The 119,894-nt window shown below is 34.9% G+C and overlaps 12 protein-coding genes across 12 annotated transcripts; 8 read left to right on the top strand and 4 right to left on the bottom strand.

Annotated features, from left to right (window-relative positions):
- Positions 1-8,504: 8,504 nt before the first annotated feature.
- On the top strand, positions 8,505-8,897 carry LOC110718993 (metacaspase-1B-like). The gene has a single exon (XM_021897927.1). It carries the CDS (start codon positions 8,505-8,507, stop codon positions 8,895-8,897), a length of 393 nt encoding a protein of 130 aa, XP_021753619.1.
- An 8,064-nt stretch (positions 8,898-16,961) lies between these two features.
- On the bottom strand, positions 16,962-24,103 carry LOC110718864 (ubiquitin recognition factor in ER-associated degradation protein 1-like). Its single transcript, XM_021897788.1, has 10 exons — positions 23,876-24,103; positions 23,535-23,582; positions 22,165-22,242; positions 21,765-21,789; positions 21,652-21,684; positions 21,446-21,567; positions 21,217-21,347; positions 18,916-19,136; positions 17,479-17,729; positions 16,962-17,344 (listed from the first exon to the last, which is right to left on the bottom strand). The coding sequence occupies exons 2-10, from the start codon at positions 23,535-23,537 to the stop codon at positions 17,252-17,254; spliced, it is 957 nt and encodes a 318-aa protein (XP_021753480.1). The 5' UTR covers positions 23,538-23,582; positions 23,876-24,103; the 3' UTR covers positions 16,962-17,251.
- Positions 24,104-28,359: 4,256 nt separating this feature from the next.
- On the bottom strand, positions 28,360-31,722 carry LOC110718863 (arginine decarboxylase-like). Its single transcript, XM_021897786.1, has one exon. It carries the CDS (start codon positions 30,946-30,948, stop codon positions 28,708-28,710), a length of 2,241 nt encoding a protein of 746 aa, XP_021753478.1. The 5' UTR covers positions 30,949-31,722; the 3' UTR covers positions 28,360-28,707.
- A 14,857-nt stretch (positions 31,723-46,579) lies between these two features.
- LOC110718862 (V-type proton ATPase 16 kDa proteolipid subunit) lies at positions 46,580-50,288 on the bottom strand. The gene is made up of 3 exons (XM_021897785.1): positions 50,074-50,288; positions 49,589-49,874; positions 46,580-47,075 (listed from the first exon to the last, which is right to left on the bottom strand). The coding sequence occupies exons 1-3, from the start codon at positions 50,153-50,155 to the stop codon at positions 46,943-46,945; spliced, it is 501 nt and encodes a 166-aa protein (XP_021753477.1). The 5' UTR covers positions 50,156-50,288; the 3' UTR covers positions 46,580-46,942.
- Positions 50,289-54,478: 4,190 nt separating this feature from the next.
- On the top strand, positions 54,479-58,249 carry LOC110718861 (zinc finger CCCH domain-containing protein 1-like). The gene is made up of 5 exons (XM_021897784.1): positions 54,479-54,669; positions 55,356-55,442; positions 55,530-56,332; positions 57,468-58,009; positions 58,108-58,249. The coding sequence occupies exons 2-4, from the start codon at positions 55,409-55,411 to the stop codon at positions 57,570-57,572; spliced, it is 942 nt and encodes a 313-aa protein (XP_021753476.1). The 5' UTR covers positions 54,479-54,669; positions 55,356-55,408; the 3' UTR covers positions 57,573-58,009; positions 58,108-58,249.
- A 3,006-nt stretch (positions 58,250-61,255) lies between these two features.
- Positions 61,256-62,729, top strand: LOC110718992 (NADP-dependent D-sorbitol-6-phosphate dehydrogenase-like). The gene is made up of 3 exons (XM_021897926.1): positions 61,256-61,407; positions 61,849-62,068; positions 62,523-62,729. Exons 1-3 carry the CDS (start codon positions 61,256-61,258, stop codon positions 62,727-62,729), a joined length of 579 nt encoding a protein of 192 aa, XP_021753618.1.
- Positions 62,730-63,647: 918 nt separating this feature from the next.
- LOC110718460 (NADP-dependent D-sorbitol-6-phosphate dehydrogenase-like) lies at positions 63,648-67,685 on the top strand. Its single transcript, XM_021897284.1, has 6 exons — positions 63,648-63,925; positions 65,787-65,881; positions 65,990-66,107; positions 66,551-66,683; positions 66,813-67,032; positions 67,289-67,685. Exons 1-6 carry the CDS (start codon positions 63,793-63,795, stop codon positions 67,517-67,519), a joined length of 930 nt encoding a protein of 309 aa, XP_021752976.1. The 5' UTR covers positions 63,648-63,792; the 3' UTR covers positions 67,520-67,685.
- A 9,592-nt stretch (positions 67,686-77,277) lies between these two features.
- On the top strand, positions 77,278-80,919 carry LOC110718860 (NADP-dependent D-sorbitol-6-phosphate dehydrogenase-like). Its single transcript, XM_021897782.1, has 6 exons — positions 77,278-77,499; positions 78,596-78,690; positions 78,790-78,907; positions 79,272-79,404; positions 79,772-79,991; positions 80,462-80,919. The coding sequence occupies exons 1-6, from the start codon at positions 77,367-77,369 to the stop codon at positions 80,690-80,692; spliced, it is 930 nt and encodes a 309-aa protein (XP_021753474.1). The 5' UTR covers positions 77,278-77,366; the 3' UTR covers positions 80,693-80,919.
- Positions 80,920-81,200: 281 nt separating this feature from the next.
- LOC110718859 (polyprenol reductase 2-like) lies at positions 81,201-85,479 on the bottom strand. The gene is made up of 6 exons (XM_021897781.1): positions 84,891-85,479; positions 83,519-83,868; positions 82,507-82,741; positions 81,836-81,934; positions 81,609-81,680; positions 81,201-81,504 (listed from the first exon to the last, which is right to left on the bottom strand). Exons 1-6 carry the CDS (start codon positions 85,050-85,052, stop codon positions 81,400-81,402), a joined length of 1,023 nt encoding a protein of 340 aa, XP_021753473.1. The 5' UTR covers positions 85,053-85,479; the 3' UTR covers positions 81,201-81,399.
- Positions 85,480-89,269: 3,790 nt separating this feature from the next.
- LOC110718459 (protein BASIC PENTACYSTEINE4-like) lies at positions 89,270-91,305 on the top strand. The gene has a single exon (XM_021897283.1). The coding sequence runs from the start codon at positions 90,303-90,305 to the stop codon at positions 91,095-91,097; it is 795 nt and encodes a 264-aa protein (XP_021752975.1). The 5' UTR covers positions 89,270-90,302; the 3' UTR covers positions 91,098-91,305.
- Positions 91,306-100,281: 8,976 nt separating this feature from the next.
- LOC110718458 (protein BASIC PENTACYSTEINE4-like) lies at positions 100,282-102,317 on the top strand. Its single transcript, XM_021897282.1, has one exon. The coding sequence runs from the start codon at positions 101,315-101,317 to the stop codon at positions 102,107-102,109; it is 795 nt and encodes a 264-aa protein (XP_021752974.1). The 5' UTR covers positions 100,282-101,314; the 3' UTR covers positions 102,110-102,317.
- An 8,611-nt stretch (positions 102,318-110,928) lies between these two features.
- Positions 110,929-112,760, top strand: LOC110718456 (protein BASIC PENTACYSTEINE4-like). The gene has a single exon (XM_021897281.1). The coding sequence runs from the start codon at positions 111,758-111,760 to the stop codon at positions 112,550-112,552; it is 795 nt and encodes a 264-aa protein (XP_021752973.1). The 5' UTR covers positions 110,929-111,757; the 3' UTR covers positions 112,553-112,760.
- Positions 112,761-119,894: the final 7,134 nt, after the last annotated feature.

Here is a 119,894-nt window from a genome sequence, read left to right as displayed (position 1 = left end):
TATATTCTTCAATTTTAAAAGTTTTATTTTTAGTTTTATATATATGTTTTACTAAATGTTCATTTTAATGGACATGGTCTAACTATTCTAATATTGTTTGATAATCATGTTCATTTTTTATACTAAATGTTCATATTTTTTTACGTGTTCACTTTTTCCCTACCTTTTAAAAAGTATGAGATAACTCTTTCGAATAGTGTGTAGGCAATTATATCCTCTAAAATATTTATTTACTTAGTTACCCCCATTAATGTTGATTAGCTCTTTTTTAAACTCTTAACAATACTGTGCGGACATTTATACCCCTACAAATATTTGTTTAAATACTTTCCCTTATTAATGCTACTAAGTACTAACAACTAAATTTGTGATGTAAGACCAAACCAAAAGACCTTCCCAAATATTGCTAGCTATGGCGCGCGCGAATGCTACTAAGTACTAACAACTAAATTTGTGATGTAAGGCCAAACCGAAAGACCTTCCCGAAAATTGCTAGCTATGGTGTGCACATCGCGCGCGTTAGCCTCCCTAGTATTACTAAATGTTCATTTTAACATATTCATTATTTATTACTAAATGATCATTTTTTTTACGTGATCTTAATTTTTACTAAATGTTCATTTTATAGAGTGATTTAGCAATCCTATAATTATATAATATTCATGCTCATTTTTAATATATTAAATGTTCATTTTATTAACATATTCACTTTATAGCACTAAATCTTCATTTTTTATTACTAAATATTCCATTTTTTTACGTGCTCATTTTTTATTATTAAATATTCAATTTTTTATGTGTTCATTTATATAACAAATGTAACAAATGTTCATATTTTCCAAGGTCCAACTAAAGGGCCTGTTCCAATTTACTGAAAACAACTGAACTGAACTGATTGGGGCTGAACTAAACTGAGCTGAAGTGAACTGAACTGAACTGAAGTGAAATGAACTGAACTGAAGTGAAATGAGTTGCTTAGAAAGAAGGAAATTGAGAATTAAACTGAACTGAAATTAAGCTGAATAGAACAAGTCCTAAGACTTATTGTGGAGAATGACATCAATGCGACAATGCTCAACTAACGTTGACGGCAGCCTGTAAAATAGGTTGAACAAAAGCAAATTCCTATTTTTGTATCAAAAGATCAACATCATATAAATATATGGTTTTGGTATTTCTCCAATTATATTCAAAGTTTTATGCGAAGATAAGGTTAAAAGTGGTTAAGTGGGCTTATAACCATATATATATTCTCTCCTAAGGCATTGTTTCAGGCATAAATGTTGCTCAAAAAATATTCCATGTTTCTTCAAAATCTTAAATAATATCAAGTGTATAACCACTGTATGACTAGTATGATAAGGTAACACAATACCAATTGGTTGTTGGTGCAGTGGTGATTGGAACTACATTTGGTAGGGAGGACCCGTGTTCAATCTCCCACAACAACAATTAAGAAGGGAATGAAACCTAACCATCAAGAATTGATCCCCAAATCCGGATCAAAGGGTGAAGCGGGTGGAACACCAAAAAAAAAAGTAAGATAACACAGTCAATTCAATCAAATTCAGATTATGTGAGAGTTGCATAGTTAACATGGTATAATTAATTAATTACGTACCAACATATATTGATACTTGTGTTCTAGATCATTACTTGTAATCTTATAATTAAACGAATTTTGTAACCTTAATATGCATATTTTTTTAAGAAGGTGACCATTCAATGACGAGGTGCTCATTTTCAAATTGTTCATCTAACTAATCTAGAGTGACTAATCGTATCATTGAAGGTTGACTATTCGATTCTGAGGCTCCATTCCTATGAATTTCACCCATAAATGAGTGTAATCAATCACACCTACCAAAGGCCAATTGAATTCACAAATGGATAACCACGCGCACAAAGATCACATAAGACTGAGGAATAATGAAAAAATAGCCTTTGCTATCAAATGATGTAACACCCTAGAAATTCATTTCCTTTAAAATACCTGTTTTGTCCTTATTAAATACGAAATAGGAAAATTTAAGACATTATCGCCACCGTGAAAACGGCTAAGGCAAATATCAAAGACACATAGCGAAATACTCTCTTTAAAACCATTCAACACAAGTCAACTTAAAAGTCAAACCAAACGAAAGTAAAGTCAAACAAAGTCAACCTACAACTTGGAACCATTGTAAGCCCTTAAAACCAAACAATACTGAAAACCTTGACGATAGTCTCATGAGCATAATAAAATAAATATTATTCAAAGCAAATAAATCACATCATATTCTTATGGAAACTAAGCATGATTCGCTTTTCACTCATGCCCATCATGAAAATGCTTCATCACCTAAAAAACTTCTTTCTACTTGTCCCCACAACTCGCCATTAGAAATGGGTCGTCATAGGGCCAAGATAAAGATAAGGCCAAACAAACATACATCACACAATCAGCAATGCTGAGTACATAAGAGTAATAAAACACACTAACATGCTTTCATCCTATCATCATACAACTTACCTTGTTGCAACTATAAACAAGAATACAAGGCGTTCAACACTACTTAACTAGACAAATACAAATGTCCATTTAATTTTAATTACGCATCGAACGGGTTTCCAACCAAATCCCTGCCCCAAATAACTTGAGGTAAACTACACCGGGAGCTAACCGGGTAGGCAAATGTTACCTGAAGTGACTGGACGTCCTACGCATAAAATAAATAAAAAGGAAAATACAGCGTCTCGTACTCCCAGTAGAAGTTATGATCAAATATAAAGTTGCATAACTACCCCCATATGTTCATACTCAAGGTATATACGTTCCAAGAGTTTTAGTGCGTAATCTCTTTCACTTTACGTTATATTACATATTATTATACTTGGTGATGACTCTCAAACCATAACACAATCAAACATTATACTTCATTCAAGCAATCAAACATACCAATTTAATTCTTGAATAATTAGTAACCACATAAATTTAATTGTTGAATCCTTTTTAATCTACCTCGGTGTCAAAAACACTTTAAACGCATTAAGCGCCGCAAATCCTATCCCTCGGTGTTAGAAACACCTTAAGTGCACATAGGCACCGCAATATAATTTATTCCTGTGTACTAAGACACTTAAATAGCTCATTCCTCATGCTTATAGCATCAATAAAAATTATATGAACCATAATAAAATTTCCTTTTCATATTCCAAACCAAATTAAACGTTTAGTTTAATTAAACATGCTCTCTATCATACCAATAATAAAAGTGTGGTTCATCATCAACATGCCAACATAATTAATTTCAATCACCAATTCATCATAAACGATTCATACATCACAAATTATTTACCAACATCAATCCAATCAACAAATTCCAACTAACACCTATCATGATACTACTTGGAATTAATTAAACAAAGCATAACATGCTTCTACATATTCAAATAATTACCAAGTACGCGAACGTTCCTTGAATATGATCTCAAAATCGCCACGGCTAAATAAAATCACTCACTTGGAAGTCTCCTACAAACCAAAATTACAAAGAAGCATTAATACCTATTCCACGCAAATTTCCAGCAATATATACACTCTTTAAATCACTCATAAACCCTATAAAACAAGCTGAAATTTAATTTAAAACCCTTTCTTTAATTTTATTCCCAATTAATGGGTAATTAAAAATCCTTTCAAGAAATATAATTATAGCTTATATATAAAAATTCTAGCTTTATTAAATCATCTAAAATTGCTGTAATTGTGTTTTAAAACACTTATTTCAATAATTTAAATCACCCATAAACAATTTCCATTAATATACATAAACTTAGAAACCTAGGGTTTATAATTTGGGGCTTTTTAAATCAAAACCAAATCTGAAAATTTATATACAAAATACTTATTATTAAACATTATAAAAATCATTACAAAACTCAAAATCAATAATTAGATTAAGGGTAGATTTAATTAAAAATCATAAAGAATATTTTTTTTTGTTGTTCGAACACCAACAGCCCGACACCACAGCAGGGCTGCTGCCGCGTGCCTGCTGGTGGTGCCGCTGCTGTCGTCGGCGCCAACTGGTGGCTGCGACGGTGGCCAGCAGCGTGTAGTGGTGGCCGGTGTGTGGTGGTGTGTGTGGACGGTGATTGAAACAAAAATAAAAATAAAGGGGAAGGGGAAAAATTAAGGGGAAGGAAAATAAGAGGAGAGAGAAAGAGAGTTACCTTGGAGGTATTCTCCACCTTGGGCAAAGTTTAATTTGTCCATGTGATGGGTATTTATACTCCATTTTCTAAAACCCTCCTAGACTTAAATTCCCTTTTTACCTTTAATGATTCCTTTCCTAGTCAAACTAGTATTTTGACTTTCCTAAAATACCATTGACTTTAAAAATTACCTTTTATAAAATAATATGCCCCAAAGTTTCCAAATCATGAAATAAAATATTTCAAGATTGTTAAATAATAATATATAACTCTATTCTATACCAGGCCACTTTGATTCTCATGGAAAGTTATACAGTAACCATTAGTTATTAACTAGATTAGTGCCAGTGTGATGCACGGTAGTAATAATTTTTTTTCCCATAATTAATTTGTGATATACTATAATATGAGGCAACTCAGTGGAATAAACAAATGCAATGCATATAATAAAAAAGATGAAATACTACGTAATAAGGCAAAAATTATTAAAACTGCAATTGAAAAAAATATATTATTTTTTATTAGTTGTGTTGAAAATGTTTAAATATAGTATGCATTATAATACAGTAATGATGCATGTTATTTTCAATAAAACTATACAATGTAGATGTCGTATGACTTTTAATTAATAAATTAATTTAGTTTTTAAAAAAAAAAACCTATACGATGCACTTCAATTCCAAAATATAAGCTAAGTAAAATAATAATAATAATAAATAAATAAATAAAAATAAAAAATAAAAAAAACTTAAAGCTGACATCAAATATTGTATTGGCGGCAAATTTTTTAATGATAGCAACATATGTCCAAAATGATCGATTTAAGCATGACCTATTTTAGTAATAGTCAATAGATTTTTTGAAGGAAAAAAAAAGTTATAAGGTGGTAAAATTATTACAAAAATATTTAACAAAAACTAACTCAATTTATTATTATTATTTCATAAGATTTCAAATCAACACCAGAAATGCTTTTTTTTTTTTTTTTTTTTCATTGAACCCCACTAGTGTACAACTATATAATGGTAATTTAAATGTTAATATTGTATTTTTGGCTCCGTTATTTTATACTCTCCTCCATATATCAACCTTCTAAATTATAGTCTATTCTCCCTTAATTAAAAGGTCTCAAAATCTTATGTAACTTTTTTAAGTAAATAAAACACTCAATAAAAAGAAATACAATTATTATAGGAAAAATTCATGGGAATAATCCCACCTTTGGGCCATTCGTTTTTAATAATCCCACCTTTGAGATATTTTTTAATAATCCGACCTTTACCCCCCATTCTTTTTTAATGGTCCCATTTTACCAGAAATTGGTTGAGTAGGTAATTTTTTTTAAAAAAAGATTAATTTACACGTGTCATTACATAATTGGTCAAATTCCAAAAAAAAAAAAATAAATAAAAAAACCCAAACCCAATTCAGCCACCACCACCCCTACCACCACCCAAACCCAAACCCTAGAACCACCATCCCCACTAGACCCGAACCCCAAAACCACCCCACCAGCCAACGCCGGCGCCGCTCAACCCCCTTCACCGCACCCTTTCCTCATTTCGACCACCCTTCCCCGCACTCCGTTCCCTTACTCCTCCCTTTTCCGAACACCCAATCCCCTGCTGCAATTTGGCTGCCCTACCCACGAACTAGCCCTAACCACCTAACCCACCACTGCACCGGAATGGCCTGAAAACCGCCCCTCTCATCTTCCCAAGCACCGAAACCCTACCCCCTCCATTTCCCAAGCCTCGAAAACCCCAAAAGAGGTGGTGTTGGTGAAGGGGGTTGATTTCGAGGTGGTTGGGGATGGTGGTTACGGAGGACAAGGAGGGGCGACGGTAGGGTTAGGGGAGGGGCGGTGGGGCCGGGATGGACGCCGGTGGAGGTTGGGGTTGAGGAGGCTGCCTGAGTGAGGGTGGAGGGGGTTGGGTGGAGATGGAGGTATTTTGTTTTTTTTTTTTTTTGTTTCTTAATTTTTTTTTTAACTTTTTTTTTACCAATGACAAGCCGCCACGTGTCATGTAACCACATGACCGGTGGGACCATTAAAAAGAATGGGGGGTAAAGGTCGGATTATTAAAAAATATCTCAAAGGTGGGATTATTAAAAATGGCCCAAAGGTGGGATTATTCCCATGAATTTTTCTATTATTATAAAGATAATATATAAAATTACCAATAATATATTATTATAGTTGTATTATACAAATATTCCAAATATAAAAGATTTTTGCTAAAAAGGGAGGGGGAGTTTTGGAGGGAAAAAACAACACCAGAAAGTGACACGTGTCATTCTCGGTGTCTGTTTTAGGATTATATTATTGATTCATATATGAGTATAAAGGACCCTTGTGACAGAAAACAAGTACTATACATAATCAGATTATATTTGCTCCAATAATTTGCACGTTTCTAATTAAGAATAAAAAACTCATGATAGTGGAACAAGAATAACATAATGATCATTTCATAGGATGATTAAAATTTTCATGTTATACTTAAATCACCAATAATCTTGAACTACCTGTAATTCAATGGAAAGTACCACTCGGCTTACTTTACTGATCGAACAGTATCAGTTACCATTAATTAAGGAGGTAAACTTACTAATCAAATTTCTCCCTTACAAAAATGGATAGAAGTTGAAAAAAGTGGAGTTTAATTATAAAGTAAGAAGGAAAAAAAAAAAAAAAAAAAAAAAAAAAAAAAAAAACTCGAATCAAATTGCACAATCAAAGAAAATACATGTACCGTGTGAAATAATAAGAGATTAAAAATTTTAATATCCTGTAATATTTGATGTTTTAAAGTGTTAAAGGAGCATTTCAACCAAAAACTTAAGTTGATGATGGAAGACTAGGACCAATTTATATACTCTATCATAGAGTATTGTATAACGACAAATCTAGGATGATATCTAAATGAGATAGTCTGTGCTTGAGATTATACTGTATGTTTTTCATACGCGGAGCAAGCATAAAAAAGAAAGTGAGGTAGTTAAAGAGAAATTAGCATCAATGCCCCAACCAACGTTTACGACCTGTAAATTCCTACCTTTGCGTCAAAAGAACAGTATCATATAGTATATGTGGGTTTCGTTACTTTGGTTTTTCTCCAAGACAAAGTTGTATGAGAATATAAGTTCAAAGGCGGATTTATAATTGATACCATATATTCTCTCCTAAGGCATTGTTTTAGTCATAAATGTTGCTCATATAAATATTTTATGTCGATTCAAATTAAACCTAGAAAATATCTAGTGCAAGTATTGTATGAGCAAGGTATTATGACCAATTCAATTTATAATTAAATTTTTTTTATGAAATACATCTTTTAATTCGTTCCTTTTGAAATCCAACCTAATTCATAGGTCGAGGTTGTGTGACAGTTGCATGATACAACTAATTGATTACATAATAGCATATGCTAATATATACAAGTATATATATTCTAAATCATTAATTGTAATTATCTTTCAATAATAATAAAAAAGAGATTAAAAATGATTCAGGGCAGACTAAGGGATTGGAGTAACGTTAGGCATGCAATCATTAATATGAATATTTTTGAAGAAAATGATCATTCAAAGATCCATGAGGTGTTCATTTTCACCCATCAAAGTTCTAAACACAAAAATTAAAACTTACTTGTGATACCCTTTTTTCTTGGTTCGTTTAGAGTGACCTATCGTACTATTAAGGGGTGACTATTTGATTCTAAGGCTCCTTTCTTATAAATCTCATTCACAACTTGAGTGGAACTGGTCAAACCGAAGGCCAAATTATTGAATCCACAAATGGACGAGGCACACAAATAACCAAAAATAATAATACGACTAGGAAGGAATAAATAAAGAACTTTATCAAATGACATAAATTCATGCATGGGAATAATATAACATCCTCGTGATTGTGAGATACATATTTGCCCATTAGGACAAGTTTTGCTTGGTATACATGAGAAAGGCATACGTATAGACTCATACTAATAATACAAGACAACATATATATCATATCATCTTGTGCACCTACAATTAATTCAAGTCAACATATATATTCCCGGCCATGATAACTAGGAATATATCTCGATCATGAGCAATAGTAATAGTAATAGCTCATACTAATTAAAGTAATAATGTCTAAGTTAGAATCAGGTGCTAAGTGCTCCTTTTACTCCTTTATAAAAGGGTTAAATTAGCTCATTTATACACCAAGCAAATCTTACACAAAACCATACATTATTATACACAAAAATTTAGTATAAACAAGCTAAGCTAATTAAGCTTCCTCAAATATAGAAACCATGCAACAACAACAAGTTTTTCAACCTCCTCAAACTCAAGGTTATACACAACATAGTTATCCTCAAGGTCCTCAACCATACCATCATCATCCTCCTCCAACTAGCTACTACCCTCATCCCCCTCCCAACCATCACTACGGCTATCCTTCGCCGTATTTTTACCCTTCGGCTCCTCCTAACTACTATAATCCCGCCCCTTTTCCTGCTGGAAGCACGTTCAACTCGGGTGGCAACACCAATGGATCCGGGATACAGAAGAATGGAGATGTCAATGTTGGTAACAGTAAGGAGAAATCCGGGGGCGTAGACATTGGTTCGATTGGTGGAAATCATGGCAATCAAGGCGGGCAACAATCTTCCGGGAATATTACTGCTGGCAACATTGGGTGTTAATCGGTCAATCACATAGTTAAAGGCCGCCTAGCTTGCTTATATATATTGATTTCGATTTCGTGGTGTTCGATCAAATAAAACTTATATGAACGTAATTTTCTACTTACCACAGTTACCAGATTGAGTGTTAAGATGTATGTGCTACGATCCCATCAGTTCCATCCGCTACATTAATGAATGAGTGTGTACTTATTTTATTTACGTACCATTAAAAATATGTGCTATATAATGTATGAATGGCTTGAGTATATATATATATATATATATATATATATATATATATATATATATATATATATATATATATATATATATATATATATATATATATATATATATATATATATATATATATATATATATATATATATATATATATATATATATATACGGGGAGGTTCCGCTGAAAACAGGGCTTATGGTGAAAACTAAAAACAGAAAATCTCAACCATCCATTGTTACTAACAAGATCTAACGGTTTTAAAAAAATAAAATAACGTAGAGTCACTATATATAAAAATAACGTAACTGTATACAAAAATAGGGTAACTATATCAATTTTTACAACATTTGTCACTATATACAAAAATAGGGTAACTATATTTACAACATTTACATTAAAGTCACTGTATACAAGAATAAGGTAACTATATCGACTAAGTTTTTGACACCATTTACATAAAGGTCATTATATACAAAAATAAAGGTCGCTATATATAAAAATAAGGTAACTACGTCAATTTTGACAACATTTACGTAAAGATTAAATAAGGAAAATCATATTGCTTAATCAATCAACCACAAAGAGTTCAAGGGAGCAATTATAGCAGCTCCAAAATAAAAAAAACCATACGAGTGCAAATAAGAAACTTGTTCTACTTCAATCCAACAAAACCCAATGTCAGCTTAGATGCAGCTTTCCACCATATCATTTTCATAAGCATTCTTAGCGCAAGTCGGAATGTTGTTGTGCTTGACTATATCTCCCTCCATTTCAATTGCCATTTGCGCAAGTTAATGAGCCACTTCGTTGGCTTCTCTGTGAACATAGCTGAACTCGAATTTGCAGGAACCTTTGAGCAATTCTCCAATGTCCCCTAAGATAGCAGCAAGCTCGTGTGTCCCCTGCTTCCCAATATCTTACAAGAGCTCAGCCTCTGCCGGGTTTCTAGAAACCCCCAAACCCAGACCACCGACACCACCGAAACCCCAAACCCAGACCACCACCGCCACCGACACCACCAAAATCCCCAAACCCAGACCACCACAACCACCGACACCCACAAAAAAAAATCAAATAAATAAGCAACTAAAAAAATTGAGTAGCAATAATCAACGAATCGATTAGCGATAATTAGCAAATCGATTAACAACTACTGTAATAAAATCAAATAAACAAGCAATTTAACCTAGACAATCGGAAAACAAAAATAACGAAAGAGGTGGAAGAAATCGCTTCAATGGAGGATCGAGAAAGCTCAAACTCGCTTCAATGGAGGAGAAAGCTTAAAATTTGCTTCAATGGGATGAATATTCAGTGACGAAAATGATTAACTCGCATAATTGATTGTTGAAACGTAAAACTCACTTTTCAGGTTTAACTTTGAAGCTAAAGACGAAATTGATGAAGATTGAAGCAAATTATTGATGAAGATTTAAGCAAATTCCTCTGAAATTTGATGATTTTTTGGGAGAAGGAGAGAGAAACAGTGAGATCGTGAGATTGAAGAAAGATAAAAATAGAGCAGAGAGAATGGATGGACAAGATTACAAATAACGCGAATGTAATCTAATCCGTCAGATGAAAATTCAATGGTCTAGATCATCTGTTTTCAGTTTTCAGCTTTAGGTTTGTTTTCACATGATCCAATCTCTATATATATATATATATATATATATATATATATATATTCTTTTGTGATATATATATTAAGCTATTATAATTAAACTTGTATTTTTCATGTAATTAAGTGGAGGAGAAACTTAGTATGAGCAATTAAAAAACAATTGGTCATCCAAGATTAGCTAATGGCTTATTTTAACTTTTATCAACAAGATATTTAATGACAAAATTTTAAGCCATATATGGTTAGTGAATTGCTAAACTTAGCTTAGGTACAATTTTTCCCAAGCTTGAAACAATTATCTTTGTGCAAATCCAACATCATCCTATCATTATCAACCCATGAAAAGGATTAGCTATGGCACCACCTTGCCGCTCCATTTCAGATTGCATAATGGCTTGAACCCGAAATCATTCAAATATCCAACCACAGTACCACACCGATCTCTAGTCATGTTGAGTTTCGTTGTTAATTGTAAGGGGTACGGTGTAGTACTGTGTATATATCAGAATATAACAACATACTCTAGGGCTGCAATTAACTATGAATGTTTTTATAGTCTCGGTACTTGTTCTGCCTCCTGGAGCAATGTGTATATACATATCCATTGATCATTAGTGTTTCGAGTAAAAACAATAATGTGGATTAAAGAAAGTCCTTAGTCAGATGGCTAAAGTCCGAAGACGAGCTTGGTCCAAAGATCTTTGGGCCGAGGATTTCTTGCACTGAAAAAACATATTAACTGGCCGCAAATTCTTAGCTACACTCTTGTGTAGCTAAGCTAGCTGCACCACCTGCATATATATAAATATATAGTAGTTCAAAAATAAACATACGTTTTTTTTTTCTTTCCTTATTTCTTAACTCCTTCTCTGTTCTCTTTTCTTACCTCTATTAATTTTCTCTCTCCTTTGTTTTCTTCTCATTTTGAAACTTTCTCTCTCTTTTATTACCTCTATAAAAAATGAACATGTAAATACCTCACTTTCTTTCAATCATTATTCTTCTTTGTCCTTTTACTTCGAGTATTCTCCAATTCGTCACCATTGTAGCATCCTCCATCGTCATCATCTTCATCGCGATCATAAATCGTGAGGTAATTTTGAATTTTATTTTTTTTGGTTTACAAATAAGTAAGGTATATTAATTAGATTATTAGAGTGGCAATACAAGAATCCAACAAAGGGTAATTGAGGTGAAACTAGGAGTCTGAAACTCCAAGTTATATAACATAAATCTGGCAATCCTGACTCGACCAAAATGATCCGTATCCGATTTGAAGAGGAATTGACCCGAATGTGACCCGATCCGATTTTAAACCGAATTAATTTACCCAAATCGATCTGACCCGAAGTAACTCGATATCTAAAGTGAATAGGGTGAAATGGTGAATAACTAATTCTGATCTAGGGCTTTCTAATTGGAGTACTTAGGTACATACACTTTTTTTAAATTTTTTTTTAAAGAAATTTACTATATTTTCTAAATATTGTAAAAGTTATCATTTAAATAAGAGGGAATTTTCCCACAATTTTCTTAAGTGAATTTATTTTTAATGACCAAACCCAAACTTGACCCGATCCGAACTGACCCGACCCGAATTGACTTGAAAACTGGTCTTGAACATTGACCCGGCCCAAACTTGACTCGAAGAGTGACCCGAACCTGATCCGAATATTTGCTGACTCGAAATTGACCTGACCCGAACGACCTATTTCCTTGTTCTACTATAGCATCACATACCAGTATACCACTATATGTGTACGTATGTCACCTTGTAAAGACTAGGCAACTATAATAGTCTATACCACTTTGACTCTTCAATAAAACCAAGGGATTATGGAAAGAACTTCATGCAATCTCAAAGAAATTTATAATATCAATTTCATAAAGCATCCTTATGACAGAAAATAACGGTTATACACTTATACTAATACATAATCAGAACAAAAAACTTATTCAGACAATTTACACGTTAAAAAGAATAAAGAGCTCATTTGAGTGGAACAAGAATAACATAATCAACTCATAAAATAATTAAAAATTTCATGTTGTTATTCTTGTATCATTAAAAATCTTGAACAAATTGAATGAAAACTATTGAAAAGTACTACCCAGATCGTACTAGTTGAACAGAATCTGATACCCAACATACCGTTGTATCTACCACCTCTATAAATTAAGGAACACTTAATATTAGTTCATCATCAAGCAAATACAATCAACAAGTTTTCGAAAAATCAAAATTGAAGACAATAATGCAGTACGCTTTTCCTCAAGGTCATCAAGGATATACATATCCTCATTTTCGCGGTCCTGAAGAACCTCGTTACTTCTATCATCATCGTCATCATCCTCCTCTTACTACTAATTACTACACTCCTCTGAATCATGGTTACCCTGCAGCTTACTATCCTTCAGGATCGTCGAATTATTGTAACAATCCTTTTACAGGGCATGTGTACAATGCTGGTGGCAACCGCTATGATGGACATGGAATACAGAGAAATGGAAATGTTAAGATTGGAAACAATGGAAGTTCTAAGAAGCGCAAAAATCGCAAGACTACAATTGTTGGAGGGTGTCATAACAATCAAGGCGGTCATCAGGTTTCCGGGGATGTAATCTTAGGCGACTTTCACTAGCTGCTACCACTGCTATGCGTCATTAAGTATATACTAATGCTATTTGAAAGATTTGTCTGATGTAATAAAAAGGTCTGATCTACTAACTGAAGTGCTGCTGCTATGCTACAGTTAGTTCGACTCTACTGATGTATCAGAGTATTACTACTGTACTATGTATTGTATGTGTTTTTATCTGTATTGCTACCACTTCAGGCTTCCGCCTAATGTTATACATCATAATATCATATTAAAGGTACTATTTGTAATTGATTTATCAGATAATTAGTCATTATTATTGATTCATAAGCTACTGGTTTAAGTAAACAGTCTCTGACAATATACCTGATACTTGTTCATTGAGCTGAAATGATAATCTTGGTTCCAAATCACATCAAAAAAAAACGTATTCTTCTAGCTAAATTCTGGACAACGAAAGTGACAGCTAAATCTTAACAGTCAACCAAAAAGTATTGTTTAATAATTAACTAAATGGTTATAAATTGAATAGGATAAGTAGTTGAAAAATAACTGACTTGCTGAAAAAAAAAAAAAAAAAAGGGTAAAACAGAATAGTCCAGACTCCAGAATTACTGGTTAAAAAAGTGGATCGCACAACCTCAGGAGAACGATTGGTGCAATCAACATAATCACATATCTAAACGTATAATAAGGCTGGTTAGCTCGCTGGCCTAGCCTTAAATTGTGTCCTGACCCAATTACTCCAGCCATTTTTCTATGGTGCGATCAAGCCATACTATCATACAGTGACATCAAGATTCACCCGTCCTGCAAAGAAACCGAGACAGTTCCAGGGCAAGCAAACCGGTGCAAGTGCAACCCACCCCTCATCAGCAAATGGAATTAGGAGCTATAAGAATTAGTCAACCTACTTATAAACTTGTGCAATTATAGTCTTAAGGGTGTACCACAGTTTTAACTGCTCTAAACTTTGATTATTCATCATTTTTCTTTAGCCTATATTTAGTGTAATGTTATTGATGCAGCCTATGTTACTCTGACAAGCTTGATCACTCGTATTGCACGTCTATGGTCCAAAATTAAGATTCAGATTCGGCCATGTTATAAATTTTCTTCGTAAGTTACAACTATATAATTTCCCATAAAGACTAGTCTTATACTCCTATAAGCTACAGCAGCCTGCACCACTATTTATCAGACCAATATGAAAAGAAATTGATCACATGTAAATAAACTTCAATAATCTTATGAATCTTAATTACTTTAGTATTGACAAATTATGATTTGAATGAAAAAAAGGACACTAACACTATTGACCACTTTACCAAAATCAAACGTTTTATATGATGATCATGATTTTCTGTAATTTAATACATGTCTAAGAATAAAGTGTACATGATAATGGAGCAGAAATTCCAAGTTTTTAATTATTATTTCATATATTAATATTAGTAGTTTTACATGCGTTTTGTGCCACTAATCTTGAGCTAGTACAAAGAAAATATAACATTAATAAACAGAATCAGGTACCTAACATATTGCTGCATTTGTTTTCTATATAAATACGTTACAATTTAACACAATACACAGCAAACCGTACTAAGCAATACTCGATTCTAAGCCTTCGAAATAAGCCAATGGAGTACGGTTTTTCTCAAGGTTGTCAAGGATATCCTTACTATCCACCGCCTTCTCCTCCTACTGATTACTACCCTCCTCTTAACCATGATATTCCTATAGATTACTACCCTTCTGAATCTCCAAACTATTATTACAACGATCCTTATACCGGGAATTCGTTTAATGTTGGTGGCAATTGTTATACAGGACACGGCATACAGAGAAACGGAGGTGTTACACTTGAAGCTGGATCAAATCATGTTACTCATGGAAGTCAAACTGCCAGGCACAAACGTCGTAATCCCAAGTTCGTTGGTGGATGTCATGGTAATCAAGGCAGTCATCAGGTATCCGGGAATGTTATCCTAGGTGACATGTAGTAACTGCGCGCTATTGATGTGCAGTTGATCAATTTTTTTATATCTGCATTTTGTGTGATTGATGTAATAAACGGTCTGCCTAGCTAAGGTATGCTGCAATTAGTTCAACTCTACTGGCGGATTTGAGTCTGTAGTATGAATTGTGTGATTTTTTGTAAGCTATTAATTATTTCAAGATTTTTTGTAAGTTGATACTGAGTATTAAGCTACTGAGTGATGATCATTGTTCTCTCACTATCCACTTTCAATTTCTTAAATTAGTCTACACTTTCAATGCTCATAGTTCCAATTCCCGAGTTTGAAGTTTATTTTGAAACGGAGGTAGTGCAATTCTGTTGGGCTATTGGATCCCTTCCTTTGGGGAGAAAGCCTAATATTTTGGGTGATTGTGGAGGCAACTATTTTATGATTCTTAGCCCATATTAAAGTTTCTTTGTTTACCTGGAGTTCAAATTTGTATTTGGTGGCCATTGGACAAAAATGGAGTCCTCCCAACACTTTGAGTACAAATTTTCCATAATTGAACTACATGTTATACTTGGAATAGAAATCTCAAGTTTGGACGCCAAATATACCTCATGAAAGTGGCAAGGGCATTATAAAACCCGAATGGCATCACAAACCGTTCATACAAGCTTTGCTTTGTCACAAAGGCAGCTTTACACTCATCTCCTTCACGGCATTTCTGGATTTGGAAATAACACATGCTTAGATCTTCCTCACGGAATATCACCCCTGAATGGCTAAGCTTGAAACTTGTACAAACTCAAAAACATACTATAGCACTTTACTTGAAACAGAATCAGTTCTGCTGCAATTTGCCTTACCCTCCTATAAAGAGGCAAATCTTACAAACTTCTTAGCAAAGAAAACCTCATTCAAAAAAATGCAGCCCTCGTTTCCTCGAAATTATTACTATCCTCCTCCTCCCAGTAATTACTACTATCCTCCTCCTCCTCCTCCTCCTCCTCCTCCTCCTCCTCCTCCTCCAACTCCAACTCCAACTCCAACTCCACCTCATTGTAATTACTATGTTCATGTGTACTGTGGTTATTACCCTTCACCTTCAAGCTATTATTACAATCCTTTTCCTGGAAATAGGTTCAATGTTGGTGGCAACCAGCATAGTGGACCTGGAACACAAAGAAACGGAAGCCTGATAGTAGGAGATGGATCCAAGCTCAGCAATCAAACTGTCAGGCAAGAACGTCTTAAGGCCACTGTTGTTGGTGGATGTCATGGCAACCAAGGTGGCCATCAGGTATCTGGCAATATCAACTTAGGGGACATATAGACTATTTAAACCTAATGCTCTGACTATTCACAGTTTCAGTCCCGCCTTGATTGGCTCTTATGAGTAACTAGTTTTAAGCTTTTTCATGCTTTGGATGTTAGATTACTGTCTGAAAGTTCAGTTGTATTTTCATATACTAAGTATAATTGTGTGTATACATAGAAGCCTCTATTGGTATGGAAATTCTATGCAATGGCTTCACGTATTTACAAGTATACAACTCTCAATGTCAAGTTAATTCCCAAAAAAAAAAAAAAAAAACTGTGAGGAAAAAACAACTGACATGAGCAAGAAATGAAACATAAATGAAACTATGTGAGTTGAAGATAAAAACCTTGGTACAAAAGCAATAGACAGAAATTACAGAATCGGATCTTTAAAATTTTAAAGGGAAACATTTAGAGCAATTTCGATTCGTGTAGACTGATGAAAATTTGGGCAAATGGACCAAAAGTCTAAAACTTATATAACAGGCAAACTAGTTTTTTGGTCCAACTCAAAATCAAGAACCTATTCTAACGTTTTGAACCAAAGTGTTCAATTTTTGTGTTTTCAACCGAATCAACACTGTGACAGTGAACTGTAAAGTGACATAAATATACCAGTAGGATCAACCCCTCAGTGAATACTTCTTTCCTTGAAAAGGCTGGAACTTTGGCTCTTCTTTTTGAGGCTCCTCTGGTTTCTTTTCTTTAACAGGTTCCTGTATAAATCATGCAACATTTGGTAAATAATTGATGTGAATTATTTGATCAAAGGCTTCACAGAACAAAATTAGCGGGGGAGAAAATAAAATAAAGGCTAAACACAGGGGGGAAGGGTAATATATAACAGTACCTTTGGTGCCTCCTTAGTAGGGCGATTTGCGTTGGAACCAAAAACAAGCTTTCCTTGTGATTGGCGATTGGGGCTCTGGGAGCTAGACCCTGCTGCAGACTTCCCAGCACTAGAGGCAAGGGCAGGCTGCTTATCTTTTGATACCGAGGTAGAAGCAGGGGAAGGTGCCGGCTGTGCAGGTTTACCATCCAAGCGCCTTCCAACACCAGTAAAGGGGTTAAATTTTGGCTCTTCAGCTGGAGGTTCTTCATCTGCACCAATGCCAACATTTAGCATTTACTTATCCAAACATCTGTTGCACAAGTCTACCAAATTGACATGATCCCATTCCCAAGTAATTCTACTGAAATTCCACAGTATAGATTTCACCCCACAAGCCATAAACAATTATTTTCTTCGAGGAACAAAACTTGCTGTTACGTAAAGCAATTAATGCCACTGTAAGAACTTTACAAGGTTCAGCATATTCAATTTGTCATTTCTGATGATTTTCTCTAAGAAAACCTCCTTTATTTATTAAACATCAAGTTGAGAAGTTCAGTGCATTGAATAAATAATTCTTGACAAGTTTTTCCCATCCTACTAAATTTTTAAGGCTTTGGTAACCCAAGTAAATCCTAACATTTTGGCCATAAATGGTTCCTACCAAATTCGTTCAAACTATATCTTTTTCAAAGACACTCAAGAAGACAACTACTAGTATAGATTAACTACAGGATCATGGTTATTTGGAAAATTTTAAAAAGACAAGCGCGTTCACATTATGTTAACCAAGGAGGATTGATACAAAATATTTGCTTCAATGGCATTACTGCAGTCTCATGATTCTCATCAAGTAGCTCCTACCATAGGCTAATAGCTTTATTAATTTATGCATTTCAAATTAGTGGGTAAAACTCCTAGAACAATTTGATACCTGTTTAAGGAAAAGAGAAGGATTCACCCATATATCAGATATTAGAATGCAGTAATACTACAAAGTTTATTACCCCATCCCAGTATGTTTAAATAAAATAAAAAAGCTTGCACAAAGTGCTTTCTTCGATTGAGTACAAAAGAAAAAGTCATGTGCATTAAATTTTAATTACTCCATGCAGCAGTCATAAAGCTATAATTCCCACTAAGAAAGAAACAACCCAACAATAATAGAGGCACAATAAGATCTCTAGGTATATTATAACTTCAACTAGAAATTAAGTCCGAAACTCGACAAAATTTATGGAAATATGGAGATACTTAACCATGTAATCAAGGGTTTAAGAGAGGCTCCATATAATCTCCAATATCAGGGAAAACTCTTGGCAGCCTAGTTAATAGCAACTATATAAAACTGAACATATAAATTGTAAGAAGAAACAATAAGCATATAAACAAGCATTCAACCAAATAAGCCCCATGTTCCATCAAACACAAAGAGAGTAAAGTGATTATGCAAACCTAGAGCTAGTGCCTTGCCAGGAGCAGATACTGCAGGTCTTTCAGGCTCTTTATAATCAAGAGGAGGGGCAAAGTCCACCTCACAGTCTGTCTCGATAATACTAATTGCATGAGAGGGCTTTGTTTCAATAATGTCAATGTAATACTTCTTATTATTATATGCCACCATGATGCTGTCACCAGAAGTCAAGCAGGAATAATTTCTCAAAGTAGTCTCCAAACTGCACAAGGGGATAAATACAATGGTAAGAAAAACTTGAGTATATTTACCTAGCCACACACCATTATAAAAGATGCAGAGAATGGATGTCTAGACTCCAAAAATGGTAGATGATCAACTTGTGATATGAAAAAAATAGCCACTGCAACACATTGATCATGGATCCAAGCAAGCCATAATATGAGTCAAGAAGTTTATGAAACTAAAATGAGTCAATCTAGCATTCCACTAACATACTCAAACCTCAAATCTGCAAACTACATAGAGTTCCTTGTACTCCTGGATATGACCATTGATTTCATACAACAATTCACTTCCACAGGAATTTTATTTGAGAAACTTTTATACATACTAGGGGTGGCTAACGCTTCATAGCTGGCCATGTCCGGTGAGCTTTTTTGTTTTAGTCTAATGTCACAACTTTAGTTGTTGGCAAATGGCAACATTAATGAAGAAAAAAAAAATACTACCTCCGTTACTTTTTAGTTGCAACAAAGAAATTTTTTTTATCTCACAAAAAATACCCCTTTGTTGTATCTAAAAGGAAAAATTGTCATGATTAATCCCAACTTTGCTCCGTCCGCCAATATTAATCCCAACTTTTGTTTATTTTTTATCACTCTCAACATAATACCCTATTAATTTTTATCACACCCAACCGGTCATCCAACTTGATATTGCAAGTTACCAGACACGTTTCCACACGTGATAGATCCAAAAAAAATTAAAAAAATAAAATAAATAACAAAAAAAATTAAAAAAAATAAAACCCCAACCGTTACCCAGCAAGGTGGCAGCCCTGCCACCTCCAGCAGGCGGCAGCCCCTGCTGTCGCCGGCAGGGAGAAAGCCCCTGCTGTTTCGGCCAGGTGGTAGCCGCTGCTAACTCCGACCACCGACCTTCTCCCTTCCCCAGTTCCCCCACCGTTTTCGCCTCCTTCCCCACCGTTTTCGCACCCTTCTCTGCCATTTCGCAGCTCCATCTCCTTCCCCGTCCGTTTCCACCCCATTCCCCACTGGATTTCGCCATCCTTTCCTTTCCCCGTCGAATTCCAACCAGCCACCTTCCATCCCCATTGAATTTCAACCACCTTTCCCCGTAGAATTTCGACCCCTTTCCCTGTTGAATTCTGCCCCCTTTCTCCGTTGAATTCCAACCCCTTTCCTTTCCCCGGTTTTGGTACACGAGAGAAGAGAGATGGAAGGGCTACTGCTTTGGTGCGGTTGTGGCCGTGGAGAAAGTGGAGCAGGGGCAGTTTGGGTGGCTGAAATTGGAGAGTGAAGGTGGCTGAAATTGTAGAGTGAAGGAGCAGGGGAGGATGGTCGGGGCAGCGCCGACACCAGGCAGGGAAAGGGGGTCTGGGCGGTGGCCGGTGCTCCAGGGGAAGAGGTTTGGCTGGCCGTAGGTGGCTGAGGGCTGTCGTTGGGTGGTTTTTTTTTTTTTTTAATTTTTGATTTTATTTTTTTAAAAAACAAAATTACTTTTTGACCAATCAGGTTGCGACATGTGTACAAGTAATCCCAAGTCAGCAAGGTTTACCTCTTCAATCGGTTTCAAGTCACTTGGGGGTGATAAAAATTAATAGGGTGCAAAGTTGGGAATGATAGAAAATAAATGGAAGTTGGGATTAATAATAGCGGACGGAGCAAAGTTGGGATTAATGGTGGCAATTTTTCCTATCTAAAAAGTAACGGAAGTAGTATGTAAATAAAATTTTAGAGATATGAATGTCTACACACAATTCTTAAGAGTTCAAAAAAAGATGTTATTAACATTAATGAGGGAAAACACTATTCATAAGAGTAATCTCATACTTTTTAAAAGGTAGGGAAGAATAAAAAACATCAGCAACACCCTGGTTTTTTCTGAGCAACCTTCTTTCAACATCAAAACCAAAATTCCCACCTTACTCACTCATCCAAATCTAATAGACACAAGTATGAAATGATTCTAAATACCTATAGGAAACTGATCAAGAGCAATAACAACTGTGAAGGGAAGCATGATATAATCTAACAAACTAGAAAACAATTCACTTCAGCTCCTGAAAACATATCTAACAAAGGGAAGAAAAAACCTACATTGCCTTTGGATTGGAGATATCCAAGAAGTCTTGTGTGTGAGGTTGCAGTTTAACATACGTCCCCTTAGGCAGAGACACACTCTTAACCCTGACAATGTCTCCCTCTTGCAAAAGCATGTTTTCCATCATCTAAGATAAATTATTATTCAACAAACAATCAGAAACTACATCGGTCATAAAAACAGAATTATCAAGCATATAGCCAAATCAGATACATGACAGCATACCCAATATGGCATATAAATCATGCCTTCCTCAGCAATGAACTCCAGAACACCACAGTGAGAGACTCGATTTGCACCATCATTTCGCAACTCAAAAAGCATTGGGTAGTCAATATGAAGAGAAGCTGCACAATAGAGTTATATCAGTATCACAGAAAAGACCACAACATTATTCAGAATGCCAAGAAAGACTAATATCAGTAACTAACCTAAACGATCAAGAGCTGATGGAGGCATAATAACTGCAACAGCATAAACAGAATCAATACAAATTTCCACAGAAAAAATAAATAAAAATGACGTAACAAATGAACTGACTTACTTTTATCACCACTTTCAATTTGTGGCTGAAACAAAAGAGAAAAGAACATTAGAGGTACATCCACAAAAAGAATGATGGCATGCAGAACCATGAATTTTTGTAGATGTGGAAAACATTACTATTTACAAAGTTAAGAAATGCAACCAAACACAAAGAGACATCACAAGAGTAGCCAAGTGACTAAGATCATACAGACAAAACTACGAAACACCCAAAAAGGTACAGGTGCAGATGCTATTTACATTATATATATTAAAAAAAAAAAAAAAAAAAAAAAAAAAAGCAATAAGAGTTCATCAGTAATTCCAAAACCATCAGTATAGAAGATAAGCTATATATTAATTACTCTCCGCAACATCCATTAGTTGTACACAAAAATCTGTGGATAAAGTATCTGAACCTTTTCAATAAAGGACGCTGGGTAACATCGATAGGATTGCTCAAATGATCCTCCATGGTATGGATAACCATTGAAAAACTGCAACCACAGGAAAATAAACCAAAGTCAGACAAATCAACTTCAACATCATTTTTTATAAGGATTCAATTTACAAGCAGCCATACAGCAATTCAAGCCCCTCAAATTGGGCAGGGTGTAACAAGAGGAGCCATAAAGCTATCTGATCAGTTCATTAAAAGAGTTATATTTGATCCAACCAAGCAGCAACAACAAGTAATCAATAACTCATGCAAGATGCTTGTATCTTGATTCTTGACAATGATGATATGGGACAGCGCGTAAACACGGAAAAGAGCTAGTACTATTTGTCCTAGTTCAAAATACTCCTCAAATATTCCTACTATCCCCAATATACTAAGATACAATTGAGCAAGAGAGGGCTAAGGCCAAAGTATACATAACTTTCCAAACTAACGACTGACTCTATCAAAATTCAACTAATAAAATAGGATAGAATTGAACACAGTGCAGAACATACAAGTTGATATACACATAAATCTATCGATGGGGCTAGACACTAGAGTCTTCAACAATGCACTACGACTCAAAAGTGTCCCTAGGTGTTTACCTTTGGATCCTATTCTTCGTCATTGTATGAACAAAAATAAAGTGCAATGCTGTGAACCCCCATACCCAACCCCCCTAATTTGAGCAGGAATTCCACACATTGAGCAACGCGCATTGTTTGCAGCTTGTGTTTTTCTTTTCAGAATTACACACACATTTCAGTATGCAGTGTCAAAAATTCAATGTAGAAACCTATACAAATCAGTCTATAGGCGTAGACATTGTTTGAGCAATAATGTGTATCAAACTGATTAAGTATAATTATGTAACAAGTAATTCAGGATTATTGCGTTATTCAATCAAAAGTTTTACACGTTTGCTAGAAATAGGAGTGAGGGAGATTGTATGTAGCATTGTAGCTATATAGTTTTTGTCATTCTAGTTCGAAAGGCATCAAAACTGAGTCTTTCCAATCTATCATAATAGGGTAACTTGTCTTAAATTGAATTTATAGGATTGAACTTAAAGGTGAGCCTACATTCCGAATTTCTTTGTATCTAAAGATTAACTCATCTTTTCTTCTTTGAATTGTCTACTCTATAAAACAACTTCTTCTTCTTCTTCTTTTCCAATCGTCCTTGTTCTCAAGACTTTATCTTTCTTTAACTTTAATCAAATTTAACCAAAATTGCAGCAATTCAATACGAAAGCAACCACAATTAACCTAAAAAACAGTCATAACACCCAAATCAAAGCGCAAAATTTGTAAATTCAAACCTAATTACATAGTAAAACCTACTAACCATTTTTTTCTGCTCTTTAAATTACGAAACCACACACCCTCAAATACCCTGCAATTCCAACCAAAAAAAGATTAAAACTTTACATAAATCAACAAAATTAAATCACCGGAATAATTTAAACAATGTAAGAAGCTATCAAAATTCAAACTTAATCAAAATTAGGTTTAGTACAGAATTCAATCAATCCATCATAAACCAAAATCCAAACAATTATAAATTATTCGTACCGATCGAGGGAAATTAAGTACGAATACATTGCAAAATTAAAATTTTAAACAAATGAATTCAATCAAAAGAAAATAAAATTAGAATTGAAAATTAAAGCAAGAAGTAAAGGGTACCTGAGTAAGGAGAGAGAAAATAGAGTAGAAGTGTAACGCTAGAGATTCCCAAATTTAGAAAGAAAAAAAAAAAAAAAAAAAAAAAAACAAGAGGAGAGAGAGAGAGAGAGGTGGAGGAATATAGAGAATTGTGAAATTGGCTGAATTGCAGTTGGATTTGGAAAGATGAATCGACGATCACCTCTCCAATTGGACTTCTTAGTTTTCACGCTTCTTTATTTTTTTCGGGTTTTGTTAAGTCCGTGTGTTGTCCGAGTTGACTAGTTGAGTACGGAGTAATATTCGTGTTATATTAAGTTTAGGTCTTAGCTTGTTGAATGAAAATATTATGGTAATTTTTTAATTTTTTTTGACAATAAATTATTATAATAAATTTTATTTTCACTTATTTTAGGAAATTTGATTTCATATGGATGTTAATAAGGATTAAGGTATTGTTTACTTTTCCCTTCAAAAAATAAAAAAAAAGTATTGTTTACTTTTCTTGAACATCAAGTATGTTATCTTATTTGTCTTAAAATTTATTTTATTTGAGCTTACTCAAAAGTATTAGCCTTTTCTTACTTAATGTGGACATATATTACCCCTAAAGTAAATGAAAATAAGGTAAGGATAACAAAGTTTAATAAATTTTGATAAAGATTGATAAAATTTGTTAAACTTCAATAAAACTAAATAAATTGTGACAAAATTTAATAAGCTCAAATTAGAGTAAAAATTCTTTGTATAGATCAAGAGATTGTTGTGCTTTACCCAAACATGTCTCATCTCGCTTTCTCAAATGTCAAACAAATGAACGTTTCATCTCTTACAAATAAGACTCTTATTATTTAATGGTCACATTATTGTATGTAATGGTTCTTTAGACACATTATTCAATCACATCTAAATAACAATAATCTTGTATCATTGAAAAAAGAAATTATGGTTAAAATTCTAATTAACTAGATGTTTAATTTTACCATAGTGTCTTTGTTAAAAACTTAAAATAATGAACCCACTTTAGTATAATTGTTATCTTAGGTGTGTTTGTAGCATAAGTTAATTTTAAATTACATGTACAAAGTATTAATGAATTGATTGTTTTAAGTAAGGCTCCCTTATGAACAAGTTTTCCCTACTTTGACCAGATAGATCAACATTATCATCCTTAAGTCTACTTTCAAGAGCTAAATAGTGTTAATAAAGAAAAAAAAAAAAAAACTTTTTGTAAAGAATAAAGATCACTTGGCAGTTGGCATCTCCCTATTTTGCAATGCAATGACTTTTTCATGTCATATAAGTATATAACCACATCCAAAACAACCCATATTTATGCCAAATACGATCACATGTGTCAAAATTATATGCAAAATCTTAGCATTTAGTATGATTTTTTTTTACACTTTAAAGAGTTTAAACCATTACCTTACAAAATAGGACTCACTTGTTGAATTTGTGATCCACACACCAACTGTTGGTAAAAAGAAACACCCTATTAAATCAACACCTCTCACATCAATAAGTCCAATTACACTGGTTAATTCTTGAGATTAAAGGAAAAAAATAAGAAAACCTTAATAAGATGTAGATGGTTAGACTTGATCTAACCACTTTAAAATCACAAGGTGAGTTATACACCATTTTCTTCTTGTTTTAAGATATACAAGTATGCATTAATAGTAGTTAAGAACATTTTGGATCAAAATAGATGATTCAGATTATAAAGTAACTTGAAAGTACAACTAAAAATCTAAAATGTTGATATTTTGAATATGTGTGAATTTTATACTTTGTATTATTTTTTTATGTTTATTTTTTTTCCAATTTTATGCCAAAAAAATTCTTGCAACTTTACTTGTTTATAATTGTCGACACGAAATTGCTAGCATCCGATTCTTTTGGGCTACTTTACTACATGGACCATGGGGTAGCACCTACTTGGGCCATCTTATCTTTGGGCCATTAGAAAGGCATCTATGAGTCACAACTCACAAGATTACTCAAACTTTATCATAGTCCATCTCTGTGATAGCAAAATAATGTCTAGATGCAGTAGTCCACAAGTAAACAGAACCAATGCTTCTGGTCAAAACCACCTACATTTATAATATTCTCTTCGTTTCTTAATGTTGCCGAAAAGAATTAATTGATTGTAGAGGTGATACAAGTGGAAAATACCAAAAACGATACGAAACAAACTCAAATGGATAACACAATATGGCAAATTTTAAGTAAAAAAGGAAGTATATACAGGGTAACCATATTATAAAATGTTGACAGTATAGCAAATATGTCACTCACTACTAGTCTTATATTCATATAATACTTTGTATAAAATTTACAAACATTATCGATACAAAAATTTAAAACCTTTCAAATATACAAAGTGAGGATAAATTGGTGAAGTAGTGGCATCGCTTCCACCTCATATCCTTGAGGTCTAGGGGTCAAATTTTATAGGACTCATTTGAGATATTTCCCTTATCTCCCTTCTCAAGCGAGCACCGAGTACTTCATACTTCGTATTCTTATTTGCTAGTCATTTGATTTTATGGCTTCTTAAGATTTATTTAGATAAATTTTAAATGCTTTAGTCTTTTTCAGAATTTCTAGTTATTTCTTTTCTATTTCCATAAATATTCAAATGTTTACTTTTACATACATATACCCTTGACCTAGAATATAAAATGAATACCATTACCTACACCCATATGTCACAAATGCTAGATGCATGGATGAAATTAATTGCACGTGACGAGGGAAACCAAACTCTCTTCTTCAACGTGGCTACAAACATGTGCAACTAGTGTTCTACTTGGGTCTATCGTTCATCCCTATACCAATATAATACCCGCATAGATGGGAAACGTGATATACATATATGACAATGATAATTTTATTGTATAAGTACATTTTCTTGGCAGCCTGGAAGCGAAAATTTATGTATTTTAGTAAGCGCGGTTTGCACAACCAATGCTTGGATTATGCACGGTGCACCCGAGTCACAACTATTACTAGGTCTTTAGACATTTGTGTTATGTTTAGCAACCAATGGATTATGCACCCGATGACCCGAGTCACAAATATTACTAGGTCTTTAGACATTTGTATTATGTTTAGCCTCACTTGTAGTATGATCAAAACATAAGTAGCTAGATTAATTAGAGGCTATTGGGCATCATATGCAAGTGCAAGTGATCAAGAATCGATAATCTTATGCTGCTGTCAAACGAATACAGCTAACTCAAGCAGGTGCAGTGTAATTTACTCTTTTCAGTCTCTGCCACATCTGGCTGTCCAGGATCAATTCTGCATTCCAAAAGGAGCAATAGCATGACCTGAAAAATCTCAGAATTTGCCATACCAAAAAATTCGACGGTTTCTCACGTCACAAGTCTCAGCAAAAGAGGGCATCCCTTGCTAAAGATCGAGCACAAATTGTAGAATGTGGGCACAACAGGAAGCAATTGTAGAATTTGTGGGCACAACAGGAAGCAACTATGTCTGCTACCAAGTAAATGAGATCGAAATCCGCCTATGCGCCTACCAAGAATGGCATATGCAGCAGAAATATCAACTTGCATTTCCTTTAACAAGAATAAACAAGCTCAGCAACTAGTGGGCATCTTGCCATCTTCTCTAGGCAGACTGATAAGAGCTAAATTATACCACAAAATAAGAGTATCCCAATCAATCATCTTATTCGTAACCCCACCCTATATGCTTGCACATGTCATAGTCCAACTTGACATTTTCCTTCGATGTTCACCAAGTTATATTCACAACATTCTAGCATCTTCTACGATATACTAGTAAGCCTGTAAGAGGGTACCACACCAGCACTTGGCTTCCTACAAGCACCATGCATTTTGTTAGCGTGTACTTGCACCAGTATTCCAAATCCAATAACCTCAAGCCGACTACTTCGTGGTCAAGAAAACACAAGCACAGAACGCCTTTATGAGCCAAAAAAAACACTTCGTATGACTGTGACAGTTTTAGACAAAGTCTTGATGTACACAGCTTATGCGTAAAATATGTTACGATAATCAAAAAAGACAGCTAACTAGGTTCCCGGAATCACACATTCGCTTTCGCCACATTCAATCTCCAGCAAAATTAACGGGCATATAATTAGTACCATACCAGTCAATTACGGCAAGCAAACTATATGACCTTTCAAAACTTCAAACTACTATTGCTAAATTTGCTATACTAACCCCACCAGCCACAAGAACATATAGATCACATTATCACAAAATCTATATACCATTATACGCCAACAATCCATTACTCAAAAGCGTCGTAAAGTGCAAGTGCAAAGACCGAACCAAGGCCCTACACAAGATCAACAATGAATATTACAAGATTTCATAATCTGTCAAAAGAACAGCCATTCAATTGTAGCAAAGAATTAACCACGAATTTGAACTACAACCAATTAAACACGAGATAGAATGTAGATTAGGACTATTTCACCTAAAATCGGTGAACAAAAGAGGTAAAAGAGCAATCATTCAATCTGAACTAAAATAGTTTTCGCCTTGAAATGGTGAATAAAAAAGGTCTAATAACAATGACATGACAGGAGAAAGAACGCGAAGAACACCGGATTTTAACAAACATTAATCCGGGGAAATTCACATTTCCCTTGCCTCCTACAAAATGTAACTCTATAGTCCTGATCCTTACACTTTGCCTATGTCATGCAAATGGAAATTACTAGATTAAAATGAAAAAGAAACTCTAATTGAAAAAACAGACTACGGCGACTTCTGATGACGAACTAACGACCATTCATGGTCAGCATTATTGGGGATGTTGTTATTTCTAAAGATAGCATACAGCTCTCAAGCACAGACATAAGGCCACTGCTCATCCTCGCCTTTAGCAACCTCAACAGCATTGCCGTTACAGCTATCCTCCGCACCACAGAAGTAAGGATGATGATACCCATTGACATTGTTTTTATTGCCGTTGATAAAGCCACAAGACGAAGCAATAGGCCCTGCCACAAGATACGGCATATTGTTGAAGGAACGGGCAAGCCCGTTAGCAAGGGTAGCAGTGTCATCCTCATTGTTGTGGAGGCACTCCTCAGCCCTATGCTTGAGAGTCTGGAACATGAGCTCGGGCTCGTGCTGCATCACCCGGAGGACATCACCACAAGACGGTCCTGGAACAGCTCGCGTCACTGCGAAGCTGTGAGGGCCATCACTCTGCATAACCCGAACAACGCTCGGGCCTCCAAACAAGTTGTGGACTCCCCCTAGTGCCTCCTCATAAGCCCCGCCCAAAAACATCCCTAGATAATACCCATCACCACCACCACAATTGCCACTCTCTCTGAGTTCATGAAGAGGCAAACTCGATTCGCCGCCGATAAACTTATCAATCTTACCATCACTATCACAGGTTAAATCAGATAAAATCCCTCTAACCCCAGGTCTTTGATCAAGCTTATGAATTGGTGTTACAGGAAACAACTGCCCTATTCCCCAGAAATCAGGAATTGAAGTAAAAACTGACAGATTAACATGGAAAGTGCTCACCGAGTCACTCACACCGAGCGCGCTCGATACCATCTCACATAGCCCGTCGACTGCAGCAAGCTGCTCCATTCCCAAGCACCCGTCTTTGAACTGCTCAATGCAACGCTGCTTCAACTGATCAGCATACAGCAAGCAAGCATCATAATCACCATTTGTTACTGAAGCAGAGATACTCCTGACATCTCCACGAGCGTCCTCCGGTAGCCCCTCGACTAAATAGTTCAGTTCCGAAGGCGACATTGCCGGTGGGGCGGCCGCAGCAGTGGAAGACACAGCCTCAAACACCAGAATTGAGTGGTGAGACACAATTGCCCTGCCACTCTCACTGCAGATAACAGGGTGTTTCACCCCTTTCCTGTCACAAACAACCTGAACAGCTCTAACAACAGAGGAGGCATACTCATCCAATGTGTAACCCACTGATATGTCTGATTCAGTCGATTTGGACCCGTCGTAATCGATCCCGAGGCCGCCACCGATGTCGATGACCCTCATACAAGCACCAAGACGGACCAATTCGCAGTAAACCTGAGCACCCTCAGCTACACCATCAGATAACAAAGTGGTTGATGGGATTTGAGACCCAATGTGAAAATGCAGGAGTTGAAGACAATCTAACATCCCAACTGCATCAAGCTTCCTGACAACCCGGAGAATCTGAACAGTAGTTAACCCGAATTTCCCCTTCTCACCGGAAGTCGAGCCGAAATGACCCGAATGCTTGGTCCTGAGCTTAGCACGGACCCCGATTACGGGTCGAATGCCAAGCACACGGCTCAAATCAATCACCAAATCAACCTCCTCTTCTTGCTCAAGCACAATGACAGTATTAATCGCAAGTTTCCTTGCAATAATCGCAAGAGAAATATACTCAGCGTCCTTAAACCCATTACAAACCAAGAAAGCATCAGGGTGTCCCTTACACAAGCAACTCATAGCAAGCAAGAGCTCCGGTTTCGACCCAGCTTCGAGCCCAAACCGAAACCCAGACCCGAATTTCACAATATCCTCCACCACAAACCGATCCTGATTACACTTCACAGGGTAAACACCCTGGTAATGAGACCCATATCCACTGGATTTAACGGCGAAATCGAAAGCGCATTGAAGCGATTCAAGCCGGTGTTTCAGAACATCAGGAAACCGAACAATGAGAGGGAATTGAAGACCCAACCCACCATTCGATTTCACATCAGAAACCTTCTTCACAACCTTCAAGAGATCAATTTCCTGGTGAGGCAACGTGGCGTCGCCAAATGGATTGACGGTAATATTCCCGGAACCGTTGACAGAGAAGTAAGGCGGACCCCATTTGTCAATCCGGTACAGCGCTGATGAATGAGACGGAGACCACTCAGTGGTCATGGCGGTGGCGGAGGTGTTCGTCGGAAAAGGTTCGCCGGAAAAGAAATCCGGCAGGGGAAGAGAGAGATGGTCGACGATGTCGTTGTTATTGGAAAAGGCGAAGCCAGGAGGACAACCAACACCGGAAACGACGGTGGGGGTGGCAGCAGAAGCGTCGATAATACACGCCGGCATCTTTATCTTCCCCTTCCGATCTGTTTTCTCTCTCCTACAAAAACTAATCTAAAAAAACTAAAATCAACAATTTGGTTATTTGGGTGGCGGTTTATTCCGGGGAGGAGAGAATATAAATAAGAGGGGAATTTTGAATCGTTTTGTACAACCCAAAGGTGTATCAATGGGGGCTTTAAAACCCGCCGAGGCCGAGGCCCCGGCTACCCCCTTCAAACGGAGCAGGAGATAGAGTAACCCAAAGTGAAACAACACCGAACACAGGTACCACACGCCCGTGTTCTACCCACAACGACTTCAGGAGAAGTTATATAACAACAACCACGACAAACACGAATTCGTAAATAGTTTCATGTAAATTGTTACAGATCTAGATTAAACTGACCATGCAGGAGCAATTGTTTATTGATGTTTATAGATCTGGGTTTCGGGGATTGAGGGTAACTCAAATGCTAGGGTTTGAATGCGGGGATTTATTTGGAGAATAAGAGGAAAAAAAGGAGAGAGAATCGGGATTATGTTGAATGAGGAAACGAAAGGAGAGAGTGGGCGAGAATTGCATGAAGGGTTCAAGGTTGCTTTTATAGGAGGTGTGAGGTTGGGGTTGAATTTGTTTTTTTTTTTTTTTTTCTTTAACAAAAGAAAAATTAATTATTTTGTTTGTTACGTGGAGAGCGATAATGTTTTGCTTTTTGTTAATTTCTCATTAATTCGGGCAATTCCTATAAATTCATATACTTCTATACTTCGTATGATGAGAGAATGTGAGATGTGACCTATGCTTTGTTTAACCATCTAGCTTATGTTGGAGATTAACAAAAATTGTACAAAATAAGAAAATTAAAACAGATTAAAATGACTTATTAGTTGGTTTTAAAAAAAAAGACCTATTAGTTATTTGTGACTCGTATAATTGAGAGTGTTTAAAAATTAGGCTAAATTAGTTTGCGGCTCATACAATTGAGAGTGTTTAAAAATCGGACAATATTAGGATGCAACAGTCTAGTCTTTGGATCATAATTTTTTTTATCTTAAGTAATTTCATATTGTGATTTGATCTAGGAGTAGAAGGATTCTTAGTTGTAAACTTATGCATATATAAACTATACCTAGACTAAATGATTAAAATTTGACTTGATCTAGATACAAATGACGCATTAATATATAGTTGGTTTATTTAAAAAGATGCACGTAAAAAAAAAATAAAGAACCTTAATCAAATTTGTATTTGTCCAGTTTTTTTATCCGACCTAATCACTTAATCAACTCCTTGTATGACTATTACAAAACCACTATTGCTAGTACCTCTCTAAAGTAACTTGGATGGTCCATTTATCACACATCTTAGTGGATGGGATAATTGTTGGGGATGATAAAGGAAGATAATAGGGAATTTTAGGATTCCATCCATGTATAATTTAGTCTTGCAAGTTTTATGCATGTGTCACAGCTTGATGTAAAAACCGATTATCCATAAGGGAATTCCACTATTTATAGTTCTTCTTTAAACTTTATTCACACAATTAAATTTTCCATAAAATTTCAAGTTAGTTTACTTTTGATTGAATGAAATTTAGTTCATTACGTACAATTAGAAAATAAAGTATGTGCTAATAAAAGATATAAAAAGAATAATTAAAAAATTGAAGATACAATAATACAATTTTCGCCTATGAATATAAGGATATTTTCAATTCTTTCTTCTGATACATTAGGAGTACCCCTCGTGAGAAGGGCATCCTAATGTTTTTTTTTATCTTACCTTAAAAAAAAATTATGTGAAAAGTACTTTGTATTATATATAATTAAATTATAACTAATAAATATATTGAAGAATTGAAAATGGTTATTAGAGCAAAATTTCATTAATGTACATGATAGCTTCTTGTAACTCCTTCAACAATGCTTTTGTCAAAAAAAAAAAAAAAAAAAAAAAAAAAAAAAAAAAAAAACTCCTTCAACAATAAATGCAAAGTGCTTATTAAAAACATTCATAGGAGAGTAGTTTATGAAGAAAGTGAGACACTTGAGTCCACTATGGACACTTTGGGATTTCATACCCTCCTTCATTCTCTCTATGAGTCTATGGCGTCTTGTCAATCAACATGGGCAAGGTTGGCCTAGTTATGTTTTTGAAAATAGTGGTGTCAATTTAAGATATTAATTATTGGTCGAGTATAGTTAGAACGGATTATTTCAAATTTGAATCACAATAAATCTTTATTTTCTTACAAACAGATAATTGGGTTAGATAGGATTGTTTTAAATCAAGTCCGTTTTTCACACATTAGTTATCTCTAGAGCTTTCAATTCGGGTAAATAAGTCAGGTTTGGGTCGGGTAAGTTTGGGTCGGGTAAGTGTGGGGCGGGTCAACTCGGATCGGGTCATTTCGAGTTAATGTCGTAACCTATACAGGTCGGGTTCGGGTTAGGTCATGCTTGAGTCGGGTAACGTCGGGTCATACATCTTATCGGGTTTGGGTCGGGTTTAGGTCGGGTTAATAACAGGTCGGATTACATTCGGGTCGGGTGAATAATAGGTCAGGTTTAATTCGGGTTAAAACGGGTTAGGGTCATTCTCGGGTTCGAGTCGGGTTCGGTTTAAGTCAATAATTTGCGGGTTATAATCAGGTCGGGTCATTCTCGGATTTGAGTCGGGTTGGTTCAAGTCAATAATTTGCGGGTTATAATCAGGTCGGGTCATTCTCGGGTTCAAGTCGGGTTCGGTTCAAGTCCATTATTTGTGGGTTACAATTAGGTCGGGTCATTTACAAGCGGGTCATGTTCAGGTTCAAGTCGGGTTTGATTCAAGTCAAAAAATTGCAAGTTATAATCAGGTCGGATCATTTCCAAGTCAGGTCATGTTCGGGTTCGGGTCTCAAATATTGGGTTAATCTGGGTATCGGGTTGATTTCAGGTCGGGTCATATCAGGTTCGGGTACATTTTTTGGGTCGGTTTGTTAACAGTTCATGTAATGACATTCACGTGTAATCATTATCAATTACTTCATTTATTGTAAGAGAAATAATTTCAGATAAGTTTAAATTCGAGGTAATAAGTTCTAATAAGATCTACATAATAAGTTCATATTAATTCCAATAAGATAGGTTTAGTTTAGATTTTTTGAAGATAAGTTCAAACCCTATTCTAATATATTCACATTGATTCCACTCATATTAGGGATAACAATTTCTGATAAGTTCATATTCGAGATGACATGTTTAGATAAAATACAATAAGTTCATATAAATTTGGATAAAATAGGTTTAATTAGATAAGTTAAATACAAAAATTTATTTTTCTAAACTTATTTTATTTGAAATTATCTAAACTTATTTATTTTTTATAAGTTCATATCTGAGTTCACTTTTTTTAAATGGCATTTATTTTAAAACATTTAAATGGCATTATTCAAAACATTTAAATAAGATTAAATAGGTAAATGAATAATAAAATTAGAAAAATAAAAGACCAATAAAAGCCTTTTAACAACCTTAGTTCGGGTCACCACTTTCTCGAGTCCAGACAAGTCAAGTCATGATCGGGTACAGGTAATAAATTTGGGTCAGATTATCATCGGGTCATTGTCATATACTCATGCTCGCATTCAATCATTATCCGAAATTATTATTTTTTTTTTAACTTTTTTTTATTTGAATTTTTTTTTATATAAAATATAAGATAAAACAAACAAGCCTAAGGTCAAATAGTATTTGTAAACCGTAATTGACTACATTAATGCACATGCACCTACAAAGTAGTAGTATTCGTAAACCACAATTGCTTAATTGAAATATAGAATAAACTTGCACCTAAAAAGTAGTAGTATTCGTAAATCGTAATTACTAAATTTAAATAAAGAATGCACATGCATCCAAAAAGTAATACATGCATTCATAAATTTTTTATAGGATTTTTTGAGACATATAAATTGTAATACATTTGATAATAGAGAATTTTATTGAATATATTTGAATAAGCTTAAATAGGAAAATAACTCATAGAATTAGGGAAAAAAAAATATGACGTAATCCCAGATTGCTAGTAAATTTCGGGTCAATAACAAGTCGGGTTGATTTCGGGTCGGGTTAGTAACAGATCGGGTTGAATTTCGGGTCGGGTTAGTTATAGGTCGGGTTAAATTCGGGTCGGGTTAGTAATAGGTCAGGTTAAATTCGGGTCGAGTTAGGAATAGGTCGGGTTGAATTCAGGTCGGGTTAAATTCGGGTTTGACCGGTTAAAACGGGTTTGGGTCATTTTCGGTTCAGGTCGGGTTCGGTTCAAGTCAATATTTTACGGGTTATATTCGGGTCAGGTCATTTTCAGGTCGGTTCATGTTCGGGTTCGGGTCTCAGATACTCGGGTTAACTCGGGTCTAGGGTTGGTTTCAGGTCGGGTCATATCGGGTTCGGGTTATCATTTTTTCGGGTTTAGACGGGTCAGTTAATAATCGGATTTGGGTCGATATTTCGGGTCGGGTCAACTTTTAACAGCTCTAGTTATCTCCAATAAAATATGGAGTCTTTTCTCTACAGTCTTACCTACAAACAAAGTAACAATAATTGTTAGCAATCAATACAAAAAATTCTAAAATAAACATAAACATAGGCATAAATATTAAAGAAGATTAAAAGGGAATGGTATAGAATGGGATTTGTTCCAAAAATGAAGCCTGAACTAGTTATGACCTTTATATTACACAACAATCATGGAGCCTCTTTCACTCTCGCATCTTCTACTCTCGTGAATCATGGTCCACTATACTAACTACTCCATAATTTCGATATAAAATTATAGCTACATTTTTCTTTCAAAGAACTTTCTTTATTATGTTTTTTCAATTGAATTGAACATACACTTGATATTTTTTTTAGTTATACCTCCCTTAGCCGTGATCTTTACTCGTAGCTTGTGACTTGGTTTGCGGTGATTATTCCAATGCCAACATTATTCATAACGTGTTACTTCCGCGTCAAATAAATTAGGAATGGGATACTTACATTGACTTGATGTGAAATGTGATGCAATCAACAATTTAGTACGCCGTATTACGTGTGAGCATATGCTAATTTTATGGTGGGGTGAGTTCTAATTCTAATTTTTGGTCATTGACCAATATTTTGTAAGGCATATTGATACTTAATTTGTACTCTTGGATATCATTATTGTTTTGTATTATGCGTTCTGTATTAAATTTGAAATCTTACGCAAATATATTTTATCGTTAATAAGTCTATATAACGTAAGCATTTGAAAACTACACATTAATAATAAGAAGTTTGTACTCCGTCCGTATGATATATATATATATATATATATATATATACTTCGTAAAATATATACTTTGGAATGTTAATCATGAAATAATTCCACAACTTTGATAAAAGACTTCAAAATAAAAGAACATTATTATGAGGGGATATTGCGGAGTATTGGCTATTGACAATTATGCTTAATATATATGCTTCACATGAGTTCAGGTACCCTCAACGAGATACATGATCATCCTAGACCGTTGTGAAGATAAGATTTATGCAAGATATGTCAACCGTATTACACTTAATTAATTACTCCTTGGAATTCCTAGTGTATCGCGTATATGAAGATTAGATTCATGACAAGCATTTTTAAAACTATTGTGAGATTATATCGATGAAGATTCTCCCTATCTCCTACGTTACTAGGGTTAAATGAGATAAAAGGCTGATTATTACTAACTGCCAAAACCCAAGACATCCCACTACTACTCTTTATCCCTCCCTTACTTAGCTCAAAGATATTCTCGACACTAGCTACAATATCACATCTCTCATTTTCTTTCTTTTCACTCCTACAAATTCTCTCTATCTAGCTTTTATCTCCATTTGTCAATAAGATTTAAGCTAAAAGAATATTTCTAAAATAGTTTTGGTGCAATATTTAGTTGAAGCTCGTTTTCAATAATAGAGATATGTAGTTTAACTAGTTAAATTTGGAAGTATAATTAGACACACACACTCACGATCGACAATCAACCAAGTATGTCTTAGCTTCTAGCTAAAAGAGTATAAATAGATAGATTGAGAACATATTCACTATTGCTCATTTTTGTGCTTTTAGGGAAATAATATTGCCTTTATATAAGCAAACAAGAAACAAGAATAAACAGAAGATAATCAATCATATCACTCACCCACACCACTCCCCTATGCAAAGCATTTATAAAAGTTTCGTATCACTATGAAAAAATTGCGCTAATTGTTATTCTATTCCTTCGTTTATATATGATGGTTACACTTTAAAGGGTGATGTTATATGTAGTCCTTAGGGCTAAGAATAAGCATTTAATATTTTTTTTAATTTAGTTTTAATTTAAAAATAAATGACAAAATCACAAGCAAATCGGGATAATTAATTTTATATTTTCATTTGTTTTGGATATGTATATCAATTTTCTAAAAATTAATACTAAATTTAACGTACACATAGCTATATTTTTTCTTGCATTTAAATCACAAATAATTATCAAAGTGAAACTTATACCTACTATCAAAATTCAAGGTGCAGCATCTTAAAAAATGGGTAGTATGATGCAAATGCAATTTATTAGAGTTACCCCAACAATCCAACAATATAAATTAATCCACCATATTAACACAAGTTTTCCTTCCTTACATCAAAGCTCAAATAAAGAATGTTAAAAAGATCCTATAGGGTCTTATAAAAAATAAATATAAATAAATAAAACATAAAGGAACCTACAAAGAAATTTACGAATTACAAAAGTACATTTTAATAATATATGGAGTAATGACATATGAATATGCAATATGGAGTAATGACATATGAATATGCCAATATGGAGTAATGACATATGAATATATAAGTACTATGTAACACCGTTACACCGTTATACAACATTTTGAACCACTTAAAACAAAGATGTAATGTTTTAAGAAAGGTAGTATTAATTTTCCTTAAATTCTGTGATGATATAAGCATATAAAAAATTGTTAGAGATGAGAGAAAAAGAAAAGAAAGCAATAATCTCCATAGTACAGTGCATTACACACACTTGGAGAAGAAGAGGGCATGAGTGTAACAGTGACGCAACTATAAAACGCTGCAACTAAATCCAAACTTACAAGTTTCAACAACTCACGATATACTTGTATGAAACTTCCCTTGCACTTCCTTCCGCATATCTGTCCCCCCTCTTCTTTAAAAAAACAATCTAGTGCATTTTAAGTTTTTAACCATCTATCTAAAACTAATACTAAAGTAATTACCGCTAACATCATAACTATCCATGTGGCAACTTCTAAAAAAAAAAAATTCCTTCCAAAACTGTTGTTGACATTATTTTTTATAGTTATTCTATTTATTTTTATTTTATTTTTATTTTTCTATTAACTATTATTAAAACAAAACATGCTGATGTCATCATTTTTAAAAATGTCTTATATATGCGTCAAGCTCTTTAAAAAAAAAAAAAAAAAAAAAAAAAAACCTGAGCCCACTCATATTAAAAAGTTATTAACAACAAAAGAAAATGAAAGAAATATGAAAAAATTACTTATCACCACTATACAATGCGCAGGTACTAATCTAGTAAATAAATATACAAGTCCGTATTCTAAGTTATTAGCGGATACATTTTGTTTTTGATACTATTTATATTACTTTGGTTTTTTTTTTTTAAAAAAAATAAACAAAACAATGTGTAACTTTTTTATATTGTTTGCCTGCTGGTAGCTGATGTTGTTTAAAATCAAAATTCAACATTAATGGCCTGGGCAATTAAATTACAGAAAGTGTGTTTTCTAAACCTGTTTCCTTTGTGTGCATTTTCTTTTTTAAATACTTGTAACTCCTCTATATTCATTAGTTAACTCTTAAATTCTATAATTCATATCATTAATATCGAATTACTAAAACATTACCGTTAAAAATTGATATTTGCAAACTGTATATTGATTCAAAGTTAATCAACCTACAATTCACCATATGCAGTATATTTAAGTGCTTTAAACTATGTGAGATCCACTATTTTTTAATCGTGAAAAAGTGCATGCTGCAAGCACTAAAAAACAGAGAAAATGTTTATTTACTCCAAGAACAAATATTCTCATTTTACATACTCTCAAAATCTTTTTATTAATACCCAATTAAAATATCAAATGTAACCATAAAAAAGTGATAAAAGTGATCGTACTTGTATTTGTTACTCCGAGGAATTATAAAATGGTAGGGAGTGGTTACATACTAATTCTTCATACTTGATTAAATTATAGATGTTATGAGTAAGTGTTTGAGGCTTTGAGCTTCTCTTCGGAACAAAAATGTTTAAATTTTTCAAAAAATGATGGTGATTGCCTGATTGGTTAGCCGGGCTAGACAGGACCTTTGTGGTTGTAGCAAAAACCACGCGGCAACTCGACGGCGCTGTTTGACCCTAACTTCGGCTAACGAATCTCTACTTTCAACTACTTTATTTGTCAAAATCAATTTACCTCATTTTACTCCGTCATTATTTGTGCGGAGTATTACTTCTCCATAACGGATTTCTAATTTAATACAGTTTTGTTCTTGTCTACTAAAATAAGTGGAATAGGGAATAGCAATAAAATAAACTCGTATATTCATGTCTCTATCTTTTTGCCTCATTAAAGAGAATATATACATCACATGAAAAATGAGTTAATTTTAGAATATCAGTTTAAAATATCTTAGCTCAAAGTATTAGTCTATCGATTGATGAGAAATGTATCTCACAAGGTTATGTGGTTCTGAGATACAAATCCCACTATAGACAGGTTAGGGGTGAAGACTCTCTAATCCTTTTCTCAAGTTAGATTTGCTCATTTAGTTGAGATACAAGGAATTTTAATTTGATACTGCTTTACTTACGCATAAAAAAATCACTGTTGTATCAGCACATTTTGTGTGCAATTGGTCACACCGTGTGATCACTTATAACTGATCGAGTATCCCATATAAACTAGTGAGTAGCCCTATAACATTGACGATTTTTTTCTTGCAACACTGACCGAATAACCCGCTAACTACACATCCCCATAAAGCCTGGACACACCGTGTGTCCAGTCACATATATAAGAATTTGTGTTGCCGTATTAGAAATTTCTTTAGTAGAACTAATAAAAAATAGAGTAAAATAAATGGAAGTTCAAGAATTATGGAGTATTCATAGTAAATTACTCAATTGTTTATTTACTTCACACGAGGTATAAAACAATAACTACTTTTGTCTTTAATGACAATAACAAGTTTTTATTGTATTTTTAGACATTATGTTGGTACAATTACTATACCAACATGAGGTATAAATGTACCAATAAACATTTGTTATTGTCATTCATGACAAGAGTAATTATTGACATGATCTTCCTCTAAACGTAGGTAAAACTGATGTCGTGGCAGAATCCAATAGGAAGATACAAATCTAGTGAAATGGAGGAAATTAGGTCGCGTTTGGATGCGTGCTTATATTCAAGGAATTTAGATGCCTAATAGGGAGTTGGGATGTGTACAAAACCCAACATACCACTAATAATGGAATGACTCACCTTCAATTTGGGTGGACTTTTTGGTCCTTTCCTGTGCAAGATTCTACTCTACTTATAGGGGGCGATGCGACTTTTCTCTTTTCTGAAGATTCCTGATTAACCCACTGCCAATCATGGGATTCTGATTAGATCAATCCTCCCTTTAAATTAGGAGATTTTGTTTTTTAATGTCTTTCTTTTTCTTTTTATCGTTGACCTCATTTTGCCTTTGCTCTTCATAAGCTGTAATGTAATCATTGATCGAATTTTAAATACTACGGAGTAGTAAAGAGTATTTATTCAAATTAATTGTAACATTACCATGTATTTTAAAAAAATAGAATCTTTTATAAATATTACTAAAATAGCAATTAATAACATCATTTCTTCTACAAATTGTACACATGTCAAGCTATAATTGAAATTTTTTCAGCCTAAATCAATTACTAACATCACATTCTTATCCTTCTTTTAACCTTAGATTATTATATTATATAATATAAATAAATTATCTATTACTCTAATACTAAATTAGAGTTTTTTTTTTTTTTTTTTAAGGAAATTTCCCTCCCAAAACTTTTTTTTTGTCCTAGGAAATTCAGTATTTTTATCTATTAATATATATATTTTTTTAATGCTATTATTATAATTGAATACTGTGTTATACTTTGTACGTATTTCTTTAAGAACTTCTATATTTCAAGTATTATCAATAAATTAAAAAATTGAGCATGGCTAGGGTATTATCTAGTATATAATAACTAATACTAAAATAGCAACTGCTGATGTCATCTTTTCCCAAAGCTATACATGTGGCGCTACCTCATAAAAAATTTCCCGCTTAAATGTTAAGCCCATCCATCAATATAACTAAACTATATTAGAGATTTTTTAAGAGGGAATTTTCCCTCCTAAACTCCTTTTTTTTTGTTTAAATTTTTGCAGAATTATTAATGTGTCTAGAAACTATATACTTAAATTATTTATTATTATGATGGACTTTTAGATCACATATTTCATGAGACTTCTATATTTAATTTCAATTACCATCATTAAAAACCGAGCATGGCGCGGGTATTATCTAGTTTAAACATATATATGAGGTGAATTTGATAATATTTTACTTAACTATATCCCGTACATAATCTACATATAACTCACATAGAATTTATATATATATATATTATATATATATATATATTAAACAGCTCAAAAAAACATAATCAAACACAATATGTGAATAACATAAAAATCCAAATATTAAAATAAGAAGAAAAAAAAACTCCATATCTTTTAAGTTTAGCTTAAAGTTATCTATACATACCATCTTGCTATCCGCAAACACTACGGAGTAGTATTTTAATTCCTTAAATTAGTTAGATAACGTTCTAAAAATTAAATACTTGTAGATTGAGCAAATAAAAAAGTTAGAAATTGGTGCATAAATGAGACTGGAAATCACACATAATTGCACAATATTAAAATACTTGTAGATTGAGCAAATAAAAACGTTAAAAATCGGTGCATAAATGAGACTGGAAATCACGCATAACTGCACAATATAAAATACTTGTAGATTGAGCAAATAAAAAACGTTAGAAATAATTGGTGCATAAATGAAACTGAAAATCACGCATAATTGCACAATATTAAATTGGTGCAGGCCCATTTTCGTTTAGATGATCTTCAATCATCAGTCCCTTGCTCTCCTCCCCACCATGTCCCTTCTTTTGTTAGTTGGTTCCCTTCCCCTGTTGGGTTCCGTAAACTCAACTTTGATGGCTCTGCTGCTAATTGGCAACGATTGGTGTGGTTCTAAGAGATCATCTTGGAAATCACATTGCTAGTTGTACATAAAATTTAGGCTCATGTCCTGCCTTTTTAGCGGAAGCCATTGCTCTCCGTAATGGATAATTGCTAGCTAGGGCTCACAATATTTCCAATATTTTTATCAAAGGTGATAATCTAATGGTAATCAATATTTTGCAGGGTCATTTCAAGTGTCCTTGGAAGCTGCATCTGCTTATGGAAGATATCAAGAAAATTTTGGAGTCTTTTTCAGCCTTTCATCGTGAAGGAAATCGAGCAGCAGATTATGCTGTTTCTCTCGGTTATTCAACCCTAATACACTAAGATATTGAGTAACTTTTCTTATGAGTAACAGATTAAAAGGTCCAATTATAAGGTCCAACGATTTTATACACAGTATATATCATACGAGTAACAGATTGGTTTGGTCTTTATGGCCTAATTTTTTCTGGTATCTTGCTCTTGCATCATGTTGTTCATTAATTTGGGACAAGTCCTATATTATTCATTTATTTGTATCAAACACATGGCATTGGATGGTATTGTAATGTGTTTAGGAACCTTAGTTGTCGATATCGTTTGTGAAATCTATTAGGATATGTTTTTGTTAAGTTTCTTAATCTTAACTAGCCTTACGGACGCATGCGATGTATGAGTTGTTTATATATATATATATATATATATATATATATATATATATATATATATATTTGTAATATGGTTTTATTGGAAAATGAATAGTTTTTAAAGGAGAAGAATGGGTGAAAATTAAAAGAAAAGTTGACAAAAATAATCCGAATTATTGACCTTCTTCTCATTTTAATCCCATCTATAGTTTAATCTAAAATAATTTTAACTATTAGGTGCCCTCTCTCAAAATAGTTTCAAATTTTTTAACTTGTTGTACTCGTAAAAAAAGAGTGATGTGTGAATTTGGCATTGATTAGTGCTTTTTTTTCTTTTAATATATATATATAAATAAATAAAAAAATTCCATTTCTTTTCTCTGAATCACTGCCCACCTCAACCACCCTCCCACCAGCTTTAATTCCCAGCCACCGAAACGTCAAACCCTAACCCTAGCCACCCACAACTGTCGAAACCCACCGTTCTAGCCAAGCCCATCTACCAAAAACCACCATTTTTCCATGCCCAGCCACCGAAACATAAAAGACTTGGAGCAGCAACAATCAGTAATCAACTATGAAAGTGATGCCTTCTTAATTTATTTATTATTATTTTTTTAATAATTTATAAATGCAATAAAAAAATAAATAAAGAGTATGTGAAATTGTGAATGGTCAAATGGAGGAAAAGGTGTTATAGATATGGTGGGGGTAGACAAAGGTAAAACATATTAATTACTGCAATTAATTAATTAAAATTCTAAGTCCTTAAAAATAGTAAGAAGGTAAGGCTACAGCCTGCGATTAAAGTCAAGAGGCCTCATAGCAAAACAAAACCAACACTTCCAAGTTCATTAAAGTAAAACAAGGCAAAAAAGCTCCGATCAGCTTCTAACAACAATGGAGATTCCTTTGGATTGGCATTCTGGAAAGTTGTTAAGGAGATGGTAATTGGTAAGGGGGATAGATAAAGATGAAAAATAAAAGAAAAAGAACGAAAAAAAAAGAAGCTTTTAGCCGGTATGAGAGGTAATTGCCTAATTGGTAAAGGAAACTATTTTGAGAAGGGTCATCCAATAGTTAGGATTATTCTACGCCGAATTATAGTTGGGATTAAAATGAGAAAAAAGTCGGATTATTCTTGTTAATTTTTTCAAATTAAATGTAATTGTAGAAGATATTAAGTTGGTGGAAAGTGAACCAGACAATATTCATACATGTATTGAATAATTAAAGCTAGTTTTTTTTTTTTTTAATATGAGAATGGGGATTTAAAAAAGAAAAGGTTCAATGAAATGACACGTGGTATTGGTGAAAAATAAAGTTTACGTGTGACTTGATGGTTTGTGTTTTTAAATACTAAGGGCTTGTTTGGGTCAACGTGGGAAATAAATTCCCATGTGAAATAATATATCATGGAGAATTATTTCCCTTGCTAATTGTATAAAAATTTTAAAAAAGTGTTTGGTTGACATCATGAGAATTAGTATTTCCTAAGAAATAACTTCCTATGTATTGTAGAAATTCACTCACATAGGGGGGGCTTGGTGAGTTATTTCCCATGCTATGTGAGAATTTACATTTCCCTTGGAAGTTTTATTTCCTAAGAAATTTCTAACCAAACACAATATATTTTAGCTATTGCTTAGAAATTTCCATTTCCAAGGAAAATATCATCCAACCAAACAAGCACCAAGTATAGAGTGTTTTTTTTTTTTTTTACTAAGTAGTTTTTTCTTTATATCTTGTGTTTGCCTTTTAGCTTGTTCAAAATCTTAGTCATGCATGTTTTGTCTATCATATTTATTTATTTTTCTATTAGTCAAACAGGACATTATTGTTAGGTGCGAGTGTGAGTAGTGTTTGTCCCACGTTGAAAAAGAAAGCAAAGGGCTTTCAATTTATAACGCAAACGGGTTAATCTTCCTATCACCAATTGGTTTTAGGATGGAACCTCACTGTGAGCTTCGGTTTGTGGGCTTTTGAGCTTCTCTTCTTATTCTCCATTTCTCCCCAATTAGTTATAACAATTATAAATTACGAATTGGGGAAGAAATTTTGAATTTGGAAAGGAGATAAAAATTTAAACATAACAATTAGATAACTACAAGAAAAAAATTACATTTATGTGAAATGTTATTAGATTCATCTTGATATGTAATTTTAAAATATCGACTTTAATACACGATTTAAGGCAATTCTCAAATATGTGTATTGGAATTTGGAAACGGTAGAAAAAGACAAATTAAACGTGATAAATAAAAAGAATTAAAGTACGGAGTAACTACAAATGAAATGCCAATGAATGAAGTATGTAATTTTTGGCTACAGATTGATTTAATATTTACATAAAAGTATGTACGAGTAGAATGTCATAGGAAGTGGAAAGAGTGAAATGAAGGTTGTTTTCAGTTCAAATTACAACTATGAGTAAAATATGCTCTGATACGATATTATAAGTTTAGATGAATTCGAAATAACTTATATAAGTAATAATTTTTTCAAAATTACACGGTGTTATTTTTTTTTTTTGTGTTTTTTTGGTTTTTGGTGGCAAGGAGAAGGACCCTACCAAAGTTCAAAGTTTAAGCTCCCTATTGAATACTTGTTTATTAAGAAAGGAACTCACATCGGCACGTAAATTGAATCGTAATGAATTCCGGATGAGATCAATCACTCTAGTACAAGTACATGTATCACGTTTTCAAGTTCCGGATGAGATCAATCACTCTAGTACAAGTACATGTATCACGTTTTCAAGTTCTGTTTCATCGGTTTGTTTATTCAGCATGAAATCATAAATCATGTTTCTTTGTTCTAAATTATTGATGTAAATCATGCCACTTGGGCTGTTTTAGGCTATATTCACACCATATTTTCACTTATACATGGGAATAATCGTTTTAGCGAGTCAGAATTATACACAAGTTCAGAGTGGAAAATTGGACCGAGCTTAGGTTGATTTACGAGTAGATAAGTGTACCGATAATGAAATATACTGCATACTAATGACAGTTGGTCTTTTGAGTATTTAGCTCTGTAAATTCGACTTAAAAGTTAACGTGGTTTAGTCTCGTTGTTTGGTTGATTAAAAGAGTTGTGTTGAGTTGAGATGTATTTCCGGGTTTAAACCTCTATCATTCTTATGACTTACGAGTATATAGCATATCACAAATTTTCTTGTAAATTAACATTTTGTCTGAAGCAGACGCCCACCAATATTTGACGAGCAAGGAGAGTTAATTGGGGAGTAAAGATGGGAGGCAAAAAGATTGAAACAATATCAGAAGGCATAACAAGGGTAGGGATTTGAGGTGGAAGACAGCGTTATTTGCAATGAAGAGATAAGAGTCAGTCACTTCATTGGAAACACAGTGATGAAAGCTGATAGATTTGCCGTTAAGTTCCTTCAGCAGGTATACACTAGAGAAAATAAGCCAGAATTGCATCTCAGATGTCTCCTTCGACGATCTCCCAGAATCTCTAAATTGAGATAGGTGGTAGTTTTCAGAGCGTTTTCTTACTATACAAAGGAGTAATCTAGTACTTCGTAGTTTATAATGCCTCAGGTCAGTCTCACAATCATGAAAGAGCACAACAGTATATTTTGAAGCAGAAGAAAATCAAGAAATATAACAGGAGACCAACACCTTTTACGACCAAGTCGTTTATTCCAAATTCAAAAGCCAAGAAAATCATAAATATTCAATAGAGGCAAAATACATACAGAAAAAGATTGAAAGAAAAATAACTTTGCAAGCAATTTTATTCCGCAAGAGCCTACAAAATAGCAGCATAGTATAAAATGAATACGGTAGATCAATGTCTTCCACCATAATGTAAACCAGGGTTTCACCACACGTAACCTAATAAGTAATAACAATTATTAACCTGGATATCTCTGCCCTTCACCAGAGGGGAAAAATGGAAGAGGAAAGCAAGGAGAAAGGGCAAAAATGTTGTTTCAATCCGTGTTCAACATTACAACATAACTGATCAAAAGTTCAGTACTGTAATTAATCTGCTCTTGACTGTCCTGCACGAGATGACAAGATGATGCCGACAATGAGACCGTATAGAGCAAGTGCTTCAGCAAAAATGAGGATAAGAATCATTCCGACGAAAAGCTTGGGTTGCTGTGCATTGGCCCTGTCCAGCATAAAAGAAATAAGATGTATTAGTGACTACAATAAGTAATTCAGTGCTACATCTTCCAGTAAGATATAAAAGCATGATGTAAGTCAGTCATGGTATTTTGCAGGAGAGAATATTTTTAAGCATGCAAACTGAATATTGAAGCTAGTGGGACATTAATAAAGGACCATAAGATTATCCCAGAATGATAGAAACAATGATTTCCCCAAAGCAAAATTTAGTTACAAACCCACAGAAGTATTATGGGCACTCAGTGTAAAGACTATTGCAGGCAGCGGAACAGAGAGAAAGCAAGGCCAGTCACTCATGTGACTCACCCAAACAGACCCCTTCTGCCTTTTCTCTAACTTGAGGAAAAGAAGAGATGGTGTACAGGAAATAAAAAAAAATTACACTTCGTATACTCTAACTTGCAGTTGTATTATGCATATGGCAAAAGAATGCAATAGTTCACAATGTACAAAAAACATGCCATCTACTTAAATACGAGAGTAAGCGGACGACATGTTTATCGTATAAAATACACTAGACAAGACAATTACCCCTATAGCTACAGACCTTTCTAACGGAAGGTAATAAGGCTGCTAGAATACTAAACCTGCATTAATGAATAATGCACAGTGCTTCACTATGGCTCCAATTTGCTAGAATTCCATTTGCTCTTCTCTTAATTCTCCAAATTTTCCCATTCCCAATTAATGTGGAACTTTATCAAATAATCAAAAGAAAATTTGAGTACAATTGACAATGTTCTACATGAAAACATCTTCAATCGAATCATATTTCTCATCACAAAAGCATTAAATTTCAGGAGGAAAAAATAATTTAGATCAAGCACAAGTCTTGTTGCCCAAACAATTTTATAGTCTCAGAATAAGCTATATTTTCTCAAACGCTCACCCCTAAGATAGGACAATAGTAACTAATCCAATTAACAGTCTAAAGTCCAAACTGATACACCTTTCATCTTTTAATATCTACACACTTAGTACTTTAGCAATCATTTAACAAACTCTATTTGGACCATTGTTGGTGATTTATATAAAAGGAGAAACATAATCATGTGGGGTCTTGATATATTTATCACACTATATACTTTCAAATTATCACTTTCTTATAATATTTACTTATTAATAATTAAGGATAATGATGGTCAAAGTTATGTGTTGGCAAGCATGCAAACCTCAGTGTAGATTTAAGAGAGAACAATAAATAAATAAAACAGAGGTAGTAACTTTTGGCTACAGATTGTTTCCGTGTGATTTAACATGCTTCATGATCAAACTTCCAATGATATGTACAGCAGAAATTGGCTTGAAGGACTGCGATAATAGCCAACTCTAATATAATCGTAAACTAAGAAACTTCAATACAAGCTAATATTAGTGGATAAACATTTCAAAGCATAGATAGAAGCACATTGCTTATGACTTGTAAAAACTTCATCATGACCCAAGAAACCATTTGAGATTCTAATGTGATAAATAAACTTTATTTCCAGGACAGGGATGAGGATGAAGTGCTTTTCCAGTTTTGAACCCCAATTCTATATACACCGTACAAGCTAAGATTAGTAGATTACCATATAATCACCAAAAAAATATTCAAACAAAGAGCCTCCGAAGTCAGAACCCACTTCTCGAAAAACCACCCCTACCGGCTAGTCGGCTACCGCCTAGTGCCTAATGTTAGTAGTGTAAAAGACTACTAACCTTATTACACCCACTTCATTGCAAATAGACAAGGGGTTTGAACAGAGTTTATTGAGCCAACTCACAAGGAACATGTATGGATTTTTACACAGAAAACGATGTACACACTAGATATATACGAAGTATTAGATCATCCAAATACGGACATATCAGTAGCACCACATAGCTGAGAATCAAAATCTGATCACCTCACGGCCAATGTTTTGAATAACATAAAGCCATAAACCACATTTACTAATAATTCCCGAAAATGTAACAAGGAATGATGTAACCAATACCGTACTAGGAAGTCAATATGCAGGCAACCTTGCCCTTAGGGCACTAGCCAGCAGATGACTTAAACAAACAAATTACAATGAAGCTAAAAATTCAAAACAGTAATACTTCAAATAAACTGGGCACTAACAAAAATGCAAAATCCATCACGAGGACAGTAAAAACGAGCCCAAATTGAAATTTCTTCAAAAGTGGTCGAATGACTCTAAACCAGCACGATGAGGGAAAACATACAAAGAACCATTAGTTCTAGCAATCATCACAAAATTCTATACATACTTCCGGGCTAATCTACATTCAGCAAGTCCAATAACATCAATCAAAGGCAGCAACAATTCCACAAAATAAGTCAAAAGCATAAAAACATTGGATCATCAAAACATTCTTCAATACACAGATCATCATCAACCAAAACAACTAAAAATTCAAGTCAAATCAAACCAAACCAAAATCACAAATCCAAATCAACAAACAGAAAGTCAAAACAAAACGGTCAAAGGAGAGAGAAGTATATATTACCTAACACCAGCATCACCAACAATACCAATAGCCATACCAGCAGACAAACCAGCAAGACCACAAGCAAGACCAGATGAAAGATGAGCATAACCATCAAAAAGGTAGTATGATTTAGCTTTAGGGTTAATTCCAGTACTAATAATCACAGCAATAATCAACCCATAAATACCCAAAACTCCAGCCATAACAACTGGAACAATTGACTTCATCACAAGTTCTGGCCTCATTACTCCCATTGATGCTACTCCCACCCCACTCTTTGCTGTCCCATAAGCTGCTCCCATACCTTCAATTTAACAAATTCAAATACCCAGATCAAAAAAATTGAAACTTTATATAATCAGAGGTAAATCAAATTGAAATACTAAATACCCAGATCAAAAAAATTAAAACTTTTTGTAATCAAAGATGAATATAATTGATATGCCAAAAACCCAGATCAAAAAATTGAAAAATTGATTAAAATTGAATCTGAGATTGCTTACAGGAGAAAACTAGGGCAGCAGCGGCACCGAGAAAGCCGAAGAACGGCGCCGTTTCATCGCCGTTAAAGACAGCGGTTGACATGGTGATTGAGATGATCGGAAGATGTTTGATGAAATGCTTGATCCGATCTGAGAATTGAAAACGAGAGGAGAGGAGAGGAGAGGAGAGGAGAGAAGATGGTGGGGTGGAATATGAGGATATAGAGGAGACAAATTTCTGTTGAATTACTCCGTACTACTTATCTTTTTTCTTTTTTTATTTTCTCGTGATAAAATTAAATAATTTTGAGATTTTTTTTTTTAGTTTTTATTTAATTTTTTGGTTTTGTTTTGTTCTGGAAAAAAAACTGGGAAACTTCGTGGACTTGTCAGTTATCATATGTTGGTTGTCATTTTTAGGGGTTAAAGGTTTGGGCCAGTTGTGAATTTCAGCCCAGTTTAACTAGAGATTTCTTTGATCTGAGATCTGTTTGGTGTGTTAGGCTATGTTCAATCATCCGATGCAATGTTTGATTTGTTTGTGAATCAATCAATCGTGAATAGCTATATACTAAGGAGCCGTTTGGTTTGTATAGGGTAAACGGAATGGAATGAACGAAGAGAATGGAATGAAACCCTTTCCATATAGTATGTTGTTTGGTTTACAAAACAAAGGGAATCACCACCACCACCCCACAACCCATCTTCCCCACTTCTTAAGCCACTCCACCCCCCAGCCACGACCTCCCCCACCCCTCGGCGCCCGTCGTCGAACTTTCTCCACCCCTTGCCGCCACGCAAAACTTTCCCCCGCCCATGCAAAACCCTAGAAAACGATCTCCTCCCCTTAAAATCGTCGGCCGCCCCTTCCCCTAGCCGCTAAGGTTTTGAGAAAACTCAATCTTGCTTTGTCTTGAGGTTCGATTTCTGGGTCTAGTCGAAGAAAGAGAATGCAAATCATGAGATTCAGCTTTTTGGATCTAGTCGACCCGCCGTGAGAATCGGGGGGGGGGGGAGGACAGAGAAAATGGGTCGAAGTGCAAAAGCGTCGTCGTGAAAAGGAGGAGAGAGATTGACCCGATGGTGAAAAGTGGGTTCCGGTGAGGAGAAATGGAGATGCGACAAGTTCCGGCGAGGAGTGGGGAAGCTGCGGCGAATTCCGACGAGGGGTGGGGAAGCTGCTGCGAGTTCCGGCGAGGTGGCTGGGCAGTGGGGGTAACTAGGGGATTTGTTAAATATCGCCCACAAATTACTACATAAAGCCCACAAAATTAATATGATTTGACAGTTTTGCCCCTTTGTCAATTTTCTCTGAAAACGAAAATTTCACTCACCGAAAAATGTGGAGTCGTACGGGGACGTCGGGGGAGGCTGGAGATCCGGGGGACGACGAATGTCATCGGAAAAGATGGCTGGCGTCCGGAGGAGCCGCCACCACCGTGGCACCGGCACCTGGCCGGGACGCCGCCACCATGGCGGTGGCGCCTAGCCAAGATGCTTGTACCATGGTTGAGGCTTCCAGGCCAGGCGCCATGACCATGGTACTGGCGTCCCGGCTAGGCGCCACCACCATGGTGGAGGCGTCCCGGCCAGGCGCCGGTTCCAGGGTGGTGGTCCGGCCATTTAATATACATATATATATATATATTTTTACATTTAACTTGCTTAAAATTCAAAATAAAAAATTTTCTCAGTTACCAACAAAAAAAAAACAAAATATTAAAAAAAAAGAAATTTTTTTTTCTCAATTTCCAACAAAAAAAACAAAATATTACACAAAAAAAATAAAACAAAAAATTATCAATTTCCAACAAAAAAAACATGATATTACACAAAAATAGAAAAAAAAATCTTAATTTCCAAAAAAAAAAATATTATTCAAAAAAACAAAAAAAAAATAACAAAACAACCACGGCAAGGTGGTGGGGCGCCTGGCCAGGACGCCCAGCCACAGTGACTGGCGCCTATCCTAAACGCCACTCACCGTGGCTGGGCGTCCTGCCCAGACGCCAGGCCGGTGGACGTGGCTGCCGGACCTGGCTCCACCACCACCTTGCCGGCACGAGCCACCACCACCTTGCCGCCACGAGCCAACCACCTTGCCGCCACGAGCCTCGACATCCCCGTACTTTGATTTTTATTGAGGTTGTGTTTTTTTTAAGGTCAAGGGCAATATTGTAACTTCAATATAAGTTTGCGGGCTTTATGTGGAGATTTGCGGGCGATGTTTAGCAATCCACGTAACTAGTTGCCGGTGTGGGTATGGTGGTGTAGTGGTGGCTTAAGAAAAGGAATGGAAAAGTCTAGGGGGGGGGGGAATCAATGTAGACTGATTTTGGGTAAACTCAAAAATAAAAATGGGTAAAGGGAATGAAAAAATTGACAAACAAACAACAACAAAAGGAATGAGACATGTTCATTCCCTTTCCCTTTGATTATTAACCCCAACCAAACGGCCCCTAAAAGTGAAACCAGTGATGACATAAGTCATCTCCTGCTTAAAAAATTTTCCGCCCATTTTACTTTATGTTATTATGCAGATTCTTTAGGGAAATTATTTTATAATAATCCAAAATATCTTTCTTCCAATTCAAATTCTTAACAATAATAATTCTTAATATAAACGCAACTAATATATTTTTACATATACGTAGTATTTTATATTAGGTATTTTTTTTTTGTAAAAAAATAAACGTATATTAGGTAAATATTATTAAACAATACTGCTCTCTATTATCTTAGTTTTCGATAATACTATTAACTCTTTTGTCTTCCAATTTTGTTACTTTTGCAATAATGTTTAATTCAATTAAAAATAAAATTATTTTGTTAACACATATATATACACTTTATTTTTCAACTCTTAATAGTCGTATCAATAATAAAGCAGCACACGCGGGTATCATTCTTAGAATTTTATTTTTTAAAATAAAACCTCATAGACCCTTTTTTTTTTTTTTTTTTTTTTAAAAAAAAAAAAAAAATCAAGTCTAAGTGTCACTAATCTTGACATTAGTATTATGAGTATAATTTTCTTATAAAATTCAATACAATAACTCTTTATTAAATTTAATAACAACCGTGCATTACACGGGACTTAAACTAGTATTTGATTAAATCCGAATATCCGATTTGATTAAATTTTTATCTTATTTGATGATTTTTGTGAGATTCGTATTGATGTGTAATTTATGGAATTAAAGATAAAAAAAATAAAGTTAGATATTAAAAAGCAAATATTTAATTAAATTTAACCTTATTTGTTGAGTTTGAGTGAGATTTGTATTAATGTGTAATTTTTGGGACTAATAAAGATAAAAAAGATGTGTTCAATTCAATTTTTTTTTAAAAAAAGGCGTGTTCAATTCATCAATTTATATGATAAGATTGAAGGACTAATATCCTTTTTAACCTTTATCAAACTCATTTGAACTTATTTTTATTGAGTTAATCCCACACGGGGAAAACTAAAGTAAACAAAACTGAATATAAGTTTAACTAAATACGAAGCTTAGCCTCATTATGCGACAACATTGACTCCCTAGCTTAAAACATGATGTACATCATATGTGTTTTCACCTTTTTAGTGTTTGAGCATGGTTGGATGTACTATTTTTTAGGTATTCCGTATTAATTTTTCACATCATTCATCCACATCAAAGTTAATCTAATACAAGTGATATTTTCGGTTGTGAAATTTCAAAAAATTCAATTCTATTTTCAAGGCAATTTTTGGTGGAAATTTTGGAGATAAGAGAAATAGAGAGAATATAAAAATTAGATCTATGTGATAGAAGAGATAGAGAGAGTTTAGTACTAGTAATTAAAAAGAAAAATGATGCAACTAATTTGAAATTTTCGTTTTATGAAAGTGATGCAACTAATTTGAAATTTTCGTTTTATGAAAGTGATGCAACTAAAAAGAAACAGAGAAAATATCTTATGGAGTATATTATTTACATAAATTACCACAATTATTTAAGTAAGTTAAACCTAAAAAAAATTGAGCATAAATAATGAGTTGTTTGACGGTGAAAAATATTGTACAACATTAACGTGGGTTTAGAAAAACCCTCCTTCTCTTTGTCTCACAATCATTGAAGATTACTCGAATTTACCATTCAAGCAGCTTTCTTTCTTCCATTGAAACATCTTGAAAGGTACTCCCTCCGACCCTCCGTTAGTAAGTAGGGTTGGTAAAAAGGATAAATAATAAAATATTTGTGGAAGTGGATTAATACGAAACGGAGGTAAAGAAAAGTGTAGCGATTAATATGAAACGGAGAGAGTAAGGTTTAATTTTTTTTTTTTTTCCGACTGTTTTAAAATGATACAAGCTTTGGTGTGTGAAAATTATACAGAGTGTTTGAGACCTGGAAAAATCAACGAAAATTAATACTCTTAAAACAAGTTTACTTAAAACCCCTCCTCTGTCCTTCGTAATTAGACGATCGTATAAACGGCCCCATTTATTTATTAGACGCGGGGCTTCCAAGGCCTCTATTCCTACCTCTTTCAGTTATTCCATTGAAGCGCACTCAACGTTCTCCATTGAAGCGCAGTTGACGTTCTCCGTTGAATCTATTTCTTGTATCCCCCATTGAAGCAGCTTCTAAGGTAAGTTGTTTGTTGTTGTTATCATCATATCAATTTCACAATCTAGGGTTTATATTTGATCTAATCTAATTTAATTATCAGTGCTTTAAGTTTAGGGTTCGTAAATCTCAACTATTGGTTCTATATTCTTTGATTATGAAACATCATAACCAAAAGAAAAGAAAATTATGAGATTACTGAATCAAATGTCCCTAAAATTATGAGATAATTGAATATGAAATTAGATTATGAACTATTGTTTGTGTTGTTATGCTTTGTTCAATATGATCATTGCATACGGTCATCAAAAGGAAGATATAATAAGGTCGATTTAGACAGGGACTCGCCTTGTTGAACAGGCTTAATTTTAATCGATATTCTTTGGTTTTATGAGTTTTTGGATAATGAATTTAATAAAATTATACAAGTATAATACTAGCCAACACTAGCCATTTAATCATTGGGCTACAATGTTACATTACCTTCTTGTGTATGCTGCTAGAATTGGTGTGTAAGATTTGATATACTTCGTACATGTTTCAGTGTGAGATTTTGTTTTTTGAATGTTGATTGGTAGTTCTTGCTACACGGAATAATCAAATTTGGTTCATGTAGCTGACCCCACTTATGGGATTTAGGCTTTGATTGATTGATTGGTAGTTCTTGCTGGCCAAATTGTTAATTTTCCCACCTTTGCGATTTTGCAGTTTCCGGTGTGTTCTGTTGGCTCTGTGCATAAGCTAGATTCTTCAAAATTAGTATGTCTGAGGCAAATGAAAAGAAGACTGAACAAGGTTTGATTCTTTTCCTGCGTATCAATATATTTGCTCCTATTCCAGTTTTATATTTTTATTGTTGCTGAATTTCTATTTCTTGGGCAGTGTGCAGCTTTGTTAAAAAACCAATGGGGAACAAAAATATGAGAAAACGACCGATAGTTGACGCTGGAGATGGCGATAAAGGGGAGAGTTTTTTGACACACTCTGCTAAAAGGCCTGTTACTGGGACATCCAAGCGGACAGTGTCTGAAGAATCAACCAAGGATGAAAAAAATGTGCTGTTTCAATATGAGTCTTCCAAAGAGATTCAGGTGCAGAATGATAGCAAAGCGACAGCTACTCTTGAAACTGAGACAGACTTCTCAAGAGACTCCAGGGCTATTCGAGAGCGAGCTCTCATGAAAGCTGCGGAGGCGTTGAAGGGAAAAATCAACAAGACATCTGGTGATGAAAAGGTATATAAGGGTATGAATAGTTACACTGATCACAGAGCAGGTTTCCGGCGTGAGCAAACTGTTGCTGCTGAGAAAGCTGGTGGGGCTCACGGACCTCTCAGGGCCTCAGCTCATATTAGAGTATCTGCTAGATTTGACTACCAACCAGACATTTGTAAGGACTACAAAGAAACTGGCTACTGTGGCTATGGTGACTCATGTAAGTTTATGCATGATCGGGGTGATTATAAGTCTGGATGGCAGATGGAAAAAGAATGGGATGAAGCAGAAAAGGCTAGAAAGAGAAATTTAGCTATGGGATGTCATGACAGTGATGAGGATGATGTTGATCATGACGCGGAAGATGACGATGATTCCTTGCCATTTGCCTGTTTCATTTGTAGGGAACCTTTTGTCGACCCAGTAATGACGAAATGCAAGCACTACTTCTGTGAGCATTGTGCTTTAAAGGTAATTGAAAATTTTCATCTGTTTTTCCGATATTATGCTTGCCATGAGTGCTTATGATTTATGCATAACATGCTCTGTTTTTAGTAATAAGTTCTGATTTTTATTTGCTGCTGATGACTTTTGAACTTTGGTATAAAAGGGCTTCGTGCCATGTAGTTGACTCTATTGTATCCTCATCACACCCTGTTTGAGAAGCAGGTTTCCCATCACTCTTTTACCTATCTTTTAAATGAATGAATATTTGGACTGATGGAAAATCTTTTGATATTGAAATTTTCGATGAAAATTGGGCTGTATTTTATGAGCTATATGTAGCTGGAGCCAAATGGTTTGCAATTTTAAAATTTCTCATTTCTTTATTTACTTTGTGAACTTGCCTTTGGGTCCCTTAAGTATGGAAAAGCTTCAATGAATGCTATACGAAGCTAAAGCTTGGCAATGTTTATGCCTTAGCACAATATCGAGGAAAATAGTGGGTGGTAGTCTGGTAGAAGGTAAAACGAAACAGCAAGGCTGCAAGGTTGTCACAGATGGACATGTCTGTTCAATGGCTATGGCTATGTTTCATAGCCTCATCGGAATTATTTAAATCTTGCACCTACTTTTTCTTCCACACAATTAACTGAAAATAATGTTTGTCGTATAACTCTCCCCCCCCCTCCTCCCCCCCCCCAAAAAAAAGAAAAAAGAAAAAAGTGGGAGCTTGCTGCTTATGTTCAGTGGCATGGCATCAACATCTGGTCTTTCTTCTGAATTTGGTAGTGTTTGCTGACCAGGGATATTTAGGATTGAAGCTGTGGCCCATGTAGGTACAATAGGGAAATTAAGGGTACAAATATATGTAACTGTAAATTCTCTTTTCACAATAAAAAATTCTATCCTGAGGAGGGGGGTATAAACATAATTGGCTTGTCTAGCTATTAATGCCATAATTGAACAGTTTAATTGCTTACTAGTACTTATGTTTCATATCAATTGCCACTGTTCTTTTGGGTATGATTCTTTGTTGGTCTTGTGAAAACACTCTATCTGCTGGGTTGTGTTAGTTAACCTTCTTACGTTGTGCAATGGTGTTTTTGATCTTTCCCTTGGATGTCTCATCATTTACTAATTCGAGCTTTCCTCTTGAATGCAGCATCATGCCAAGAACAAAAAGTGTTTCGTCTGCAACCAGCCTACCCTAGGAATCTTTAATACTGCTCATGAGATACGTAAAAGGGCAGCAGCAGAAAAAAAATGAAGAGTTTGTCAATCTACCCTCTTATTCTGTACTTTAGACTAGTATACTGCTGGAAATTTCACTTCGGATTTTCTAGCTACATGGCAAAACAGTAGTTTTCAAAGAGCTGTCTTCATTTGTTTTAGGATATACTTCTGGAAAAAATATATTTGTCACTGTAATCCATAATGGGCTTTGATTATGTAAATGGATTTTGGCATGTGCTTAACTTAAGCAACTATTAATGGAAAAACAGAGAGTACTTTGTGTTAAAGAGGCATATTGGCTCTTGCAACTGCTGCTCAACTTTCAGTATGGATGATCACCATATACCATGGTTGTAATTTTTCGACAAGCGAGTAGATCTGCATCCTGTGTTTTTTACATGTTCAAATAGCTGGAAGCTGATTTGATCAAAGTCAATTGGAAAAAAATCAGTTGCTTTTACTTCAATTTTGGTACGTGCCATTTCTTATTTTTTTCTTATTTTTATTCGACATAGAATTATGGAAGTAGGTGATAGACAGGTGAAATGTATGCTTTTTTTGGCAAACAGGTGAAATGTATGCTTTTTTGGCTTGAAGGGTTGAAGTTTTTGGTTGAAGACCGTTCGAAGTTAATAGTTGAAATTTTTGAGTTAGAAAAATTCCGTAAACAGATAAAGTTCTAAAATTATAGTAAGATCTCAAATTCTATAATTTTATCTGTTTTTGGTAATTTTCCGTATGTTTGGTAAAATTTGGCTTCCTTGATTCTTTCCTCTTGACAATGTCCATAACTGTAGCCACCATCTTAATCTCAATTACATGTTCTCCATTCGCATTGTTTAGAAAAATATCATCATATGTATGATTTTCATGTATAAAAGAGATTTTTTTCTAACTCATAAATTTCGCCTATTAACTTCGGACAATCTTCAACCATAAATCAGATAATTTTGAACAATCTGATTAGATTCCCTTTAATTTACAATTAATCTCTAAAATAAATATTATAAATGACTTTTTAATAACATCAATTTTTATAATGATTCTTTGTGTGCAATTTTAGGATCGATTTTTATAGTAGTACCTTTGCTCTTGAAAATTTGACTTATTTCTAATTATTATGGTAAAGTTAAATGACTGACTATATTTATTGACATCTTGTATAATTTGTCTCGATTTAAACTTTCAAAGTTTCAATTATGTTTTTCATAATTTTAATTGTTCTTAGTTAAAGTTATTGAGGTTCAAAGATGCAAATTGTAGATTGTGTAAATATCAAATGAGCCTACATTGAGGAATGCAGGGAGTATTTGTATAGAATCACCTTGCCCTGTCACCCTCTTCATTGACTTCAAGTCGTGGACGTATATATGATGAACTGACTGAATAATGTCTTATCTGTGGATGTATCACTTATAAATTTACAATGTCGCCTTTTAAGTCTTTTTTTAAAAAAAAAAACACTTTTGTGAAGATAAACTATTATACGGCGTTGCCTCAAAATAAAAATTAAAAAAAAAAAAACCTATTATACGGCCTATCTAACTACAAATTTACACCTACGTAGGATCAGCTTAATCCGAATTGTGGAGTATCAACAGTACTGATCAGCTAAATTCAAAATGTGGAGTATTAACAATCGCATAAGAAAATTATCTCTTTTAACAAATTCCAAGCGTATCAGTTTATTGCAAAACGTTGAATAAAATCTGGTACAAAGTTCATGTCATTTATGGACAAATATCATACAAGTATTGGATATCATGGTTTGGTGTTATGTGCATGTCTGATGCATGAAATATCGTGCACACAAAAAACACCAAAAATTAAAGTATACAAGTATGTTGTTAATGGAGTTAGAGAAAGAAAAAGAAAGAGAAATGGCGAAAATGCCATTCTGAACAATGGATTCAAAATGCCCATAATTGGACTCGGAGTTTGGCGAATGGATCACAAGGACGTCAAAAATCTCATCCTCAACGCCATTAAAATCGGTTATCGTCACTTTGATTGTGCTGGTATTTTCTCTCTCTAATTGTTAAGCAGCAAATGCCACCCCCTTTTTTTCTTCTTAATGTGCTTGTATTTTTTAATACTATAATTAATTAATCTTAGGGGTCAAACTATGGTTTTAATATTATTTCTGGGCGTTATTTTTATGGGGATTTTATATAAGTTTTTGCATGCCGAATTAATAAAATAAATTAGTGTTTGAATTATCAAAACTAATTGAATTTTGACTACTTTAATTTGAAGCAAGTCCATTTGATTTATGCCTATTTCACTTGTGTTAATTGGGTTGAATTTTTGTAAGAATTCATGTTTTAGTCTATTTTTAATTCAATTGTGCATGTGTATTGTTGCACTTTGGGAAATAGTTGTTTCTGTGCAAGTTGTTACTAAAGGACTGTTGGTGAGCCTTGCCTGTTTGCTAGCTACCAGATCAGCCCGGTCAAAACCCGATTTTAGTGAGCTCGTGTGAAGCTCAAGCTTGGTCTGAGACTAACGTACTAAGCTGTGTACCACTGCACCACTTTGCTCAGCAAAGCTGGAATCTATGATTGATTGTTTGGATTGAAACGAGTAGATGAGTTATGATAAAAATGGATTTTACAAACTTTGTTATGAAAGTCTTATAATACTGGCAAAGAGTTGGAAGTAGGAATATCATAACTTGAAAGTATATGCTAGGTTCATTTGGTTGGAAATGGACAAAAAAGATTTAGTAATTGAGTTTGGCTTGAGCATGAGTTCAATTATGAGCTTGAGCTTGCTCGGCTTCTTATCACCCCTCATTCTGAGCTTCTGACCAGGTCATGAACGGAGGCCTCATCTTGTGATGCTGTTGTGTGATTATGGTTCTGTTTCTTGTTTCAGAATGACTTAAGTTCACAAAGTCTAGGGTTGTTTTATTTCAGAGCCATTGTTACATGTACAAGCCTTGAACGACAAGTAGAAAACTCTCATATTCATGACAATGTACAATTATCTTACTGTCTTTGCTGATAAGATTACGATGTGTAATCGGGTACGATTCTTGCAGCTTTTTATCAGAATGAAGCTGAGGTTGGGGAGGCACTTGCTGAAGCAATTCAAAATGGGCTTGTTAACAGGGAGGATCTTTTCATAACCACTAAGGTCAAATGAGGACAAAGTTTCTAATTTTGGGAGAAACTCTGATCACCGGATGACATTTACACTCATTTATCATGTATAATCCTATTGCAGCTGTGGAGCTCTGACCATGGACATGTACATGAAGCATGCAAAGATACTTTGAAGCAACTTCGACTTGATTATTTGGATCTGTACCTAGTTCACTTACCTGTAGCCACAAAGCATACTGGTAAAAATCAAATTCTTGCCTCTTGAATGATGATTTGCAATTTTTTTTTTTTTGGCAGTGTTATGAGATGGATAAAAGCAAGATTCATAGACTCATAGTTTCATACTTGTATATAGAATATGTAAATGTTCAAGAGCTATGCATGTCTAGGATGTTACATGAAGACTCTTTTCGATTAAAATTTTGATTAATATCCTTAAGCCAGTAGTTGCTTTGCTCATACACTGACATACTGTATTATATGTTTTGAGTTTGGCGCTTCAAATTCACTGAAAAAGCTGATACCGACAATATTCTTCTCTTGTGGATTTCAGAAGAGTCATGTAGGATATATATCAACTGATAATTTTAGTGATGCAAACTAAGCTTTTATGTACAATGCTCTTACAGGAGTTGGTACCACTGCAAGTGCATTGGATGAGGATGGTGTGCTGGATATTGACACTACCCTATCCTTGGAGACCATCTGGCATGCCATGGAAGATCTTGTTTCTATGGGTTTAGCTCGAAGCATTGGTATCAGGTAACTCAAATGAAGCTACTTGAAACCTTATATGATTTTGTCTGATCACTTTGAAGTGAAAGGTGTGGTCTTGTTACTGTTATTTATTTTTTTATTTCTTATGGGCTGTGTTTTTCGCTGTCTTGCATATAGAGACATCTTATTAGTTACTTAGTCCTTAAATACGTCTTATTACTTGTAGTTATGTAATAACGCAAGGGTAATGCTCCACCCTCTGAGGAACTTGCTGTATGAGGCCTATTAATGTCTTCCATATTCAAACTATTTTTGACTGAATTGCAACATATCTGATTTTTTTTTTTTTTTGCCATTCGCTTCACATCTCATTATTTTCTATAGTGCTATAGATGTTCTCCTAGTATGAAGCTGGGAGTCTATAGGAATGAAGCTGGGAGTCTGAACTCTGGTGTTTAGATTACTAATTACTTAATTTGGTTGCAGCAACTATGACCTCTTTCTGACAAAAGATTGTTTAGCGTATTCCAAAATTAAGCCTGCTGTGAACCAGATTGAAACACATCCGTATTTCCAACGTGATTCCCTGGTAAAATTCTGTCAAAAACATGGAATCTGTGTTACTGTCCATACTCCTCTAGGAGGTGCTGCTGCCAACACTGAATGGTTTGGATCACTATCTTGCTTGGATGATCCAGTTCTTAAGGTTAGTATTTCCATATGCTCTTATGCCTCTAGTTTTTAATGGAACCATGTCAACACTCAACACCTTTAATTTGATTGTACTGAAAGCAGACGTAAATGCACCAAGGCTTAGGCGCCTTTAAACGAATCGTTTGTGAAGGTCTACAAAGGAGTAACTGTTAATTATAATCTCTTTTATTCCTGCAAAGAGGATTTCTGGAGTGAGTTATATGGAATGATTTAAATTATGTACACTGTATGAAATGTCTTGCAAATATCTGGGATGCTTTTGCAAAGACTACAAGTCCATGACTATGTGAGATGACAAGAATACAAGATTACAAGGAAATATATCCTTTTTTCTGGAAGGTTGAGGGAGACATCAAACAAGTATAATTCATTTTGAATCTGGTTGGCAACCGTGCATCTAATCCCGTTTCTTTATGATCAGTGTCTCGCGAAAAAAACACCAAAAGACAGCAGCACAGATTACTCTCCGATGGGGGATCCAGCGCAATACAGTTGTCATACCAAAGTCATCCAAGCTAGATAGATTGAAGGAGAACTTTCAAGTTCTAGATTTCGAGCTGACAGAAGAAGACATGGAACAGATTAAAAGCATGGATCGTAAATACCGGACCCATCAAACAGCAAAGTTCTGGGGAATTGATGTGTATGGATGAAGCTGAAGTGGTGATTAAAGTGTTCAACTAACTTGCAATCAACCCACAATAGCAATGAACAAACAAGCATAACAATCAAGAACAACTTTGAAGGAATTAAAGCAAGTAAAAGGAAGACAATGTTACCGTGGGAAAACCCGAGAACCGGGAGAAAAAAACCCACCCTTGCACTATGGAGTAATATTGATGATGAATGAACTCAAGAATTACAAGCATGAATTGTATAGAATTCAAATGCTCCTCACAAACCCTCTCAAAACCTCTCTATGTGTTTAAATGTTTGTGAATACTCAACAAAGAGGCTTAGAAAAGGTATATATAGTCTAGGTAGAAAATACAATCCAACGGCTAAGATTAAAGCAAATCGCACAAGCCGAAAACGAAGCGACAAAATAGGGAGCAGGGAGGTTCGGCCGAACCTACCCAGAGTTCGGTCGAACCTAGGGTGGTTCGGTCGAACCTCCTTGGGTTTGGTCACTCCTCCTCTAGAAATGAAAACTGGTGCACCTACTGACTTAAAACCGGGTTCGACCGAACTTTTCACAAGTTTGGTCGAACCTTAACAATAAGGCAGCTTCTATGCAATCTCCTTATGTCTCCATGTATTTATCTATCTCCACACTAATCCTAACATTGATGTGTATGGATGAAGCTGAAGTGGTGAACTAAGAATAACGGAATAAGGGATATGTCTAGTATATGTACCATTTGTAGCTAAGATTAAAAGATCAAACTTGGCGCATCTTTGGAACTCTTAAGCATTATTTCTTTATTACAATTTCTAATACATCCATATTGGTTACTTGTATATCTTTATTATAGATTGGTTATAAAATTCGGTAAAAATCGTGCGTTTGAATAAAATATTTGTTTTTATACTAGACTAGACTCATTGTGATCCCATTTATGAACTGACAAAATTGCTAGCAGGCAAAACTATAACAGCACGTCACACATATAAAGTAATAATCTCATGTTTTAGTAGCAACATTATTATATTAGTGCTGATAATAATGATCATAGTTTCAACAACAGTAAGAAAGAAAAACAGAGAAAAAAAAAAATGGCGATAAAATTGAACAATGGATTCAAAATGCCCATAATCGGACTTGGAGTTTGGAGAATGGAAAAGAATGATGTCAAAGATGTTATTCTTAATGCCATTAAAATCGGCTATCGTTACTTTGATTGTGCTGGTATTCTCTTCCTCTTTTCTTATTGATAAAGTTGCAATTTTAGCAAATACCCAGATACAAATTTTTTCTGGGTGTCATTTTTATGGGGATTTTGTGGTTTATCTGTTGTTATTTGCTTTTTGTAAACCGTATTAAATCATATTAATTCGTGTTTGATTTAACTAAATTTGGTTGTATTTTTCTAATTTAGTTTGAGCAAATGCATGTAATTATGCTTATTTTACCTTTGTTAATCGGGTTAATTGAGATTTTAGTTATGCTTAGTGTTTTATTAGTCTGCTTTTGATTTGATTGTACGTGTGTCGGTGTGTATGTCCAATGTTGCACTTTGGCAATAACTGAGTAATTGTTGGTGTAAGTTGTTAGGGTGAGTTTGGTTCGCTGGTTTCAGGAAAGGGAATGGGAATCATTCCCTTTCAACCTGTTTGTTTGCCACTTTTTCCCTCAATCATTCCCCCATTTCATTTTTCAAAATACCCCAAAACCCCTCTTCCCCATTCCCCACCCCCCCCCCCACTTTCCCATTCCATTCCCCACCCACTCTAACCCTAACCCTAACCCTAACACTAACACCCATATACGTCGGTGGTGGTCGGACGGCGACTGTCGGCGAGCACCGGGGAGTGGTCGGGGAGGCTCGGCGAGCACCGGGGAGTGGTCGGCGATGTGGTGTTGTGGTGGAGGAGGGAGATCGAGCGTTGGGGAGGGGGGCTGGAGCATCGGGGAGGGAGTTCGAGGTGGTGCTGTGGTCGGTGGTGGTCAGCGACCGTCGGCGAGGGGGGCTGGAGGGTCGGCGAGGGGTCAGCGACCGTCGGCGAGGGGGGCGCGACTGTCGGCGAGGGAGTTCGAGCATCGGGGAGGGGGGCTGGAGCATCGGGGAAGTAGTTCGACGGTCGGCGATGGGGGCTGGATGGTCGGCGACGGTCGTCGACGGTCGGGGATGGGTCGGCGACGGTTGGCGGAGTTCTGTGAGGGTTCGGCGGCGGTCGGAGCTGCGCTGTGGTGGTGGTGCTGTGGTGGAGGGAATGATTCCCTGGTTTTTGTAACAAACAACCTTCCAAATTTTCCACTTTGCCATTCCATTCCATTTCATTCACGTTGTTCATTTCATTCCGATTCTCTTCTGTGAACCAAACGGCCCCTTAGTATAGGGATGTGTACACTTTGCCATTTTAAGCTAAGGGTGATGTTCCGGGGTATTTATGGAATTGTGGGAAACTTGTTTAGGGCCGGTATGAGTCTCTTGTCGATCTTGGACACTTGCAGAGTCAATATAAGTCAAATTCCATTGGGAATTTGGGAGTGGTGTGAGGAAATTCGCTCTGATGGTGAATTTAATTCAATTTTACAGGATAAATTGAATGCCTTTTTGTAATAAATGTTTCGTACCTTTAAAATGTGGTGGGCTGAGTATTTATAAGACCAAAAAGGTAAATTCCAAGTAGTTAAGGGTCTCCATGTGTGTCGGGCGATTATAGTTGTTCATGTGGTTTCGGTCTGAGATGATGCCTTTAGGTATGTTACCTGTAAGGTGTGTTGATGTGTCTTGTACTCATAATTGATAGTTTGATACAATATCAAATACCGGTTTTAATTGTAACCCGTACGGGTGATAATGAGCTTAATTTAGCTTGAGTAAAGCTCAAGGTTGGTTGAAGACTTTAATTATTTAATAAGCCAAGATAAGCTAGTGTTGAGACCATAACAAACTAACGTGAGCACTTCTTAGCTCAGCAGTGAGGTTTGTGACCTTAAATGCGTGATAACAAGAGCCTTAGATCATGTTCATTACTATGTATTTCTATTATCTTAAGCTCTTTTTGTTGATAAGATATAATGTGTAACAGGGTAATTCTTGCAGCTTATTACCAGAATGAAGCTGAAGTTGGGGAAGCACTTGCTGAAGCATTTCAAACTGGGCTTGTTAAGAGGGAGGATCTTTTCATTACCACTAAGGTCAGTCAGTCTATTTGCAAAGCGAAAAAAGGGGGACAAAGTTTCTAATATTGGGAAGAATTTTGGTTACCAGATTTCGATTACACCCATTTATCAATGTTATTGCAGCTGTGGAACTCTGAGCATGGACATGTACTTGAATCCTGCAAAGACAGTTTGAAGAAACTTCGACTTGATTATTTGGATCTGTACCTAGTTCACTTACCCTTAGCTACAAAGCATACTGGTAAACTTCAAATTCTTGACTCGTCAATGATGGAGTATTGCGTATTTTCTACATTTATGTTGGGGACAACAGATGGCTGAAAATCAGACTACTACGAAGTTAGTTTTTTTGTGCAGTGGTATGAGATGGATAAGAGCAATATAAATAGTCTCATACATGTGTAATTATAAATGGTCAGTAGCTAGGCATGTCTAGGATGTAACATGCATGAAAAATGTTACTTGTATAATAGGTTTTTTTGTGCAGTTGGTTTATGAACATTAGTTGTAGTGCGCATATACTGTATTATGCATTTTGAGTTTAGGCATCTCATATTCACTGAAAGAGAGCTGAGGATACTGATGAAAATCCTCTCTTGTAGCTTTTCAGAGGACTTATGTTGGAATGTATCAACTGATATTATAGTGATGCAAACTAATCTTTTCTGTACAATGTTCTTGCAGGAGTTATTACCTTTGCAAGTGTATTGGATGAGGATGGTGTGCTGGACATTGACACAACCATATCCTTGGAGACTACCTGGCATGCTGTGGAAGATCTCGTTTATGCAGGTCTATCTCGCAGCATTGGCATCAGGTAACTCTGATGATGCTACTTGAAACCTTATTCCCGCTGCTTTTTTCCTGTGCTTGTCATGGATACATTTTTATTCGTAATAGTTTAGGATCTTTAATTTAGATTACTAAATTTTTAAACTGGTTGCAGCAACTATAACATCTTTCAGACAAGAGATTGTTTAGCCTATTCCAAAGTCAAGCCTGCTGTGAACCAGATTGAAATACACCCTTACTTTCAACGCGATTCATTGGTGAAATTCTGTCAGAAGCATGGAATCTGTGTTACTGCCCATACTCCTCTAGGAGGTGCTGCTACAAACACTGAATTGTTTGGTACAGTGTGCTGCTTGGATGATCCAATTATTAAGGTAAGTGTTTCCTTGTGTTACGCGAATATTGTCTTGTTTCAGTTGCATCTTATGCCTCTAGTTTTAATAGAAACATTGCATGGAAAGCACTCGTAAAGGAAGCTGCATACAGGCTTAGGCACCTTCAAATAAATCGTTTGGGAAGGTGTACAGAGGAGTGATGGACTAACTTTAAATTATGATTATTTCCTGAGATTAGGACTTCCATTTTGAATCTGGTTTGGCCACTGCATCTAATCCTGTTCCTTTTTATCAGGGTGTTGCGGAGAAACATAAAAAGACAGCAGCACAGATTGCTCTTCGATGGGGGATCCAGCGCAATACAGTTGTCATACCAAAGTCATCCAAGCTAGATAGATTGAAGGAGAACTTCCAGGCTCTAGACTTTGAGCTGACAGAAGAAGACATGGAAGAGATCAAAAGCATGGATCGCAAATACCGGACCATTCAAACAGAGAAGTTCTGGGGAATAGATGTGTATGGATGAAGCTCAAATGCTGAACTAAGAAGAAGGTTTTAGGACCTAGTAAAGGGACATGTCCCTGTGTTGCTCCATTGTGTTTATGTATCATTTGCAGCTAAGATAAGAAATTAACTTGTCACATCTTAAGCATGTTTAATGTATTGCATTTGTCGTGCAAAATGCCATACTTCATTTCATCCTTAATTCTCCAGCCTCATATGCATCCAGTTAAATATAGTGATTTGTTTTATGCGCATTGACCTGAAGTTGTGGATTGATGAGGGTCAATAGTCGTCGGTATGATGAAGACTCACCACCATCTTGCTTGTGGATATATTCGTTAGGACGTTAGCCTAGTCACTTGTAAATATTTTCAAAGACGCATATTTTAAAAGTCTTAAAAAAATAGTTCTCCTCTTCCATAAATATTATAACAAAGATGAAAGTACGCATCTCAAAACACATTTTATATGCAAAATATCTATAATTATGTAAAAGTAAAAATTATAAAAAATTAATATTGTGAAAATATTTTACAAGACGAATCTAACAAGACTCCATATGACTATATTTTACTTTACGTATTAATCATAATATGTGGTCAAACAAGCGTGATGAATAGGGTAAAAGTCAAATTGTTGCAATATTAAAAAAACGGAGGAAGTATATACTTCCTCCGTTCTTTTAATATTGCACCATAAGGGTTGGACATAAATTTTTGGTAGAGAGAAAAAGGAAGAGAGAGAAAGGTAAAATTACAAAATTGCCCATTAATTGTAAACATAAACTAAAGAATGAAGTGTTAAAAAGTAAAAGTATATAAGGTATTTGTAATGTGAACACAAATAATTTCTTTCCTAAAATGCATATGGTGCAATATTTGTGAAATTTATTTAAAAGGCAAGTGATAAAATATTTAAAAAAACGGAGGAAATACTAAACTACTTGTGTTATGGATACTTTTGTCAACTTAAATTTTTAACACCAAGTACATTATGAATATAATCTATATAAATTAAAAGAAGTATAATAATGGTAAAAATGTTTAATAACAAAACATGTATAATAATAAAAAAACTTGATAGAGAGAGTATATTGAGGTGGGAGTATCAATTTATTGCGAAATGTTAAACATCACACAATAGAGAGTTCATCTAATTCGTTCCCTACGAATATGACTCCATAGAAACATACTCGTATAGCCGTATAGGACATATACTAAATATTCGAGTACATGTAACTTTTTTTTTGCTAGCTACCGAAATTTTATGGTTAAAAATGGTCCATAACAATAACAACGACGACAACAACAATACGGAGTAATATTCCATAATAATTCTTTCAAAAAAAAAGGAAAAAAAAAAAGTAATATTTATTACTAATAAAAGGTGTTTATAAAAACGTCCATGCGCCACGTAGACTTTTTCAAAATACGCCACATCGCTTCACAAACACTTGATAGCGCCACATCATCACATCTAAACTACTAAATTACTTGTGTTATGGATACTTTTGTCAACTTAAATTTTTAACACCAAGTATATTATGAATATAATCTATATAAATTAAAAGAAGTATAATAATGGTAAAAATGTTTAATAACAAAACATGTATAATAAAAAAAAAAAATTGATAGAGAGAGTATATTGAGGTGGGAGTATCAATTTATTGCGAAATGTTAAACATCACACAATAGAGAGTTCATCTAATTCCTTCCCTACGAATATGACTCCTTAGAAACATACTCGTATAGCCGTATAGGACATATACTAAATATTCGAGTACATGTAACTTTTTTTTTGCTAGCTACCGAAATTTTATGGTTAAAAATGGTCCATAACAATAACAACGACGACAACAACAATACAGAGTAATATTCCATAATAATTCTTTCAAAAAAAAAGGAAAAAAAAAAGTAATATTTATTACTAATAAAAGGCGTTTATAAAAACGTCCATGCGCCACGTAGACTTTTTCAAATTACGCCACATCGCTTCACAAACACTTGATAGCGCCACATCATCACATCTAAACTACTAAACTACTTGTGTTATGGATACTTTTGTCAACTTAAATTTTTAACACCAAGTATATTATGAATATAATCTATATAAATTAAAAGAAGTATAATAATGGTAAAAATGTTTAATAACAAAACATGTATAATAAAAAAAAAAATGATAGAGAGAGTATATTGAGGTGGGAGTATCAATTTATTGCGAAATGTTAAACATCACACAATAGAGAGTTCATCTAATTCCTTCCCTACGAATATGACTCCATAGAAACATACTCGTATAGCCGTATAGGACATATACTAAATATTCGAGTACATGTAACTTTTTTTTTGCTAGCTACCGAAATTTTATGGTTAAAAATGGTCCATAACAATAACAACGACGACAACAACACTACGGAGTAATATTCCATAATAATTCTTTCAAAAAAAAAGGAAAAAAAAGTAATATTTATTACTAATAAAAGACGTTTATAAAAACGTCCATGCGCCACGTAGACTTTTTCAAATTACGCCACATCGCTTCACAAACACTTGATAGCGCCACATCATCACATCTAAACATGGATAAGAAGATTTGAACCCCATACCACTTACAACAAAATTGACTATTTAACCATCTAAGCTAATTATCAAACATGTTATAAATATGAAAAAGAAATATATATAAGTATAAACCACATGGTTTAATCTATACTATATATTAAAAGGCGTTTATAAATTTGTGTATGTGCCACGTGTATCCCTACACTAGTATAATGCCACGTCACCATTTAACAACCTTTTACATCATGTCACATCCACATTCAATAATCTTAATAAAAAAAATGCATTTGAATTGAACCTCAAAGCTCATCGATTAGAAACCACATGTATTACCGTCTTAGCTAAAATTAAATCACATTCTATTAATCCACATATATATATAAATACATACATGATACATGTATTAGAATGTAAATTAAAAACCAAAAAAATTCCAAAATAAATTAATTTTGTTACTATATTCTTATTTATCCACATTAAAAAATTAATAAGTATTTTAAAGCATCTAGTAAAAAAATAAAATTATTTAAAGTATAACCCGGAAAAATGTCCGGGTAACACACATAATAATAAGCAGATTAATAAAAAAGGGATTTGTTAAACATCGCCCACAAATTACTACATAAAGCCCACAAAATTCACTTGGTTTCCCAAAATTGCCCTTGACCTTAAAAAAAAAAAACACTCACACTCTCATCACTCACACTCTCATTGCTCATCTTCTTTCAACCTCTCTAAAAAAAAAAAATTCAAAATAACGGCAATGTCGAGGCGGCAAGGCAAGGAAGTGGCGGCGGCGGCGGAGGGAAGGATGTCCCAAGGTGGAAAGGTATATTTTGTTTAAAAAAAAAAAAAAAAAGGGGAAAACCGCCGTGAACGCGGTGGGGCGCCCTGGCTGGACGCCCAGCCGGCGGTGGTGGCGCCAGATGCAGACGCCGCCACCAGTTGGCTGGCGCCTGGGCTGGACGCCACCGCCACGGTTGTGGCGTTTAGTCTAAGCGCCGCAGCCGTGGCTGTGGCGTCCAGCCCAAACGCCAGCCAACTGGTGGCGGCGTCTGCATCTGGCGCCACCACCGCCGGCTGGGCGTCCAGCCAGGGCGCCCCCCCCCATTTTTTTTTTTTTTTTAATTTTTTTAAAAAATTGTTTTTAAATTTTTTTTTTTTTTTTTGTAATATAAATTTGAATTGTTTTTATATTTTGTTGTTTATTTTTATAAATTTTTTCAATTTCGTTGTATTTTTTCTACGTTTATATTTTGTTTACTATTATTTGTTTGTTTTTAGTGTATTTGATTTGCGATGATGATTATTTATCGTATAAATTTTTGTATGTTTATATATTTTAAAATTTTGTGTAGGGTCGTCATGGTGGGGGGAAGAATATAGAGCTTCTTAGTAGAAGTTATTCAGTGGAGAGGTCGGGGCATAGACATGTCAGATCCCGTGGTATTTCGGCCTCAGTTCGTAGAGAACGGATCCACCGTCGGGATGAGGATGACGATGACGATGATGATGCTGAGGAGGGTGACCAGGAGGAGGAGCAGGAGGAGGGCGCAGATGAGGATGAGGATGTGGACGATGGCAGTGGACCGTATGATGATTACGGTCCATTCAGTCAGAGGGTTGATGACATGTACGAGACGCATATGGTGGAGGTGCGTAAGGGTAGGGGTGGTAGGTTTGTTAGTAGATCTGGCACATCATCTGCGTCCACTGTCTCTGGGGCAAGCAGGAAACGGTCGAGGGCGGGTAATGATTCTTGGGTTGTTAGGAGTGAGGTGCCCGGTGGGCCTGTTGACGGGAGTGTGATTCCTAGCTTTCTAGGACACATAGCTGCCCGTATTTGGGAGGACCAGGAGAGGCCTTCAGTTACGGGGTTGTTGAAATGTCATACCCGGGAAAAGACTTGTAGTTTTTTGCGTACATGGGCTGAGGCCTGGCCGGCGGAGAGCGAGATGTTCGAGCGACTGGAGGGCACTGGGGTGAAGCACGTTCCTGCCACCATGCACGATAAGATTGACAGTACGCTGATCACGGCTTTCATTGAGCGATGGCAGCCGGATACAAACTCTTTTCACCTTCCGTTCGGTGAGATGACGATCATGTTACATGACGTCGAGGCCATTCTGGGGATTCGTGTTGAGGGTAAACGACTTTGTGCTGTGGCTGATGCGGATCAGGCAGATTCGCTGGCGGAGTTGTTGGCGGTGGACAGGGCTTCACTGTACACCGAGGCGCTAGGTGTTTGGGAACACGGAGGTGTGAAGATCGCATCTGTGTTGCAGCGGTGTTTGTACCCGAGTGCACGTAGGACGCCCGACGCACAGCTGAGTGCTTATGTTTTTCTACTCCTCGGATGTACCTTGTTTCCGGATAAGAGCGGCGGAAACAAGCTCAGGCCACGCGACATCGTAGAGGCGTGTGACCCCGACAGTGTAGGCCAGTTTTCCTGGGGATCGGCTACGTTGGCGTATTTGTATCGCCAACTAGGATTTGCGAGTCGGGCTGACGCGGCAGGTATCACTGGGTGTCTGACTCTATTGCAGACTTGGATATACGAGTACTTTCCTGCATTGCGACCACATCGTGACCCAGTTCCTATTGATGAGGGGATGCCGCGTGCTTGTGCGTGGAGTCCGCGCTCGGAGAAGAATTCCGTTGACCGCCTCCGATCGATACGGTTATTGCTGGACAGGCTGTCCCCCTTAGAGGTAACGTTTATTTATAGAGTCTACATTTTATTATTTGCACATATTATATTCATGTTATTATATTTTATATGTTGTAATTGTACAGGTGAACTGGATGCCTTTCGGCCCGAACCCTAGTGTTAGGGTACCCAGGACCCTGTACACGGGACTCATTCAGTATCGTGACATCGTCGAAGCGTACATGCCCCAGCGTTGTCTTCGCCAGCTTGGATTTGTCCAAGTTGTCCCTCCTCCCCCGGCGTGCCCGATGAAGGCGGTCCGACCTGCATCGTCGAGGGAGTACGTCGTGGAATGGCCGGATATCATGACCGGGACGTGGGACCAGTTTCCGATGGTGGCTCGATTATGGACAGCGGAGTTGCAGCGGCCGCCCTCTGGGGTTACTCCCATGTGTGACCATTACTACATGGAATGGTTCAACCGGTATTCGCACCCGAGGTTGATCGCTGATCTCGACCACAGCGATGATGATTATGTGCCACCGCCTACTGCCACGGAAGCGGTATGTCTTTTATTATATTTATCGTTGTCTTTTAATTAAGTTTTATTTGTTGTTATTGTATTTCATCTTCTGTTTTTTGTTGTATGCAGTGGATGGGAAAGATAATGCAAGACGTTCAGAAACTCTCTCTTGAGAAGGACAACATGAGTGCAACAGGGAGAGCTGTTGTTGATAGTCTGGAACAGACCCTTGCGCAGTGGGAGTCGTCGTCGAGGAGGGATTACTGATGGTTATTGTATTTTATTTATAGAGCATTATGTTGGACATTATGTTGTAAAATTGTAACATTTTAGATTGTTCTTTTAGCTTCCAACTTAAACATATTATCAGTGCTGTTTTAAATTTTGATATAACCGTTCGTGGATCCGCGCAACTTACCCATGCAACATATAGAATGCAGTAAGCAATACAATATAAAATATTAATGTTCTCATTAAAAGAGCAACGTACAAATAAGATTACAAATAAAGATTACAAATAAAGAATGTAAACAAGAAAAACTAAAATGCAGCTAGGGTGTTCCATTCGTGGATCCGGTCATTATATAGCGCATCCCAACCCTCTACGCTCGCTGTGCGAATGTTGTACCACCGAGGTATAATCGGTGGCACCGGAAAATCGGTTGACATGTCTAGTCGGATGAAATGTCTGTATGACGACCCAAGAAACGCAATAGCTAGCTCTCTGACCGGTGTGGTGACAGTCTCACGCGACCGCCAAGGGAGAACCGTGGTACAAGGATAATAAGCTTGACTATGCACTCCCAGGCCGAAATGCATGACTGCGCATTTGTAAATGTTTGCAACGGCAAACAGATCTAGGGGCGCGTCAAAATAATGATTTTCGCCGCAAGGTCCACTTCCCCACCGGATACGCCGGAGAGCGCCATCCAAGTCATCCTGGTACACATGACGATAAACATTTCGGTTAGAGGCAATTTCGCTGTACATCAACTCACGCACCAAACCGTAGTTGTCTTCGCCCATTTGAAAAACATCAGCCACGACCCGGAATCCGCAGTTACCATCTCCGATTACATCATTCCACCCTTCCACGTACGACATGATGATCGCAGGTATCCTTTCCTTGTACGGAAACTGATCAACATCGTTTCTTCCTATTCACCAAATAACTAATTATAGACAGTTAAGAAGACAGGAGTAACACTTTAAAACTATGTGCAATAAAAACAACCAAAACGTACCAGTTCTCAGGGGCATATTCACAGACGATGAAGATTGACTACGACTAGATGACGATGTCCGACCACGAGAACGACCACGACCAAGACCACGGATATACTCAAACGCACTCCTGTTCCGCCGCTGTCGACCTCGAGGACGGTCAACTCCTTCGGGTTCCTCATAATCTAAGTTAGACGGGTGGAACATGTCATGAAGCACATGAGTAGCGTCACGAATAATAGAAGGATGGCTGGAGGACACTCGGTCGTACATCGAACGGAACTGCTCCAACTCTTCCTGTTCACGGTCGGCCGTTTGATTGTCTGCATGCTCACCAATAACAAGCGTCCTCCAGAATGAATGGACCTGATCAACATGTAACGACGCCCTTTCTTCTGTAATAACGCGATGAATGGTGCATGCGCAAGGTAATCCATGAGTTACTGAAATAGTACACCCACACCGAGTATACACTTCGTCAGCCAAGTCCCTCACCCTGTTCAGCTCAGTGAGAATCAACCCCAAGCAGTAGTGCGACACACGACCATGGAGAATCTTAAATATAAAATGGCTATACATCGTACCATGTCGTCGTCTGGAGTCCTCTAGAGAGTTCCTGATGTCGTTCTTCTGAGTTTCAATTGACTTGTTCAGTCTAGCGAATAGTGTATCCAAAGCAGCGGTCGATGAATCAATCCAGTCCTTGGTAGCTCTATGAGCGCTCTCAACTCTACATGTTGTAGTGTTCCCAAAATGAAGTACCTGGTTTGTCCAATATTTGACAAACTTTTCCCTATGAGGGACCCATTGATGCATCACATAGTCCACCAGTGCCGGACACCACTGGTACGAATCCCTGAAGTTAGCCAATGCTCGCTCATACGCTTCCTCTGTGGTAGCCTGTAGGATCTTCCGCCACTTACCATTCACCAATCTCTCTGCCATTTCCAAATTCTTCTTGAAAAGGTTGTAGGCTTTCACTTTCACGCAGTTGTTGATGTGCCATGTGCACAATAAGTGGTTCGATTCGGGAAACAGCTCTGCTATGGGGGCAAAGAGACCTCCCTCACAGTCGCTGACGATGGCTGCTGGATGAACATTAGGCCCGATGTAGTTTCTCAGCTTCTCCAAAACCCAATAATAACTTGGAGCCGTCTCATCCCTGATGATTGCATAACCAATCAGAAAGTTCTGGTTCGTTGGAGCCATCCCAACCATCTCAACCAGAGGGAACTTGTACTTGTTTGTCTTGTACGTTGAGTCGATCAAAATCACAAATGGCCAAGACTTGATCATATCAGCACAATCAGGATGCACAAGGAAAAGATGAGTCACCTCCGCTGTATCTTCATCAGAATCAAACCAGAACATGTAACCACGTGATTGTGCCTGGTGTAGCAGCTGCTGTATAGGGTTCCTTCCCTCTGACCGTTCAAACCTGAGTTGCTGTCTGACGTTGTAGATGTGTCTTCGGTTTGGATGGTCTTCTGGAAATTTCTCTAACACAGATGCTAATATTTTAGCAGGCTTCACTTGAGCATCACTCATTTCTTTCACAACTAGTTTCGCAGCAGGACTTAAGCCGCTCAGTTGTCGATGACCCTCTTCATATACTATCATCTCATGGTTGTGATACCCCCATTTAGAGTAACCTATCACTTCCCAACCGTCACGACTCCGTAGTTGTCGAACCTTTACTCTGAACTCACACCCACAACCTTTCCGCTTTGTGTCAAACCGAGTGGCTGTACGAAAATCTCTTTCTTCTCTTTTGCGATAACGGTCACATCTCAAAATGCGATCCATTCTACCATCCCGTTGAGATTTATGAGTTGCTACTACCAAGCAAAATCCAGCTGCAATTGCAACCTGTTTTGCCCAATCAATCGCCTGTTGAGCTTCTTCGAATGGACCATCATGTCCAAATATCTCACTGTAATCATTTCCGTCTCCACCATATTCCTGCATCAATTATATATTACAATAAATACATTTAACGGATAATACATTTAATTTCTATATTTCCACATAATTAACACAAAAAAAAAACATAATTATATATAATCAAACTTAATTTTTATAAAAACCCAATTCGAATTTTCAAACTAAATTTAAAAATATACCATTTCGAATTTTCAAATTTAATTTTAAAAAAACCTATTTCGAATTTTCAAATTTAATTTACAAAAAACCCATTTCGAATTTTTTTAAAAACTCATTTTCGATTTTTTATTTTCACAAAAAAATTAAATAAAAAACAACAACAAAATCAAAAAGGAAAAAATAAAAATTAATTATTAAAGGTGGCGTCTGCCAGGGCTGCCACACCCACTGGACTGGCGCCTGGCAGGGCCGCCTCACCCAGTGGAGTGGCGTCTGCCCAGGACGCCAGTCTGGTGGTCTGGGCGTCTGGGCTGGACGCCACTCTGGTGGTCTGGGCGTCTAGCTTGGACGCCACTCTGGTGGTTCTGGCGTCCGGCTTGGACGTCCAGGCTACGGTTTGGGCGTCCACCCTAGGCGCCGTAGCCACTACGACGGTAAACCGTGAATTTTAGCGGTCACTTACCTCGTTTTCCGTCGACGACGACGTACCTCCGGCGTCCCCCGCATCTCCGGCCTGCCATCCGGTCTCCCCCGACGAGCCAATACGGCTCTACATTTTTTACACCGAGATTATCTCAATTTTAGCAAAAGGACATAATGGTCAAATCATAACATATTTGTGGGCTTTATATGGTAAATTGCGGGCGATGTTTAGCGTTTCACATAAAAAAAATCTCCCCATGATACCCGAGTCACACTGAGTGAAAGGTACAACAAATAAATACGTGTGTTTCATCTGCTACTGCTCTACGCCTCTTGTTCAAACCTTCTCTGTTTTAGAGATTAAGAACAAAGAAAACAGATAAAAATGGCGATAACACTCAACAATGGATTCAAAATGCCCATTGTTGGCCTTGGAGTTTGGCGAATGGATAAGAAAGATGTCAAAGATCTCATCCTCAACGCCATTCAAATCGGTTACCGACATTTTGATTGCGCTGGTATCATCTTTTTCTTCTTTGTTCTAATGCAAATACCCGGATTCAATTTTTCCTTTTTTTTTTTTTTGGTGGGTGTTTCAGATTTTTTAAGGGGATTTTGTGGTTTATCTGTTGTTTTTTTGATTTTTATTAGATAGTATTGAGTATAAATTGGTGTATGATTTAATTAAAATTAGTTGTATTTGATTAGTTTAATACAACGCAAACCCATTTAATTTATGTCTAATTTACCTTTGTTATTGGGTTGAAATGTCTGTGTTAATGTTTTGTTGCAATTTTTAGTATGCTTATTCAATTGTGCAAGTGTATATCTGTTCTGTTGCTGCAGTTTTGGGAGATAGTTGTTTATGTATAAGTTGTTTATATAGGGCTGTTACAATTTACAGTTTTAGCTGAGGATGATAATGAGCTTGTCCTGCTCGCTAGCTACCGGCTCAGCTCGGTCAAACCCGAAATTAGTGGGCTCGAGTTAAGCCAAGATAAGCTAGGTTGAGGCTTGAGAGTTGAGACCATAATAAATAAAGCTAGTAGGTTGAGTACCACTTAACTCAGGTGAAGCTGGTGAGCTGGAGTGTTTGTCTGCTTGATAAATTGTAAAGATTGAAAAGAGTAGATGAGTAATGAGTTATGACTTATGGGTGACAATGGAATTAACAAAATTATTCTAAAGGTCTTAGAATATTGGCAAAAAGTTGAAAGCAGGAATATTATAACTATAGAGCAAGTGTTTGTTTGGTTCATTGGTTGGAACTCACTATGGAAAGTTGAGTCTTGAGTGGTGAGCTAGGCTTGAGCATGAGTTAGAGCTATAAACTTGAGCTCTCATGAATGGAAGCCTCATAGGCTCAACATGTGAGGAGGGTGGTTGTTGTAGTTGTTGGATTTATGTTTCTATACTATTGTTTCTTGGTTCAGAATGACTATTTTATTTTCTAATTCTGGGGTCAGTATATTTCAAAACTGACTTGTATGCAAGAACATTAGAACAAGTAGAAAAATAGTACTCATGTATTCATGTTTGTTACGATGTACTACGCATTATCTTAAGATTTTTGTTGAAAGGTTTAGATGTGTAACTGCGTAAGATTTCTTGCAGCTGATTACCAGAATGAAGCTGAGGTTGGGGAGGCACTAGCTGAAGCATTTCAAACTGGGCTTGTTAAGAGGGAGGATCTTTTCATTACTACTAAGGTTAGTCTATTAAGAAAGGGGACAAAGTTCCTATTTTGGAAGATATCTTGATCACCAGATAAACATTACACTCATATATCATGTATGATACTGTTGCAGCTGTGGAACTCTGACCATGGACATGTACTTGAAGCCTGCAAAGACAGTTTGAAGAAACTTCGACTTGATTATTTGGATCTGTACCTAGTTCACTTTCCCGTGGCCACGAAGCATACTGGTAAAATTAATATTCTCAACCCTTTTACTACGGTTATTTAGGGACAACAGATTGTTGAGGATCAAACTCAAATTACATTTTTTGTGCAGTGTTATAAGATGGATGTGGTCAATATTCGTAGTCTCATACTATAAGATGGCTTACAGTTGATTTTTTAATTTTCAAGAGCTATGCATGTCTAAGATGTCACTTGAAGACCTTATAGCAGTAGTTGAATTCTTGGATTAGCACTCTTAAGTCATTAGTTGTGTAAATCCGTCTTTTATATGTTTTCAGAGGAGTCATGTACTCATGTAGGGAACATATCAACTGATATATTTCTAGTAATACAAAGCTAAGCTCTTTCTGTACAATGTTCTTACAGGAGTTGGTACCACTGCAAGTGCATTGGATAAGGATGGTGTTCTTGAGATTGACACTACCATATCCTTGGAGACCACATGGCACGCCATGGAAGATCTCGTTTCTAAGGGTTTAGCTCGCAGCATTGGTATCAGGTAACTCAGATGAAGCTACTTGAAACCTCATTTGATTGTGTCTGACATGAAAAGTGTGTTCTTCCTACTGCCTTATAGTAGGGTTATGTTTTTCCCTTCCTTGTATAGACATCATATTAGTTACATAACCCTTTAAGACGTATTATTAGATACTTGCGTAATAACTGGGGTAATCTTTGTATTCCATTATGAAACTACAGAGTATCTGAAATTGTTGGCATTGCACTTCAAATATGTCAGTGTGTTTTTGATTCTCTACAACTCCTGTTGGGCTTTGGTGTTTCGTTGTTTAACAGTTTGGAAAACTTTACATTAATTTCCTGAGCTAATTATAGTTTAGATCACTAACAATTGAAACTGCTTGCAGTAATTATGACGTCTTCTTGACAAGAGATTGTTTAGCGTATTCCAAAATCAAGCCTGCTGTGAACCAGATCGAAACACATCCTTACTTCCAACGTGATTCTCTGGTGAAATTTTGTCAGAAGCATGGAATCTGTGTTACCGCCCATACTCCTCTAGGAGGTGCAGCTGCTAACACCGAATGGTTTGGGACAGTATCTTGCTTGGATGATCCAGTTCTAAAGGTAATTTCCATTTGCCCTTATGCAGATATTGTCTTATTTCTGTAGGCATCAAGCAATATTAAAGATTTATGCCTCTAGTTTTATAATGGATCGTGTCAATATTTTCCTTTGTGCGGAAAGCAGACGTAAAGAAAGCTGTTCAAAGGCTTAGGCACTCCTTAAATGAATTGTTTGGGACAGCTTTCAACCTTTTTTATTTTTATTTTTTATATTCTCCTGCAAAGAGGCTTTCTAGAGCGACTTTCATTGAATGATTTAAAGTTTTTCCACTATACAAATGTCTCAAATACTGGGGTCTGCAAAATTTGCAAAGACCACAACTGTGAGATGACAAGATCTGAAGATCATAGGATATCAGGTGTTATGTCCTTTCTTCTGGAAGATTTGGGAAACATCAAACAAATTTATGGAGTAATTCATTTTGAATCTGGTTGGCTACTACACATCTAATCCTGCTCATTTATGATCAGGGTCTTGCGGAGAAACACAAAAAGACAGCAGCTCAGATTTCTCTTCGATGGGGGATCCAGCGCAATACAATTGTCATACCAAAGTCATCCAAACTTTATAGATTGAAGGAGAACTTTCAAGTTCTAGATTTCGAGCTGACTGAAGAAGACATGGAACAGATCAAAAGCATGGATCGTAAATACCGGACCAATCAACCAGCCAAGTTCTGGGGAATAGATTTGTATGCATGAAGCTGAAGTGCTCAGTTACGAACAAGACTTTAGGACCTATTAAAGGGACATGTCTATGCTTAATGATTGATTCCAATTATAATCCATTTGTTGCTTCATGGCATGGAAGTATCATTTGTAGCTAAGATAAATAAATAACTTTGCACATCTGTGAAACTCTGAGCTTATATAGCTCACTGCCTTAATGCTTTTGTCACGCAAATTATCAGGCTTCATTTTAGCGTTAATTCTTCAGCCGTATATGCACTTAACTGCCAACGTATTTTATTATATTTCCTCCGTTTCCATTATCACTATTGTCCCAACCACTTATAATAAAAGATTCACCGTAATTGACTAAAAATTGAAAATTTTATTTTGAATCATTTTTGCATAAGCCATAATCTGTCTTTGTTGAAATGAGGCCCATTTCCCCAATAATCTCAATAGTGTTCATGACCCCCTCCGGCTCCCCCCCCCCTGAACGCAGGCATTGCTTGTCTACAAAGAGGCAGAAAGCAGTGTAAAGTGTAACGTTCCGAATCTAGACCATCTCAGTATTGCCATTTAATATTTTAATGTGAGCCGCAAGGCAAAAATTATACATGAAGTTCAGAATCAGTGAACAAATTTCTATACGCTGTTTCTCTAATGAGAGTTATAACAGATGAATCACGGACATTTTTCAGGTTATAATGTTATATGTACAAATGTAGCACCGATTATTGTCAATACACAAAGGGAATAATTGCATAGCGGTTGTTTGGATAGTTGTCAAATTTCCGTTTGTACCACCGGTGTGTCTCTGCTGCTGCAAACACAAGATTAGCCATCTGCCACGAACCATTGGATTAGACCTTCTCAGCTATTACAGATATAGACACCAAGCAAAATGTCAATAGCTTTTCTATATGCAATTCAAGGTAAGAGGAATTACCACAAATGCAAACATTAACCACACTGTCAGATCTAGGCCTTTGCTAGCAACCACAAGACCGGCATACATAACCTGCATGATGAATCAACCAAGGGTTACCAAGGAGAACATATGAAACATTGCAAATCTTACTTTAGTGGCTTTTTTTTTTTTTTTTTTTTTTTTTTTTTTGGGGGGGGGGGGGGGGGGAAGATTGGAGGGGGTCGATGGAGGAGAAGAAGCATTACAATCTCAGCAAGATAATGAGGAGACGAGGCAACTTCGAACCAGTCACCATGAGGGATTCGATAATCGTTATCTTGTTCCTTCACTTCTCGAAGATTTCCCTGATATATTATTAGCAATTTCACATTAGTATAACACTAATTATCTTCAACAGAAAGCTTGTAAACCAAACACAAGACAACTAATAGTCTAATAAGCAGAATTAAGGGTAAATGGGTTATTAATAGAATGGCAAATAATCCAAGAAATAGACTGTCCTCTAATCACTAAAACCTGAGAGCCAAGATGTCAGAAATCCCTATATACTACAGCCTACAGAATTGACCCCATAGAAAGTATCATAAGGCTCCCCGAAGACACATGGAGACCTGTGATGAAACTCACAGCACTGTATTTCAAAACTTACGATGTAATAAGCACCGTGACAATGGAAGAGAGAAGCATACGTGAAATGTCAAAGTAATTAAGCTAAGACAGCTCTGAATGATTATGATCTAGTATACAGAGGACTAATGTTGTAACTATTTTTTTCCCAATCATTTAGCTAGGGAAAGACTTGCTAATTGTCATTAGAACAAATAGCATATATCAAGCAAATTACTGTAATAATAAGTTTGCAAATCTCAAGATCTCTTTTTCAGGCCAGTTGGAAATTTCAAAAAGCAATACTCACAAGAATGGCATGACAACGACCCTGATGAAGCCAACCACAGAAAAAAATGACTGCTCCAATCCATTGAAACCAACCAAGCTTCAGTAGAGGACTAAGAAACTCCAACCATTGAAATTCTACAGGTGGCATGTGTTCTTTTCCTTTCACAATAAATTCGGCAACTCTGTTTGCTACACATGTAAATACTTCAGGTGCACAATTGCAGCAAAGGGACAGTGGTGCGGCTGTGTAAAAGCTAAACACAAAATTACATCATGTAAGGTAAAGAGCAGTCGATTTAAAGTTAATATGAAATAGATTAAACAGTTGTAAAGCACATTTCAATCTGTTGAACAGTAATTATAAACAACCGATGCAAAGACAATGTGCATCTCAAGTTAATTGAATCAATCATCAATTTGTTAAACAAACATAAAAGCTAACAATGGCCTACAGAAAAACTTGTCTTAGCAAGTTGTAGTCCCATCTACATTCTAAAGTGCAACTCAAGTCTTAAACACATTTCAAGTGCAAACTGGTCCCCAATTATTATTGAATAACAAGTCCAGCTTTTTATAGTCACTAAAGTGAGGAATTAGGATATGTCACGTCAAAGGTCTTTCTATATCCTAATATTCTGATTATTGGTGGCATAAACAACTGCGTGGTTAATTAAGCTATCATATAGTTTATGCACAAACCTTGAGCACAGCCAAGAAGTAATTTACCAAAACTACAATGGAAGTCTGGGATCAGAAAAGAGGCAACTGCAGATATTAATATCAAAGACAGTCAAACAGAATTGACACAAAATGACAAAAACACTAACACATCCAGAAAAATCGTCATTTACCAGGGATAGCACAGATAAGCATTCCTGTGTGTTATTCCTATTATGTATCGTACCAAGAATAATTCATGCTTATTTACAAAGCCAACAAAATCTCAGTTGAAGCAGGCAGATAAGTAGTATCATTAATAAGATGGCTATTCAACTCAGGGAGCTTTGGCACATTAGATATGAGCATCTTACAAGAAACCCGTTAGATATCCGCAGATATGCATTTGGGCTGTACTGCTGTAGTTGAACACATATAGTGACTCATACAAGCGCCGCAACATTTGAAATTCCATCAAAATAAGAAGAAAGACTGATCGCCAAATTCTGAAGTTGTGCTCCAGTGAAGTTGATTGTGTTTTATAAATGGAAAAAATGTGTGAGCCTCCAGTCAAGTAACTGGCAACAGTAGAGTGAGATGTTGCTTCTGAAACCAAGGATCCAATTTTATGTGCATATTCCCAAGTTGCGAGAAGCAAAAATGATGTCCATATTACAGCAAACACATAGAAATGAGAGAAAAATTTCTGCGGCACTGTGAGTTTCTACAAGTGAACAGAATGGCTCATGTTAGAAAGATGATTTTCCATAAATAAAAGGACCAATCTATAACATAAGGAAAGAGGTCTAATGCTTTCGAATAAACATATTTCATACATGCATTAAACTGAAATGGTCAAGCCAACAAATGTGATAGTAAGGATTCAACAAAACACATTGCCATTTCTGGCTATGCTTGATAACATATAGTAATTATTAATCAGAAGTTTAGAAGCTTCAGTTCAGATTCCTCAATCAGAAACCTCATGCAAAAATCGTGATTTAAATATAAATTAGTACTCATATTAAGTATTGTTTTTCAATTTAAATTATGAGCTTCAACTGAGATAGGGGATCACTTTCACTTCAGGAGTTACCTACTCCCGCTTTAAAGGTAATAATCCCATCTAGGAAATGTAGCTTCATCTCCAAGACAATGATTGACCGCAATAAAACCCAGGTTTCCTTCTCTATTTCCTTGAGATAGATGAACAACTTAATTTGCATTACTCAACAGCTCCTCATTTCTATCTATTGCCGATCCTACATCAACCATAATTCAACCACTAACGTGGATGTCAACTAGCTTAGTCAGTAAAGTCGGGTGATATTGGTACCCATATCCCATCAACATCATTGCCTTCGTGGCTCTCTACATACGAATAACTAAAGTTCATCTAATAACATAAAAATGTGTTCCATCGATCTCTATTTGGGGTACCCAACCCTTAAACCGTGTCAAAACCCTTAAACCAAGGCAAACAAACGGGCATCTTATCAATCCAAATCGAAAGAAAAAAGCAGTATCAAATTAAACTCAAACAATTGAAATCAAATTTTTTTTTTTGTAAAAAAAAAAAAAAAACCACTTGATAAATATCCAAAGAACATAAACCTAAAGTTGTAACATTAATAATACAAAAATAAAACCCAGAACATAAACTGCAATTTTCAAACGAACTAAATGCAATCAAATCCAGAATTGAAATTAAATATACAGTAATTAAAGAGAAGAAGGAAGGATTACATTGAGACGAGAAGATGAGTTGAAGATTTTGCCACGACCAGCAAACACAAGAAGAATATGATGCAGAGAATTAAGATGAGAAGATGGGAATGAAGCAATTAATATGGGCAAAATCCCTGCTAACCATGCCATTCTTAGTAATCTTTCAATTTCTAACTCCATTTTCACCTTAAATCTCTCTACAAAAAAAAAAACCCAATTACAGATTGGATTACCCAACAGTTTTTTGCACTGCAAGCTATCAAAAGACCCAGCTTTTGATGATTTTTGGTGGGATGAAGAAGATACTAAGCTTGGGGGAAGAGCAAATTAAGGGGGTTTTGTTTTTGATCTTTTTAGGGGTTTCTTAGTTAAAGCTACATGTGCTCGAGTGCTCTTTACTCTAGTTTTTGAGGGAATTGACTCAATGAAAGGGGAAAGGAAAACGGAAACCGGAAACGTATGAATGAACGATGGTAGAGACACTTTGTTGTGAAGGAGAGGGGGTTGTAAAGAGTTTGATATTTTTGACCCGATTCGGATAAGAATCCTTCGCCTAGAGAGCTTATTTTTTACTTAAAAAGTTCAACAATTGACTTGGGCTCTGTTCTTTTGAACTTTTTTAGGCAGAGCAGAGCAAATTTTATATTATTATTATTATTATTATTATTATTATTATTATCTCAAAAACAGTTAAAGTCATATAACCTACAATAAATTAGTGGGAAGCCAGATACAATTTATTATTATTATTATTATTATCATCGCATTATTATTATAATCATTAAATATTATTATTAAATATTAATTATTATTATTTTTATATAATAATTAAATATTATTTATTATTATTATATATTAATTATTTATTATTATTATTATTATTATTATTAAAAATTAATAATTATTATCTTTAAATATTAATTATTATCTTTAAAATATTAATTTTTATTATAAAAAATCAATTATTATTATTATTAATAATATTATTAATTATTATTATTATCACTATTTTGATTACTATTATTATTATTATTATTAAATATCAATTATTTATTATTATTATTATTATTATTATTAAATATTAATTATTTATTATTATTATTAACTATTAATTATTATTATTATTATTATAATCTTTAAATATTAGTTATTTTTTTTAAAATTATTAATTTTTATTATATAAAATCAATTATTATTAAATATTAATTATTATAATTATTTATTTATTATTATTATTATTATTATTATTAAATATTAATTATTATAATAATTCAATATTAATTATTATTTTTAAGCAGAACAGAGCAGGACTCAGCAAAGTACAGCAGAGCAGCTCTAAAGAACAGGGCCTTGATATGGTGTATAAAGTTTGATCACTTTTAACCCGACTCGACTAGAATTATAAATTCCGAAAACTGACTTCTAGCTTAAAGCTCAATAGTTGACTTCACTTATGATCAAGCCTAATTTGGGGCGTTAGACTATTAGTGGTTGTAAGGAATACATTTTGATTGAGAAAGAGTATACATTATGACGATTATGCAGACAAAATTTAATCATAGGTCTTGAATATTACTCGTATGACTTTAACTAACAAAGTTAGTAATTTTCGACATTAATTTATACACATCCCACATTGATGAATGGAATCTTTGTTTTGGTACAAAGATTATATTGCTACTCCTAAATTGGAAATGGTTTAGTTGTACAAAATCAATGATCAATCAAATGAGTTGTAAGAGCTTAACAAGTGGCCTATTTGAAAGAGTTCGAACTTGGTAATATTATGTCTACCTCGCTAGCATTATATTGCAATTGACCTAGAGAAATGAGTTATATGAAGCAAAATAGCCGACTCATGAACCGACACACCAACACTTAAGGAAAAAATATTAGCCAACATGACACTAGATGCCACAATAAGCTTAGCACATGGGTTAATTGACAATCTGACACGATTCGATTGGAATTGGGTCGAGCCACACTACCACCCCAAAGACCCTGATGGTTGATACAGGATACACCAATGTGACCCAAATCAACTTGTCATGCTCACTCAAGTAAATGACTTGAGTAAATTGATTGTCATCTAATAGAGTGATTTGATTTTGATTTGTGTCAAATTTCCACTCTTTTCACGGCACCATTTAATGCAATTGAAATAATTCGGATCATATAATCAAATCAAATCAAATAAGAGTATGAAACCCTTAACCTTTAGCTCGTCCAAAATTTTTACCACATCAACAAAAAAAAAATCAATTTTGCCTTGACAAAATAAAAATGGAAGTAATACTTCCTCCGTTTTTGTTTTATTGCATCATAGGGTTCTGGGGACAAAATTTGGTAGTGGAAAAAAGTAAGAGAGAGAAACGTAAAAATACAAAATTGTCCATGTAATGTAAGATAAAATAAAAAGTAAGTGTGAAAAAGTAAAGGTATGTTGGGTATTTGCAGTGTGAACATAGATATTTTTTATCCTAAAAAGAAAATGATGCAATAATGAGTAAACTTTCTAAAATAGTAAGTGATGCGATAAAAAAAGAACAGAAGAAGTATACAAGTAAGAAAATCCTACGGTCCTACCAAACACAAATTGCTGCGCTTCCAAAATTACTCATCTTTCTCTAACTTTCTCAGCAAGGGTTTTTTAACTGTTGCGCTTCTTAAATGTGGTAATTTTGGCAGATCATTCATTCTTTTTTTAAGAATTTTGGTGAGTTTCTTCTTCTCTTCCATAATTATATGTCACTTTCTTCTGAATTTCCTTACAATTATTTCATTATTGTCTTTCTTCTTGAATAAATTTTTGTGTCCTTTTCAATTTCTCTTTTTGCATGTCTTTTAATGTTTTAAAATTACCCAATATTATGTTGTATCTTTCCCACCCAAAACAAAAACGCACAAATTGAGTAATGGGGTGGTTTTATTTTGAGATTTTATTGCCAAAAATACTAAATTTTTTGAGGGTTTTGATATATACTTGTATATTTTTTTGTACTTCCATTAATTTGTTGGAGTAGAATTGCAATGTGGGCGTTTGGGTATGATCAAGGAACATGGGTTTGAAAGAACAAAAAGAGGGAATTTTTTTTGGTGATTTCTTTGTGATTTTACTAGAAATTTTGCTAGTAGTAGAGAATTTTTAGCTTTTTTGCATTTTTATTTGATGTTATTGACAACGAATTTTGTTGGACTAGTTCTTTTTTCTACTAAATGTTCTGTTCTCTGATTAATTTTACCCGTCCCATGTTAATAGGGCACATTTCTATGTCGAGAGGTTGCAAGATATTAGGTTATAAATTAACCCATCCTCATTTTAATAAGATGTTATGAATAGGTAAATTTAATAATTTATTAACTTGTTAGTTGTTGGTAAAATCTGATCTAGACTCTAGAGCATGACAAAGTTGACAACTTTTGCTACTACTCAGCCTTTGTGTATAAGGTCTTTTTAACTGGAGTGGAAATTGCAATTTTAAGAAAAGTAGAATTTTGGCTGGTTTCTGCATATTAGATTTAGGATAAAAAAGGAATTTTGTTGGTCATTGATCACGAAATCGTTTTTTCCGAAGTTTGAGTTGGACAGAAATGTTTCTTCAATGAAATTGGTAAGATCCACTATTTCACCTCACGCCCGATAGCTTTTGTAGTCTAAGAGATATTTGATTGATTCATCGAGTCCAAAACAGATGTCCCCCCCCCCCCCTACCCCCTCCAAATCATTTGCTGTCGTAATAGTCCCTGTCTCCCTGATATCTGCGATCTTGTACTGAGTTTTTCATCTGGTTTTTCCCTTGACTTGTTTTATTTCCTAGCGATTTAAAACAAGTACTCCCATGAATTTCTCAATGTCTATTCGTCAGTGTCATGCTTTCTTTGAGCTGTTTCATAATTACACTGGTCTCCACTGATTACTAGGTCCCTGGATTCTGTACTGTGTTACCAAAACATGTGAAGCTAGTATCATGGCAGTCTAATTTACTTGCAAGAGGTTGATATTTAAAATAGAAAAATGAGTTAGTTGTTACAAGATTATTGTTTTTGACATCTAATTCAAGTCAATTTGTTATTTCTTTTCCGGAAAGTGTGGTCATTGCTTGTATACAGTAAGATTTAAGAACTTAAGCAATTAATATGCAAGGCCGGCATATATTTAATAACATTTTTATGAAGTCATTGCTTCTGTTGCCTACCTCTATTCTTTTGTTTAATTTTCTTGCCATTTTGAATCTATACAATATCTAGTGGTAGAACAAAAGTTATTGTTGCTTATGCCAACTGAGGCATCAGATTAGGGATCAAAGTTGACAGCAGGTGCTCAAGACCACATGTTAGAATTACATCATTTAAGTGTAAGTAATGTCTAACATGTTGAAGTTCTCTGTCCTGTGATAATTCGTAATGAGTCTAAAGATTACTCCATATGTTGCCATTGGTTTGCTTTACCAAGTGAACATAGTCTAAGATAGCTTTAAGGTTTCTTATTAGATGAGCATGAGATGTTAATTTGATGAAGCATGACCGTATCACTTTAATAAAAATGGCATGCCCAACTGAAGCATAATTTAGTAGGCTAGAAAAGAAAAAAGAAAAAAAAACTCGCTCAACTAGACTGTTGATGGGAGGAAATTTCTTATAGGAAAATTGGTTTCCCCATATTCTTCCATTTAGTTTATGGGGTTGACAACCATTAGATTTGGTTGAGTGTTTTTTATTTTTTCTTCCCTCCGGTGAAAACGATTTTCCTTTTTCAAGGAAGAATTGCCACATTTTTCTGATTTTTTCCCTAGTTCCTCCCCTCCATGGCTCCATTTAGTCTTTTCCCTTTTCTATGTATCTTATGTGGCAAGGAAGCTAAGAAGCAAACAATATAAGTTGTAGTTTTGTAACCTAATTTCATAGAGTTATACTTTCCATAGGAGTAAAATTTGCTTAAAATATTTTCCTCTGTATTGAACACAGCCCCTTGCTTGGAAATTTAATCGTGATGCCCCTCACCATAAGGGTGTTAGGTTTTTTTTATTTATTTTTTTTAAAGCCAATGCAACGTGGAAAATCTGGCAAATACAAAGTTTTCTTCCTGATTTGTTCTTTTGTTGTTGTAATATTTTGAATCTAATTTTCTTCTTAAAATGCTGGTGTGCATCAGTAATCTGGAACAAAATCTGGCTTCCTCCTTGAAACAAATTACTTCAGGTTAGCAATAACTTTGCTTATTGATATTCTATGGATGCTGGGGGGCAGCAAGGAGGTGCAAGGCATAGGTGTGATAATTTCAGGGATCATTCTCCGGTAAGCAACCATAACTAGATCTCTCTTGCTCTTAAAAGTTTCCAGTCTCCCCTCCTTAAAATAGAGTTTGGACGAATACAAGTTTTGAATAGTAATGCTGTTGTTACACTCATCTCTTTTTTATTACAGTGGAATATGATTGCATACCAGCATCAGATTAAGGAGCAGAATGCTTTGAATATGAACAGGAACCTTTTGAACATCATGGCTGAGAGAGATGCTGCAGTTGAGGAAATGAAAATAGCTTTGCTTGAAAAGAAAAAGGCCTTGGAAGAGCGAGAATTAGCAGTCTCACAGAGAAACTTGGCAATCAAAGAACGTGATGAAGCTATTACAGAAAGAAACAATGCCTACCATACCCTTCAAAACTCTATGAGGGAACCCTTGAGTCCTGGAGTTCAATGTGGAACCAGTAGGTTGGCTGATCTCCCTTTCGTCACACAACAAATGCAAATACTTGATGCTTTGTGTAGAACTGCAGTTCCATCTGAATGTAACAAGCTGCCTCAGACAAAGAAGGTGAAGGAGAGCAAGAGATGTGCAAGGAAGCCGAGGGAGAAACAGATTTCTGGTCACTTGAAGGTGAAGAATGACTGGGATGGTCAAAATGTGGGCTTGAATCGAGTTGATTATGATGACACCATTATGCCAGCCCCTGGTTGCTCATGTACGGGGGTATTTCGGCAGTGTTACAAGTGGGGGAACGGGGGTTGGCAGTCATCTTGCTGTACCACCACCATGTCAGCTTATCCTCTCCCACCTGTCCCTAACAAGAAATTTGCTCGTTTGGGTGGTCGGAAAATGAGCGGTAGTGCCTTCTCAAAGTTGCTAAGTGGGCTAGCATCGGAGGGTTTTGATTTCTCTAATCCTGTGGATTTAAAGGATCGCTGGTCTAAACATGGCACCAATCGCTACATATCAATCAAATAGAGATGACTAATGACATAGGTACTAATATAATATTAATTTTAACTAGTAGGATTCATATTCCTCCCAAATCCATATGAGGTTTATTTTGCTTTTAATGCTTCATCCTAACTTTTGAGTACATTGAGTGTACTCCATCAAGAAGTGTACATATCAGTGCAGTGATCCTTTTTGCGTAAAACTGGATGAATGATGATATAAACCGACTACTTTTGGCTCTTTGATGTGGTAATTTCGCATGCAACTAGAAATTTAGTGTGTGGATGGGGCAGTGTTAGCAACTAGCAAGCAAGTTTTCTTTATTTCGAAACTGAAGTTTTTGTGCGAAGCAAGCTTTGGTCATATGCCTAGATGCATGCGGCAGTGAACATATCCGCTGCCCCTCCCTTAATCTGCCGGGTACATGAAGAGATTCTTGAAAAGACGACGATTAAAATTTGATTATATCATTCACCCTACTGTTCTTGCTCAAAGCTAAAATATACAATTCATCGCTCGGTTTAACTATGCAAGAAGGTACCTGCCTCTTGCTAGAATAACTAGTTGTCTCAAAGCTACTTGGCCGCCTTCATTCAGTCATTTGTTTTGTTTTTTGAATAAGTCCAAATGAAAGAATGTTCCATTAAAAAAAAAAAAAAAATTGATTTATCAATCCTTGTGTGTAGTATTGGCGGTAGAGCATCAAAAACTATACGCTCATGATGGAAGTGTCATAGTTAGGTTGTTTCATGCCTTATTGTTATAACGAATGGGGGATTATTGTTATAACAAATGGGGGAGTGACTAGGGAGAGAGATCCAAAAACTCACTACCAAAGCCCAAAGCGAGGTTTCATCCTAAAATCAATTGACAATAAAAAAATAGTCCGCTTCTTTTCAATGTGGAACAAATAATGCTAACACTTGCACTTAACATAACAATATTTACTTATCTTTAAAAAATAAAAATAAAAATATCGAGTTGTCGCGAGCTTCTCAAGTCAAGCTAAATCTTGCTCTCGTCATCTTGTACATATTAAAGTTTCAAGTCAGCTCAACTCAAGTTGGGTTTTGATCACGCATTAAATAAATCAAGTTCGAATCTCTCACAAGCTTTACAACTCAATTAGCATGATTGCATGAATAATATTCCTAAAAGTCCTAAAACACGTTACTTTTTAGTGTCGCATGTATGCATATGTTTCTGTTATATATATATATATATATATATATTATCTCAGACGGCTTAAATTTCACTTTATGAGGGTGAATTTTCTCCTTGTTGTATGCATATATTTCTGTTGTAAGAAAAAAAGTATATTTACGTATAATTTTAGACGGCTTAAAATTTATTTTATGAGAGGGAATTTTCTCCTTCTTGTACGATTGAACCAAGGCCAATCAGGCAATCATCCAAGCATTGCATGCAACATAAAAATATATAGGAACTCGTACTACTGTTCTAGTGATTAGTGTGAAGCAACAAATATCAACCAAGTATATTAGATAATAAACCCAAAAAAAAAAAGCTGGCCTTTTCAACCTTATTTCAACTTGCATGGTTGTTGAATCATGAATAGTTATGTACCAATAGAAGACTCCTCTCATTTATCATCACCTAGCTTCTTCCTCTTTTATTCTTCATCTTCCAAAATTTGGTCAATTCATCATCAACTTCAAAGTCTTCCCTATTTCAAACTACGGCTTATATATGTGACAAATCAAACTTGCACGCGCGTTACGATAAAATGTTACTCCATATAAATACCTAGCAAATATTGTTGACCTCTGAAAAAAACAAAGAAAAAAGAGATACTAAGCATTAGAAGTTTTACAAAATACTTGTATTTGCTTGATTATTATGGAAGGAAATGGTGAATGTGTTAGGCCTACGAAGGTAACACTTATCGAAACCCGTCGTGTCAAGGTTGAAGCTAAGGACTTCAAATCTATGGTACAAAGTCTTACGGGTGTTAACTCTTCTGTTGCATGGATAGGAAATACTTCCTACGATACTTTTCTTCAAAAAGAGAGGAAGCGTAGTTCACCACCACCACTACAGCAACCACAACCACAACAACAACGACAACGACAACAACAATCACGTGTGGTGGCTACTTCACGAGCCGGAGATGGCGGTGGTGTATGCCTTGGAGGCAATGCTAATGTTGGTTATAATTTTGACAATAATGGTGATGGTGGTGTTTCTAACGTTGATCTTGATGAGATGTTACAAGGTTTGCCTCTTATGGAAGAGTACCACTTGCAAAATTGGTCATGGGATAACGTTAAAGAGTAGCTTAGCTTCATTCATAACCGTAATATTCTTTTTAGGGAAACATTAAACAAAATCTAAAATGATATGTATCCTCCTTGAATTAGTCAACTAATAAATTAGATTATCTACCTATTTCTTTGATGTTTTACTTAAATTCTTAATTAAATGTCCAAATGGACTACCAATGTACTTCGTATGTACTAATAATCGCCTAATTGGCTTCTATAAATGTGCTTATTAATCGGTTTAGTCGTGCGTTGATTCATCGTTAAAATTCTTCCACTGCTTTCCAGCTTTCCTTATAAAGTTTGTCACAAAATACTTCCATCACTTTTATTTGTAAACAACATGAACTTTTGTTTTTTACTCCCTTCGTTTTTATTTACTTACTTTGTTAGTTGTAATACAATCTTATAGCATGTATTTTGAGATCTAAATTATATATTGTAAATGGATAAATTATTCAAAATAATTTTTACACATAATGTTTAATCCTTCTCTAATCTTTGTGTTAAATTATTATGCCTTATTTACCTTCACTAATAAGCTCCTAACATTGCAAGTCTAAAAAACGTGTTGCAAATATAAAGAAGTATGTTATCCTAACACTTAATGTCATTGAAAAATAAGTTTACAATAATTTTTAAAAAAATAATTAAAGATATTTTACAAAAAAAAAATATATATATTTTAAAAAGGATAAATGAGTCTGGAGTGAGTCTTGGAATAATATGTGAATTTAGAGAAAATCTTGTATGAATCTGAATAATAAAAAAGTATTGAAAAGTTAGTGGAAAGCTGATGTGGCAGACTTTGAAGTAAGGATGACAGTGGACTTGGACCCGACCTGGATCCGTGGATCCAAATCCAATTTTCACTAATATGGGTCTTCAAATTTTGGACCCGACGAATCCGATCGGATTCGGAACCTATTGAAAACAACGAATCTGGATCTCCGGACCCAATCCGTTTAACTATTTTATAATCTCCTTAAAAAAACTAAAATTGTTTGTTTTTTTTATCTACTCCGTATAATGTTGATGATGTTAGTAGTGATGAATATTATTCCTTTCGGGAGATGAATTTTGAATGCTCATATCGGATATATCATCGTTGTTTTTTCGCTTGCTCATTTGTAACATCATATTTTATTATTGTTTGTAAAGTGTTTTTTTTTTTCAAATGACAAGTATATTCTCACACAAAACTTTTTACGTGTTTTTTTTTTCCTTTAGTTTTTGAGGTTTTTTTTTTTTTTTTTTTTTTTTTTTTTTGCAACTTTTTGTGTTGCATTGGTGGATTTGGCTGGTCGTGGTCGTGGGTGGTGAGTTTTTTTGTTTTTTGGGTTGTGGTGGGCTTAGCGTTAGGGTAAGGTGGTGGTGGTATGGGGTTAGTGTTTGGGGTGGGTCTGGGTATGGGCTTAGGATTAGGGGTGGGTGGTGGTGGGTTTAGGTGGGGATGGAAGGTGGGTTGGGATAAAAGTGGTGATGTGGTGGGTTGGGAGCTAGTTGGGTGGGGGTGGTCCAACGATTGGGCAGGTGGGGACTTGGTTTGGGGATGGGGGTGGTGTTGTTTTATTTTTTAGTATTTTTTGACAGATTTATACAATTGAAACCAATCTATTAGAACTTTTCAACGGAATTTATCCGTTAAAAGAAATTTTATCCGATGACTTTTTCTCCCGTTAACCTCATTTTTGACGGAATTTCAATCAGAAAATTATGTTTTCCCAACAAGGTCTTTTCCGTCCAACTTTTTCTGATAGAATTACGTCGAAAATGAGTTTTTCGACAGAATATTAGGTATTTCCGATGGAAATGAGCTATATTCCTGTAGAGATATTATCGTGCATCAAATAGTATTAGCGTACCTTTTACAGAGTTTACGTAAGCAAGCGATTACGGGGTCGTAGATAATTTATAAGGGTAACATGTCAATAAAACATGTAGTGCCTTAACTCATTGAGATCTGATTTTTTATCATTTAAAGAAAGCAATTTTATCAATAATGCATAGTAGTTAATTGTTAAGAATAAGTTTTGATTATTCTGAGGCAACTTAATATTGCAGATGTAGACTTGATTTTTCTAAAAAATTTGATAAACCTCCAACATTTCTTTTTAATTTTTTTGAAGGAACTTCCAACATTTCTTTTTAATTTTTTTGAAGGAACTTCCAACATTTCTTACGTATGAAATTAATTATAATCTTCATAATAAATGTCTTATAATTCTGTTATTTTTGCACCCAAAAATCTGGTTTGAAAATTAATTTTAACAAAACGGGATACCCAATATTATATGAAGTTCTGAATACTAATAATAATTCGTCCTCAGGGACGTCTTTCTCAAAAAATAAAATAAAAAAATAAATGTCATGTGTATTTTCTTAGAAGAAAATTAAATATAGTATTTAGGTGATCATTAATTCATCAAGAGTAGAGTAGAGTAGCTAATTGAAATACTATAAATATCATCTTACCAATGATACACCATAAAGTACAGTGAATCTCATCATTTTTGTGACTCAATTCACTGTGGAAAAAAAAACATTAGGGGTTACTAAGGACTTGTTCTCTTCGGCTTAATTTCAATTTAATTCAGTTTAGTTTAGCTCAGTTCAATTCCTAATTTCCTTCTCTCATAAATAATTCAGATCAGATCAGTTCAGTTCAGTTCAATTCCTAATTTTCTTCTCTCATATACAGTTAAATTAGTTCAGTTCAGCTCAATTCAGTTCAGTTAAGTTCAGTTCAGCTCAGTTCAATAAATCAGAACATGCCCTAAGTACTAACTTTTTTATTATTACGAGTACTAGATGAAGGTTATGTGATGCATGATTACTTAAAAAGATTTGAGATATAAAAATTACTCATATAAACATTAGTATTTTTAAATCACTTACTCGTCAAAAAAAATTCAAATCACGTAGCATTTTTTTTATGCAAAATCATACATTGGATAATGTTTTTTTTTTAAATAAATTAATTTTATTTATGATAATATTTTTTAAATAAATTAACCTGACCGGAGTTAACCCGACTCAAACCCGACCCATTTAGCCGAATTGACACCTCTACACGCAACTGACGTTATATTGAACATAGTGACCCTCATTTTAACATAATAACCTTATTATTACCATAGTAACCTTTATTAAAAATTGTGTGATTTGAAATGCAATGTTATATTGGACGTAATGACCTTTATTGTTCATATTTTTGTATTTTTTTAGGAAATCCTTATTATTCATATTCACTAATATATTAAAAATTTCTTGTAAAAAAATAACCTCTTATATAGATTTTATAATGTCACAATGACTTTTATTTAAATGTAATAACCTTTATTTTGATATAGTGATTTTTTATTAATAAAATAACCATAGTGTTTTTTAATATTAGTGGTTCACAATAAATTAGTGTGAACCAGGTTTATTTAGAGTTTGTATTAACTTTGTGGTCAAGAGTTTGATTCTTATACAAATTGTGTTTCTAAATTTTTAGATGTGTAATGACATAAAGTAATAGCCAATAAATAAAGTTGGGAGAGTGTCACGTGGCATTTGAACTTGATTCGAAACGCCCTTTAATATAAATAGTATAGATGATAATAATAATAATAATAATAATAATAATAATAATAATAATAATAATAATAAGGAAATTTTGATTTTTACCACCTTCAAATAACGACTTTATTGAATTTACCACCTCCAAAAAAAAAAGATTTACTTTACCACCTCATAAAAAAATTAAACATCAGTTTTCCCACCTAAGCCTAACTCCGGTGACGGAAACCGCCAGAGGGGCCCGCCATAACAGCTAGTTTTTGAAATTATCCCCAAATTCTCCCGATTTCCCATTGATTTAAACCTAACTTCTTCATTTCTACATCTATTTCGTGAAGATTGAAGTTTTTTTTTGCCATTTTCTTCACAAATTCTGATTTTGGGTGATCCTTAACAATCCCACATCCTCAAATTATCAAATTATTGAAGATTGTACTCGGCCCTGAATCAATTGAACAATTCGACGACAAACAGCGAAAAGGTAAGCAATTTTCATGAATTCTGTTGTAATTTTTTGTAATTGTTTGCGTGATTATGTTACAACTGCTAAGTATAATTGAAATTGCATGTTTTCTGTTATTAATTCAACCCCAATTTCATATTGTAAATAATTAGGGTTCATGTAAGTGTAAATTAATTTGGGGGTTTTTGATATTTCAATTAGGCAGTAAAATTAGGGTTAGATTATGGTAATTGTGTTCAAATACAATTAACTTCAATGAAAATTTGGCAGTAGAAATGGTCACACTACCTCCGAATTACGAGAACAATTTTTTTCCAGAAGTCGAATATATTCTTCGTCGCCGATTGTTTTCTGAAACCTCTGTCATATAACAATCAGGTTCAGGAAACAGAAATTGAAGCAGCTCAGGTACGAGTAATTGTTGTTGCTTATCCACGGATTCGGTATTTATAAGATCAAACACGTTTTTGTTTGCAATCCTTAAGCCATTAAGGATACAAATCAGACCAAAAACCAAGCTATAAGCAAATTATAAGATGAACTTTGGCTCATTTACTACCCAAATTAAGGATTTGTAAAGAAAATCGCAAAAAAAAAAATTCAATCTTCAACAATTTGATGTGGAAATGAAGAAGGTTGTTTAAATAGGAGGAAAATCGAGAGAATTTGGGGATAATTTCAAAAACTAGCTGTTATGACGGACCCCACTGGTGATTTTCGTCACCAGAGTTAGGCTTAGGTGGGAAAACTGATGTTTAATTTTTTTATAAGGTGGTAAAGTAAATCTTTTTTTTTTTGGAGGTGGTAAATTCAATAAAGTCGTTATTTGAAGGTGGTAAAAATCAAAATTTCCTAATAATAATAATAATAATAATAATATTGCATTATGTTCGTATAGTTGTACCCTATAACAACTATATAGTAGAAACCCTTCTTACGTTCGTATAGGTAATACCCTAGTCCTATACGGCTATATGCCTATTAGGGGTGAGCAAAAATTCCGGGTACCCGGAATTGGAACCGGAACTGGTTAGGAACCGGCAGGTTCGGAACCGAGATTGGACCCGGTGGTTCCAATTTCGGGTAATAAATTAAGGACCCGGTTATAACCAATTCCAATTCCAATTCTCAACTTTTTGGACCCGGAACCGGTTGGGTACCCGGTTACCCAATATATCCTAAATTAAATAAACTTTAAATAATAAAAATATGTTAAATGTATCTAATTTGTACAATAAAAAAAGTATTATTAATACCTAACATGAATACAAATAGCTTAATGCATATATAAATATAAGTATTAAACACTAATAATGATACTAACTAAAATAAGAATTATAATTTGTATTATATTTTAACAATTACATACATAAGTGGGTACCCGGAACCGGAACCGGTACCCATTGGTTCCAATTCCAATTCCTAAAATTTAGGACCCGGTTTAACCAATTCCAATTCCGGTTCCGAATTTTAGGACCCGGTTCTAACCAATTCCAAGTCCGGGTCCTAAAATTTTGACCGGGTACCTGGTTTGCTCACCCCTAATGCCTATACGGTTATTCATTGCTCTTCCTTTTTGTTGAACAACACAAAAATAATGGCGGATAAACGCGGAGTACTGGCCAATATATTGCTCTTCCTTTTTAGCTTTTTTGCATGTTTATTTGATGTTATTGACAACGAATTTTGTTGGACTAGTTCTTTCTTCTACTAAATGTTCTGTTCTCTGATTAATTTTACCCGTCCCATGTTAATAGGGCACATTTCTATGTCGAGAGGTTGCAAGATATTAGGTTATAAATTAACCCATCCTCATTTTAATAAGATGTTATGAATAGGTAAATTTAATAATTTATTAACTTGTTAGTTGTTGGTAAAATCTGATCTAGACTCTAGAGCATGACAAAGTTGACAACTTTTGCTACTACTCAGCCTTTGTGTATAAGGTCTTTTTAACTGGAGTGGAAATTGCAATTTTAAGAAAAGTAGAATTTTGGCTGGTTTCTGCATATTAGATTTAGGATAAAAAAGGAATTTTGTTGGTCATTGATCACGAAATCGTTTTTTCCGAAGTTTGAGTTGGACAGAAATGTTTCTTCAATGAAATTGGTAAGATCCACTATTTCACCTCACGCCCGATAGCTTTTGTAGTCTAAGAGATATTTGATTGATTCATCGAGTCCAAAACAGATGTCCCCCCCCCCCCCCCCCTACCCCCTCCAAATCATTTGCTGTCGTAATAGTCCCTGTCTCCCTGATATCTGCGATCTTGTACTGAGTTTTTCATCTGGTTTTTCCCTTGACTTGTTTTATTTCCTAGCGATTTAAAACAAGTACTCCCATGAATTTCTCAATGTCTATTCGTCAGTGTCATGCTTTCTTTGAGCTGTTTCATAATTACACTGGTCTCCACTGATTACTAGGTCCCTGGATTCTGTACTGTGTTACCAAAACATGTGAAGCTAGTATCATGGCAGTCTAATTTACTTGCAAGAGGTTGATATTTAAAATAGAAAAATGAGTTAGTTGTTACAAGATTATTGTTTTTGACATCTAATTCAAGTCAATTTGTTATTTCTTTTCCGGAAAGTGTGGTCATTGCTTGTATACAGTAAGATTTAAGAACTTAAGCAATTAATATGCAAGGCCGGCATATATTTAATAACATTTTTATGAAGTCATTGCTTCTGTTGCCTACCTCTATTCTTTTGTTTAATTTTCTTGCCATTTTGAATCTATACAATATCTAGTGGTAGAACAAAAGTTATTGTTGCTTATGCCAACTGAGGCATCAGATTAGGGATCAAAGTTGACAGCAGGTGCTCAAGACCACATGTTAGAATTACATCATTTAAGTGTAAGTAATGTCTAACATGTTGAAGTTCTCTGTCCTGTGATAATTCGTAATGAGTCTAAAGATTACTCCATATGTTGCCATTGGTTTGCTTTACCAAGTGAACATAGTCTAAGATAGCTTTAAGGTTTCTTATTAGATGAGCATGAGATGTTAATTTGATGAAGCATGACCGTATCACTTTAATAAAAATGGCATGCCCAACTGAAGCATAATTTAGTAGGCTAGAAAAGAAAAAAGAAAAAAAAACTCGCTCAACTAGACTGTTGATGGGAGGAAATTTCTTATAGGAAAATTGGTTTCCCCATATTCTTCCATTTAGTTTATGGGGTTGACAACCATTAGATTTGGTTGAGTGTTTTTTATTTTTTCTTCCCTCCGGTGAAAACGATTTTCCTTTTTCAAGGAAGAATTGCCACATTTTTCTGATTTTTTCCCTAGTTCCTCCCCTCCATGGCTCCATTTAGTCTTTTCCCTTTTCTATGTATCTTATGTGGCAAGGAAGCTAAGAAGCAAACAATATAAGTTGTAGTTTTGTAACCTAATTTCATAGAGTTATACTTTCCATAGGAGTAAAATTTGCTTAAAATATTTTCCTCTGTATTGAACACAGCCCCTTGCTTGGAAATTTAATCGTGATGCCCCTCACCATAAGGGTGTTAGGTTTTTTTTATTTATTTTTTTTAAAGCCAATGCAACGTGGAAAATCTGGCAAATACAAAGTTTTCTTCCTGATTTGTTCTTTTGTTGTTGTAATATTTTGAATCTAATTTTCTTCTTAAAATGCTGGTGTGCATCAGTAATCTGGAACAAAATCTGGCTTCCTCCTTGAAACAAATTACTTCAGGTTAGCAATAACTTTGCTTATTGATATTCTATGGATGCTGGGGGGCAGCAAGGAGGTGCAAGGCATAGGTGTGATAATTTCAGGGATCATTCTCCGGTAAGCAACCATAACTAGATCTCTCTTGCTCTTAAAAGTTTCCAGTCTCCCCTCCTTAAAATAGAGTTTGGACGAATACAAGTTTTGAATAGTAATGCTGTTGTTACACTCATCTCTTTTTTATTACAGTGGAATATGATTGCATACCAGCATCAGATTAAGGAGCAGAATGCTTTGAATATGAACAGGAACCTTTTGAACATCATGGCTGAGAGAGATGCTGCAGTTGAGGAAATGAAAATAGCTTTGCTTGAAAAGAAAAAGGCCTTGGAAGAGCGAGAATTAGCAGTCTCACAGAGAAACTTGGCAATCAAAGAACGTGATGAAGCTATTACAGAAAGAAACAATGCCTACCATACCCTTCAAAACTCTATGAGGGAACCCTTGAGTCCTGGAGTTCAATGTGGAACCAGTAGGTTGGCTGATCTCCCTTTCGTCACACAACAAATGCAAATACTTGATGCTTTGTGTAGAACTGCAGTTCCATCTGAATGTAACAAGCTGCCTCAGACAAAGAAGGTGAAGGAGAGCAAGAGATGTGCAAGGAAGCCGAGGGAGAAACAGATTTCTGGTCACTTGAAGGTGAAGAATGACTGGGATGGTCAAAATGTGGGCTTGAATCGAGTTGATTATGATGACACCATTATGCCAGCCCCTGGTTGCTCATGTACGGGGGTATTTCGGCAGTGTTACAAGTGGGGGAACGGGGGTTGGCAGTCATCTTGCTGTACCACCACCATGTCAGCTTATCCTCTCCCACCTGTCCCTAACAAGAAATTTGCTCGTTTGGGTGGTCGGAAAATGAGCGGTAGTGCCTTCTCAAAGTTGCTAAGTGGGCTAGCATCGGAGGGTTTTGATTTCTCTAATCCTGTGGATTTAAAGGATCGCTGGTCTAAACATGGCACCAATCGCTACATATCAATCAAATAGAGATGACTAATGACATAGGTACTAATATAATATTAATTTTAACTAGTAGGATTCATATTCCTCCCAAATCCATATGAGGTTTATTTTGCTTTTAATGCTTCATCCTAACTTTTGAGTACATTGAGTGTACTCCATCAAGAAGTGTACATATCAGTGCAGTGATCCTTTTTGCGTAAAACTGGATGAATGATGATATAAACCGACTACTTTTGGCTCTTTGATGTGGTAATTTCGCATGCAACTAGAAATTTAGTGTGTGGATGGGGCAGTGTTAGCAACTAGCAAGCAAGTTTTCTTTATTTCGAAACTGAAGTTTTTGTGCGAAGCAAGCTTTGGTCATATGCCTAGATGCATGCGGCAGTGAACATATCCGCTGCCCCCTCCCTTAATCTGCCGGGTACATGAAGAGATTCTTGAAAAGACGACGATTAAAATTTGATTATATCATTCACCCTACTGTTCTTGCTCAAAGCTAAAATATACAATTCATCGCTCGGTTTAACTATGCAAGAAGGTACCTGCCTCTTGCTAGAATAACTAGTTGTCTCAAAGCTACTTGGCCGCCTTCATTCAGTCATTTGTTTTGTTTTTTGAATAAGTCCAAATGAAAGAATGTTCCATTAAAAAAAAAAAAAAAATTGATTTATCAATCCTTGTGTGTAGTATTGGCGGTAGAGCATCAAAAACTATACGCTCATGATGGAAGTGTCATAGTTAGGTTGTTTCATGCCTTATTGTTATAACGAATGGGGGATTATTGTTATAACAAATGGGGGAGTGACTAGGGAGAGAGATCCAAAAACTCACTACCAAAGCCCAAAGCGAGGTTTCATCCTAAAATCAATTGACAATAAAAAAATAGTCCGCTTCTTTTCAATGTGGAACAAATAATGCTAACACTTGCACTTAACATAACAATATTTACTTATCTTTAAAAAATAAAAATAAAAATATCGAGTTGTCGCGAGCTTCTCAAGTCAAGCTAAATCTTGCTCTCGTCATCTTGTACATATTAAAGTTTCAAGTCAGCTCAACTCAAGTTGGGTTTTGATCACGCATTAAATAAATCAAGTTCGAATCTCTCACAAGCTTTACAACTCAATTAGCATGATTGCATGAATAATATTCCTAAAAGTCCTAAAACACGTTACTTTTTAGTGTCGCATGTATGCATATGTTTCTGTTATATATATATATATATATATATTATCTCAGACGGCTTAAATTTCACTTTATGAGGGTGAATTTTCTCCTTGTTGTATGCATATATTTCTGTTGTAAGAAAAAAAGTATATTTACGTATAATTTTAGACGGCTTAAAATTTATTTTATGAGAGGGAATTTTCTCCTTCTTGTACGATTGAACCAAGGCCAATCAGGCAATCATCCAAGCATTGCATGCAACATAAAAATATATAGGAACTCGTACTACTGTTCTAGTGATTAGTGTGAAGCAACAAATATCAACCAAGTATATTAGATAATAAACCCAAAAAAAAAAGCTGGCCTTTTCAACCTTATTTCAACTTGCATGGTTGTTGAATCATGAATAGTTATGTACCAATAGAAGACTCCTCTCATTTATCATCACCTAGCTTCTTCCTCTTTTATTCTTCATCTTCCAAAATTTGGTCAATTCATCATCAACTTCAAAGTCTTCCCTATTTCAAACTACGGCTTATATATGTGACAAATCAAACTTGCACGCGCGTTACGATAAAATGTTACTCCATATAAATACCTAGCAAATATTGTTGACCTCTGAAAAAAACAAAGAAAAAAGAGATACTAAGCATTAGAAGTTTTACAAAATACTTGTATTTGCTTGATTATTATGGAAGGAAATGGTGAATGTGTTAGGCCTACGAAGGTAACACTTATCGAAACCCGTCGTGTCAAGGTTGAAGCTAAGGACTTCAAATCTATGGTACAAAGTCTTACGGGTGTTAACTCTTCTGTTGCATGGATAGGAAATACTTCCTACGATACTTTTCTTCAAAAAGAGAGGAAGCGTAGTTCACCACCACCACTACAGCAACCACAACCACAACAACAACGACAACGACAACAACAATCACGTGTGGTGGCTACTTCACGAGCCGGAGATGGCGGTGGTGTATGCCTTGGAGGCAATGCTAATGTTGGTTATAATTTTGACAATAATGGTGATGGTGGTGTTTCTAACGTTGATCTTGATGAGATGTTACAAGGTTTGCCTCTTATGGAAGAGTACCACTTGCAAAATTGGTCATGGGATAACGTTAAAGAGTAGCTTAGCTTCATTCATAACCGTAATATTCTTTTTAGGGAAACATTAAACAAAATCTAAAATGATATGTATCCTCCTTGAATTAGTCAACTAATAAATTAGATTATCTACCTATTTCTTTGATGTTTTACTTAAATTCTTAATTAAATGTCCAAATGGACTACCAATGTACTTCGTATGTACTAATAATCGCCTAATTGGCTTCTATAAATGTGCTTATTAATCGGTTTAGTCGTGCGTTGATTCATCGTTAAAATTCTTCCACTGCTTTCCAGCTTTCCTTATAAAGTTTGTCACAAAATACTTCCATCACTTTTATTTGTAAACAACATGAACTTTTGTTTTTTACTCCCTTCGTTTTTATTTACTTACTTTGTTAGTTGTAATACAATCTTATAGCATGTATTTTGAGATCTAAATTATATATTGTAAATGGATAAATTATTCAAAATAATTTTTACACATAATGTTTAATCCTTCTCTAATCTTTGTGTTAAATTATTATGCCTTATTTACCTTCACTAATAAGCTCCTAACATTGCAAGTCTAAAAAACGTGTTGCAAATATAAAGAAGTATGTTATCCTAACACTTAATGTCATTGAAAAATAAGTTTACAATAATTTTTAAAAAAATAATTAAAGATATTTTACAAAAAAAAAATATATATATTTTAAAAAGGATAAATGAGTCTGGAGTGAGTCTTGGAATAATATGTGAATTTAGAGAAAATCTTGTATGAATCTGAATAATAAAAAAGTATTGAAAAGTTAGTGGAAAGCTGATGTGGCAGACTTTGAAGTAAGGATGACAGTGGACTTGGACCCGACCTGGATCCGTGGATCCAAATCCAATTTTCACTAATATGGGTCTTCAAATTTTGGACCCGACGAATCCGATCGGATTCGGAACCTATTGAAAACAACGAATCTGGATCTCCGGACCCAATCCGTTTAACTATTTTATAATCTCCTTAAAAAAACTAAAATTGTTTGTTTTTTTTATCTACTCCGTATAATGTTGATGATGTTAGTAGTGATGAATATTATTCCTTTCGGGAGATGAATTTTGAATGCTCATATCGGATATATCATCGTTGTTTTTTCGCTTGCTCATTTGTAACATCATATTTTATTATTGTTTGTAAAGTGTTTTTTTTTTTTCAAATGACAAGTATATTCTCACACAAAACTTTTTACGTGTTTTTTTTTTCCTTTAGTTTTTGAGGTTTTTTTTTTTTTTTTTTTTTTTTTGCAACTTTTTGTGTTGCATTGGTGGATTTGGCTGTTCGTGGTCGTGGGTGGTGAGTTTTTTTGTTTTTTGGGTTGTGGTGGGCTTAGCGTTAGGGTAAGGTGGTGGTGGTATGGGGTTAGTGTTTGGGGTGGGTCTGGGTATGGGCTTAGGATTAGGGGTGGGTGGTGGTGGGTTTAGGTGGGGATGGAAGGTGGGTTGGGATAAAAGTGGTGATGTGGTGGGTTGGGAGCTAGTTGGGTGGGGGTGGTCCAACGATTGGGCAGGTGGGGACTTGGTTTGGGGATGGGGGTGGTGTTGTTTTATTTTTTAGTATTTTTTGACAGATTTATACAATTGAAACCAATCTATTAGAACTTTTCAACGGAATTTATCCGTTAAAAGAAATTTTATCCGATGACTTTTTCTCCCGTTAACCTCATTTTTGACGGAATTTCAATCAGAAAATTATGTTTTCCCAACAAGGTCTTTTCCGTCCAACTTTTTCTGATAGAATTACGTCGAAAATGAGTTTTTCGACAGAATATTAGGTATTTCCGATGGAAATGAGCTATATTCCTGTAGAGATATTATCGTGCATCAAATAGTATTAGCGTACCTTTTACAGAGTTTACGTAAGCAAGCGATTACGGGGTCGTAGATAATTTATAAGGGTAACATGTCAATAAAACATGTAGTGCCTTAACTCATTGAGATCTGATTTTTTATCATTTAAAGAAAGCAATTTTATCAATAATGCATAGTAGTTAATTGTTAAGAATAAGTTTTGATTATTCTGAGGCAACTTAATATTGCAGATGTAGACTTGATTTTTCTAAAAAATTTGATAAACCTCCAACATTTCTTTTTAATTTTTTTGAAGGAACTTCCAACATTTCTTTTTAATTTTTTTGAAGGAACTTCCAACATTTCTTACGTATGAAATTAATTATAATCTTCATAATAAATGTCTTATAATTCTGTTATTTTTGCACCCAAAAATCTGGTTTGAAAATTAATTTTAACAAAACGGGATACCCAATATTATATGAAGTTCTGAATACTAATAATAATTCGTCCTCAGGGACGTCTTTCTCAAAAAATAAAATAAAAAAATAAATGTCATGTGTATTTTCTTAGAAGAAAATTAAATATAGTATTTAGGTGATCATTAATTCATCAAGAGTAGAGTAGAGTAGCTAATTGAAATACTATAAATATCATCTTACCAATGATACACCATAAAGTACAGTGAATCTCATCATTTTTGTGACTCAATTCACTGTGGAAAAAAAAAACATTAGGGGTTACTAAGGACTTGTTCTCTTCGGCTTAATTTCAATTTAATTCAGTTTAGTTTAGCTCAGTTCAATTCCTAATTTCCTTCTCTCATAAATAATTCAGATCAGATCAGTTCAGTTCAGTTCAATTCCTAATTTTCTTCTCTCATATACAGTTAAATTAGTTCAGTTCAGCTCAATTCAGTTCAGTTAAGTTCAGTTCAGCTCAGTTCAATAAATCAGAACATGCCCTAAGTACTAACTTTTTTATTATTACGAGTACTAGATGAAGGTTATGTGATGCATGATTACTTAAAAAGATTTGAGATATAAAAATTACTCATATAAACATTAGTATTTTTAAATCACTTACTCGTCAAAAAAAATTCAAATCACGTAGCATTTTTTTTATGCAAAATCATACATTGGATAATGTTTTTTTTTTAAATAAATTAATTTTATTTATGATAATATTTTTTAAATAAATTAACCTGACCGGAGTTAACCCGACTCAAACCCGACCCATTTAGCCGAATTGACACCTCTACACGCAACTGACGTTATATTGAACATAGTGACCCTCATTTTAACATAATAACCTTATTATTACCATAGTAACCTTTATTAAAAATTGTGTGATTTGAAATGCAATGTTATATTGGACGTAATGACCTTTATTGTTCATATTTTTGTATTTTTTTAGGAAATCCTTATTATTCATATTCACTAATATATTAAAAATTTCTTGTAAAAAAAATAACCTCTTATATAGATTTTATAATGTCACAATGACTTTTATTTAAATGTAATAACCTTTATTTTGATATAGTGATTTTTTATTAATAAAATAACCATAGTGTTTTTTAATATTAGTGGTTCACAATAAATTAGTGTGAACCAGGTTTATTTAGAGTTTGTATTAACTTTGTGGTCAAGAGTTTGATTCTTATACAAATTGTGTTTCTAAATTTTTAGATGTGTAATGACATAAAGTAATAGCCAATAAATAAAGTTGGGAGAGTGTCACGTGGCATTTGAACTTGATTCGAAACGCCCTTTAATATAAATAGTATAGATGATAATAATAATAATAATAATAATAATAATAATAATAATAATAATAATAATAATAATAAGGAAATTTTGATTTTTACCACCTTCAAATAACGACTTTATTGAATTTACCACCTCCAAAAAAAAAAGATTTACTTTACCACCTCATAAAAAAATTAAACATCAGTTTTCCCACCTAAGCCTAACTCCGGTGACGGAAACCGCCAGAGGGGCCCGCCATAACAGCTAGTTTTTGAAATTATCCCCAAATTCTCCCGATTTCCCATTGATTTAAACCTAACTTCTTCATTTCTACATCTATTTCGTGAAGATTGAAGTTTTTTTTGCCATTTTCTTCACAAATTCTGATTTTGGGTGATCCTTAACAATCCCACATCCTCAAATTATCAAATTATTGAAGATTGTACTCGGCCCTGAATCAATTGAACAATTCGACGACAAACAGCGAAAAGGTAAGCAATTTTCATGAATTCTGTTGTAATTTTTTGTAATTGTTTGCGTGATTATGTTACAACTGCTAAGTATAATTGAAATTGCATGTTTTCTGTTATTAATTCAACCCCAATTTCATATTGTAAATAATTAGGGTTCATGTAAGTGTAAATTAATTTGGGGGTTTTTGATATTTCAATTAGGCAGTAAAATTAGGGTTAGATTATGGTAATTGTGTTCAAATACAATTAACTTCAATGAAAATTTGGCAGTAGAAATGGTCACACTACCTCCGAATTACGAGAACAATTTTTTTCCAGAAGTCGAATATATTCTTCGTCGCCGATTGTTTTCTGAAACCTCTGTCATATAACAATCAGGTTCAGGAAACAGAAATTGAAGCAGCTCAGGTACGAGTAATTGTTGTTGCTTATCCACGGATTCGGTATTTATAAGATCAAACACGTTTTTGTTTGCAATCCTTAAGCCATTAAGGATACAAATCAGACCAAAAACCAAGCTATAAGCAAATTATAAGATGAACTTTGGCTCATTTACTACCCAAATTAAGGATTTGTAAAGAAAATCGCAAAAAAAAAAATTCAATCTTCAACAATTTGATGTGGAAATGAAGAAGGTTGTTTAAATAGGAGGAAAATCGAGAGAATTTGGGGATAATTTCAAAAACTAGCTGTTATGACGGACCCCACTGGTGATTTTCGTCACCAGAGTTAGGCTTAGGTGGGAAAACTGATGTTTAATTTTTTTATAAGGTGGTAAAGTAAATCTTTTTTTTTTTGGAGGTGGTAAATTCAATAAAGTCGTTATTTGAAGGTGGTAAAAATCAAAATTTCCTAATAATAATAATAATAATAATAATATTGCATTATGTTCGTATAGTTGTACCCTATAACAACTATATAGTAGAAACCCTTCTTACGTTCGTATAGGTAATACCCTAGTCCTATACGGCTATATGCCTATACGGTTATTCATTGCTCTTCCTTTTTGTTGAACAACACAAAAATAATGGCGGATAAACGCGGAGTACTGGCCAATATATTGCTCTTCCTTTTTAGCTTTTTTGCATGTTTATTTGATGTTATTGACAACGAATTTTGTTGGACTAGTTCTTTCTTCTACTAAATGTTCTGTTCTCTGATTAATTTTACCCGTCCCATGTTAATAGGGCACATTTCTATGTCGAGAGGTTGCAAGATATTAGGTTATAAATTAACCCATCCTCATTTTAATAAGATGTTATGAATAGGTAAATTTAATAATTTATTAACTTGTTAGTTGTTGGTAAAATCTGATCTAGACTCTAGAGCATGACAAAGTTGACAACTTTTGCTACTACTCAGCCTTTGTGTATAAGGTCTTTTTAACTGGAGTGGAAATTGCAATTTTAAGAAAAGTAGAATTTTGGCTGGTTTCTGCATATTAGATTTAGGATAAAAAAGGAATTTTGTTGGTCATTGATCACGAAATCGTTTTTTCCGAAGTTTGAGTTGGACAGAAATGTTTCTTCAATGAAATTGGTAAGATCCACTATTTCACCTCACGCCCGATAGCTTTTGTAGTCTAAGAGATATTTGATTGATTCATCGAGTCCAAAACAGATGTCCCCCCCCCCCCCCCCTACCCCCTCCAAATCATTTGCTGTCGTAATAGTCCCTGTCTCCCTGATATCTGCGATCTTGTACTGAGTTTTTCATCTGGTTTTTCCCTTGACTTGTTTTATTTCCTAGCGATTTAAAACAAGTACTCCCATGAATTTCTCAATGTCTATTCGTCAGTGTCATGCTTTCTTTGAGCTGTTTCATAATTACACTGGTCTCCACTGATTACTAGGTCCCTGGATTCTGTACTGTGTTACCAAAACATGTGAAGCTAGTATCATGGCAGTCTAATTTACTTGCAAGAGGTTGATATTTAAAATAGAAAAATGAGTTAGTTGTTACAAGATTATTGTTTTTGACATCTAATTCAAGTCAATTTGTTATTTCTTTTCCGGAAAGTGTGGTCATTGCTTGTATACAGTAAGATTTAAGAACTTAAGCAATTAATATGCAAGGCCGGCATATATTTAATAACATTTTTATGAAGTCATTGCTTCTGTTGCCTACCTCTATTCTTTTGTTTAATTTTCTTGCCATTTTGAATCTATACAATATCTAGTGGTAGAACAAAAGTTATTGTTGCTTATGCCAACTGAGGCATCAGATTAGGGATCAAAGTTGACAGCAGGTGCTCAAGACCACATGTTAGAATTACATCATTTAAGTGTAAGTAATGTCTAACATGTTGAAGTTCTCTGTCCTGTGATAATTCGTAATGAGTCTAAAGATTACTCCATATGTTGCCATTGGTTTGCTTTACCAAGTGAACATAGTCTAAGATAGCTTTAAGGTTTCTTATTAGATGAGCATGAGATGTTAATTTGATGAAGCATGACCGTATCACTTTAATAAAAATGGCATGCCCAACTGAAGCATAATTTAGTAGGCTAGAAAAGAAAAAAAGAAAAAAAAACTCGCTCAACTAGACTGTTGATGGGAGGAAATTTCTTATAGGAAAATTGGTTTCCCCATATTCTTCCATTTAGTTTATGGGGTTGACAACCATTAGATTTGGTTGAGTGTTTTTTATTTTTTCTTCCCTCCGGTGAAAACGATTTTCCTTTTTCAAGGAAGAATTGCCACATTTTTCTGATTTTTTCCCTAGTTCCTCCCCTCCATGGCTCCATTTAGTCTTTTCCCTTTTCTATGTATCTTATGTGGCAAGGAAGCTAAGAAGCAAACAATATAAGTTGTAGTTTTGTAACCTAATTTCATAGAGTTATACTTTCCATAGGAGTAAAATTTGCTTAAAATATTTTCCTCTGTATTGAACACAGCCCCTTGCTTGGAAATTTAATCGTGATGCCCCTCACCATAAGGGTGTTAGGTTTTTTTTATTTATTTTTTTTAAAGCCAATGCAACGTGGAAAATCTGGCAAATACAAAGTTTTCTTCCTGATTTGTTCTTTTGTTGTTGTAATATTTTGAATCTAATTTTCTTCTTAAAATGCTGGTGTGCATCAGTAATCTGGAACAAAATCTGGCTTCCTCCTTGAAACAAATTACTTCAGGTTAGCAATAACTTTGCTTATTGATATTCTATGGATGCTGGGGGGCAGCAAGGAGGTGCAAGGCATAGGTGTGATAATTTCAGGGATCATTCTCCGGTAAGCAACCATAACTAGATCTCTCTTGCTCTTAAAAGTTTCCAGTCTCCCCTCCTTAAAATAGAGTTTGGACGAATACAAGTTTTGAATAGTAATGCTGTTGTTACACTCATCTCTTTTTTATTACAGTGGAATATGATTGCATACCAGCATCAGATTAAGGAGCAGAATGCTTTGAATATGAACAGGAACCTTTTGAACATCATGGCTGAGAGAGATGCTGCAGTTGAGGAAATGAAAATAGCTTTGCTTGAAAAGAAAAAGGCCTTGGAAGAGCGAGAATTAGCAGTCTCACAGAGAAACTTGGCAATCAAAGAACGTGATGAAGCTATTACAGAAAGAAACAATGCCTACCATACCCTTCAAAACTCTATGAGGGAACCCTTGAGTCCTGGAGTTCAATGTGGAACCAGTAGGTTGGCTGATCTCCCTTTCGTCACACAACAAATGCAAATACTTGATGCTTTGTGTAGAACTGCAGTTCCATCTGAATGTAACAAGCTGCCTCAGACAAAGAAGGTGAAGGAGAGCAAGAGATGTGCAAGGAAGCCGAGGGAGAAACAGATTTCTGGTCACTTGAAGGTGAAGAATGACTGGGATGGTCAAAATGTGGGCTTGAATCGAGTTGATTATGATGACACCATTATGCCAGCCCCTGGTTGCTCATGTACGGGGGTATTTCGGCAGTGTTACAAGTGGGGGAACGGGGGTTGGCAGTCATCTTGCTGTACCACCACCATGTCAGCTTATCCTCTCCCACCTGTCCCTAACAAGAAATTTGCTCGTTTGGGTGGTCGGAAAATGAGCGGTAGTGCCTTCTCAAAGTTGCTAAGTGGGCTAGCATCGGAGGGTTTTGATTTCTCTAATCCTGTGGATTTAAAGGATCGCTGGTCTAAACATGGCACCAATCGCTACATATCAATCAAATAGAGATGACTAATGACATAGGTACTAATATAATATTAATTTTAACTAGTAGGATTCATATTCCTCCCAAATCCATATGAGGTTTATTTTGCTTTTAATGCTTCATCCTAACTTTTGAGTACATTGAGTGTACTCCATCAAGAAGTGTACATATCAGTGCAGTGATCCTTTTTGCGTAAAACTGGATGAATGATGATATAAACCGACTACTTTTGGCTCTTTGATGTGGTAATTTCGCATGCAACTAGAAATTTAGTGTGTGGATGGGGCAGTGTTAGCAACTAGCAAGCAAGTTTTCTTTATTTCGAAACTGAAGTTTTTGTGCGAAGCAAGCTTTGGTCATATGCCTAGATGCATGCGGCAGTGAACATATCCGCTGCCCCCTCCCTTAATCTGCCGGGTACATGAAGAGATTCTTGAAAAGACGACGATTAAAATTTGATTATATCATTCACCCTACTGTTCTTGCTCAAAGCTAAAATATACAATTCATCGCTCGGTTTAACTATGCAAGAAGGTACCTGCCTCTTGCTAGAATAACTAGTTGTCTCAAAGCTACTTGGCCGCCTTCATTCAGTCATTTGTTTTGTTTTTTGAATAAGTCCAAATGAAAGAATGTTCCATTAAAAAAAAAAAAAAAATTGATTTATCAATCCTTGTGTGTAGTATTGGCGGTAGAGCATCAAAAACTATACGCTCATGATGGAAGTGTCATAGTTAGGTTGTTTCATGCCTTATTGTTATAACGAATGGGGGATTATTGTTATAACAAATGGGGGAGTGACTAGGGAGAGAGATCCAAAAACTCACTACCAAAGCCCAAAGCGAGGTTTCATCCTAAAATCAATTGACAATAAAAAAATAGTCCGCTTCTTTTCAATGTGGAACAAATAATGCTAACACTTGCACTTAACATAACAATATTTACTTATCTTTAAAAAATAAAAATAAAAATATCGAGTTGTCGCGAGCTTCTCAAGTCAAGCTAAATCTTGCTCTCGTCATCTTGTACATATTAAAGTTTCAAGTCAGCTCAACTCAAGTTGGGTTTTGATCACGCATTAAATAAATCAAGTTCGAATCTCTCACAAGCTTTACAACTCAATTAGCATGATTGCATGAATAATATTCCTAAAAGTCCTAAAACACGTTACTTTTTAGTGTCGCATGTATGCATATGTTTCTGTTATATATATATATATATATATATTATCTCAGACGGCTTAAATTTCACTTTATGAGGGTGAATTTTCTCCTTGTTGTATGCATATATTTCTGTTGTAAGAAAAAAAGTATATTTACGTATAATTTTAGACGGCTTAAAATTTATTTTATGAGAGGGAATTTTCTCCTTCTTGTACGATTGAACCAAGGCCAATCAGGCAATCATCCAAGCATTGCATGCAACATAAAAATATATAGGAACTCGTACTACTGTTCTAGTGATTAGTGTGAAGCAACAAATATCAACCAAGTATATTAGATAATAAACCCAAAAAAAAAAGCTGGCCTTTTCAACCTTATTTCAACTTGCATGGTTGTTGAATCATGAATAGTTATGTACCAATAGAAGACTCCTCTCATTTATCATCACCTAGCTTCTTCCTCTTTTATTCTTCATCTTCCAAAATTTGGTCAATTCATCATCAACTTCAAAGTCTTCCCTATTTCAAACTACGGCTTATATATGTGACAAATCAAACTTGCACGCGCGTTACGATAAAATGTTACTCCATATAAATACCTAGCAAATATTGTTGACCTCTGAAAAAAACAAAGAAAAAAGAGATACTAAGCATTAGAAGTTTTACAAAATACTTGTATTTGCTTGATTATTATGGAAGGAAATGGTGAATGTGTTAGGCCTACGAAGGTAACACTTATCGAAACCCGTCGTGTCAAGGTTGAAGCTAAGGACTTCAAATCTATGGTACAAAGTCTTACGGGTGTTAACTCTTCTGTTGCATGGATAGGAAATACTTCCTACGATACTTTTCTTCAAAAAGAGAGGAAGCGTAGTTCACCACCACCACTACAGCAACCACAACCACAACAACAACGACAACGACAACAACAATCACGTGTGGTGGCTACTTCACGAGCCGGAGATGGCGGTGGTGTATGCCTTGGAGGCAATGCTAATGTTGGTTATAATTTTGACAATAATGGTGATGGTGGTGTTTCTAACGTTGATCTTGATGAGATGTTACAAGGTTTGCCTCTTATGGAAGAGTACCACTTGCAAAATTGGTCATGGGATAACGTTAAAGAGTAGCTTAGCTTCATTCATAACCGTAATATTCTTTTTAGGGAAACATTAAACAAAATCTAAAATGATATGTATCCTCCTTGAATTAGTCAACTAATAAATTAGATTATCTACCTATTTCTTTGATGTTTTACTTAAATTCTTAATTAAATGTCCAAATGGACTACCAATGTACTTCGTATGTACTAATAATCGCCTAATTGGCTTCTATAAATGTGCTTATTAATCGGTTTAGTCGTGCGTTGATTCATCGTTAAAATTCTTCCACTGCTTTCCAGCTTTCCTTATAAAGTTTGTCACAAAATACTTCCATCACTTTTATTTGTAAACAACATGAACTTTTGTTTTTTACTCCCTTCGTTTTTATTTACTTACTTTGTAAGTTGTAATACAATCTTATAGCATGTATTTTGAGATCTAAATTATATATTGTAAATGGATAAATTATTCAAAATAATTTTTACACATAATGTTTAATCCTTCTCTAATCTTTGTGTTAAATTATTATGCCTTATTTACCTTCACTAATAAGCTCCTAACATTGCAAGTCTAAAAAACGTGTTGCAAATATAAAGAAGTATGTTATCCTATCACTTAATGTCATTGAAAAATAAGTTTACAATAATTTTTAAAAAAATAATTAAAGATATTTTACAAAAAAAAAATATATATTTTAAAAAGGATAAATGAGTCTGGAGTGAGTCTTGGAATAATATGTGAATTTAGAGAAAATCTTGTATGAATCTGAATAATAAAAAAGTATTGAAAAGTTAGTGGAAAGCTGATGTGGCAGACTTTGAAGTAAGGATGACAGTGGACTTGGACCCGACCTGGATCCGTGGATCCAAATCCAATTTTCACTAATATGGGTCTTCAAATTTTGGACCCGACGAATCCGATCGGATTCGGAACCTATTGAAAACAACGAATCTGGATCTCCGGACCCAATCCGTTTAACTATTTTATAATCTCCTTAAAAAAACTAAAATTGTTTGTTTTTTTTATCTACTCCGTATAATGTTGATGATGTTAGTAGTGATGAATATTATTCCTTTCGGGAGATGAATTTTGAATGCTCATATCGGATATATCATCGTTGTTTTTTCGCTTGCTCATTTGTAACATCATATTTTATTATTGTTTGTAAAGTGTTTTTTTTTTCAAATGACAAGTATATTCTCACACAAAACTTTTTACGTGTTTTTTTTTTTCCTTTAGTTTTTGAGGTTTTTTTTTTTTTTTTTTTTTTTTTTTTGCAACTTTTTGTGTTGCATTGGTGGATTTGGCTGTTCGTGGTCGTGGGTGGTGAGTTTTTTTTGTTTTTTGGGTTGTGGTGGGCTTAGCGTTAGGGTAAGGTGGTGGTGGTATGGGGTTAGTGTTTGGGGTGGGTCTGGGTATGGGCTTAGGATTAGGGGTGGGTGGTGGTGGGTTTAGGTGGGGATGGAAGGTGGGTTGGGATAAAAGTGGTGATGTGGTGGGTTGGGAGCTAGTTGGGTGGGGGTGGTCCAACGATTGGGCAGGTGGGGACTTGGTTTGGGGATGGGGGTGGTGTTGTTTTATTTTTTAGTATTTTTTGACAGATTTATACAATTGAAACCAATCTATTAGAACTTTTCAACGGAATTTATCCGTTAAAAGAAATTTTATCCGATGACTTTTTCTCCCGTTAACCTCATTTTTGACGGAATTTCAATCAGAAAATTATGTTTTCCCAACAAGGTCTTTTCCGTCCAACTTTTTCTGATAGAATTACGTCGAAAATGAGTTTTTCGACAGAATATTAGGTATTTCCGATGGAAATGAGCTATATTCCTGTAGAGATATTATCGTGCATCAAATAGTATTAGCGTACCTTTTACAGAGTTTACGTAAGCAAGCGATTACGGGGTCGTAGATAATTTATAAGGGTAACATGTCAATAAAACATGTAGTGCCTTAACTCATTGAGATCTGATTTTTTATCATTTAAAGAAAGCAATTTTATCAATAATGCATAGTAGTTAATTGTTAAGAATAAGTTTTGATTATTCTGAGGCAACTTAATATTGCAGATGTAGACTTGATTTTTCTAAAAAATTTGATAAACCTCCAACATTTCTTTTTAATTTTTTTGAAGGAACTTCCAACATTTCTTACGTATGAAATTAATTATAATCTTCATAATAAATGTCTTATAATTCTGTTATTTTTGCACCCAAAAATCTGGTTTGAAAATTAATTTTAACAAAACGGGATACCCAATATTATATGAAGTTCTGAATACTAATAATAATTCGTCCTCAGGGACGTCTTTCTCAAAAAATAAAATAAAAAAATAAATGTCATGTGTATTTTCTTAGAAGAAAATTAAATATAGTATTTAGGTGATCATTAATTCATCAAGAGTAGAGTAGAGTAGCTAATTGAAATACTATAAATATCATCTTACCAATGATACACCATAAAGTACAGTGAATCTCATCATTTTTGTGACTCAATTCACTGTGGAAAAAAAAAACAGTAGGGGTTACTAAGGACTTGTTCTCTTCGGCTTAATTTTAATTTAATTCAGTTTAGTTTAGCTCAGTTCAATTCCTAATTTCCTTCTCTCATAAATAATTCAGATCAGATCAGTTCAGTTCAGTTCAATTCCTAATTTTCTTCTCTCATATACAGTTAAATTAGTTCAGTTCAGCTCAATTCAGTTCAGTTAAGTTCAGTTCAGCTCAGTTCAATAAATCAGAACATGCCCTAAGTACTAACTTTTTTATTATTACGAGTACTAGATGAAGGTTATGTGATGCATGATTACTTAAAAAGATTTGAGATATAAAAATTACTCATATAAACATTAGTATTTTTAAATCACTTACTCGTCAAAAAAAATTCAAATCACGTAGCATTTTTTTTATGCAAAATCATACATTGGATAATGTTTTTTTTAAAATAAATTAATTTTATTTATGATAATATTTTTTAAATAAATTAACCTGACCGGAGTTAACCCGACTCAAACCCGACCCATTTAGCCGAATTGACACCTCTACACGCAACTGACGTTATATTGAACATAGTGACCCTCATTTTAACATAATAACCTTATTATTACCATAGTAACCTTTATTAAAAATTGTGTGATTTGAAATGCAATGTTATATTGAACGTAATGACCTTTATTGTTCATATTTTTGTATTTTTTTTAGGAAATCCTTATTATTCATATTCACTAATATATTAAAAATTTCTTGTAAAAAAATAACCTCTTATATAGATTTTATAATGTCACAATGACTTTTATTTAAATGTAATAACCTTTATTTTGATATAGTGATTTTTTATTAATAAAATAACCATAGTGTTTTTTAATATTAGTGGTTCACAATAAATTAGTGTGAACCAGGTTTATTTAGAGTTTGTATTAACTTTGTGGTCAAGAGTTTGATTCTTATACAAATTGTGTTTCTAAATTTTTAGATGTGTAATGACATAAAGTAATAGCCATTAAATAAAGTTGGGAGAGTGTCACGTGGCATTTGAACTTGATTCGAAACGCCCTTTAATATAAATAATATAGATGATAATAATAATAATAATAATAATAATAATAATAATAATAATAATAATAATAATAATATTATTATTGCATTATGTTCGTATAGTTGTACCCTATAACAACTATATAGTAGAAACCCTTCTTACGTTCGTATAGGTAATACCCTAGTCCTATACGGCTATATGCCTATACGGTTATTCATTGCTCTTCCTTTTTGTTGAACAATTCACAAAAATAATGGCGGATAAACGCGGAGTACTGGCCAATATATTTCAAAACGTTTATGAAGACTACCCAATTTGTTTTCTCAATTCGTCATCCGATCAGTATTTTTCTCCTTTTTATTTTATTATTCGTAGGAAATATAATTCTGATTATTGACAATTAATTTTTATTTTTGTTTGCAGGCCAATTGGTCTACGGAGTCTTCTTACTCTTGGCTACTGTAATCGGATTAATGTTGGCGATCCCGTGCCCAGGTATATTATATGTTGATTTTTTTTTTATTGCTGAATTTTGATTTTCAGTAAGCCATATATATACAATCCTGAGATTCTACCATTAGAGGTTTTATACCATACCTTCTGAAAATAGTTTTTAAACCAACCTATACTTCCTTCGTTTCTTTTTACTTGCAACAAGCCTTTTAAACACGCAATTTTAGAAGATTATTAGTGAAGGCATACTAGTGTTTTTATTAATATAATGTTAACACAAGGATTAGAGTATCGTTATGTAACATATGTAAAAAATATTTTGATTAATTTGTCTGTTTACATTATATATACTCAACCACAAAGCGTGTGCCACAAGGTAGTGTTGCAACACTAGCAAGTAAATAAAAGCAAAAGATATGAAAGGAATTAGTTATATTTGTTTTTCAGAGAAATCATTCCGATTATTAATTAAGCATCTGAATTTGTGCATCGACAAACGCAAACGGGATCTAAAAATAACCATGAACATGTTTGTCAGGTATGACATATTTCCACCCGAGTTGAAGTATAGTCCTGAACGAGATTGTCATGAATTGATAACTGAGGACGGACATTTGCGTCAAGATTGAATTCTGCCAATACTTAATGAAAGACCAGCATCTTTCCATTACTTTATGCTTTGTGTGAAATCCGCTGTTTGGGGACTAGAAGTTTATAATCAACAGAATGGTAGTATTATTGATACAGAATATGAGATTGTAGCACCATTGCCATATAGTAATGCCTACGGAATGGTAGATGGTGAAATGCATGCAATTTACCATGCTAACTTCTTAGCTAAGAGGGATAAAAATAAGACCTCTCCTTATCCAGAGATAGAACTCTTCTTTGTTGAGCTCTGGGGTGACAAGATCAGATGTTCCAAGCTGATGATCGCGGGGATGCTGTCCGTCGCTGCCAGATATTAAAACCTTGTTTATCGAATACCAGTATAGGTATTAGGTAATCTAATCAACTTACTTACTCTTGTAGGTAACAATAACGAACATTGCTATTGAACTGTATTTCTATGTGGTGTTACAACATATGCTAAGGGGGGAGTTTTCC

The sequence above is a fragment of the Chenopodium quinoa genome, unplaced genomic scaffold (assembly GCF_001683475.1).
Source record: "Chenopodium quinoa cultivar QQ74 unplaced genomic scaffold, ASM168347v1, whole genome shotgun sequence".
Classification (NCBI taxonomy): Eukaryota; Viridiplantae; Streptophyta; class Magnoliopsida; order Caryophyllales; family Amaranthaceae; genus Chenopodium; species Chenopodium quinoa.
This window is presented reverse-complemented; position numbering and strand designations above follow the sequence as displayed.

Bases quoted from the DNA above. Each gene is read 5' to 3' on its own strand.
- LOC110718859 (XM_021897781.1), bottom strand. From the start codon at position 85,052: ATGGAGTTAGAAATTGAAAGATTACTAAGAATGGCATGGTTAGCAGGG. The intron at 82,742-83,518 runs GTAAGATGCTCA...TTTTGTGTTTAG, and splicing joins GGATATCTAACGGGTTTCTT to CTTTTACACAGCCGCACCAC. The intron at 81,505-81,608 runs GTAATTCCTCTT...GGTTCGTGGCAG, and splicing joins GGTTAATGTTTGCATTTGTG to ATGGCTAATCTTGTGTTTGC.
- LOC110718459 (XM_021897283.1), top strand. From the start codon at position 90,303: ATGATTGCATACCAGCATCAGATTAAGGAGCAGAATGCTTTGAATATG.
- LOC110718456 (XM_021897281.1), top strand. From the start codon at position 111,758: ATGATTGCATACCAGCATCAGATTAAGGAGCAGAATGCTTTGAATATG.
- LOC110718864 (XM_021897788.1), bottom strand. The intron at 21,685-21,764 runs GTAAGTCAGTTC...ATGCTGTTGCAG, and splicing joins AATTGAAAGTGGTGATAAAA to TTATTATGCCTCCATCAGCT. The intron at 17,345-17,478 runs GTACTGTTATAT...TGATTTATACAG, and splicing joins CTACTAAGGAGGCACCAAAG to GAACCTGTTAAAGAAAAGAA.
- LOC110718992 (XM_021897926.1), top strand. From the start codon at position 61,256: ATGTACAATGCTCTTACAGGAGTTGGTACCACTGCAAGTGCATTGGAT. The intron at 61,408-61,848 runs GTAACTCAAATG...ATTTGGTTGCAG, and splicing joins GCTCGAAGCATTGGTATCAG to CAACTATGACCTCTTTCTGA. The intron at 62,069-62,522 runs GTTAGTATTTCC...AAACACCAAAAG, and splicing joins TGGATGATCCAGTTCTTAAG to ACAGCAGCACAGATTACTCT.
- LOC110718993 (XM_021897927.1), top strand. From the start codon at position 8,505: ATGCAACAACAACAAGTTTTTCAACCTCCTCAAACTCAAGGTTATACA.
- LOC110718860 (XM_021897782.1), top strand. From the start codon at position 77,367: ATGGCGATAACACTCAACAATGGATTCAAAATGCCCATTGTTGGCCTT. The intron at 78,691-78,789 runs GTTAGTCTATTA...ATACTGTTGCAG, and splicing joins ATCTTTTCATTACTACTAAG to CTGTGGAACTCTGACCATGG. The intron at 79,992-80,461 runs GTAATTTCCATT...ATTTATGATCAG, and splicing joins TGGATGATCCAGTTCTAAAG to GGTCTTGCGGAGAAACACAA.
- LOC110718861 (XM_021897784.1), top strand. From the start codon at position 55,409: ATGTCTGAGGCAAATGAAAAGAAGACTGAACAAG. The intron at 55,443-55,529 runs GTTTGATTCTTT...TTTCTTGGGCAG, and splicing joins TGAAAAGAAGACTGAACAAG to TGTGCAGCTTTGTTAAAAAA. The intron at 56,333-57,467 runs GTAATTGAAAAT...TCTTGAATGCAG, and splicing joins GTGAGCATTGTGCTTTAAAG to CATCATGCCAAGAACAAAAA.
- LOC110718863 (XM_021897786.1), bottom strand. From the start codon at position 30,948: ATGCCGGCGTGTATTATCGACGCTTCTGCTGCCACCCCCACCGTCGTT.
- LOC110718862 (XM_021897785.1), bottom strand. From the start codon at position 50,155: ATGTCAACCGCTGTCTTTAACGGCGATGAAACGGCGCCGTTCTTCGGC. The intron at 49,875-50,073 runs GTAAGCAATCTC...GTTAAATTGAAG, and splicing joins TGCTGCCCTAGTTTTCTCCT to GTATGGGAGCAGCTTATGGG. The intron at 47,076-49,588 runs GTAATATATACT...TATGCTGGACAG, and splicing joins GTTGGTGATGCTGGTGTTAG to GGCCAATGCACAGCAACCCA.
- LOC110718458 (XM_021897282.1), top strand. From the start codon at position 101,315: ATGATTGCATACCAGCATCAGATTAAGGAGCAGAATGCTTTGAATATG.
- LOC110718460 (XM_021897284.1), top strand. From the start codon at position 63,793: ATGGCGATAAAATTGAACAATGGATTCAAAATGCCCATAATCGGACTT. The intron at 65,882-65,989 runs GTCAGTCAGTCT...ATGTTATTGCAG, and splicing joins ATCTTTTCATTACCACTAAG to CTGTGGAACTCTGAGCATGG. The intron at 66,108-66,550 runs GTAAACTTCAAA...ATGTTCTTGCAG, and splicing joins CTTAGCTACAAAGCATACTG to GAGTTATTACCTTTGCAAGT.